Here is a 142,906-nt window from a genome sequence, read left to right on the forward strand (position 1 = left end):
CCCCTTGATGGCAGCGGTCCAGAGAACTCCTGGCCCCAGTGCCGGAGCCCTGAGCCCTTCCCTTCCTCCTGCAGCCGCAGCGCTCGCAGGGTCCCACATTGGCTGTCCCTGCGGGGAGAGCACGGCTCCTGCTGGGGAACGGGCTGGGGACAGTCCTCATGTGTTGTATATTGGTATAGGGATCAATACTGGTTCCTTAGTGTTATCAATGTTAATTATCTAGTCTTATCCTATTAAATCATAGAATCTATTTCTATTAAAATTTCTATTTCTATATCCTATGATGTCTATAATCTATGAAAATTTCTATTTCTATATCCTATTAAATCATAGAATCACAGAATCTATTTATATTTCACCTCTGGTGTTTCCTTGCCTTCCCTGAATCCCTTTCCCAGGTTGGGAAGGATCATCGGGTGAGAGAATAATTGTCCTCATGACAATAAATGGTTATGGGTTTCTCAAACCATAACAGTTGTCCTTAATATCCCTGTGCCACCACGCAGGGGCCATGCCAAGGGGGAGCAGAGGGGCCGGGGGGGAGCAGGGACCCGGGGGGGGGAGCAGAGGGGAGCAGAGGGGCCCGGGGGGAGCAGAGGGAGAGGAAGCAGAGGGGCCGGGGAGGAGCAGGGGCCCGGGGGGAGCAGAGAGCCCGAGGGGGAGCAGAGGGGCCGGGGGGGAGCAGAGGGGCCGGGGGGAGCAGTGGCCAGGGGGGAGCAGAGAGCCCGGGGGGAGCAGAGGGGAGCAGGGGCCCGGGGGGAGCAGGGGGCCCGGGGGGAGCAGAGAGCCCGGGGGGAGCAGAGGGGAGCAGGGGCCCGGGGGGAGCAGAGAGCCCGGGGGGAGCAGAGAGCCCGGAGGGGGAGCAGGGGCCCGGGGGGAGCAGAGAGCCCGAGGGGGAGCAGAGGGGCCGGGGGGGAGCAGAGGGCCCGGGGCGGCCGCGGGCGCGTCCCCAGAGGGTGGCGCTGGGACCCCGCCGTGCGCGCGGCTCCGGGCGGGGGACGCCCCGGCACCGGCAGCCGAGGGCGAGGGCCGAGGGCCAAATTACCTCGGTTATGCCTCAAAGCAGCGCGCTGCGCTGAAGCCGCAGGCGGCCGGCGGCCGCGATGGGGTTGGGGGGCAGCCCCCAGCGAGGTGACCCGCGGGGGGCGGGCGCGATGACCCCGTCGCCTGGGCGCCGGCCAGGAGCACAAAGTCCCTGCACCCACACCAGGGCCTCTGCTCATCCAGCCCGGCCAGGCCGTCCTCGGCCGGGCCGCTCAGCAGAGGCCCGGCTTCACAACCCGCTGGAGGCTTCAGGGCCGCTAGTTCTCCTGGTGGGACTGATGCTCCGAGGGGAAAGAGACCAGGTCCTGCCACTGGTGTCTGGTAGCTAAAGCCATACCTAAGGGAAAAAGGATCATGCCTCCCTCCAGGACATGGCAAAAGGAACTAACTCAAAGTCGTTTCTTCGCCTCCACATGAGAGCTCCCTTGGGACCTTTCCGCTTGCTCATTTTTGTGGCAGATCGCAGGGGTTATTTTCATCTTCTCTGCAAGAAATAAGACCCTGGTGGCTCTTCCCAGCTCATTTCCATCAGGTCGGTTCTGGGGGACCAGTGGAAATACCGGGTGCGGTGTGTCTGCAGTAAAGCCTGGTGAGGTCGGCCCCTGCCCCGAGCACGGTTTGGCTTGGCTGCTCTCTTTTCTAACTGCAGTGAGAAATGCAGAAAGCCCACGGGCTCTCCCGCACAGATATTTCAGAAAGGCTGAAAGGCAAAATCAATTTTAAATGGATTAACTCTTATGAGCGTACCTCTGTTTTCTTGAACATAGACCACAGAGTAATATAAATAGATTAACTCCTGCAAGTTTACCTCTGCATCCTGAATACCATGGAATTAAGGAAATCTTGTTTTGTAAGATCTCTGGGAAGGACGCTGATTCATCGCACAAAGCACAGGTCTCAGCACAGGCCAGGGTCGGTTGGGAGATGTTGCTGTGTTGCTTAGGCTGCTGGTTGGTGCTTATCTGTCTCCCTCGCAATGGCTCAAAGCAAACATTTCACTGCACGCTCCTCGGGTAGAAGTGAAAGGTGATTCCAGCAGAACAGAAAAACACCACTGCTTCTGCAGTAATGACTTGGAGAAACATCCTGCTGCAGGCAAGAAATAGGATTTTGTGCGGTGGAAATGGAGCTCGCCCCTTCCTCGGCGCTGGGGGAGAGCAGCCCCTGGGCAGCAGGGGCAGGCGGGCGTCCGGCACGGGGTGCCTGTTGAGGATGGCACCCACGGGCTCCTCTCCACACCGGCTTTGGGTGTTTCCCCGTGCAGATGGCACCACTGCGGGGGTCTGCGTGCTGGTGAATGCAAGAGCCAGGCTGCAGGCGGAGGCACATCTGCTGCCAGATCCCCCGCGGAGCCATGCTGCCTCTGGAGCCAAAGCAGCATCAGCCCCCTCAGCGTGCCTGGCTCCATCAGGGCTTTCTGGTGCCTTGTGTTAATAACCTCATTTTTATCAACTGCTGTCGTTAATGCTAGGAAAATGCAAATGCAGAGTTAAAATCCTAGCAAACACTTTGGTAACCATCCCAGCCTCCAGATCTCCCAGATACAGTTGCAGAACTTAGCAGATGCCCATCCATGGTATGCTAGCGGGCGACTGTCAGTGGTAAATCCACTGCCTGCCCTCGGCACAGGGTCTGTGAGAGACGCCTTAGCACCGACCTCTGGAGCCTGGTGTCCTACAGCAGCACAGAGTCCTGCAAATGAATTAACTCCTGCGAGCTCAAGGCAATTCCCTGTAACCAAAGGACCTGGACATTGTTGTGATTGAGACTGGTGTGCGCAGAGACCGTTTTACCTGTGTCATGTGGAAAATCACATTCATTATGGTTTTTCTCTGTCTCCATCAAATGCGTCTCCGCAAGATGCTTTTATTTCTGTTGTTTCTCGGGATGGCGGAGCCATCGCTGCTTTCGGATGTCAATCCTCGCAGCGTGAGGAGTGATGCTGCCAGTGTGGCAGTCGTCAGGGTGGGCTGCGCACCTGCCGCTGCCCGTGCTGGCCCCGGTCTGGCCGGGACCCGGCTTTGCCCTCCCTCCAGCCATCGGGCCACCACCTCCACTGCTGTCCTGCTCCTTCGGTGCAGGCTCTGCATGCCCCGCAAGGTGCTTGGAAACATGAGACAGGATCTTCCTGCCTTGCAGGTTTTAAACCCTCCCCCCTTTTTTTTTTTTTACAACAGGAAAATGAGCAGCTAATTCTACCAAGCCCATAAAGATAGACTTGCCCTTTCTGGGACCAAGTATATGTTCCCGGGCAGAGAAGCTCCATGTATGCAGCAGAAAGAAATATGCCAAGGAACAGAAGAAAACGCTTCAAGAGATAATATCTGTATATAAAAAGCCCAATGAGTAAGGACTAGCATGAACTCTGAAGTAAAGGTGCCAGACCCTCCCCGCAGGAGCCACAACTGGATGGGGGGGTGCAGCTCCCCTGGCACCAGGTCTTGGCAAGGCTCTTCTGTGGCCCCCGAGACTTAGCTGGCAGCTCACAGTTTGCAGTGCTGTTCAGCCATAAGCGTGAGGTGCCCTGCCGGCTTGCAGTGAAAGCAAATATTGACATTTTGGTGAGGAGGGAAGAGAAACTTGTAAATAGCATCTGGGATAAAACTTTAGGCAGACAGAACCTTTACGCTTACAAGCAATGCAAAAGCCAGCAAAGACCAAATGTCAGAGAGTAGCCTTTAAGAAAAAAAGACAAATGGCAACAGTAAAGGACACATTGCAATAAGTAGAGCTGAAATGGCCAGCAGCCCTCAGAGCACTTGGAGGGTCGAGAAGCGGCTCCTGCAGAGCCCCTGTACTGGCATCCCCCCATCATGGCGCGAGGTGTGGATCGTGCAGCGGAAGCCAATTTCCAGCTCATGCTGCTGAGGGTGACCCTGAACCAAAGGCAAGATGATTTCTTCTCCTTCTCCAGCGCATGGAAATGTTGGCAACGTGCTGCCTTGCGGCACAGGGCAGCTACGCCCCGGGGATTTTCCATGGAGCTGTTCCAAGGCAGAGCCGCGGTGTTTCCCCAGCGACAAAGCTGTGGGGCTCACACCCCAGCACCCTGATGCTGAACACAGCAGTGCTGACTCCTGGCACCGCGAAGTGTGACAGGCACCCACCTGCCCCAGGTGGGTCTGAGCTGGAAGGAGCAGCATCTCTGTGTGAAGCAGGATCTCTGTGTGAAGCAGCATCTCTGTGTGAAGCAGCGTGCTCCAGGTGCATCAGGGCAAGGCCGAGCGGCGCTGCGTGTGGCCCCCTCTGTGCCCCGGTGGCACAGGTCCGGCTGCATGTGCTGGCAGGGCAGGAAAACACGCTCCGCGCTTTGCCAGCTGTGTGCTTGTGCCTCTGGCTAGCACTAAACATAGTTTACTTTCATCAACCTCAAGTTTATCACCAAAAGATTTAATTTGTTTGAACAGAACTTTGTCTAGTCTTCAAGGGGAAAATTCAAGCCTGGTTTATTGCATTTTTTATTTATACAGGGTGGCAACCTGTGGGGTGCAGCAGAAGGGCCAGGTGGGGACTTCTCCTGATGACAACTGTGGGAGTCCGTCCTTACTCCTGCTAACGAGGGTCAGGCAGATCCAATCCCGTCTGTGGCAGCAGTTCTGCTGAACCCGGGGATTACACTGATGCTCAAATTAGAATCATAAAATCATAGAATGGTTTGGGTGGGAAGGGACCTTAAACTCCACTCAGTGCCACCCCCTGCCCTGGGCAGGGACACCTCCCACCAGCCCAGGTTGCTCCAAGCCCCGTCCAACCTGGCCTTGAACCCCTCCAGGGATGGGGCAGACACAGCTTCTCTGGGCAACCTGGGCCAGGGGCTCACCACCCTCACAGCCAAGAATTTCTGCTTCAGATCTCATCTCAATCTCCCCTCTTTCAGCTTAAAACCGTTCCCCCTTGTCCCATGGCTCCCCTCCCTGATCCAGAGTCCCTCCCCAGCTTTCCTGGAGTGGGACTGGAAGGGGCTGGAAGGTCTCCCCGGAGCCTTCTCTTCTCCAGGCTGAACCCCCCCAGCTCTCTCAGCCTGTCCTCACAGCAGAGGGGCTCCAGCCCTCCCAGCATCTCTGGGGCCTCCTCTGGCCCCGCTCCAACAGCTCCGTGTCCTTCTGCTGTTGGTGCCCCAGCGCTGGAGGCAGCACTGCAGGGGGTTCTCCCCAGAGCGAAGCAGAGGGGCAGAATCCCCCCCCAGCCCACGCTGCTGGGGATGCAGCCCAGGCTGCGGGGGGTTTCTGGGCTGTGAGTGCACGTTGCCGGCTCATGTTGAGCTTCTTATCCACCAACACCCCCTAGTCCTTCTCCTCAGGCCTGTTCTCCAGCCATTCTCTGCCCAGCCTGGATTTGTGCTATTACTTTTCATGAGATGAGGACTGAATAAAGGAAGCTCAGTGTGGCTTAAACCCCCTGCACGGCACACCAACTGCACCCACTCATGTGCAGAAATGACTTGTTCACCTCTGTGTGGGTGACGGCGTGTGAGAGGCTATGGCAGAGGGTGGCTGTCGAGGACCCAAGGTCGCAGGGACACAGCAGAAAATGTAGCTCAGTCTGTGTTTCGAAGTGTTTAACTTGGGTGGGTGCTGGGCAGAGCAGCTTGTTAGAAAAAACACGATGTTCATACTGTTGTTGGATGCATCTGGCTCTCGGTGTATTGAAATTCAGACTCCAGTGTTGTCTCAGCCATTTGCATCCGATTGTCTCCCCAGCCAGGAATGATTTCTGTATTTCTGCCTGTTGTGGTCCATTAGACCTAAGGAATAACCACGTTCCTTCAACCTGAGGGCTCAGCCAATTTTTTGTGTTGGTGTACGCTGACACTAAACCAGTCAGGGATGGGAAACTGTGGCAATATTTGCTTTGAGCCCACTAATCTGAAGCGCCCTGGGGCTGAGGGGTGTGGGGCCGCCCACCGCAGGGCTCCCCGGTGCCGCGCCGAGCGCCCCTGTACAGCCGGTCCTCATCAAAGGGAACACCAGGGATCTGCTCAGGGTCGCAGAAAACACCGTGGTCCTGGCTTGCAAGGAGGCTATTGTGGGAAAACGCTGCTGTGGCTTTTGCTGCTTATTTGCTGTGGGCCAACACTAGCAATAAGCACAAATTACACCTGGCTGTAGAAGAGAGACAAAGGCAACTCTGCGGAGTGACTTCAGAAACGAAGGAACGTGACCCACAGGCTTTCTGTAATGTCACAGCGTACAAACGTACCCGTACTCTCTTCCCAATGTCGCGGAGAGCTGACCCCGTCCCGTCCCCGCTGCTGCCGTCCCCTGGGCTGCACCGTCCCTCAGCAGGGCCCCAGTCCCATCCCTGCCCTCCTGGGAGCCAGGAGCTGCCTGGGGACACGGTGCCAGCACCTGGGGAGAGGCCAGGAGCTGGACAGATTATTGTGCCCTGCATCAGGTCGCTGTGCACATACCACGCCTTTGTTAAACGGAAAATTAAAGAAAAAAAAAAAATTAAACTGGGAAATGCCAAAACATTTCAGCATTGCGCTGGGACTGCCTGCCCTGCCACGGTGCCCAGGGAAGCATCAAGTAAGGACTCGACTCCCACACTCTGCCGGGCTGCCCGGCACCTCCTCTAAAAAGTACATCCTTGCTCCGTAGATACGCTGGGTGTTTGCTCAACATGTCACGTATGTGCTCATGCTCGTGGAGGGGCAGTTCGGGGCCTCCTGCTGCATCCTCCTCCTGGGAGACAGCCCAGCCTGGGGTCAGGACCACCCTTCTCGTGACACGACAGTGGCTCAGCCAGAGGGAGGATGGGAATGGGTTGCATTTGATACTGCAGAATGGCAGGCATCAGACCTCGAAGAGCTAGCTCAAAATGAAACCTATCATTTCCTGGTGGAAAAGAAGTATTTCAGCACAACCAAAATGTTCCAGTGGAAAACACTGAGTTAGGAGATACCACATTATCTTCTAAGAAAGTTCAACTAGAAAATCCGGACGAGTCCTCCTGGCAATGCACAGGTGGGCTTCCCAGGGCTTGCTCAGAGCAAAGTTGCTCCATCTTCTCACATGCGCATAGATCCGTTTTGTGCTCTCTCGATTGCACCTTTTAAGATCAAGCAAAAAAAATCAACATAATCAGGGAAAAACCCCAATCCTGCTGACCCGGCAGCTTGGAAGGTGCTGCTCTGGAGGGGGGTGACTCATCTTCATCTACAGAGCAACAGTTTGCTCCAGCGCTCGCTGTGGGGATTGCAGATGCCCTGGCGGTGCTCAGGGTGAATTAACCTGCCCTTCGGGGGTGGCCAGTGTGTGTCAGGAGCAGGTCAGCCCCGGCGGCTGGAGCCTTCCTCCCAGTTTGGCCCCCAGGGCCATGTCCGTGCCACCGCCTGCAAGGGTCTCGGGCACCACCTCCAGCCCTTCCACCTTTTTTTCCCATTGTCCTGGTTTGAGAGACACAGGACTAATTTCTCTTCTAATGCTTGGGAAAACTACACTTTCAGAAGACTCTAGTGTATGAATTCGTGACAATATTTACTTTACAGACAGCTCTTCAGGGCAGGTTTTAAGGTCTCCGTGTTTCTGAGCTCCCCAGGTGCGGGGATGAGGAGCAGTGAGACCCGGGCATTTGCCCCAAGCTGCCAAGGGGATTATTTCATACCATGAACGGCACATCCAATAAACATTAGAAAGTTTGCTGAGGAGTTCTCTCTCTCTCTCTCTCTCGTACCGGAGCCCTGAGCCCTTCCCTTCCTCCTGCAGCCGCAGCGCTCGCAGGGTCCCACATTGGCTGTCCCTGCGGGGAGCAACCAGCTTCTGCTGATGGAATGGGCTGGGGATAGTTCTTGTGTGTTGCATGTTGGTATCGGGATCAATACTGGTTCTTCAGTGTTATTAATCAGTGTTGTTAATTACCTAGTCTTATCCTATTCAATCTGTTTATATTTCAAGCCTCGTGTTTCCTTCCTCCCCTTCCTGGATGGGGAGGGGTCGTTGGGTGAGAGAATAATTGTCTGAACGACAATAAATTGCTGTGGGCTCCTCAAACCATAACACCCACCCACCGGCACGTCAGGGCTCTGCGGTGCCTATCCCACGGCGCCTGGGGAAGCCCCTGGTTCAACTTGCTTCCCCCAAGTCCCCCGCAGCCCCAGAGGCGGCATCGGTGCTGGGAAGGCATCACCTGAACGCTCCCCTTCCCAGGGTAACACCCGTGCTGGTAAAAGGCAATTTCGCACACATTCTGCACTCTACATAGTGATGAGCTTCTATGCGAATTCCTGGGGGGCTAGCTGGATTATAACTAGATATATGACATAGAAGGGTGTAACAACTCCTCAGAAACCTTTTCTGAGCGGATGGGTATCTCCATGGTGCCGCCTGCGTTTCCAGCCAGGCGTTCATTGAGGACGGGACCCGTGTTATCTCCCCCCGACGGAGTGGGTGGTGGGGCAACAGCTCTGAGCTGATGGGATGGGAGGGGCACAGCCTGGGAGTGGTCCCAGCAGACACCGGCAACGCAAAGAGCCACAGCTGATTTTCTTGTGTTTTTCTGAAAACCTTATATATATATATATTTTTTTAATTTATATATATATATATACACGCACAGGCACAGCTCTGTTCCTTGCTTCTTGGTCATGAGCACTGGGGACTGAAATATTGACAACTTTTTTTTTTATTTTTCTAAAATCCTTACATATGTATAAACATATATATATGTATACATATATAAATATACACTTGGGTTTTTTTAAAAATACTTTTTTCTGATACCCTTATCAAGTAATTGAAAGTTTTTTGAAACCATGTACAATTTCAGTTGCCCTTTGCATACATTCTGAAAGAAAAAAACGTGGGGAGAAGAGCAAGGGAAGAGCTGAGGGTCCCTTTCCTAGGTGGCAGCCGTGGAGCCGTGGGGCACCCAGCTCACCATGTCATCCCTGGGTGCCGGCACACACCAACGGTGGGTGACTTTGGGGCTCATCCCCATCCAGAGGAGACATGTCTCAGAACAAATGGTCCAGAGGAGGCCCCGGAGATGCTGGGAGGGCTGGAGCCCCTCTGCTGTGAGGACAGGCTGAGAGAGCTGGGGGGGTTCAGCCTGGAGAAGAGAAGGCTCCGGGGAGACCTTCCAGCCCCTTCCAGTCCCTAAAGGGGCTCCAGGAATGCTGGGGAGGGATTCTGGATCAGGAAGGGGAGCCATGGGGCAAGGGGGAATGGTTTTAAACTGGAAGAGGGGAGATTTAGATGAGATCTGAGGAAGAAATTCTTGGCTGTGAGGGTGATGAGCCCCTGGCCCAGGTTGCCCAGAGAAGCTGTGTCTGCCCCATCCCTGGAGGGGTTCAAGGCCAGGTTGGACGGGGCTTGGAGCAACCTGGTCTGGTGGGAGGTGTCCCTGCCCAGGGCAGGGGGTGGCACTGGGTGGGCTTTAAGGTCCTTTCCCACCCAAACCATGCTGTGATTCTAAATCCTGGAGAAGGCAGTGTCGTGGCTCCGCTCAAGGCACAGCTCCATCTCCCCAGAGCATTAAGGGCAACATCTCCCTGCAACCAGGGAGAGATTAATGTGGGAACTACGGTGTTGAACTCGAGCAGCTGTTTCAAAGTGCTGGGTTACATGATAAAAGCTTTAATCATTGAAGAAAATAGAGCCGGATAAAAATATCACTAAATGCATGTCACACTGTGGCACATCTGGCTATGTGAGCCACTTCTAAGCACAGACATTTTTTTGAAGGCGTGGAACCTCTGACATTGCATTTGTAGAACCTCAGCAGAGGGGCTTGACAGCAAAGGAACCAACTAGAAAACAGTCTGAATACAAGTTGGCACAAGGAACTGTATATGCCACAAATATATGTATTTTGGCAGCAGAGATTTTAGGGAATAGCATCCACATCTGATTTCCAAAGAATCACTAAGTACTTATTTTTGTCAGCCAGTTTCTCCTCAGGGAATCATTAAGGGAAAAAGATCCCAGGGACAGCAAAGTAGTATCTCAACCAACTCCTGAAAAGACAAGCTGTGATTTTTAAAGTGAGAGGAAGCATTTAAAAAGGCACAATAAGGACCTGCCAAGTGCTCATATGAGGCTGGATTTCCACGGCTCTTTTCTCCCATCGCTCCCTGGGGAATCTCTCCCTGGCCAGTGGCTCTGGCTGGAGCAGGAGCTGGGACGTGCCCAACCCAGAGCACACGCCACCGAAGGCAGGGCTGGGCTCTTACCTGGCCGCGCTGCCAACCGCTACCACTCATTTTCCCGGCATTTAGAGGCTTTTAGAGGGTTTATTGTCGCTGGCCTCTTGGAGGTGTCAGTGTGTCCAGTGCGGAATGTGGGACAGATCTCCCCAAAGACACGGGCTCCTTTTGCTTTGAATTAAGCTTAAATAAACAGAATTAAAGAGCATCTGCCTGAGGGACTGCAGGGGAGCAATCCAGCAGAGAAAACAAAAGCAAGGTGGTAACGTTAGTGACAGCTTCTGAGCAGAAAGGCCCTGGAGATTGTGTCTTTGTCCTCATTTTGCACTATTGGTTTCATACCTTTCCCTGTATCCTGAGAAACGTTATTACAAGATATAAATAGCTGTGACAGAGAACAGAGGGATAGCTTTGTCTCTTCTACAGCAGAGACAATAATAATGGAGCATTAAGCAAGCCCAAAACCCTTGAAATAATAAGCAAAACTGATGAGAGTCATTCATGCTTGTAAACACAATGTGTGTGTTCACACGAATCTCAGTCCAAGGCTGACGGGCAGGCGACAAGGGACCACTGCTTCCTGCGGAGCCCCCGGCAGATGCCCGGAGCCGGCGGAGCCCAGCCCCAGCCATGGCCCGTCCTCCGCAAAGCGGGGCAGATGCTTTGCGCAGTTCTGAGGATGTGGGAGTCACGTGAAGCACTTCAAATCGATGCAAAAAAATGGCATGGATGCAGCTCGGCACTGCTGGATGGCTGGACGGGGGAGCCGTGGGCCTATAGCCGTGCCTGAGCGGGGCGGCTCATTTCAGTGAGGCCAAGGCACCTTTCAGAGCTGGAGTTCGAGGCTGGCACACTGCACCCGTGTTTCTGCCTGTGTCCACCCCCTATGGCCCTCTCCCTGCTCCTGCTGGCCACATCTGTCCCATTTGTTGGACTGTACCCTTTATCTCCATATTCTTTTTTAAAAAAGCAAGGAATTCTATTTGAGAGCATTGCCCCAAAACCAGAAACTAAGGAACAGAAGGCAAAAAGCTTTTGTAGAAACAATTTTAAGTGTCCTTTTACAGGTCAAGGCTACCACAGAAATAGCAGCAGTAAGAGTGATGCCTGGTGGAGGCCTCCGTGTAGTCTGTGAAGTTTCTGGGTGACTAGCCAGCAGCGGCAGGTAGCCAGAACTCAGTGGAATCCACCTCTGCTCACCTTTATTCAGACCCACATCCGCCGTGAAGGAGCTCTCTGGTAGAGGCAGCGGGGGCTGCGCTGCATTGGGCATCTCCTCTGCGTGCGTATCAATCTGCCTTTTCTCTCCACGTGCTTCCTTGCCCAGCTTTTCAGCATCTCTTTTCTGACCTTCAGTGCTTTTTGCTGTAGATCCCATTGCTCCACGGCCTCCAGAAGCTGTCACAGGGCAGCAGTTGACCTCTGCCGGCTGCGTTTTGTGTATCTCTTCCCAAAGATTTCCTTTCCCCAGCCAGCTGTCTTTTCTCCCCTATCAAAATACCCGTTCTCTTTTCATTTCTTACTTTACAATCTTTCCAGTAAGATACGGTACTGCAGAGAGCAGCTTTTTGAAGTTCTCCAGCACTCACGTGCCGGTAGTGACACCTCTTTTGGGGGGATGCTTTTCTTGGCCAAAGTTTAGTCTTGGTTGTTTGCCCTGTGGCTTGCAAATGTTCACAAGGGCCAAAGGCAACGTGCGGTACAGTGGCACGTGTCCCCAGGACAGCACAGCTCAGTCTCCTGGGGTCCCCCAGGGTCTGACATGGCTCCTGTGGGCAGGGGGAGCCCGGAGTGTCACTTGTCACCCACTGGGGCAGGCGCTGGGACCCCACAAATGCCCCAGCTTGCCCTACAGTACCTTTGTGCTTTCGCTTTGTGCATTTGTTAGGCTCCGTATTAATTGCTGCAGTTAAACGCTGCTCCACCATCATTAAGGATTTGTAAAATTCTGCCTGTTTTATCTCAGGGCTCCCGGGGGCGAGCTGGAGCTTTCCTGCCTGCCCCCGCTTCCCCTTCATGGTGTTCCCACCCGGACCTTGGATATGCTTTGCCCTGGGACCCAGAAGGGCTTAAATTCCTCCTCACCGCCTCCAGGAGAGGAGCCAGCCGCGAGCTGGCACTGCCATGGTGCCAGGCTCCTCGCTGGCCTTCCCTTTCTTAGGAGTATTATTTTTTCCTTTCACACAAATAATATCTATAACCTACATCACGGGTGTTTCAAGGAATTGGTGTGTGGACCCTTGTTTGTTCATCTCTTCCATGAACGTTAAATGACTCATAAAATAGACAAAATGAATTATGAAATGTCTTTGTGGAGGTTGCTGGATGCGATCCCTGGAGCTAATCTGGGAAAACGGTTCCTCTTCCAACAGTCAGGCGAGACGTACTAAGGAAGTCTTTCCCATTAATGCAAAGTTGCTTCTTGTACTGTTATGACTTTCTTTAAAGCAAGACCCTCCCCCCTGCCCCCAAACCAGGAAAACCAGAAAAAACGGCTAGAAAATGCTTAGCGGCGTTACTCTTGGAGCTGCAGTGGTTTGAGAATGGAAGTGGGACAAGTTTCATGAAGACACAGTTTCCTTTGTGACATTGATAGAGCTGGCAAAACCAACACAGTTTTGCACATACAACCCACGCTGCAGGTCTGAAATAGCAGCCAACGTCTTCAAATGCAAGCGGGGAAAGTGCCTTGGGGTTAAAAGGGGAAAAAATCCAAATGTCATTCCCTGTGGAGCTGCGGCAGGATGCTGCCCGGGATGCATCGGGATGTTGCACCCGCGTGCGCCATTTCATGTGGGCAAATAACGCGAAGAAGGGCTGGCTGGAGGGGGACGTTCCTGCTCTGCAAGTGGTTTCAAGGCTTCGAGAAAAAATCCTGAACCTTTTCCATAGGGAAAATGTGACGGTTCCTTCCAGGCGCTGCCTCTGCGGTGAGCAGAGCTGCCAGAGCCCTTCCTCCTCCTCCTCCTCCTCCTCGCCTGCCCCGGGAAGCGGCTGGGCTGCATGGGCTTCGGAGCAGGGAGGGACGGGGCGCGGGGGCTTCCACAGACCCCAGGCAACTCCTCTTGCCCCGGAGAGCAGCAGGTTCGCATCAGCCGGGAAGCGCGATGGTAACCTCTCCTCTCGGATCCTTCAGAAATCTCTTCCGGCAACAGCATACTCTCCTGTTGAAAAACAAAAGCCAGAGGCTATTTTTAGCGTTTTGATTTTGGAGGACGGTATATTCAAACATTTATTGGATCTCCGCTCCTGCAAGGGTGCGTCTGTTCATTTGTAGCTGCTCCGTGTTTCTGATTGTGGTTTTTCTGATTCTTTTGTTGAGTTCCAGCTAAAACAGCAACTTTTACAACCCTCCTCTGCAGGTTTTCCATGTTTGTGCCAGACGGAGAGTCACTGAGAAGGATAGCACTCATGGTGAGAACTGAATCACGCCTGGAAAAGAGGCAGAGCAGGTGCAGATGCTGCATTAAATTGCTGCTCAGAAGGGGCCAGAGCCTCCGCTGCCCACCGTGGTCACCACCGCCGGCACCTCTTGCATCCAGGAGCTGTCAGGGATGCTCCGGGCACTGGCTGCTCATCTCTGGGGTGCTCCGTGCCCGAAACCACCAGGCACGGGGGTGGGAGTATCTAATACTTTTGAGTTTCTGACGCCTGCTTTGCATTTCGCAGCACCAGGATAGAGTCAGGCAGCAAAACCCAGGCGGGATGAATTAAGTGGGCCAACATACGTTAAAATCAGATAAATTTGCAGCTGCCAATGAATCATATTCAAAGACCGATTGATTTGGGGAGCTACAAAGTGCACAGTGACTCATACGTTTTTTAAGTGGCCTGCGCTGTTTATTTATTGTGCTTTTGAGCAATATATAGAATTTATTTTTTGTGTGTGGTTTCCATAGGAGCTCTCATGGCATGGTGTGTCCGTGCGCCCGCCTGTGGCCCGCGCTCCCCAGCTGCCGGGGAGCTGCCAGCCGGGGGCTGCCTCCCACCCGTGGCTCCGAGAAGGGAGCAGGGGGGGCTGTGGCTCCTCAAAAAAGCTTCTCTGCCAACATTTCACCACGGGACGGATGGTACACGTCCTGTCTTGCCGGCCAGACCCTTCCCCTGAGCAATGCCGAGTCCTTTCCCGCTTTGGCTGAGCCGGGGCTCCACGCCGGTAGAGGCTTTTAGCTGGGAAGTGACGGGGGAGAGGTGATTTCTCAGGCTGCTTTAGCTAGAAAAAACCAGACACGTTTTTGGCCCTTCTCTTCTGAAACAAAAGCAGTGAGCTGAAGTGCCTAAAATCTCCCACCCAGAGGCTGCTGTTCATCAAGACAACCCCCTCAGAGAGGCATCTTTCTTTTAGATTCGGGTTATGCTGTCACAGCCCCTCTTCATCCTCAGGGGTTATCTGTAAAACCTTGTTCTTCCAGCAGTCCTCATTAAAATAGAGCTTACACGGAAAGTACGTGCGGTCCAGCGCTGCCAGCATCAGACAATGGTTTGAGCGGGTGTCACTGGGACACGGTCCGCGTCTCTGTCACCTGCCCGGGAAGTGGGAGCAGGCTGCTGGCAGGGGCTCGCAGAGCCGTGGGTGAAGAAAGAGACAAAATATATATATATATATAGAGAGAGATATGATCAATTATTTCAGAGGTATGGTGGAACACCAGCTATACAGTGAAACACTGAAGTTTGATTTTAATGTCTTTTCACTTAGCTGCGGGCTACAATTCAATTAAAATTCACTGTATTAAAGTGCGATTTCTCACTGCCCCTGAGATGCAGCATAAGAAAAAGCAGGCGGCATCCGGGACACCCGCCTGGCAGCTCTGAGCATCAGCAGCACCACGGGCACCTAGGGAGGAGGCAGTAAGGCAGGAGCAGTAATTTCTTTTTTCGGGCTTCCTTGCTAATAATGTGGCGGGACCAGCAAAACTTACTGCTGTCAGAAACGTGCGTTTTTAATGCTCAGTCTGTTGATGGAAAAGAAAAATCACTGGAAGTACCTCAATGTCTTTTTTTCTCCTGAAAGGCCCTTGAGGGACCAGAGTGCCTCTGGGACACTGCATACAAACGGTTCACGTGAGGAGACTGAAAAGCAGCTGAGCAGTAACGCCTGGAGACAGAGCAGCCCTGCGGATGGACATGATTTTTCCCATTTAATGAAACTCCTCATTTCATTTTTGAATAAACTGACTCTCTGCCGGGAGGAGTCACAGAGGAGGCACATCAGCCCACCGGGATGCACGGGCTGGCCAGGAAATGGAGTTGGATATAAAAAATACAAAGTGGATATCAAAAATATTTTTAAAAGATGCTCTGAATTCCTCCCTGAATAAAAAAAGGAATAAAAGTCATCAACATTGTCAAGCAGCCCTGCAGGCTCTGAGCATCCCAGCAGGCTGGCATGGGCGCTCAGCGGGGCCGGGTTGTGCACATCTGCCCCTGCCAGGAAAGTGGATTGCGGCTGGTGTGCTCAGGGTGCTGCGTGGAAAGGGACCTGGACAGGCTGGAGAGCTGGGCGGAGAGGAGCCTCGTGCAGTTCAACAAGGGCAAGTGCAGGGTCCTGCCCCTGGGGAGGAATAACCCCCTGCACCAGGACAGGTTGGGGGTGACCTGCTGGAGAGCAGCTCATCTGAAAGAGACCTGGGAGTCCTGGGGGACAACGGGATGACCATGGGCCAGCAATGTGCCCTTGTGGCCAAGAAGGCCAATGGCATCCTGGGGGGCATCAAGAAGAGCATGGCCAGCAGGTGGAGGGAGGTCATCCTCCCCCTCTGCTCTGCCCTGGGGAGGCCACATCTGGAGTGCTGTGTCCAGTGCTGGGCTCCCTGGTTCCAGAAGGACAGGGAACTGCTGGAGAGAGTTCAGGGGAGGCTACAAAGATGATCAAGGGACTGGAGCATCTCTGTCATGAGGAAAGGCTGAGGGCCCTTGGGCTGTTCAGCTGGAGAAGAGGAGGCTGAGAGGGGATGTCACCAATGCTCAGCAATATCTACAGGGTGGGTGTCAGGAGGATGGGGCCAGGCTCTTCTCAGTGGTTCCCAGTGACAGGACAAGAGATAACGGGCACAAACTTGATTATAGGAAGTTCCACCTCAAGATGAGGAGGAACTTCTTTCCTGTGAGGGTGGCAGAGCCCTGGCACAGGCTGCCCAGAGAGGTGGTGGAGTCTCCATCTCTGGAGACATTCCAAACCCACCTGGACACGTTCCTGTGCCACCTGCTGTGGGTGACCCTGCTCTGGCAGGGGGTTGGACCAGATGGTCTCCAGAAGTCCCTGCCAACCCCTGCCGTCCTGTGGTTCTGTGAACTGCAAGATGCCCTCCACAGGAGAGCGGCAAGTGTGCCGGGGGGAGGGGAGGCAGAGGTTTGGTGTTAAATGGGTGTGGTACAATACCCCAGGCACGACGGGGTGGGTGGCAGCCTCGGGAAGGCACCCGTGGCATCAAGGGATCCTGAAATGGCAGGGGACCATCAGCCGCACCCTTAGGCACGGACTCGACAGGGCTGCCTGTGAGGCACAGCCCATGGGCTGGGCACGTTGCAACCTCTGTTCCTGAAGGGAAATGTAGAAATATTTTTCTTTTCCCACCTCTGCCTGACCACCTGGATTAGAGCTTCCCAAGCATCCCTCCCTGGCACTGGAGGGATTGCCAGACAACAGACATCCAGGATGTCTGAAAGAAAAAAGAGCATCTGCCTTCTAAAATCCCCCAAAATTGTCACGGAGCCCAGACAACAAAACACTGGAGAGAAGACAATGAGGGCTCGCTGCCATGCCTCTAGTTCTGATGGCCCAAGGAGGAGCACTAGCTGCTCTTGTCAGCAGGCAGCTGTGTCCGGGAGCCTTTCAAGGAATTTGAAAATGCTTGATGTACAGTTTAATGGAAATTATTTTCTGTGATGTGTCGAACTTAATGAAGAGCAGTATCACTGACCCAGATATCCCAAACATTTATTTTACTTTTGATGCTGCATTTCACTGTTTTGCGTACGGGTTTGCCTCTGTGCCCTATGGACAGACGTTCTGTGTGAGGCCCGTCCCATTATTCAGGAGCCATCGCAGCCCTGCAGCTGTGGCCAGCAGTAAATAAGGAGTTTTGGAAGCAATTGGCTGGGTTCACCTCCAGTATTTATCATGTTGCCAAGCACCTATAATTCCTCTGCCAATACTGGTGACCTGTAATTTACAACCCCCACTTTATGCTAATTAGTTTTGTCTCGTTGAAGGGAGGATCGCACCCTGATGAGAACTCCTGCCAAAGCGCAGAGAATCAAATTTTAAAATTAAACTAATATTTCCCTCCCCCCTGGCAACAAAACAAGCAGGGTTTTACAGGCACTGGGGCACAGGGAGGAGGGCTGGTGGCGGTCAAGATTTCTACCGGCATTGACCCTCTTTGCCATGCCCCTTCTCTCATACACGAAATTTGGGATGACCTGTCGATGGACACAGAGCTGGCACATGGCAATACGCTGTGTGGGAGATGGACTAGGACTAGTGAAACCATGGACTAGGGTCTGATGGCTGTTGTTTATGGCCAAATGTGCCTCACTAAATGAAGCCCAAGTTAGAAGGATCATAAAGAGAGTAAATGTCTATGGTCAGAAGAGGCATCCCCTGGCAGCCCTCGCACAGCGATGGATCTTCTCGGGAGCTGGGCTGTGAACCTTGCAAGGAGCTTAGGTTGTTTCTCTTCTGATGTGTGTTGTGTTGTATTTTTGTTTGTGAATTTTACCTTCCTTGTGCCATTTACTCAGGCTCAGCGGGGGGCGGGGGGGGGGGTGGGGGCAGGCTCTGTCCTCCCTGGTCTTAAAAATCTCGGTCTTATCAATTCGACAAGCAAGTGGCTGAAATGTTCCCCTGTTGTTCAAGTGCTGGACCGAAAGGCAGCTTTGTTCCCCCCCCAGCCAATACCCTTTTGCTGGAGAGGAAGATGAGAGCATGGACAGTTAGTGTAGTCACAACTCAGACCCGGGGATTTATATCTGTACAGCTTCTGCAGTGAAACACCCTGCACAGAGACGGCTGGTTTCATTAGGCCCCGCTGATCCCGCGTGCGCGCTGCTGTGGTGCAAGCACATTTCATGACGATTTGTTTGTCTCTGAAGAAATAACTTAGCAAATAAGCCCTTCCCCACTGCTCCTGCAGTGCAGCTCAGCCTGAGCAGATGTGCCTCGCTCTGCCTCCGGGCAGGAGAGCGGGTGAGCTTAAGGTGTGCTCCATTGCTTTTGGGAAGACTGTGATGAGGCACTACATTTTATCCTGTGGCAGCTTGAAGGTTCTGTTTGAAGCACTGCTGTTGGCCATGTCCGCTGGATGGCCCCGCGCCGTTTCCCGGAGCAAGGGTAGGAGGAGCTCAGGGGGTACCAAGCTGCTCTGCTACCGACTGAGCCCAGATGATGGATGGAGTATTTCCACATCACCAACAGTTACTAAATTTGCTCCACTTGGAACCATTGAGCTGATCTTGCTTGGAGATAGATTTGTTAATGTGTTTCCTGACAGCGATCAATAATTTATTTTACATTCATTGTGACCTTTCATCGGGAGCGAACGTAAAGAGGGATTACTTGTCTATAAGAATGATGGATTGCTCAGAAAGGCTGAGGGATTTGGGTCTCTTCAGTCTGGAAAAAAGACGACTGAGGGGGGATCTCATCAACGCTTATAAATACTGAAAGGGTGGGTGTCAGGAGGATGGGGCCAGGCTCTTCTCAGTGGTGCCCAGGGACAGGACAAGAGGTAACGGGCACAAACTTAACCATGGGAAGTTCCACCTCAAGATGAGGAGGAACTTCTTTCCTGTGAGGGTGGCAGAGCCCTGGCACAGGCTGCCCAGAGGGGTGGTGGAGTCTCCATCTCTGGAGACATTCCAAACCCGCCTGGAGGTGTTCCTGTGCCACCTGCTGTGGGTGACCCTGCTCTGGCAGGGGGTTGGACTGGATGGTCTCCAGAGGTCCGTGCCAACCCTATGATTCTATGATTGATTCTATGATTCTATGAAAGCCCACTTAGCAGCTTAATTTCTGGAGAACCAGAGCACAGAGTTGGTGCGCTGCTTTTTTGATGTTCAGGGAGGTAAGAGGCAGCTCTCCTGCCGGGACACATCCGGGATGTGTTGCAACCAGCTTCGGCCAGATCTTAGGACTTTCACATGAGCCACTGCTCCAGAGATCAGCATAAGCATTTGTTAAAGGCAAGCAAAATCTGGCTTTTAATACTTCTCTCATGATAGTAAAAATAATATATGACAGAAGTTTGTACCTTGTTTTGATATCGTAGTGATAAATGATAATTTATTAAGGCATAGAGAGGTTGTTAGACTTCCAAATTTTCTATCCTTAGTGGAAATTATAAGGAATCGAAGCTGCATTGCTTTATTCTACATGGAAAAACACTCCCAGGTGCCAAGCTAGCGTACAGGTTATGCCGTGTGCCTTGAGCAACGGAGCAGTGCGGTGCGGTGCTGCCCGGCTCTATCGCCTTATCCAAAGCCATCCTCTCCCTGTTGCTCCAGGGGGAATTACACCTGTCAGCCCTCCACCTGGCCCAGGCCCCATGTCCTGCGTCCCAGTTGAACGGTTCCGGCTGGAGCAGTTTCCTCTGCCAGCACGCGTTCCATGTCCATCCCCACCTGAGGGAATGGGAAGGAAGATGAAAGCAATTTTTTTTATCCCACTGCATTCCTGGCAAGGCAAGGAGCTTCCCGTTTCCTCTTTGTGATAAGAAAGACCTGTATCACCAGTTTTAGGAGTCAAAAGGAAGGCAACGTTACTGAAGTTTGAGAGAAAAAGTATTTTTTAATTAATTTTTTTTTTTAAATCCTCTCGTGTTCTGAAAGCTGACCTGCGGTCATACAAGAGGAGTCAGTGCCATTGGAGAGCGAGGAGCAAAAGCGTGTAAGTGTACAATGATGAAGTGTTTAGCCTGGAGGGTGCACCATCTGCAGAGGTGGAAGTTGTTATCTGCCGTGACTGGTAATCCCGTGCAAAAAGTGCTGTTGCGGTTTATTGCCCAAACTAGAAGAACAGCGAGGACGTGCAGAAGACATTGATTAACCCAGCGTTTCTCTTGGCTGTTGGAACTTGTATATGTAAATAAGAATGTAATTATTTCCTGCATCGTAAAGCATCCCCAAAGCTCAATGCTGGTACATTCTGCTGTATAGACATTTCAAAAAAAAAAAAGAGACTGATGGGAATGACATTAAGAGCCCTACTGTAGTGCATTTTGGCAATGTGTAGATTTGAAGCCGAGTGATGTATTTTTGTTTTTTTTCCTCTGACATTTGTTGGAAGCATTTCCTTATTTGCACTACTTCACTTACTGCCTAACAGTGAAAAAGAATTACGTTTGGCTATTTTTTTCTAAGATTGTAAAAGCTAGGAAAAGAAGACAAACCTTGGAAAAGTGAGGGTAAATATACAAAGATGGCTTAGAAAAATCAGATAACTGAGATTTGGACTTTCTGAAAACCTATGACTCAAACTGCAGATTCTCGTCCCTCTCCAGACTGTCTCAAAACGTGTATAAGAAATTAAGAAAAAAGCAATGCTGGGAAAGAGTACAACTCAAAAATTAAGTTATAAATACATATGTCAAGGAGAGCAAGCAAGGAAAGACTTTACAAGAAAATTCCTGTATAACTTACAAATGAAGGCTGTTGGGGAAGAACTCCTGAGTTACCAAAGAAACAGTTTGACGGAGTCCTGCACCGAGTTCTCGGGCGCAACCTGCAGCCTTCCCCAGCTCCCCAAATGGCTCTCCACTGCCACTAAGGAAAAGAACTCACTGGTTGTTTGATATTTCATTATAATATTTTATAGCATAAAGAAATCAGTTTTAAAAATAGCTATTCCTCCAAATCTAAAATTCTGCTTCATTGAGGTTGGCTGGAGGAAAACCACGATAAACTACAAAATAACTTCTGAGGAAATGACAAGTTGCGCTGCTGTTTATTTTCTTTGACTGAAATCCTTCGACGTAAGGGCTGTCGTAAGGCAGCCCTTACGTAAGGGCTTCGTAATCCTTCGACGTAAGGTTGGGACTGGCAGACTGCAGTCGGTGAAGGTCATTATTTGTCAGTGCTTATGTGCCCAAGGAAGGCTTCCAAAATGATTTAGCCAACTGAAGATGAAGAGGTCCTTGTTACAAATGTAAATTTGCACAAGAAGGACATGGACCTGTTGGAGCGGGGCCAGAGGAGGCCACAAAGATGATCCGAGGGCTGGAGCCCCTCTGCTGTGAGGACAGGCTGAGAGAGTTGTGGGGGTTCAGCCTGGAGAAGAGAAGGCTCCGGGGAGACCTTCCAGCCCCTTCCAGTCCCTGAAGGGGGCCTACAGGAAGGATGGGGAGGGGCTGTTGGCAAGGGCATGTAGCGATAGGACGAGGGGCAATGGTTTTAAACTAGAGCAGGGCGGGTTTAGATGAGACATTAGGAAGAAGTTCTTTACAGTGAGGGTGGTGAGACACTGGAAGAGGTTGCCCAGAGAGGTGGTGGAGGCCCCATCCCTGGAGACATTCAAGGCCAGGCTGGATGAGGCTCTGAGCAACCTGATCTAGTTGAAGATGTCCCTGCTCCCTGCAGGGGGGTTGGACTAGATGGCCTTTAGAGGTCCCTTCCAACCCAACACATCCTGTGATTCTATGGTTCTATGAAATGTTGCAATCGTACAAGAATTCTCAAGACAAGGTGAGTAACATGTTTTGTGTGTCCACCAGAACTTACGCCCTGGGCAATGGACCCCATTGCCCAGGGCGTAAGTTCTGGTGGACACACAAAGGGGAGCCATGGGCTGGCTGATCCTCCCTTCACCCAGTCGTACGGGGCCGGCACGAAACAGCAGGTAAGATCTGCTATTTCTTTAAAAGAGTAACTCGACCAGCAATCTTATCATGTTTGAAAGGGAAAAATAGGACTAAAATTTCAGTGTTACTTTTATCTTAGTCTTTCATGTTCTCAAACTATAGAGGCTATTATAGCGCTGGACAACGTAAGGATGTAAAGCGGCATATTTAGGTTAAATACTGTCTTTGGAGCTGCTATGTTAAATTTTGCAATCACTCCAAATTCCTGAGGCACTTAAACCTCCACTGGCACTGGATGGCCTCCTTTTTACCTGAATGTTAGTTACGGGCTGTACTCCCTGCGGTAGTCTTCTCTGATTTCCCCATCTTTCCTTCCACTCCTTTCACATTTCCTGTATCTTCCTGAACTCCTAAGGTTTGGATCAATTGTACCCTGAACATTTTCTGCTTCCCCCCCCCGCCCCATGCATGATGAATTTTGATGCTCAGTGGCCAAAATAATTCCCCCTTCCTACATATTTTAATATTTTGACTGAGTCTCTCCAGTGAGATGCTCCATTTACATTGGAAATGTTTCTCTGAGAAGAGCAGTGATGTTTACGCTGATTTCTTCCCCGTTCTGCTGCGGTTTTGCCTGGAAGAGAAGGGCAGGCTGTCAGAACAGGCTGTGATTCTCTGCTGCCCCGGTAATTATCATTTCCATGGTGGGAGACTGTACAGAGGGCAAAGAGAGACGAGACACTGAAAGGGGTGTCAACAAAAATTATTCGTTAGGTTGCTGATTTACCCTCATTTTTACATTTGCAGAAGTGACTGTGAATGGTGACAAAAGCTTGAAAATCGAGGCTTGCACATGCAGGGTCTATCTGTATTATAATTGTAATTTAAAACGCTAATGTGTGCCAGCACACTCCAGGCACTTATTTCCCCTTCCAAGCACAGGCCAGAACTCCGGTGTCTGGTGGGGTTGTAGTGTAAAAGCACTGACAAGGAGAGGCATTTCAAATACCTGTTTCACCAAGCTTTAATATACTTTTAGTGCCATTTTCTTTTGAGGGCTGCCTGCTGCTGCCTGGGCGGGCACAGCCAGCCCTCGGTTGGCTTCAGCTGGCCCTTATCCTACCAGCGCTGGGGGGGGGGGTGAAGAAAATAATACACATTTCTCTGCCCTAAAGCATGAGGCCAGAAGCTGGCATTTCCATTTTCTGATGTGGGCTCCGAGAGGGTCTGGTTCTTGCAGCTCCGGGCAGGGAGAGGGGCTGCGAGGCCGTCCTTCCTTGCAGGAAATATCTGGGAAATGGGAGAGGTTTTCCTTGCTGGTGTTCCTGGAAGGTGCCTGGTGCCTCCTGCGTGCAGCTGGAAGCGGAGATGGAGTAGGACAACGCAGCAGAGCACTGCTGGGACAGTGAACCTCCCTGCAGGGATTTTTATTTTGATAACCTCCTTGGGGAAATTTCCAGTTCACACCATGGGAAAACAACAAGAATAGAACGTAGGCACTCTCCGCTCTGAAAAGATTTTTTATGAGGCTTCACCAGCCTCAGCAAACATGATTTATTGCTGCTCAAATCCCTTTCTCCCTCTCAGAGACTGGAGAGCTGCTCCAGATGGTCGGATGCCCAGCAGCTTCCATCTGCCTTGGGATGGGACGGCTGCCTCCAGGAACAGCCGTGAACTGGCTGCCTGCACTCAGCAGATGTTACTTTTTACTCCAGGTTAATAAAATAACTTGGAAGAACCAGCTCCACAGGATTTGTTGTGTGTTAGCGGGGACCAGAGGAGTCAGGGAACTTTGGGAACGTACTGTGTGTGGCTGGAATCAGGCTGTCTATAGCTGGGGGTGAGGGGGAAAGTCAAGGGCTTTTAAAATACTTAAAATGGGCCCTTGTGGCCAAGAAGGCCAATGGCATCCTGGGGTGCATCAAGAAGAGTGTGGCCGCAGGTGGAGGGAGGTCATCCTCCCCCTCTGCTCTGCCCTGGGGAGGCCACATCTGGAGTGCTGTGTCCAGTGCTGGGCTCCCTGGTTCCAGAAGGACAGGGAACTGCTGGAGAGAGTTCAGGGGAGGCTACAAAGATGATCAAGGGACTGGAGCATCTCTATCACGAGGAAAGGCTGAGGGCCCTTGGGCTGTTCAGCTGGAGAAGAGGAGGCTGAGAGGGGATGTCACCAATGCTCAGCAATATCTACAGGGTGGGTGTCAGGAGGATGGGGCCAGGCTCTTCTCAGTGGTTCCCAGTGACAGGACAAGAGATAACGGGCACAAACTTGATTATAGGAAGTTCCACCTCAAGATGAAGAGGAACTTCTTTCCTGTGAGGGTGGCAGAGCCCTGGCACAGGCTGCCCAGAGAGGTGGTGGAGTCTCTGTCTCTGGAGACATTCCAAACCCGCCTGGAGGCGTTCCTGTGCCACCTGCTGTGGGTGACCCTGCTCTGGCAGGGGGTTGGACCGGATCATCTCCAGAGGTCCCTTCCAACCCTTGCCAGTCTGTATGTTCTGTGTGTGAAAATGAATGATTTTTTTATCACAAAATATTTTCAGTGTTTACTGCTTGACAAATATGCACCTCACCTTCAGTTTTAGAATGATTGTAATTTTGTGAGGCTGTTATCGTGGCATGAATATGCGTCTCTATCGGATGCAGACCATTTTCACTATAAAGTATAAATCCTGAAAGTAACCGTTTTCTAAACTGCAGCGTGCAAATGCTAAGTGGAAATAGAAAGTTTTCACATAGCGCATGAGCTCGCTTCAGGAGCTGGAAGCAGGCAGACGCTTCTCCGTCTCCAGCATGGGGCCTGGAGGAGGGGTCATGGATGGACCAGGTCCCTTGGGCAGGTGACGCGAGTCGGATCGGCTGGAGAAACGCTGCCATCCACCCATGTGTGTGGGCACCCCCCTGCGCCTCCTCACCCGCTCGCGTTACGCTCCCCAGCGACTGTCTGCAGAGCGGCAAATAGTGAATCTACCCCGTCACAAGCAATTGAAGCTTAACAGAGCTTAGTTCCTCTTCTACCCACATTCTGCGTTCGGCGCCCTAACAGCTTCTGCTGTAATATATGGCAAACGTTCAGAGCGAGTTGTTTCTAGCTCAGGCGGCCAAGGGTACGCATCATCTTTCCTTTTTAGATAAAACCAAGCCGTAAAATTTCTGCACAGGAAAACCCGTTGCTCCACAGATATTGTTCTCTGCTCTAATCTGTAATACCAGTACAAAATGATTGCGAGGTTAACATAAACATGCTCTGTCTGAACTGGTAAGAACTGGTAATTTTTTCATTCTTTATACTGCTATTAGATGCTGAGAACATACATTGCCACAGCGAATTGTGTAGTAATATAGTTATCAAATATCAGATTTGCAGGCATAAATGCTTAGAATGATGTTTTGAAAGGAACTATGCTATAAGTTGATATTTAATCAGAAATGCTTGTGATTACAGTCTTGTGGTAGTTATGTATAAAGAACTTACCTTGTAAATTGCTTTATATTAGTAATTTTGTATATTTGTCTGATGTCGTGTTTGTACTGTGAGATGCCTGTCAGAGAGGCTACAGCAAATTTAAGATGGATTTCTTGCAGAGAAATACATAACAGAGGCATCAAAGCCTTGTGGGAAAGTATGCTTAGAACCAGTTTATTACCGATAAAATAACATTTGAGCAACCCTTGTACAGGTATTTTCAATAAGAAATCCCTGGTGACAAAGCGTGGGTCTGCTGGGTGGGGTTTCCAGCCCCTGCCCTGCTTGGCTGGCATCTCCTGGGGCTGCAAGGGACACAGTGTGGGCTTGGCGCTGGGAGCCCCAGGGAGAGCCTGGGAAAACTTGCCTGGTGTTCAGGGTGAAACCGTTAGAAGAACACCGGAGCACTTGAAGTGTTTGCCAAGTCCTTAGCAAAAACGTGGGTATATTCAGCTGTGAGTCGAGGCGGAACCTGGGCTGTAAAAAACCCACCTGCTGTCATGTAAGCAAGCAAAGAGGGTCAGAAACGTTCTGTGTTGTTAGAAGTGTGGGATGGGCTTGAAACTTGGACAAGAGCCCAGTTAGTTGTGCATTAGAAACATTATCTGCCTTGGAAGTAAAGAGAGTTGCAAGAACATTACATCTAGAGGGACATCTTACGTGTCCAGAGAAGGGCCACGGGGATGATCAGAGGGCTGGAGCACCTCTCCTATGAGGACAGACTGAGGGAGTTGGGGTTGTTCAGTCTAGAGACAAGAAGGCTCCGAGGAGACCTTATAGTGGCCCCCCAGCGTCTTAAGGGGGCCTACAAGAAAGCTGGGGAGGGACTTTTTAGGATGTTGGGCAATGGTAGGACTAGAGGGAATGGATTAAAACTAGAGATGGGTCAATTCAGACTGGACGTTAGGAAGAAATTCTTCCCCATGAAGGTGGTGAGACACTGGAACAGGTTGCCCAGAGAAGTGGTGGAAGCCCCATCCCTGAAAGTTTTTAAGGCCAGGCTGGACGGGGCTCTGAGCAACCTGATCTAGTGGGAGGTGTCCCTGCCCATGGCAGGGGGTTGGAACTAGATGATCTTTAAGATGATCTTCCACCCAAACCATTCTGTGATTCTATGATTCTATGTGTTTTATAGCTACGGTCTATTCAAATGGCAAATTTCGCTTTATTTCTAATGGAAATAAGCAAGTAAAAAGGCGAAGAACTCACTATTACAACCTGCTTTTTGTAAAACACTGTGGGTGAGCACATCCAAAGACTCGAGTTATTCTGTTTGGGAACAGTTATGAAATATCCAGCGTGTCGCTACGTCCGTGTCTCTTCTCAGCAGAGAGGCTTTCCTCCCACAGTTTTGAAAAGATAAGTGGAGATTGGTGCTGGCTCATGTGAGAGGTCATTTTCAAGGACAGAAGTAAGAAAAATGTACACAAAAAATGCTTTCTAATGCAAATGAGATGCTGAATTTCTTGTCAGCTTGGGTGTAGCGATGGGTTGGTTCTCTGTGCCTGAATGTGCTTCCGTTGCTGTTGCTGGTATGAAGAGAGCAGAAGTGAACCTGAAACTGCCCACAGCAAAATCTGTTAGAGAGTTACTAAACCAGAATCTCTCTCCCTCTGAGATAGATGCTGCACTGGCTCTGATACGCCAATTTCAAAAATTTCCAGGTAAGGAACAGCTTTAGAAGCAAGAAGTGTTGGAGATGTGCAACTCTCGGATGGTGTGGTACGGTCTCAAAGGTTGTTTAACATGGTCTCAAGGGTCGCTTAACCTTTTCTTTAGGGTTAAAGGTGGCATCTTTCAAGCCAAGGACATTTACCAAGCCGAAGTTACCGAGCTGCTGTGAGGAGATGCCGGCAGCCGTGGCTGGAAGGCTACCTATGGTTTCATAATTAGTTTTGCACCAAGTGCTGCCCTGAATTGCATTGCTGAAATTCCTACAACTTCATTAGGGTTGACTGGGTTTAGCTAAGGCATTATTTGCCCTAAAATTACCTACAGTCAAAAATTTGCTGAATGATGGGGGTTCAGTAATTAAAGGTGTGTTTACAGGAAACAATACAGGCAGAACGGCAGAGGAGCAACAGTTCCCAAATCAGAGCTGCAGCCACATGAAAGCGAGAAGATGACTGTGAAGAAACTTCAGGGTTCCCATGCTGCAGGGTTACGGGAGCAGGTGAAGCAATTCTGAGCTTTCCAGTAGCAATCACTATGGTCAGGAGAGCAACTTGGGGTTGGCCTTTCACTTGCTAATAACGCTGGTCCCAAATTAATCCCTTGGAGAACCCAAGGAGATGTTTTTGTATATCTACAGTTAAGTCTATTGCTGCTTCTTGCTGTCCTCCTGTCTCTTCCAGCAGCTCTCCTGAGGCACTGTGCTCCTGGAGAGAGCCCCCGTTAGCAGAGCTCCTGCCACTGTGTGCCCCAGCCCCTCCGTCCATCTGTCCGTCCATCCATCCGTCCGTCCATCCGTCCAGCTGTTCATCCCAGAGTCCCTGCGTCCCAGAGTCCTGAGGGAATTGGCTGATGTAGTTGCCAAGCCACTCTTCATGATATCTGAATAGTCGTGGCAGTCAGGCGAAGTCCCCAGTGACTGGAAAAAGGGAAACATTACACCCATTTTTAAAAAAGGTAGAAAGGAGGACTCTGGGAACTACCGCCCTGGCAGCCTCACCTCCGTGCCTGGGAAGATCATGGAACAGATCCTCCTAGAAGCTATGCTAAGGCACACGGAGGACAGGGAGGTGATTCAAGACAGCCAGCAGGGCTTCACCAGGGGCAAGTCCTGTCTGACCAACCTGGTGGCTTTCTACAATGGAGTGACTGCATCAGTGGACAAGGGGAGAGCTACAGATATTGTCTACCTGGACTTCTGCAAGGCCTTTGACACAGTTTCCCACAACATCCTTCTCTCTAAGTTGGAGAGATATGGATTTGATGGGTGGGCTGTTCAGTGGATAAGGAACTGGTTGGATGGTCGCATCCAGAGGGTGGTGGTCAACGGCTCGATGTCCAGATGGAAAGGGGTGACAAGTGGTGTCGCTCAGGGATCCGTACGGGACCAGTGCTGTTCAACATCTTCATCAATGATTTAGACAGTGCGATCAAGTGCACCCTCAGCAACTTTGTCGATGACACCAAGCTGAGTGGTGTGGTTGACAGGCCAGAGGGATGGGATGTCATCCAGAGGGACCTGGACGAGCTAGAGAGGTGGGCCAGAGCAAACCTTATGAAGTTCAACAAGGCCAAGTGCAAGGTCCTGCACTTGGGTCGGGACAATCCTCGTTATCAATACAGGCTGGGGGATGATGTGATAGAGAGCAGCCCTGCGGAAAAGGACTTGGGGGCGCTGGTGGATGAAAAGCTGGACATGAGCCAACAATGTGCACTCGCAGCCCAGAAGGCCAATCGCATCCTGGGCTGCATCAAAAGAAGCGTGGCCAGCAGATCCAGAGAGGGGATTCTGCCCCTCTACTCCGCTCTGGTGAGACCCCACCTGGAGTACTGTGTCCAGCTCTGGAGCCCTCACCACAGGAAGGACATGGACCTGTTGGAGCGGGGCCAGAGGAGGCCATGAAGATGATCCGAGGGCTGGAGCCCCTCTGCTGTGAGGACAGGCTGAGAGAGTTGTGGGGGTTCAGCCTGGAGAAGAGAAGGCTCCAGGGAGACCTTCCAGCCCCTTCCAGTCCCTGAAGGGGGCCTACAGGAAGGATGGGGAGGGGCTGTTGGCAAGGGCATGTAGCGATAGGACGAGGGGCAATGGTTTTAAACTAGAGCAGGGTGGGTTGAGATGAGACATTAGGAAGAAGTTCTTTACAGTGAGGGTGGTGAGACACTGGCCCAGGTTGCCCAGAGAGGTGGTGGAGGCCCCATCCCTGGAGACATTCAAGGCCAGGCTGGATGAGGCTCTGAGCAACCTGATCTAGTTGAAGATGTCCCTGCTCCCTGCAGGGGGGTTGGACTAGATGGCCTTTAGAGGTCCCTTCCAACCCAACACATTCTGTGATTCTATGATTCTATCCATCCACCCATCCATCTGTCCATCTCTCCGTCCGTCCATCCACCCATCCCCCTCTCCCTCCCTCCCCCCGTCTCCCCCTCCCGCCCCGCCGGCGCAGAGACCCCGCCCCTTTCCCCTGCCCCGCCCCCTCCCGCCACCGCCCCGCCCCCGGGCACGCCCCTCCCACCGCCCTCTGCCCCCCGCCTCCGCCGCGGCCCCGATGCGCATGCGCAGGGGCCGTGCGGGGCGCCATGTTGGCGCGGGCGGTAATGCGCCGTTGCCGGGGGGCGGGGCCAGGCGGCGGCGGGCGGGCGCGGGGAGCGGGGCCGCGCTCGGCAGTTCGGGAACGCTGCGGAGCGGGGCGGGCGGCCGCCGCCCGCAGGTGAGCAGGGGGGAGATCGCTGTCGGGTTCTGGCTCGCCCGGGGTCCCGGAGGGGCCGGGGACCCTGTGTCTTGCGGGGCCTATGCGGCCGGGGGGAGCGGGGCCGGGGCCGGGCCGGCGGGGGGCGGCTCCCTTCAGCCGGGGGTTACCCTGAGGGGGGGGGAAGGAGCGGGGCGCGGGGCTCCCTGCCTGCGGGGGGACACTGGGGTGTCCCGGTTGCGCTGGAGGACGGACGCACAGCTCTGTGCAAGGTGTGTGGCCGTGGGGGGAGACGCGGTTTTGCGGCGGTTTTGCGGGGAGGAAAAGGGGCCCCTCCGTGCAGCCCAGTGCCGTGGCTCGGGGGGTGCGGGGGTGGCTCGGGGGCGGTGGGCGAGCGCCCGGGGTGTCTCCGGGCGGGGGTCCCGGGGGCAGCGGGCGGGCTCTGCGCCGCTCCCAGAGCGGGTCCTCAGCTCCCCTGGCCCTGGCTCGCAGTCCTCGCGGCGGCGTTCTGCCCACCCCGGCCCCTCCGCTCCTCTGCCTTCATTGTTCCTGCCCCTGGAACGGGCCGGGTGCGGGCGGGAGTTCTGGGGACTAGTTCTGAGATGGAGATGTGACCGGAGGTTGTAATTAACCTGCCAGTGTCTTCCTCTCCCCGTTCGCGTAGAATTTAGGGCAAGCTCTGTTTTTACTAGGTACCGCTCAGGACTTTTTGCCTCCGTATGGAAAGTGCGATATTAACTCGAGAGCCCTCGGAGCCTTGGCTCGGGTCCTTCGTGTAATCCGGGAGATGCAAGGTGCACGGCTTTTTCAGTTTTGTACGGCAAAAGGGCTCTTTACCTTGGGCGTTCTGAGCGTTAACGAAACGGATGCTGACTTGGACCTGCTGTGAAGTCTGCATCAAAAAATATCTCCCTTACCCATTTAAATATGGCTCATACATTTGAATAGAATGCCAGAGAGGAGTCGTCTTTATTCTTTCCCCAGCGAGCTACACATAGAGATAATGCTAATGAAGAACCTTCAGGGCACTCTCCCCACATCTCTGATTTCATGGCAAAGCCTGTTCTGCAATCCCATTTAATACTAGAATACGCTGCAGTGTGTTGATAGTAAAAAAAAAAAAAAAGGTTTGGATAGTGCCTAGGATTAAATGCTGTCCTGAATGCACTTCTTGTGATCTCTTTGATTCTGTGATTTTCAAAATTGTGCTTCTAAACATTTGCCTTCACTTCTGAAGTTCAAAAAATTGTAGCGGGCTGCCAGCACAAATTAGCATGCTGCTCTGCTTCAAAGAAGCAAGACTGTTTCTGGTGAGCTTTGGCTTGACACCAGGTGTCAAAAATGAATTAAAGTGACTTTGCCCCAGCCAGCATTTTTTCTTGTTGTTCAATTTTAAAGAGTTTCTTCTGCTCTTCTGTAAAAGATTCACTAAACTGAAAGTCATCTGAGGCCATAGTTCAGTTCTGCAACTTGTGATGTCACTGGCACGGCTTTTGGTGATGCCAGGCATGAAGCAGATCAGAAAACTTACCCAGCTAGAAAAAAGGGATTGTGCACAGACTCCCTGATCCAGTTTGGAGTGTGATCCCACAAATGATAGGACAGGGTGTCTGCAGGGAGATGATGAGCTCTGGGATCATCTCAAACAGGCCTGTGAGGATTTGGCTTGCTCCCGGCAGGGCTGAGCGGGATGCAGCAGAGAGGGACTGTGTTCGGCTGATATGGCTACAGGGGCAGCGTGTGAGAGAGCGGTGATGAGCTTTCATTAAGCTTTAAGGGGGCTCAGAGGAGGAGTGAAAGGTGGCTGCTGCCGGAGGGGCTGGTGCTGGCACACCAACTGGCTAGGAGCACCCTGGGACTGAGCATACAAAGTAAAGCCTTGCTTTTGCCTCTGGAATTCTAGTAACCTTCAATGTGTTTTGTTTTTTCCTTTTGTTTTGCAACAAGCTGAGAAAAGTGTTGGAGTTGCTTAAAAAAATAAAAATCAACAGAGTGTCTCACATTGAGGGTGTCTCAGTGTAATATGATGCTTGTGTATGTGTGTGTCTTTGACAGTGGCGGTCAAAGCCCAGGATGCCTGGGCATAAAGGCATAACCTCTGCTGTCTGAATTGAAAGTCCCAATGATGCTACCTCAAGGGCTGTATGTTCTTAGTGTGGTCCAGCTATTAGAAAGGGGTAATTAGTTCACACTACAAAGAAGCCTGTTGGTAGAGACTCCAGATGAATTAGCAGTGTGTTTTGCTAGGAGTATGTCTGCTAGCACTACTGTATCACCTCCACAAACACCACAAGCAAAGCTGTCGGAAATGCTCTGCTTTTTCATAGTTGTTATACTGCTGAAGTAGCTGTCATGCTTAGTACATGGCTTTTCTTTCTTTACTCTCATAGTTGATATATCTGTGCTGGCAAAACTTTCTGAGAAACTGCACTATGTCAAAAACTGAACTATTATGAAGCATTTGTTTTAAGAGCTAGCAGCCTCACTCAGAGAGTATTCGGCTGTTCCACTGTATCAATAGTACAAGACTTCTCTAGTGACGCTTAATAGCTTATGAAAGTTGACCTCGATGGCCTCGGGCTAGGTTCATAGGGCTAGGTGCCTTTATCACAGATCTGGCGTAGTGTATATGGGTGTCAATGTGAGTGGGAGGTAAAAGCTTAAATAGATGGGGCAACATATGTTCTGCTTTCCTTCCAAGGTTCTCTGCTTTGAGCTTTTTTTAATTCTCACAGCAGTATTGCATTGTCAGAATACTGGATGGAGACATTTTTATGGTTTTCTTTTTAACTATATTTGATGCAACAAGTTTCTTAAAATTGGGGGATTAGCGCTTTACGGATAAATTAAAAACACTAGCATGGAAAAAACCTTTTCTTAGTACATTTGCTATCCCTAAGCAAATTGTCTTTGAAAAACTAGGAAGTAATTAAGCAACTTTAGACGGTAGTCTCTGGGAGAAAAGGCATGCTTTCAGTGGGTGTTCAGGTTAGCTGACAAATTTGCTGCTTTCATCTGAATTATTTTCATACACCGTTGTCTCTAAGGGTTTTATACAGCAGTGAGTGTTTGGGGTGAAAGCACACCTACACCATACAGCGCAAATAGCCTGTATCCTGTGTCAGAAGGATCCGAGAAGGGAACTAAGCCGTAAGTGCCTTGAGATGGGAGATACAGGGAAAGGCAGCGTGTGACTTGGTGTTGGGGACAGGAGTGTTTCGGTAGTGGATTTCTTGAAAACGTCTTTTGGATTATGAGGTAGGAAGGGATCTGTTTGAACCCAATAGGAGCTTGCAAGCTGGGACAAAATTTGTCTGACTGCTTTAATTGGCATATGTGTTTCAGAAGACTAATCGAAAGAAAATTCAAAAGATTTCCAATGTTCAGCATCCTATAATGAACTTGATGTCTTCCATCCCTGTTTTCAGAAGCTGTTTTTCAGTGAATTGGGTGTACAAATTTTTTGAAGAATGCACCAGCTACTGATTTGTGTTGTCAGTGTTTTTGCTTTAAACTTGCTGTGGCAAATATGTCATTCTGCTTCCTTCTGTGGAAACAGTGCTTTGTTGTAAATACTAACGACACCGGTCATATGATTTTCTTGGGGCTTTTGTTTTGACTTCTTTGTGATTGATGCAGCTGCTTGGTGGTGTGTTCTATAGTTGTGAAATGTGTGAGATTTGTTTTGGCAATGCCAACGTGCTTTCCATTTTTAAAACTATTCTGCTCGGTTCTTTTCATACAAAACATTTAAAATATGAGAAAGCTTATGTGCAGGTGAAAGTAGAAATGAAAGTAGATTGTGAACAGAAGTTTTGCTTTCAAAGAAGTTCTCAGAGTTTTTGCCCCAGCTTGTAGTTGCTCAAATTTGGGGGAAAACTTAAAACATTTCCACATTAAAGAAATGCCAGGTGCCCCATGCCTGCTTGAGCTGTCAGGTTCTGCTGGTCCTTTCCAAGGGCTCTGCTCTGGAGGTGCACGTGGGAGGCTGTCGACAGGGCCAAACTGCTGATGTTCTTTTGTGCAGGTGTGGATGGGACCAGAAGCGGAACTGGCTGTCAGTAGTCAAAGCAGCAGGACTATTTACCCACGATGTCAGACACCTTCCCTGGGCTCCGTCTGCCTACTGGCGTACGTACTTGTTTGTCCTGCCTCTTGGAAGTCTCCTAATTTGCCTGAAGGTGGGAGGTATAAGCCGCTTTAGGACGGCGGTTCTGTCTAAGCTGTTCCACCTTGCTACAAGAAAAACGGTCAGCACAAAGCATGTGGGAATGTGTTGCACAAATCTTACGGATAAAACCGGGGATGGGACAATTTGAGCACCTGTCCTAGCTCCGAGGGCTTAAAAGTAAATATTTTAACAGATATTGCAGTGCTCAGCATCTCAAGGTGTTAATCCCATTGTCAATGTAAATTTCCATCTTTGCAGGGAAGCAAGGGAAGAACTTTGTTCCTTTATTCTTGGTAAGAAAAAGAAACCGAGAAGGCCAATTTTATCAGTCTGTATCATTCGGAAATCGCAGACCAGGTTTTAGCAAAGTGATAAATGAAAACCATAGTACATTGTAAACGAGCTTGATTACACCTCCAAGCGCAAACTGTTGTTATGAGGAAGGTGAGGTTCTGTGTCATGAAAAAAATAGAGCAGGATTTTGAGGTGTACAAGTGATAAATATTAGAGAGAATACTGTAGGTTGAAGAAAGCAAGGATAAACATGTGAATTTCAATCCATTTCCTTTTTCCTTATTGTTTTTTGGGATCTCCATGCCAGTGGTCTGTTCCGGTTTCAAGTTGAATGTGTTCCACATGCATTTCATTTAGCATCGTGGGAATTTTGATTCTTTTGAATAACTGACCTTATCTGATAATGCTAATGTGAAATATCCAGCAGTATGTTAAGATGATAATCTGAAATATCCAGCAGGTTTTTACTGCACTGGCACAAAACCCAGCTCTCTAGAGTTGAAGCTCTGTTTCTCTTATACATTGTTGTAGTATATTTTCTACGTATTTAAATAATTCAGTAAGAAATAAATGCGAAACGTTACTTTTAAACTTTAAGCTTATTCATAAACCTGTTGTGGATTGAAAATTAACCAGAAGGTTCACACTTGGAGGGCAAAATCTGATGCTAGAGGCCTTGGAGGCAGCTTGGTGCTGATGCATCTCTGGGTGGTCCTGCCTTGTTCCTGTGATCTCCTGCTGCCTCTCCCTTGGCAGAGCTAACGCTTGCGCGATTGCAGGGTGACTTCTTTCATGCTGCTTATCTCATGGGAAACTAACACACTTGGTAATGTTTTTATCAGTTTGCTCTCTCACCCTGTGGCTACACCTTGCTGTTGCTCTCACAGGTGGAGGCAGGAGTGGTGTGGCTGGAGGTGAGCGAGGGGGAAAGCAGGACTGCTTCTACCAGCAGGTGCTGGGAACGGAGCATCAAACTCCCCGCAGCAGGAGCGGGGCAGTGCTCCCACTTCAAACCAGTCGTGTTTCCAGATGCCTTTAAAGAGATGTTCCTGGGACTGCTGTTCTCCAGCTGGCTTTCCACCTGTGGAGGAGCCGAATGATCCACATAAATTCATGCTTTCAGTAAACTTTACATGAAAGCGTGAATTCTACACCACAGTAAGGCAGGGGGAAAGCTTTTGTCTCAGCTCTGGAGGGATCAAACATTGGCCTGCATCTGCTCATGGATGTTCTCTGGCTCCTCCTGAAGGAAGCCAAGAGGGAGAAATGGGTTGCTCTTCTGCCGTGTCAAGTTTTGGCTTCTCAGTGCCTGACTCTCCAGTAGCTTTGTGTTACGAAACAGGCACGGTTCCGGGCAAGTCTGTGCTGCCCACAGATTTTGAATAGAACAGAGGAAGTGAGTAGCACATCCGTTATTTAAAGAAAGCCGTGAGTGGCACTAGAATCTTACAGGCACTGGCATGTATTCTGTGTGTGTATATATTTTTTTTTTTAGAAGCTGATTATCCACCACAGTGCCAGTGTTGTAGAAGACATGTATTAATAGTTTATCCCCCTCCACCTCCCCTCCCTGATCATCTTTCCACTCACTGCTAGCGAGTAACTTCTTTAGTAGCAAGTAGAAGTTACAAAATACATGTGTGGTTGTATTGCTTTCATTCACTAACAACTGTATTTTATTGCTTGTTTAGGTTGGAAACTTTTAACAGGAACAGAACATGAACAGTTTTTTTCTCTTTAAAGTTGAATTTGTAATTTAGCAGTGATGTTGTTACATCTGGAAATTCAAGCTGGGCTCTTGTGCTTGCTGTTTTAAGCTTGTTTTTATACAGTGGAATTAAAGTATTTCCATCAGGGCATATGCCCTATGAGATATATTTTATATAAACTAAAGACTTTGCAAGCTTACGCTTTCAAACTGGACATTATGAATTGAACACTTGAGCTACAAAAGAATCAAACGATAAATCTAGTTACTTCAGCAATATTGAGTTGGAATTTACTAGATTGCTGGAGTTGCCTGGTGTCGCTCCCTCAGTGGCTATGCAAATCCGACCCGTCTCGTGGGGCTGCTCACATTGGTCACGGAGGAGTGATGGTGAGTGCGTAAGCATCTACTTCTCTCTTCTTCTTGAGACATTTGGGCACTATAAAATGCTGATGTCTTTAATGATAGAAGGGCTAGTGTAGGAAGTCTTGTAATCCAGGCGAGACTTGGTACCAGATTTTCCCATGAGTCTGAAAATTTTGTCCTGCATGTCCAAACAGGGAGTTTTGTTATTTAAAGGAGAGCAGTAATGAGACGATCATGTCACCAGCTAGTTTGGAGTTGGTGGAAGTGTCATTAACTCGGCCAGTTGTCTTGATGACGTTGATGGTATCACTTGGAGCAAGAGAGCCTGGCCCGTGTCTTTGCAAGCAGGCAAATATTTTTTTCAGGAATGATTTAGTAGCTTATCTTAATGTAAGGTTGAATATCTGGAGTAGTTTGCTGGGAGGCTCTAAATGGACCGTGGTACGACTCCCCTAGCATCTCCTTTTAGCTAGAGAAGAGAGAGACCCTGAGGTTTTGTTTGCCTACCACAATTCCTTAATTTTTTTTTTTCTGCTGTGTTGCTGCTCTCCGTACCTGATGCCATTTAAGAGCCACAGTGATGGACCAAGACCTTCACGTGTGCAGAACAAAAGGGCAGTTTCTGTTCCCAAATCTTGTTATGCTACTGTAGTCTTTCCCCCACCTGTTATTTTTCTGGGGTTTGTGGGTGGGGTGGGTACAGTGGAGTAAAAAAATGGTTAATACTTTTGGCAACATCTTAGTAAGCATGTAGTCTAACTTTAGCCTGTGGTGGTACCATTTTTCTCTTTCAAAACTTACAGCCTTAAGGCAACTTGTTGGATTTTACCAGCATCTCTTGCCTTCCTTCAAGGGCAGAGGCTTGTGTGCTGTGTTAATATCGGTGCTCACATGGCTGTCCCCACTTGTGGAGCTCCGAGTTAAGTCTTCTCTGAGAGCTTGGTGAAATTCCTTCCCTGGAAAGGACTGAGCAGATGCAAGCAAGAATTGCCCTCCTCTTCACATTCATTCTTCAGGTGGTGATGAGTATGCCACCAGCCCTAGTTTGCGATGCCAGCAGGGGTTTCTTGTCTGGTTTTGCTGTTGGCCACCATCCCCATTTGTAGGAGGAGAAGACATTTCAGTAAGGCAGCTGTAAACCTTACCTCTGGCAGCTTAGACAATTGTGTGAGCTCTTCTGCAGAATGCCGACCAAAATAAGCTGGAGTGGTTTAAACAGCCTAAATAATCACTCTTTGTATCGGTTGATCCTGAGTAAATAGGTTAGAAAGTATTTAAGAGCAGCTCAGCTGGTAGCCTTCTGGCAGAGCACGGGGACAAGCAGCTGAGGGTGCTGAGCTCTTCCCCAGCACAGCTGTATCTGGAGGAGGAAATCCAAACCCGGGGCAGAGGTTCACGAGCTAAAGGGCTGCTCGAGAGGCAGAAATGTGGCTTCTCCCCTGCAAACCACCCTGTGAAGTTACAAGTGAAGTAAGAGAATCCCAGTTCATCGTCCTCATAGGGAATGAAAGTGTTTTCTAGTCAGGCTGTAGCGATCTGGTGTGGAGTGAAAGAAGAAGTGGTTAAACGTAGACGTGGTTTGTGGGGATGCACGGGGTGGCAGCAGTGCTAGCCCTGCTGTGGCAGTGGTGTGGGGTGGCTGTGCCAGTGTCCTGTCTTCCCCACCTGCGTACCGAAAGGTCCGTGCTGTGGTTATAACCAGCTCCCATTATTAGTTCAGATTGTTTGTTCATTATTAAAATTAATGTTAGGAGGGAGTTGGGCTGGAAAATGTGAATGTGCAAGAGAAGAGGTTGCATGGCAACACTTTACAGTCCTGAACATGGAGTCAAGAATAAATAATGGTGGAAAAAGAAATGGGAGGAGGGAAAAATGAGTGGGTTGGAGGAAAAAGCGCTATCTTTGTATTGACTTTATTGTTTCAGTGCCATCCCAGATGCGTCTAACAAGTCCGACATTGTTTGAGATTTTCATTACTGAGAGCCTTTCACAAGCCCAGTTAGGGCTGCGTGCGGCTGGAGGAGCCTGGCACGGCATCGCAGAGACGCAGGTTACGCAGAACCCGCTGACAGGCGGTGGTGGATCTTACCCGCAGTTTCAGAGAGCTTCTTGCCACCGGGTACTACCCTCTAACTTCTTGTCTTTCTGGCTTTCTTTACCAAAGCAACCCAAGAGGCTTCCTGGTGACTTGTCTGTGTCATCCCTGACACAGTAATCTTTTAATTCTGGAACATGCGTCTAGCAGTTGGCTGTTGTACGTAGGTGTGCAACTATAGAACGCAAAATAATCGGACACATTTTAAGGAGGAGTATCCAAAGGAAGACAGCTTCATAAAATAAGACTGCAGTAGCCTGTCTAAGCTTCGGGTAACTGTTTTGGTTAAGAAGTTTGAATGTCCCATAGTGCTTCTTATCTGTTACTATTGGTTAACTTGCGGTTTGCTATGGGATTTTGTTGTTGGTATTGTTTCATTGATTTAACTGGATGAATAACTTAACGTTGGCCAAGGGCTTGTAATTGAAAAAAATGTTGTTCATTCATTGGATTATCGAAGTGACCCTCACTTACTGGTGTAACTGAATGTAAGACCACGAGTCGCCAAGTGTAATGTTTCAGTTTTTTCTTTTCTGAGAGGAAACACAGAGGAAGTGAAAGCCGGCAGCATTGTTGCCAGCATTTCCTCACTCTGCTTTACGTTTGAGTGAATAAAAAAAATGACTGCCATTGCACATGACAATGCTGCTAATTCCTCTTTGCATTTTGGGGTAACTGGCTGCTTTTTTCCTTTTCAATTGGAGATGATATCTTTTCAGCATGAAAAAGAAAAGCAGCGTCTCCTGCCAACTCCTGCTCCCCGGTTGTTCCAAATGGCCGTGCAGCTTTTCGCTGTAACTTCGTGCTATCGCAGCTCCATTGTGACCGATGCTCTTTCTGCAAGCCCAGCCTGACAGCTTCCTGCCATGACAGCAACTCTGGGGTGAATTTATGGAAAGTGTACTTGGCTTAGTATCGTGAAGGAAGGCATTACTTCTGTTCGGACTTCTGTACCTCCTGTAACTTGTATAAATGTAGGGATTTATGTAAAATGGTGTCTCTACTTCTGAGACACACAGAGAGACTGACTAGTTTAAAAGCAAAAAAGAGCTCTGGCACTTGTTCTTCTGCACTATGGTTGAAATTGATTTTTATTTAAAGCTGTGGTCTTGCGGAATTGTGTATGAAATCCTCTGTATACATGGAAAAGAGCAGGACGCCACAGATTTGTAGTGAGTTGTGTGAACTTTCCCTCCAGGCAAGCAGTGGGACTATCCAATTTTCCACTCGCAGTGGAGACAGAGCTCAAAGAGCTGCAGAAGCCAATAGTTAACTCCATTGGAGATGCTGTACCCTGCAGTTCTTTAAAATAACATCTACAGTGAATAATAGTGTGCAAACATGTGTGACAATTTTTTTTTCTCTTCCTGAACCTTGTTCTAGATGTCAAAATTAACCTGGACTCCTTGGGAATGGCGAAACATAGCCCTGGGATCCTGCCATGAACAGTAAGAAAGTTGAGATGCTTTGTGTATGCAAATAATTATTTTTTTTTTAATGGCTAAACCCCAATACACTGTTCCTGTTCAATTGCCGTAACTAGGCAGCATGTTGTGTAGTTCAGCGTGGATGTGCTCGCAGGGTTTCGTGCAGTAAAGAGGCAGTACAGTGAGTCTTCGGGAAACAACACTGGGCCAGTCTCTGCAGCCAGTATCACACTGGAGATGGGGAGGCTTCTGCGGGTGGTATGTTAAGAAATTATTGAGGTGCTTGCTGAAGGACGCTTTCCTGGAATGCGGAATTATATTGTGAGACTCCATTGTTATCTAGTGTATGATTATATTGAGACTCCAGTGTCACGGGATGTCGTTAACGCAAATTAGTTTGAAATGGGATTTGAGTAATTGGCAGAAGACAAAAGTGAACTGCAGAGTGGTAAAGACTGCATTTGGGATGCAGTTTGTGGGAGGAAGCTCTCCCATCCCTGGCTGAGGGAAGCTGTCGGAGCGCAGCATGATTTTGCTCTCGCTGCTCCAGAATTGGCGGCTGTTAGACAGGTAGCTTGGCTAAACGGGTCTTCGGTCCGAGCTTCCACATCCGGCTTGTGTGTGGTGTTTTCCTCATGTGAAACAGCATTTAATAGATGCTGATTAAATGGTTTATGCATCCAAGAAAGCAGGCACCTTTAAGGATATTCTTGAGTGTCGATGAGAATACTGGGATATTTTTGTGTTGTTGGTAGACTGAAACTTTCAAGTTTGAAGAATACATAAATATTTATGTATGTACGTGCTCTGTATTTTTGACATAGCCCTTTCCAGATGTTGCAGTAGTCATCCTTAAATTGATGCATTGAAAATGATCCTGATGAGTTTTCCCAGTACAAAATAGATGACTTAGAGACTGTGCGTGTGAGTAGTGTGCTTGTAAAGTGTAAATTTTCAGCAGATGCTGTTGATGCTATTTGTCAGCCTTTACCGGGACAGAAAGTAGAAGGCTTTTGTATTGTTAATTATCATGATTTGGGTATCGTCAATTGGAAATGAATAGCTCTTGGAAACTCTTGTATCTAAACTCTTCACAGCAGTTTAAATGCTTAACGTGCAAATGTTCAAACTAAAAATATTTCTTTCTTTTTTTTTTTGTAGAACTCTAACCATGTAATGTTTAATTCTTCCATGAGAGCAGTGTTTTATCAGGGCTTTCAAAAGCTGGTTGATATATATATATATATATCTCTCAGAACTCTCCTTTGGTGAAAGTACTGTAATTGTTAAATTGTTGTGGATCAAATTATGTAGCCTGAGGTCATTTATTAGAACAATTGATAAAGACAGGGGAAGCTTTGTGCAAAATAGTGTATGTAACACAAGGAGATACTGTTAAGGCTGATTGCTTTCAGCTTTTTGAGAAGTTTTTCAGCTTAGCTGGAAAAGATGAATGTATATATTTGTAGATTATCAAGTAGTTTTGAAATCTTAGTAGAATGCGGCTAAAGCTTCCATTCAGTTTTTCTGATCGTGGGTAGACTGAGACAACAATTGAAGCTGTGCTGCTCGGAGGTAAAACATTTGTTCACTTTAGACTGTCCTATTTATCAAACTTCGCTGTTTGAAAGGTAAGGCAGGGAACATTGCTGTTCATGGGTTTGTTCTGACAAAACCTTGTGATTTCTTGTGGAGTTGAGAACAAATGTGCGTAATGTCAGAGAATAATCACGCATGTACAGTGTAGTTAAGAGGAATTTTAAGGATGGGAATGATTCCTGGTACATCTAGAATGGTCTGGGGCTTTTTGTTCCCTGCCAGTCAGTTATCCAGAAGTTGTGTGGCTTCTCCTCTGGCTCTTCTTTTGAGGCGGTGATTGGGGCCAAAAGAGCTGGACTGTTGTTGTACTGGTGTTCAAGGTCTTCGTGTTTGGGAGGTTCTTAATGTCCATTTCTAGGACAAAGAGTGTTAGAAATCCAAATCTTATCTTTGCTATTAATCCTGTAGTGTTAGAAAATGTCCACGTGCTACTAAGTAATAAGCTAAATTACTGACATGTGAAACGCATCTTATTCAACTCTCATGTCAGTCGTTTAGCTTACGATAAGCCAGTGAGTGGTGCGTGCAGTGCTCTGGATAGCCTCGTGACCCAGTATTTCCTGAATTATCAGTTCAGTGGTTGTGTCTTTTTAAGGTATGCTCAAAATATCTGTTAGGAAAAAAAAAAAAAGGAGAACTAATGCCTTGAAGTTGATCTGCAGCCTGGCGTTCCCCTAGCTTCCACCTTCTCCCCTTAACAGCACTCCAGGATTAGTAAGCTTGCTGATGGCGATGGGTGTTTGAAATCCTGCTGACTAACTTGATCCAGAAGCATTTTTCCCAGTCCTTTATTTGCATATGTAGATTATTTTTTTTTCCAAGGATGTGGCTCGGATGAAACCTGCAGGTAAAGGACGTGGCTGAGGAACGTAACAGCAGGTGGGAAGGCTCAGAGTTTAGTGGAAAGTGATCCCAAGGTGGCTTGTCACATGGATGTTTGAGTGGTAGCTTAAGGAAATACCATGGATTTAATTTCTCAGTGAAGCAGGTGGCTCTGATACTCTGGTGTGTGATATAGGAGATGGGTACCAAAAAGTTTTACAGCAGAAAATGGGAAAGTGGGCTTTCACGTTCTGAGCTTTTTTGCTTTTACTGTCAGATAGTGTATGCTGGCTATTGAAAAGTCACTTATGAAGACAGGAAGATTTCAGTCTACTGAAGTTTGCATTATTTTACTAGGAAGCTTCACAGGATTTTACCTCCAGCTGTTACCGCTTGTTTTCAGTCCGGTGTGAACTGGCCTTTTCATTAACCCTTCCAGAGCAGTGTTTAGGTGATGCCTCTCAATCTGTGGCATACGCTCCCCAGAGTGGAGCCCCTGACAAAGGGAAGCGATCTGTGTAGGCTGAGAGTCACAACTCTGTACTTTCAGGGCTCTTGAGATCTCTGGCCATAACCATGGAGGCAGAAGCCCATGTTGCCTTTAATTGAATTGCCTTTAATGGAAGATGCTTGCCGTATAGTCTGGACACCCACAAACAGGAGCAGGGGCACTGTCACCGGTAGGGACCTGCTCTGGATTGTGGCTGTGGTGACAGCAGCAGGACAAGAGCGTTTCGGGCAGCTGCCACTGCACGGCCATCTGTGTGCCGCGCACCGCTCTGAGCAGTGTTGGAGCTGCAGCTGTGGATGAAGAGACAGTGAGACGTTTGGGCCAAGGGCAGAAGAGGGAGCAGCGCGGCTGTCCGAGCAGCAAAGCCGATGTCAAGCCCAGGGGATTGCTGACCCGGCAGGGCTGCGTGGCTCTGGCAGGGAGCTGCCTTATCTCACTTGGGGTCTCCTGTGCTTTGGGACACTGGTCCCTGCTGCCTCCTTGTCCCCTCCCGGTGCTGGCACCTTAAACTCGCTGTCATTGCGGTGTGTTATCTGCAGCCACCTCCTTGTCCCCCTCTCCTTTGGTCCCACGCTGGGACTGCTGTGTGTGGAGCTGGTCTCGTTAGGGCTCAACCTAATGGGAGGAAAGTCCCATTCCCCGGGGCTGGATCACACGGTGCTGTAACTGCTGAAGCTCCTGATTTTAAGAGCATACTATAGGGGCATCCGATGTGGCATAGCGTTTTCCTGCTGCGTATGGGGCTGTTGTAAACTGCAGGTGTTTTACTTGGGTGTGATTTATGAGCAGTGTATTAACAGCTCGATCTCCAGAGAACTGTTTTCTCTTGCTGTATGAGTGAAATACTATACTGAGAAGCTTGTTTTATATGCATAAAATATTACTGAAAACTTCTAGGTTTGTGGGAACACGCTGAAGCTTGGTTTATTTTGTGTTCCTAAAATAAGTCGAATAAAATTTTTATTGAACAAATTGTTCGAGTACATTAACAAAGGACAGTATGGAATTGCAGATAATGAGCCACAGTAGCGTGGCTTTTGGTGGGTTAAACTTACTCATTTAATACAATTACAAAATTTCTGTTAGGATAAGATCTGCTCTGCTACCTAGAGTTGTATTTCAGCTGTTTATTGGCTTCCTTTAGGATGCTGAGGTTTTCAAGATGCAGTACCTCGTCTGACTGAAGCAAATTGGTGGTTTCAGTTGTATCTTCCGTAGTCTAAGATACGGGGTTTCTTTTCTGTGTGGACTTGGTTTTTATTGAAAGCCTTTAAATACTTATATACTTCCAGTTTGTAGGTGGAACATAGCAATGATTCTACTTGTTAATTATTGATTATCAGGTGATATGTGATATATGTTAATGCTGCTCTCAGGTAATGTGACTCTGGTGCCTTTTATAAAAACCAGGAGGTTGCGGTGATGTCCAGAATTGTGTACAAAGTTCACGCTGAAAATGCCTGCATCAGGCTATTGTACTTTGAAGATAAAAATGCCCTTTTAAGCGTGTGCTGGTCTGTATTTGGAGAGAGATACTTCTTATTTAGAGATTCAAGCAGCTCTTTGAAGAGCGCTGCTAAAAGGGACGGTGCTGCTGCCTTCTGCCTGTGGCTGGGTGGGGGACGCGTGGCCGTCCCCGACAGTGGGTGGCAGCTCCTGGTTTGCGGGTTCAGCACAAGGCAGGTGAGTGCTCATTAGGTCAGACCAAGCGGGAGGTGGAACCGTGTCCTTCATTAATGTTCCCAAGCTAGAATCTACCCTCTTGCTGCCGGTGGATTTAGTCAACAGCCTGTTTTTCAGCAGTTCTGTTGTGTTATGGTTTTAGTTTTCGTTGCCTACTGTGCTGGGGAAAGGGCTTCGTTATCGTTGTGGGTCAGGCTAAAGCACGGTGTCTTCCGCCGCTTTGTGATTTCTGAGTGCCATTTGAAACCACTCGCTTTCTGGAGAAAGGACGTGTCTGCTGAGCTCTGTCCTCGGACCTCGTATGCTCTGTGGCATGTTTTGTGTCACACATTTGCGGTTGTTGCTGAAGAGCTGACTGTAACTGATAGAAGTTACCTACGTAAGCCACGTGCATCCTCTGTCAGCTCTGAAAAACCTGGAGCGTTCTCATAGAAGACAAAATATAAACATAAAAATAAAGGTTAGTTTCACGGGGTGTCTGCTATGTGAGTTGACCAACACATGTAGTGGTTTTATTTATTTTATGGAGTTGGAATTAAAGTAGTTTAACTTCTATGCGAAATGCTAATCAATTTTACATGGGCCTTGACCACACCCCTTTTAAATCTTCCTCCTAAATTCGTGCTCAAGGTCGTTAGAAAAAAAATAAAATACAATGGGTTATACAGGAAATGAAAAGTTATTCATAAATAGAGGTACTTGCATTTGGATATCTGAAAGAACGATTGCAAAATGTAAACAGCAGCAAGAAAAGCCAATGGCCGAAACTGAAGAGATGTGAGGAATGGCAGGGCAGTGAGCCACCCAGCTCCCGGCGGGGGGGACAGGTTAGTGCTGGTGGCCAGGTCCGTCCTCTCCCTGGACGCAGAGAGTAGCTGTGCAGTTGTAAGCGGAGGTGAGAATCTCTCCTACCTGCGTGCTGGGCGTGTAGAGTCACCGGTGAGGATGGAAAAATTGAAGCAGCTCTACCGTTAGAGTTGAAAGTTAACTAAAACTTTTCTGAGTGTGAAAAAAATTTATTTTTAACATGGAATTTGAACTATCTGAATTTCTGGGGTAATGAGAGTTGGTAAATACTCCTCATGCACTTGCTGTATTTTGCACTTTATTGGAAGAAAATCCATCAGTTGCTGGTTTTAGAATTTGTGTGCATCAACTTACCCATCCTCCACTATTCGTTTTTATGATCTTTAGTTTTCTCCTATGTGCAGGAAAAAAAACCCAACCCTGTAGCATTTCTCGTGATTTTCTACTGCAAGCCAGACACATGGCTCCAAAAGGTAGTTTCTTTTGTCCCACCAGCAGTGGTTTAAAAAAATAAAGCCCCACACTTTAGAAAAAGGCAGCTTTCACCTTGCAGTATAATTGTCTCAGTGTTCTTTCCCAAGCAGAGTAATGGCAGCAGATAACATAAGCTGTTCTGCTACAGCCTCATCCCAGAGGCTTCAGGTGAGGGGAGGAGATATACAGATGGAAGGGATTTCATTTTTGATGTCACTCTAATAGATTTTTATTTATAGAATCATAGACTCATAGAATGGTTTGGGTGGGAAGGGACCTTAAAGCCCACCTGGTGCCGCCCCCTGCACTGGGCAGGGACACCTCCCACCAGACCAGGTTGCTCCAAGCCCCATCCAGCCTGGCCTTGAACACCTCCAGGGATGGGGCAGCCACAGCTTCTCTGGGCAACCTGGGCCATGGGCTCACCACCCTCACAGCAAAGAATTTCTTCCTCAGATCTCATCTAAATCTCCCCTCTTCCAGTGGAAAACCATTCCCCCTCGTCCCATGGCTCCCCTCCCTGATCCAGAGTCCCTCCCCAGCTTTCCTGGAGCCCCTTTAGGGACTGGAAGGGGCTGGAAGGTCTCCCCGGAGCCTTCTCTTCTCCAGGCTGAACCCCCCCAGCTCTCTCAGCCTGTCCTCACAGCAGAGGGGCTCCAGCCCTCCCGGCATCTCTGGGGCCTTAGGCAATTGGGTTAAAGTTATTAGAAGTGCTGCTGACTGTATGTAAATAGTTTGGCCAGTCCAATGTGTTAAACAGTCTCTGGAAGAAGGTGAAACTCATCTTTTCAGGAATTCAGGTCTAGTTTTGTTGGGTGCAGCACAAATTTACTGTGCACTACTAACTCTTATTACTGAAAACAACTTTAAGAAACTTGCAGCTAAATTGACTTGGAGTGGCCTGTTTATGAAATTATGTAAAATGGAAAGATTAAAAAAAATTATTTTTATTTGTAATTAATAATTGAAAGGTCAGGTTTTCTTCCCAATCTTAAAGCATGCTGGAGCGAGCCGTATACTTGATACGTACAGATAAGCAACCCTATTCAAGACCACGTCAAAGGAACATGGTTTTGACCTCACTGAGCAGGTGTATGGGAAGAAGATGCTTAACTAGATACACAAACCCATCTGTAGTGTATGCTTGCCCGAGAGGAGGTCAGCTTCATTTATTTCTTCGAATTAATTTAATCCCTTAGAGTTTTGTGAAGCCAAGGCCCACCTGCCTTTTGATGCTTTCCTGTGGTTGTGCAGTGTATTTGCCTCATCAGAGAAGCCCACGCAATGCCCACGGGATGGAAAAACAAGGGGCGGGACTGAGTGTCTACCCTAATCACACCAACCACGCTGCGCATCGCGGAGGACTTTGCCAAGAACTGTTTCTGAGCATGGCGGTAGGAAGGCAGCTCAGGCGTATGTGGTACTTTTTGAACATGTTGGTTTTATCATGGAGGACAAATAAGACGTAGCCTATTGCTCAGCAGACTTCTTTAATAGAGGAAAACCCGAAGTTTATTTGAAAGAGGAGGATGTCCTGCGGCAGCAGCATCAGGTGTTAGGAACCACCTTATTCTGCAGCTGCTCTCGCACCAGAGGGAGGGAGTGGGCTCGTCGGAAGCTGCCGAGCCATTCTGTTTGATGTCGTCTCTGTTAACGTATAAAGCGCACACTGAATTTATGATTCACGCTTACAAATACTGAGTGCAATTTCCTTCCGCTAAATGTCTGAATCTGCTTTAATAAAATAAAATTTTAGCGTTGTTTGTGACCTACTCTCCGAAGTCAGAATTTTATTTGTAATGGTAGGGGAGAGGAGGATTTGCAGAAGTTTCTGTTTTCTCTTTATATATAAACTCACCTGTTATTTCAAATCTGTTACGTAGATTTACTCTTTTGTGACCGCATTTAAAAATACTAATTTTCTTTTGTACATTAAAAGTATTAATGAAGAAATAGGAATTTCTGCATTGGGCTGTGAATTAAAAGTCAGTGGCTTTAAAGAAATATCTCATTCATACAGCTACTAATTTTTGATCATTCACTTATGTTTATCAATGTAAAATCTATAAAGGATCAAAAATCAGAAGCGTAGCTGTTGTCCGCGGTATTGCATAGTTTATATTTCGCAGTGCTTGCTGCTGAATGATGTCAGCAAACTGAAATTTTACGACTTTTTCGCAGTCCCGTCAAGTGGAGGTAGGAGATCACAAACTTGAATATAGACTGTAGGCTTTCGTTTTGGTTAATGGCTGTAAGGTATCATATCTTGAGACATAAAAAAGAAAAAGGACAAGGAGTTTTTTGTCAACTCTATTAGGTTTTAAAAATGGAACTCATTAAAATTTTGGCTTCTTCTGTACAAATTAATGTGCTTACGTCTTGCACATAAATAATTTGAGCTGTTTCTTTCCGACTTGGAATACAAGGTAGCTTTAATGAGTCACAGCTTCCATTTTAGCAAATTGTTCATGGGATAGGCAGGCTCAGGAACAACTGGGTTAAACCAAGAGATTATTTGAAAAATCTAGGGCATGTGCTCTCTCTGTTCACTTGATTAGTTTTCATAATTCATCCTTGTTTCCGCAGCAAAGAGCAGTGTAAGACATGCAAACAAGAAGCCGTTTTCTTTCTTTTGTGCTCCTTTATCTCTGTAATTTTACTGGAGAAAGTTAGTGAAATGGGGAAAAAGTCGTATTGTGTGTGAACGTTGAGAGTGAATCTTGGTCTGTTTTGTGAAAATCAGTGGGCTCTGAGAGGCGGATGCTATTTCGGGATGTCTGTCTGTGACCCTGCTTCAATTCTTTTCTGTTTGACTACAGGTGCATGAAGAGCAGAGGAGATATTTCCGCTCATCAGAGATGATGTGGAGAGACACTTTGTGAGTAACTGATGTGTGTTTTCTAAAAAGCCCGAAATGCTAATGGGGGAATTGATTTTTTCTTTTTTTTTTTTTTTTTTTTTTTCCTAAGTTAGACTAACTGTGCCACTTGCCTAACAGTTTCTTTTGGTTCTGGAAAGCTGTGAACACGGAGCACTTCATGGAAAGCAGAGACAAAGCTGATGGTTGAAATAAAGAGCTGGAAGACAGAGCAATAGAATATGTATGGTTTCATAAATGATTAACCACGACAGCTAACTTCTGTAGTGATCAGCCTGCCAGAGGCTTTTACTGTTGACTGCTGAATATGTTCTAGACATCAGTAAAACCCCTGACACTGGGTATGTGGTTATCCTTCAGCAGGGTTAACTCAGCACTGGTAGAAGCTCTTCTGGCCAGCTTATTGACGCTACTTATTTTACACGTCAGGTTATTAACACTTTATTGTCCTTGTTTAATTTTGATTGGAAGTCTAATATATGTGCCTTTAAAGAAGGTGAGAATAGTAGCAGTCAATAGAAGCTTTCCTGAAAGTTTTCGGTTCCTGTCTGCTGGAACACAACTATATTCTGGGAGCATGCAGCTGAACTGTGCTCCCAAAATATTACAGGAAAGGAAGAACTTCTATGACAGAATATAACTGTATCTGAATAAGTACTTAAAGGATTTACTTTTGTGGAAACAATGTCATTTTTTGTGATGCAATGTCTTATTTGTCAGATGGACTCCATAAATACGCTGTTCCTAGTGCCGTAGGTTTACAAGCCAGCTCTTTCTTTTGGGGCTATTAGTCCCAGTGTTCCCATTTTTTTGGCCCAAATTTCCAGTAACAGTTGAAAGTTAAAGCAATGTGTTATTTTAGGATTTTCCATCATAGTCTTTGTGCTTATTGTTTTAAGTATAATATGAGTAATGGGGTCTTGAGTGCTTTCTTTTAAACCATGAGCTCTGATACTCTGCAGCTACTGCTTTGTTCTCATGACAATTGTCTAGGAGAGCGGTGCCTTTGTGGACGACATCAGTGCTTTTCTTGGCACTGAAGAGCTCAAGCTGGCAGAGTTGCTGTTACCTCAGAAACCTCGATTTCTCAATTTTTTTTGCATTTGTAGTATTAATACTACATCATGTAAATTTTGTTCTTTTTTTTAAACTGAAAAATATCCTTTTATTTTAATGGACCAGTAATTGCTTAAACTCCTAGGTGTGAACCGGTGTGGGTTCTTACGTGAGATTTACCTTTTTTGTTACCTAGATCTAAGGAAAAGGTTTTAAAGTGGTTTTTAGACTTCCCTTATCCTGGAGCCCTTTGTGTATTTTCATAGATATGGTTTTGTAATTATAGTTTAGTAACTGCTTTAAAAAAAATTGTCATTAATGCTTAATTTTCTCATTCTGGGATGAGGTTCGGCATGTGCAAATAGTGGCTGCTAGTCTGTCTTGCTTTCAGTCAAGAGAAAATCTGCTTCAAGATAATATTGGCCTGTAGTCATCTTTCCCTTGGCTTCTTCCAGGCTCTGCTGCCAGTTCAGGAAGGCTGCGGCCTTCCAGGTGCTGGATTCTTTATGAAGCAGCAGGAGAAGTCCTTGTGCTGATCCAGCTGACTTTCCCTGGAGATACGTGTTGACTTGATTCACTTTGTGTCCTTGGGGTCACTCTTTTGTGGCCAAAGTCCGTGAGGACTTTGCCACAGTTGGCCAAGTAACAGTGATAATATGGAATGTTATTTAATAATAATATAACTTTTAAGAATAATAATTGCATACTGTGATACCTTTTGTGAGTAACCAGAGTAGTGGATTATGTGATTCCTCGGCACACGTTGTTCTCTTTGTTTCCAGACTCTGGTCAGGGCTCAAGCAGCGTCCCTGGGTTAGACTTCATGGGCAGAGCTTCCTTCTCGCACCGCTCTGGTCCGCCCCAAGACACTCCTCTTTTGGAGTCCCTCCTCTGATCCAGAAAGTCAGGCAGGACTTGCTCAGGGGTCTGTTACTTTCTCGGGCTCCTTCCTTCGCAGGTGACGCTGTTCCTAAATGTTTCCTGTTTGCGTGCTCCAAACTCCACAACGGAGATTTCGGCTGTTAGTAATGAGGCGAGGGGATATGACCAAAGGCTTGGTTTGGTTCAGATGCTTCTGTTTCAACTTTTGAGGCTGCTTCCTTAGGACAAAGGAGCTTCTTCATAACTAAAAATCTTCAGCCTTTAAAAAAAAAATTAAAAAATAAAGTTCTTTAAACTCTTTCTGTAGCTTTCCAGAAGGTATAAGGGTGAATGAAGGAAGCAGATGTTGTGTGGCCACCTGGTCTGTACAGGCTCGCAGAAGTTTGATATGCTCAGACACATGAGGTACGGTGGGTTAGACAAGTACAGTTGTATTTACTTGCCAGACGAGTATCACTCCAAAGGGCTTGGAAAAATTTGCAGCTGAGAAATAACTTGATTATTTTTTTAATAAGATGCCTTTGTTATTATCAGCTTAACAAGATTGGAACTTGATTGATCTCTTTTTTTTTAACATGAAATATAGTATAGGTATAAATGTTTCAAGTATCAGTCTACATACCTTAAAATATTTTCATAGTGATGCCACAGTTACTGATAATACATACATTTTTCTTTGATTGTATTTAGAGATGTTGGCTCTGTTTTTAGTGTGGTAATTTTCAGAAAAGGCTCTGTGAAAAATAGACAACAGTTATTTTGTGGGGCTAGCATTTAATTTGTACAGATGGTTGCTGTTAAGGACCTTTTAGTTGCACAGCAGTCAGCTTTTCCCGGTCTTCAGCATATGGCCGGGTCAGGTTGTGCTCTGGTACTTAAGGGAGCGGATAAGGCTTACAGCCTTCCTAAACGTGTCCTGTTTGCGTGCTCCAAACTCCACAACAGAGATTTCGGCTGTTAGTAATGAGGCGAGGGGATATGACCAAAAGCTTGGTCATACAACACCGTCCACCCACCGTGGATGGTGTTCCTGGATTTGCCTCCATTCGGTGTCCTCTGTGTCGGCACTAGCGGCGGCAGGAACAGGTAATATCCACCTGGCCAGTTCCATCAGTTCTGACAGGATTATGGCAAGGGTGAATATGGGTGGGATATAATGGGAGAGCTTGTCAAGTGAGTAGAGTTTAGCCCTCGTTGCAGGGCGGAGGTGCAGGAACTGGTTTCTTTTCCCAGTTCTACCTGATCATAACCTTGGCTTTAACCTCTGTGCTGTAATACCTCCTTCTGCGAGTTGTATTTATACAGTTTTATAAAGTTTGTGGGATGTATGACGGAAATTGCTGTTTACCTGTTACTGTTGTTTTCATTGCAGTTGTTACTGTGCCCTTATGAATGCGCACGATTTTTAGTTGAAAGTGGAAAAATGTTTCACCATTAAATGCTCAAGCAGCAAGCTTTAAAGGGTTTTAAATATATACCGCAACTTAGTCCATTAAGTTAAAAAGTGGCTTTGCTAATAAAGTGAGAACATACAATAAAAGCTTTTTCATTTAGTAGTATTGACTCCTACATTCATAAACCTCAAAAATATGAATTCCTAAGTATACTGGATAGTATTGAACTTAAAATTGTAGAAATAAAGTACTTCAACCAAACCACAAGAGATGCACACCCCTTCCCTATGCTGATTTTTTTTCTCCTGACAGGCTGAATGAGGGTGCCTTGTTCTACTTGACATCTGCCCATGTCTGAGTAAGTCTAATTTGTAGCATGGTAATAGGTACTTGAGCTGTGCCCTTGGCAATCAGTAGATTAGGGGTGTGTGTGACAAGTCGGACACCGAAGGGACATGCTGTATCTAAGCTATTCAGTTACCTTGTGAATGGACTAATATGTTCCGTTGGCCTTCCCTGATCTTAGTAACCACATAAAGCTTTATGCTCTTAAAATAACTGACAGCTGGTTTCTTACCAGGATTTTTTTTCACTGCGAGTGAAGAGAAAGTGGGATCCAAATGTCATAAGTCCTGTTGTCTTCCCGGAGATAATACAGGTTTTTCTTTTACTTCTATTTGCTGGATTGCTGCTGTGTGCTTTTTTTTTTTTTTAATAACATGCAAGGCTTATCTAATCAAACTGTCGCCAGTGGAGTCTCTTTCACCAGAGTGGATTTATTAAGTGTAGGTGGTGATGAATGAGCTTTAATGTGCTGGAGTTGTAGCTATAGGTGACTTACATTGGAGAAAGGCTTTGTGAGGGATGGAAAACACAGCTGAAATGCGAGTCCTTTGCAGAACGCTGAAGATATGGTAAATCCGTAAGGACTTAAACATTTCTATGTCAAAATTGATTAGATGTTTTTGGGCCAACTAATAACCTGCGTTATATTTTGATTCATCTTGCCATAAATGCCTGAGAGTTTACATTTGGTTCATTGTGTGAATCCAGGCATGAAACAGTTGATCAGCTGACTTACACTTCAAAATAGTATTGAATTTAAAACAAGGTTTTGACACACACCTCAGCATTGCAAGAATTCTGCTTTCTGCTACTTTGCTTTCAGTGCAGGGGGTTGGGACCGTCCTTGCACAGTGCCGTGACCTGATGTCACATGCAGCGGCTTGTGGAAACAGTGAGTTTCATGTCCCTGCCCCATTTGTGAGACAGATGTGATGCTGTGTAACGTGGTAGTTTTTTCATTCTTAGAAATCTTCAGGTAGAAGCTAACTGTGCTGGCAGTAAAGCAAGGACATTGAAGAATGGAAGGGAAGGGGGAAATGGAGAACCCTTCTGCCACCTGTAACACGTTACGTGCATGGGACTCACCAGCCTGGTTCTTCACAGCCTACTGTCCAAAACTGGACATACAGCCTGAAATGGTGGATGTGGCAAGAGGTGCCCCTTCCACTACTGTCTCGAGAGACGTGTCTGTGGGGTCTGCTGGATGTGAAGTATTGGTGAGACAGAGCTGTCTGTCTCTGCTCTTGATGAGGCTGTAGGTTACAAAGCCATAGCAGATAGGCTGAGGCGTTAGTCTAGACACAGGGGGATAGGCTGGAGGCAGTGTCGTCTTCATAGAATGGTTAGAGTTGGAAGGGACCTTAAAACCCACCTGGTGCCGCCCCCTGCACTGGGCAGGGACACCTGCCAGCAGACCAGGTTGCTCCAAACCCCGTCCAGCCTGGCCTTGAACCCCTCCAGGGATGGGGCAGCCACAGCTTCTCTGGGCAACCTGGGCCAGGGGCTCACCACCCTCACAGCCAAGAATTTCTTCCTCAGATCTCATCTCAATCTCCCCTCTTCCAGTGGAAAACCATTCCCCCTCGTCCCATGGCTCCCCTCCCTGATCCAGAGTCCCTCCCCATCTCTCCTGGAGCCCCTTTAGGGACTGGAAGGGGCTGGAAGGTCTCCCCAGAGCCTTCTCTTCTCCAGGCTGAACCCCCCCAGCTCTCTCAGCCTGTCCTCACAGCAGAGGGGCTCCAGCCCTCCCAGCATCTCCGGGGCCTCCTCTGGCCCTGCTCCAACAGCTCCGTGTCCTTCTGCTGTTGGTGCCCCAGCGCTGGAGGCAGCACTGCAGGGGGTTCTCCCCCAAGCGGAGCAGAGAGGCAGAATCCCCCCCCTCGCCCTGCTGCCCATGCTGCTGGGGATGCAGCCCAGGCTGCAGGGGGCTTCAAGGCCATTGGTGTGGGAAGAGTAGCTGATTTGCTTCAGATAAACTAGAAATAACGTCCAAAGAGAGGAGGGACCTCTGACTTGTGGCTGACGCAAACGGGTGGGTTAGAGTTTCAGTCAAAGCGTGCTCCAGCTATGGATTGTCCTATGTGTCACTTCACAAGTGTGTAAGCAGACGGGTCTGTTTTCAAACTTTAGTTACGTAAATCTTTCCATAAGATGCCACTCTGCTTTTGCCTTGAAGTGTAACAATGACTCTGGTATTGTCCGACTTGTCGCTCTAAGAGGTCGAATTAGGAAGCCCATAACTGCCAAAACATGGATTGACTTGAGAGCCAAGATCCGCGGGGGCACAGATGCCGCTGTACTTAGGCAATGAAATAATCCCGTTTTAGCTCGGGAGCACAGTAGCATGATTGTGCTCCTGCAAATGCTACGCGGAGGTTGAAATTGCTGAATGGTTTTGAGATTATAGGTTTGATTGCATGGAGATTGTATAAAGGTTTTTCTTTTCCCGTGTAACAGCTCTAGAGGTTTATTTTACTGTTTGGGCAATGTCTTATTAAAGGTTGCTGTAGAGCGCTGCAGTGGAACAGACTGTGTTCTGATTTGGTGGAGGTGTCCTTCCGGGCTGTTTTGGGACATGTTTTCAGACGATTAGGGCAAGGCAGTCGATCTGCTGGAGCTTCACCCTCTGCACATCGGTATCGTTTCCGTTGCCAGCTTGCGTCCTGCATGGCAGAGTGTGTTTTTCACAAGCCAGACATTTTCCTCGCTTTCGTGGGGCTCTGTCATGTGCTGTACAAGCTAGTTTGGCAGGGCAGTGGTTTACATAAACCAAGAATTGCTCGCACTGGTTTTAAATATGGTTTTGTGTTGCGGAGTTCAGCGCAGTGGATCCTGTTCTATTCAACCGTCTCGCTTCCTTTTTAGCGTATGCGGATCACCTGAAGTTATGCGGCTTGTACATGGCATTTCAGGAAGCCTGAACTGATGCAGAATGTGCTTCCTGCTGAATTTTAATGAATTCCTGTATACAATGTGAAGCGCATTGGTTTTTTTAGTAGCAGAAGCTTCCTTAAATTTTAGACTTTGGACAGTCTCACACAACTTTTTGTTTTTAATAATTACTTTTTCTTCCTTCAAGTAGCCGAAACTGAATAGCTTTGGTAACAGTATGTTTATTTTTTTTATTTATTTTTTTTTTTAAATGTAGTAAGGAACACTGTCGTAGTGCCTTTAATTAAAGGGAAAAATCCACGGGGAATCTTTTTAAAAATGTTTGTCTGATGCCCTCTTTAACACTTGCTCCTAAGCCACCGCGACTCACCAGATGTTGCGTCGGGGTGTTTGCAGCTGGATCAGAATACCCTGATGGCCAGTCCCGACTCTGCTGTTCTCGTGCTGGCGGAGTTCTCGGCGATCGCCGTGCTTCTCTGGTCATGTTTAGTTTCGGTGGCTTTTGAGCAGAGATAATCAGCTTTTTGTGCTGGGTTTGCATGAGGCAAAGTGCCGCCTCGCCGTTGCCGCCTGCTTGCGCCGCAGGGCTTCCCCAAGCGGCGCCCACCTCCAGCTCCTGGGTCTTGCTGCGGAGGCTTGTGGTCACTCTGCCTTGCTGCATGCGGTCCTGGGTTTTAAATTGAAAAACAAAAAATTTAAAAATTGGAGAAACTTATGAACTTTCCTGTGAAGCGGATTTCTCATTTTTTTCTTCATCCAGATGAACGACTGATTCTGTGACCAAGTTTAGGTCTTTTATTCTTTTGAATTTAATGATGCTGTGTTTTTTCTTAATTCTGTGTGTATGTGGAAATGCTGTGGGAAGTCTGCAGAAGCTCTCCTTGGGTAACGTGCTGTTTGAATACCCACCTGATGAGCAATGCTGCCGTACAGAGGTGAAACAGAACATCTGTCATCCCAAGTGCTTGTAACTTGGAGTGCCAAAGGAGAGCAGGTGCAGATGGGGGGCTACAGAAAAATCAAACCCAGTGACTAAGAAGAAATAGTTGCCATGTATCAGCACTCTGACCGACACAGAGTGCCATGTGTCATTGCTGAATTGGTGGCTGTTTTGAAGGAGAAATTATCACTTTTTTTTAAGGCACCTTTGTGCGTAAAGGGATCACCTGAAAGAAAACACAGAGGTGCTTGTTGGACCGTTTGCCAAAGGTTGATCTAATTAAGGGGAACAAATATTGCAGAAGCAGCAAAGCCAAGCCCTGAAGGGCGTTAGAAAGCAGCTTTTCGTGCTTGATGTTCTGAGAGGGGCAGGAGCATTGGATGCGCGGTAATAAATTAACGAGGCTGAAGAGACAAGGCAGGAAGACATTTCAGAAGTTTCAGAGGTTTAAGAAATGTGGAGCTTGTCTGAAACAGAATAATTTGATGTGAAAGATGGATTTTACCCAAGTAGGTAACGAGGGAGAAAAGGTTGCATCTTGAAGATGCTGGAGAAACAGTTCTGGAAAAAATTGTTGTATATTTGACAGTAACTTTCTATACGGGCAGCGTACACTCATGGAAGATGGCTTTTTCCCATTTTATCCTAATTGATTTGATGACATAAATTGATAAAAGTCATTTATCAATGTAACTGCATTTGTTTAAGGCTCTTGCTGGTCTGAATGTTTATGTTCTTTACAGAAACAGCACCCTTCATGTTTCCTATATCTTCCCTCTCTTGCCGAGGGAAAGATCCTGCAAACAAAACACTCTTTCTTTACTCCTCCTGGCAAACGAATTACCAGTCAGGCAAAACTACATATCCCTAATGATGTAGTACTGCAGGCAAGACGAAAAGCATAAATGTAGGTCTGTCCAAAGACTTGACGCCAGTATACAAAAAAAAAAAAATAAGAAATGAAAAGACTATTTTGATATAAAAATTGTCACATTCACCCAAGACTTTATAATATTAAACTGTCTGAAGACCTAGTTCAACTTTTGAATCTCACTTTCATTCTTGATGCTTTGTTGTCAAAGACGACAACTAGTAAAGTTCAGTGATTTTTATTTTTTTAATACAGAATATTTTCATTGTATGGAATGCTTTGTGGTGACAAAAGTGACTTAATGTTGTTTTTCATTGGAAAGTAATTTAGTTTGTAACACATCTTGAAGAAAGATTTTTTTATTTTTTTTTAATGAAGAAAAAAGGGAAAAAGATGTGCAGCTTTGTGAAGGGGGTACCTCCATTTTTCTCTACAACTACATTTTAGGTATTGGAAATCTGTGATTACATCCCTCTGAATCATAGACTTATAGAATGGTTCGGGTGGGAAGGGATCTTAAAGCCCACCCAGTGCCACCCCCTGCCCTGGGCAGGGACACCTCCACCCAGACCAGGTTGCTCCAAGTCCCGTCCAACCTGGCCTTGAACCCCTCCAGGGATGGGGCAGCCACAGCTTCTCTGGGCAACCTGGGCCAGGGGCTCACCACCCTCACAGCCAAGAATTTCTTCCTCAGATCTCATCTCAATCTCCCCTCTTCCAGTTTAAAACCATTCTCCTTTGTCCTATTGCTCCACTCTCTGAACCTCTTCTTCTCTAAGTGGAACAAAGACCAGTAATTAAATAAGACAAAAAATCAATTTTTCGCATTTCACTTACTGTTTGTGCTTCAAATTGGGCCAAGTCTGCTATCATTTCTGTTCAGGCTTTTAGGAGTTGAGGAGCAGCGAAGCTTTGGTGCACCTGAGCGCTGGTCCTTGCACTGAAATGGAATGCTGTGATTTTTATTTCTTCCTCGATGAACAAATGTTCTCCTTGTGTTCATAAAGCACACACGAATACAAGATAAGTTAATTAGAAATTAGCACCCTACATTGGATCCTGTCTTTGCAAGCCAAAAGCAGACAAACTGCAGTTGATGGTAGGCAGGGAGTAGCAGACATCCAGGCATCGCAGCTGAGGTTGGAGAGGAAATTCCTGCAGAAAGAGTTTTGTGTGCACTAGGTTTGTGGAAGATTGGGTAAAGGCTTTTCAGTGAGATTGGCGCTTCTTATATTGTCTCTTTGTTCTGGTCCTTTTTTAACTTCAGCCTTTTCTGGGATTTATTAATGAGTATTTTTTCTTTCTGATGCCGTTGATAGTCTTGATGTATTTCTGCAGAAACCTCAAAAGCTGGTACTGAGAGGGACAGCGCGCAGATACTGCTGTGCCCGAATAAATTTTATGAAACGTCTCATCTGCTTGGTGGCTTTCTGTGATTCATTTTTCTTTCTTCAAACAAAAAGGACTTATTTTGTTATCAAAAACAAAAGATGGACTTCACACATCTTGGGCTGTTATTTGCTGTAACCTCATTTGTTCAGCCATGTTAAGCACATGTCAGTGCGGCCACTCTCATCTCAAATTCCATGTTGGTTTCCTCTCCTTTGCTCAGCAGGGGAGTTGCTGACTCAGGCGGCATGGATTGCTCCGTGCCCAGAGGGGAGGCAGCAGTGCTCCGGGATGGGTATGGTGCCAGCGTCCAAATTCCTGCAGAGGTGCCAGGGCGTGTTTTTTCAGGATGGCAGCCTGGAAACTCTTTCTGGCATTTTGAGGAATTCTAGGATTTTGAGGAATTCTGGGATTTTAAGGAATTGTGGAAGAGTTTATTAGCAAGTGACTTAAGAAACGAAAGGACCTAGTTAGTGAGCTTTAAGCTAATTTGTTCATCAAATAATGGACTATGTGATTATTTTTTTTTCAAACAAAGCAAAAAAAACCCCCCTCAGCTTTAGTCTTAATGGTTCTCTAATCCAAGACTTCTGTGGATTTTTTGGATTTAGTTGATCCAGCTGCCCTCGTGTCTGCTTTTAGGCATCCAAGGATCAATTTTAGAACAAGGAGGCAATAACAGTGACTTATCAAACCTTTCAGTGTTCTAAAAACATTCCTGATATGGCTGGAAAGGGATTTCTGTCTTAAAATATACTGAAATTAGCCATTCTGTCTTTCTTGACTACCCTCTGCCTGCTATTTAATCTTTTTGTGCTTATTCTTTTTTTTTTTTAAGAAAGAAAACCCCGCAAATTTATGGCAAGAGTAGAGCTGATCACCTCGTCCCAGAAGAAGTTCCAGCAGCCTTATTTCGGTGTTTTCCTTTCTTGAAATAAAGTTCTTAATAAGGGAACTACTATGGTTTAACTAACTAAACCTTATTTCAGGAAGGTATAAAATTGTTTATATTTTCATCTTGTGCTGTACTTTGCACACTTGTAAGGGGAGTTTTTTCTGATCCGATTAATTATTAATTTGTTGGGAGTGACGGGTTTCATTCTTTTAACGAATGGGATCTGCTGGGTGCTTTTCTGCACTGCTATGTGAGATACAGCAGCATGGAATAGAGTGTTTCAGTAGGGAAACAGTCTTGGTGGGATTTGCGTTTCCCTTGTGGGTGGTTGAAAATATTGCTGCGTCAAACGGCGTCATTCCTGACTAGCAATTTTCTGTTAATGCCAGTTAAGACCTCCACATTCTTAATTTTGATTCTTAATAACATTTAAACCTTTCATTTAACTAGATTATTTAAAGAACTGTGTTGAGCCGTTCTTCTTAAGAACAAATGCTCAATTATTTCTGTTCCAAAGGTTGTGTTGTCGTTAAGCTACTTCATTTTTTAGCGAGTGTAGACTAAGGAAATCTGATAGAGCTGTTTCTGTAGTTTTATTGACTGATCTTGAGTACTTTGATCTCAGTCTAAACAGATAATTCATGGGATAACAGTTTAAATTATTGAAGTTATGTTTTGGCAGTAGCTAAATCACCCCTGGAGAACACTCCAACCCATCAGTACGCTGCTCTCCGCATCCGGGGGGATTTTTCACTGGTTGTTTGATCTTGAATCAGAAGCAGTAGATTTTCTTCCTTTTTTTTTTTTTCTTTTTTCTTTTAAAACAGGCACACAAGTGCCTTTTGTCCACTGGATGCGTTTATGGTGACTTGAGCATATTCAGTCTCAAGTTTCACTTTTCAGACTTCTGTCTGAGGGAAATTCTTGTATCCTGCTGTCGCCGGGGAACGCGTACGGCCCTTCAGCACTGCTCTGGTCACTCACGCTTCTCATTAGCGTGAAGAATGGCTGTTTAATGAATAATGCTGTGAAACTTGAAGAAAAAATTAGAAAAGCTTTCTTCAGAGCAGAGTTATGATGTATGTGTTCCTCTCCATCTTCAAAAGCTTCCGGTCTCTAGTGATCCCAAACAGCACTTCCTTACTCAATCCTGTTTCCCTCTAGTTAATCCATTGTACTTGATTTCTTTAGCAGCCATGTCTCTCTCTGGCTGTTGCCTGTATTTTCTCTCGTCCTCGTTAGGTCCGTGCATCTACCTCCTCATAGAATCATAGGGTTGGAAGGGACCTCTGGAGACCATCCAGTCCAACCCCCTGCCAGAGCAGGGTCACCCACAGCAGGTGGCACAGGAACACCTCCAGGTGGGTTTGGAATGTCTCCAGAGACGGAGACTCCACCACCTCTCTGGGCAGCCTGTGCCAGGGCTCTGCCACCCTCACAGGAAAGAAGTTCCTCCTCATGTTGAGGTGGAACTTCCCATGCTCAAGTTTGTGCCCGTTACTTCTTGTCCTGTCCCTGGGCACCACTGAAAAGAGCCTGGCCCCATCCCCCTGACACCCACCCTTTCAGTATTTATAAGCGTTGATGAGATCCCCCCTCAGTCGTCTTTTTTCCAGACTGAAGAGACCCAAATCCCTCAGCCTTTCTCCATGAGAGAGGTGTTCCAGTCCCCTCAGCATCTTGGTAGCCCGTTGCTGTCCCCTCTCCAGCAGTTCCCTGTCCTTCTGGAACCGGGGAGCCCAGCACTGGACACAGCACTCCAGATGTGGCCTCCCCAGGGCAGAGCAGAGGGGGAGGATGACCTCCTTCCACCTGCAGCCACACTCTTCTTGATGCCCCCCAGGATGCCATTGGCCACCTTGGCCACAAGGGCACATTGCTGCCCCATGGGCATCCTGTTGTCCCCCAGGACTCCCAGGTCTCTTTCCACAGAGCTGCTCTCCAGCAGGTCACCCCCAACCTGTCCTGGTGCAGGGGGTTATTCCTCCCCAGGTGCAGGACCCTGCACTTGCCTTTCTTGAATTTCCTTCATTCTTAGGCTTGTGCACTTGAATATTTTAGAACGAGTATGTTTTCATTTGAAATGGGAATGTTGGCATTTTCATATAAAGCCTTTTGAATGCATTCATGTAAGAGCTAAAGTTAGAAAATGAAGAACTGGAAAAAAATCCAGTGAGTTTTTATTTGTGGTTTTTTTTTTTTTTTTGAGGAGATGACAAGTTTCTTATTTGTTGGACACTCGTGTTGGTCACATCTGGTCTCAGTATGGTGTGTGTGACAGTGTTTGTGCTTGTTTAGGAGGAAATGATTGCTTACCCTCAGTGGAAGAATTAACTTCTTCATTAAAAAATTTATTTCTCCAATAAATGCTTTTAGCTTTCCAAATTACTTTTTCTTAACCAACGACTCCGAATGACTTAAGGATTAACAAAGTAAAAACTCACAGCTTTAGTGTTGACTTGCAGGTAAATAAAATCTCTGGAGTTTGTTTCAATATCGACTAGGTAGAAGTAATGTTTTCTTCGAGGTGATGGAGTATTGGATAAAAACCCAAAAGTTGCTCTTGTATGACTAGAAATTTACGTGGAGGTTTGGCGAACAAACTGGTAGCATTTAACTCTGTTAAGTGGTTCTTGCTGAAAAGACACAACTCTGGAAAGTTCTCCAATGGGTGACACGGTGTAATGTCATCTCATGCCGATTGTCATTTTCCCTTTTATTTTCATCTCCCTGTCTCCTGTCACTTGAGTGGATGTGCGTTGGTTACAGCTGTTCTCTTGGTGGCAAGTGGTGGGTGTAGCATTGTGAGGAATCGCTTCCCTGGGCAGTTTGGTGTTTCATAGAATCACAGAATGTGTTGGGTTGGAAGGGACCTCTAAAGGCCACCTAGTCCAACCCCCCTGCAGGGAGCAGGGACATCTTCAACTAGATCAGGTTGCTCAGAGCCTCATCCAGCCTGGCCTTGAATGTCTCCAGGGATGGGGCCTCCACCACCTCTCTGGGCAACCTCTTCCAGTGTCTCACCACCCTCATTTTTTTTTCATTTGAGTTTGAGTGCATCAAGCTAAAAAGAGAGGCTTTATCCAAAGTGACTTTGTGGTTACAATGAGGTGCTTTAGAGTCCTAAATCTAAAATAAGCTACTCAAATAGCTTGTATCGCATTCTCCCTTTGAGGGAGATTTGGATTTGTTGTTCTGCATGTAATTAATTTATCCATTGTGACACTATAGTTAAACTGGGCATATCACTTTTGCGGGCGGATTAGCATAATTCTTAAATTGATTACAAACAGAACATTAAAAACCTTAAATAACTCCTGTTTCAAAAATGAATCGTTTTAATAGGCAGTTTAATCTGCCTCAGCTAGCAGCTGATCATCTGAAGAAACACTTTTGAAAAAAAAGTTATCATCTTGAAAAGCAACAATGCTGTCTTTAAATTCTGTACTCCCAGAAAATACTTTTTGGTGCTAACTAACGCTGTAAGCCATGTCCTGCGTATAGTCAAATGTGGAGGAATTACACTGTGCTTTATTCATGAAGGGAAGGGGAAGAAAACAAAACATTTCTGTTGGAGCATGTGATCGATTTCACTTCATTTTGCAGGTAAGAAAAGAAGTCACCTAATTTTGAAAAGGGAAGTACGGCTTTCTTTGCGGGTGCTAAATAGTTTGTTGGTACTTCCTACTTTTACAAACAAATGAACCGAAAAACCCTCCAAAACAACTGAAGGATGTGCATAATACTTGAGCCTTACTTGAAAGGGAAAAAAACCTCCACACCTGGACACCAAAAAAACCCCTTGCATTATAAAACCCAACCAAGCCAAAGAAACCTCCCTGGTATATTCCTTTTTTTTTTTTTTTTTTTTAAATGCTAGAGGTGTTCTGTGTGTGTGTGTTCACGCGTGCAGGTCAGACATCCCTGCTGATTCCGTTGTTTCTGGACATCTGGGATGTGGCTGTCGTCGAGGTTTTCGTTCACTTGGATGCAAAATCAGGCACATCTTAGAAAATACTTGCGCGGTGGTGGAGACGATGTAGGGAAAACCAGGATACCCGGTCTTGCTTGGGTGTTTGCTGTATGGGGAGACCAGTAGGTTTTGCAGCTTAAACTGATTCGTTTTGATTAGTTGCACTTCAGGCTTGCTAATGCTGTTAAGGATCATCTTGTAAGAATAAGAAGTGCTGGTTATCTGTGTTGGTGTCCTGCCCTGCACCGTGGAAGTTGAAGCAACTATTAGGTTTTCGCCTGCTCTTTGGAAGTGCTGCGGAGGCGTGCTGCTGGGGCGGTGGGGGGTCTTGAGGGAAATACTCTCTTTCCCAGACAGAATGTTCTTGTACAGCCTGGGGACTCCCAGACCCATGAACAGATACACGCGGAAATTGGAAATCCAGAGATCAGTATGATTCCTGCAGGTTATAGTAAAGTTAACAACTGAAAAATGCAGAAATATGTCTGTCACAGAAAACTTTCAGCTATCACTGCTGCTATTCTGCCTTGTTACAATATTGTACGTGGATTTATGCCTGACCTTCCCGTGACGTTTCTGAAACCTGAGCAACTTGCTAATCCCCTTCTGTCTTCCCAAGCTATGTTATCACATCCAGCTCCATCGCGTTGGATTCCAATCGTTTTCAGCACGCGACTGTCCCAAATTCCAGATGTCTGGTTCCATTCTTCTGCTTCAGCTCTCCTCTTACAGGCGGTTTGAATCCAAGCCAGGCAGGTGGAGGTGTGTCAGCCAAGGATCTGGAAGAAAACTCGATTTGAAGTGAAGGTTTTTAAATCTTCATACGCTCTCGATTCATGTCTGTTGTCCCAAAGAGCAGAGAGGTTGTGTATCACCAAGTCAGCGAGTTCCCTGGGCCCTCGGCTGGAGAGGGACACACAGAGCCATGGCCAGAGGTGAGGGCGTGGGTCGGAGCAGGAGGCGAGGAGCGAGGTGGGGGGCCGGCAGCCTGGGCAAGCTGCGCTCTCAGGCTCTCGGCCTTCCTCTGTGCCCTCACAGACGGGTTTCCTCCTCTCTTGCTCCATCTCCCCAGTAATTAGAGGACCAACGTGACTGCGTTCAGTTCTGTTTTCAGATAATTAGAGCCGGGCCCAAATAGTAAAATACAGAGTAGTCTGTCTCGGGTTTTGCTCAGGGGCTTTGCCAGGGCTGTCATTGAGAGCCGGACATCCTCTTCCTCGCTGCTCTGCAGTGGGGCGGGAGAGGCGCAGGAGGAGTAATTACGTGCTGCCCGATGGTTAGACGAACCACCTCTGCTCGGCGTGCTCTGTCAGGAACGAGGAGTGGTGGTTAAGAACAGGAATGGCCTTGTTTTCCGGACAGGCAACGCGCTGGGTTGTAAGGCCATTTACAATGCAGAACTGGGGAGCAAAGGGGAGGGAAGAGGAGGGTAAATGAACTGAATCACATTACTGGAATTTGCTGTTAAAAAGAATTTATTATGTGCGTTCAACAACAGAAAGCTAAGGCTCCATAATTTTACTTAAGTTATACTTTTGCCCTTTGGATTCTGTCCGCTTTCATTGGATTACAACAAAAAAGTAAAAGCTTTGTCAGACTGTGCCTTGTGCGTTGTTCTGGGGTGTTGATAAAAGATAATCGTAAATAGCCTGCTTATGTGCAAATACTAGATTTAGTTATTTTACATTGACGTGCTTGATGTGATGGCTAAGAATCCTGAACTTCTTAACTGCTTATTGAATATAATTTAACATCCCTGGTAGTCGTCAAAGAGGTCTTTTGTTTCTAATAAGTCAGTGTTTTGTGCTTAAACTGAGTATTGCCATTGTTCCCCCCCCAATCTCTGAAAATGCATTTCGGGACACAGCAAAACTTTTGTCACGTTTTAAAAAAAAACAAACAAAAAAACAAACAAAAAACAACAACCATTTCTCCCCAGGAGCTGCGCTTTGTGTGTAGCAAGGTGTTCGTAGTTTGCTTGGGTTTCTACTTCAAGTGAAAGAATCAAACAGAAAAAGGTATGTTTGTGCGTGTTGTTGCTTGATTCAGGATATGAGCCAGAACATAAGCTTGCATCAATTTGATGAGAAGCACCAAAGAAGGAGCACTCTGCTGTAATAGTGCTCACGTAAAACTCCTGTGTAGTCGCTGTAACTGTCGGTTTCCCTGCAGAGGTTTGTTATTCACTGGCCAGTTTTTATTTCAGTGTTTTCAGAGACTCTTGTGGCAAATGTTCATCTATTTCCAGCTACCAACTGAATTTCACTTTGCATTCAGTGCTGACCCTATTTCATAAATATTGGCATATTGCCCTGCCTTCCTCCCTTCCTAATCTGGCTGCCGTGACCTCTGCTTTTGAGTAGAAGCAGTGTACGGCTGGGTCAGCGGAGATTGCCCAGCTGCCCCCAGAATTAATCTTGCTGCCTTTTCATCTCTCCAGCGTATGCTATTCAAAGGCCTCAAAAGCTTCAGCTTTCAAGGATTTTGGTGTCATGAAAGCGCTGAGTTCATTTGAGCTTGCCTTTGAATCACGAGGCACCAACGCTGCTTTCAGTTTAAGGTTTGAAATTTGGGAGCGGTGTTCCCAGGGAATCAAGAAATACTTTGCCGAACTGCAAAGTTCTACTCAGTGGCAGTTATAAACGTCTGTAAATACACGGGCAGGCAGGAACAGTTTGGGCATGACTGATGTCAGTGCTTGACTATTTTTTATTTTTTTTTTATTAATTTGATTATTTTAACACTTCATTATGTGGAATTTTATCATTGCATTTTGTAGGCAACGCGCCGTGCAACATGCAGCAAGACTTTGTTCAGGTGGCCGCGGTCACTTTAGGCCTGGTCTGAGTTATTATCGTGATTCTTCTGAAGTGGTATTGTGCGACTTTGGCGTTATATTAGTTGTTTCTGTGGTTCTTGGAAAATCTTTCAGGCAGATAAGTGGTATTGCAGCATGACTTCTGCTGCTGTTTGTGATTAAAGTAGTGTTATGTACTTCTCGTGATGTGGGTATACCCTTCTGCGTATCATCATTCTGCCTTGTGTGGGCAAAATGGTAATTATGGCATCTCCAGAAAGCAAACTGATGAACTTAAGAATGAGTAAAAAAACCTTAATTGGAAGAACACGTTAGAGCAAAGCTTTGCTTAACCTAAGTTCTGCTTTGTTTAGAGATCCAGAAAATGATTATACAGTGGGATGCATATTGCAAAAAGCTGGATCTCTACAGCTGAAAGACTATGCAAAGGCTTGGGGAAGGTGTGATGAGCAAGTTGGGGATGCTTATAGATGTCCTGTTGGTTCTGCTACTTCTACCTAAGTACCTGTGCACGGCCTTGGGTTTGTCTGATACTTACACCAAACTTTCTAATTACATTTTAAATCCATGTAATTAAACCTATGTAGTTCAAAGTTAGAGTGGAAAATTAAAGCCAGAAATATCTAATTTGTGGGTCAAAGATTGTCTGACGTTGGAGAATGGCTAGATGTCTGTCTTGTGAGGAACAGTGGAGCATCAGAGTTGACACTTGGAGTCAGTATACACATAATTTATTAATGTTATTTCATACCTAATTGTATGCCTCCCTTCTTCCTTCACTGAAGATCCACTGCTTTTTCTGCTTGAGAAATTGTCGGTGGAAATTCGATGTCTAGAAACAGTTTTGTATCGAAGGCTGAAGGCCTAGGTTGGAAATGATCAAAAATGTATTGAAATGAAGTCATAGCTTAATTTCATCCTTCCTCGTGTGCTTAGATCCAGCTTCTATTGCATAGATCCCAGTGCAGTACAGCAGGAAGGGTGTCTATGGCTCTTCTTGCGTGTCCCTACGTTTGTCCTACTACAGTACTGAGGATGCCTCGGTCACGGGAGGAGAGGTGGAGAGGTTTGATTGTGTGGGGCTCTGCTTGAGTCACCTACTGCGCCTCCCAGTACAAACCACTTTATTTACTTTTCACAGTTGCCCCTGTGAATCTATGTCGTAAGAAGAAATGGTTCCTGGAAGGCTGATGGTGTGATAGCTGAAGCATGGTACGTGAAGAAGTTTCCTCTGTTTTTTTTTCACCAGACATCTGCTAGTTTCATTTGAAGCTTTCCCCTTGGTGTTGGAGAGCTGGTGAATAATGACTCCCTGTACACCTCTACCGTGCTTCTTGTGATGCTATCGGCTCTTAACGTATTTCCTCTTGCCTATCTGCCTTCCATGCTGCGAAGTCCTTGTGCAGGAGCCATTTCACAGGTTTGCTCATCCTTTTGGCTCTGCCTTTTCCTCTTCCTTTGCTCTAGCTGGTGAGATGGGGCAAAGAGAAGCTCGTGTCCCAAACCAGGTAAGGTGGGGAATGACGCCGCCTCTCTCAGCAGGTCACACAGGCTTCGGAGCTTTAAGGCTGGACACAAGCTTGTCCAAGCTAATGATGTTGGACAAATCAACTGAAGCATAAAAAAAAAAAGTCATCGTTTGTGTCAGTGTCCTACATGAAGTGAGTTTTGTGGTTATGCTGTGTTATTCTCCATTAAAAGGGGAATTTATGAAAATGAGTGTCTTGTAGAACAGTTCATATGAGTACCAGAAGGTGGCATAACTGATTTTGCCAAAAGTATTTTGATTGCAAGAAGCATGCAGGATGCTACTAAGTTTATTTTTAACGCTGGTGGTCAAATCTTGATCTAAGGAAAGTTGGGACAGTTTAGCCCGTAATATTTAAGGGTACTGTTTAAAGCTATATTAATTCTGCCCATCTTCAAAATGTGAAAACTCTGGCAGGATTCATGCTGGCTTTTATATCTAAAGTTTTTGAAGTTGGAAGTACTTTTAACTGAAGCGCAGGATGGAAGCAATGGGTTGTCCATCGTATGTGCAGCGGAATTCTTTCCTGAGCTGTCTTACAGAATCCCGTGAACACATTGTTTAGGTATTTTGCTTTACCAGTTCGCAAAATTAGAACAATTCCTGCCTGTTTGGAGCTTTTCTGGTTAGCTAGGGCTAGGCATGAATAAATTATTAATATGGTAACATAGATTTATGCTGTAGCAACTCTAACCACATGCAGGTTTATAGGTGTACCTACGTAAAGTGTTAGGCGCAGTAAGTGGAAAAAAGACCAATAAGCATTATGCTGAAAACAGATTTTCATTTAAATATGTATTTCATTCTAGCAATCTGGAAACTTAATCTTTGCACAGTGTTGCCATGCGTTTAATGCCAAGTCGATGTAATAAGGCATTAGATACCATCTCATGCGATGCTTTCCTTATTAGAGAGGCTATCTCTGGCACAGTCATCTCCGCTATGGTGTGGGTCAAAAATATACCTTAACTATACCTTAAAAGTAGGTATTGTTTCCATTTGGAGATCCAGGGGGACTCATTCGTACAGCAAGTGTAATTGGGCATAACCGGGAAGGTTTTGGTGCAGGGGTGCCCTGTGCCAGACACCGCTGGGGTCGGTTTTGCATTAAAACCTTTTTTTTTTTTTTGTCTGAATAGTTAAATTACTTGGTGTAGGACAAACCCCAAACTTTTGAAATATTGAGATATATGGGATTTTTTTCTTTCCTTCAGCTCCCTCTGGCAGGCAAACACCGGAATTACAACTGTATTGCAGAGAAAACGTTGCGCTGGGACGAGCCTGTCAGTTGTTTGGTGTTGTGTACGTATGCATTGAGAATAGATTTTCGGCTGTAGAAAAATAGATGTTGCAGCTGCAGAAGGTGCTGAAACACGGATATTTCTTGGTTTAGCTGCCTTTTGTAGTCTTATTGCCTATTGCAGCTGTGCAGTGCCATTTCACCTCTCTACACCATGCACATCTATTGGTAGATTATTTTTTTCCCCCCTCTATAATGTGGTGTCTCCTGAGCCTGCTGGGATTCACTAGGGCAGCGCAGATTGGAGCAATGTGACTGTTTCGCATAGAAAACTCTGCTGGTGGTGGCTGGGCCCTTCCACCTGCTTCTGTGCTGTCTTCTCCTCCTCGGAGCTTCCCCCGTTATTTTGTTTTTGTTTTTTTTTTCCAGTTCTGGGTTTCCAAAGGCCAGTTTGCTGGTGCGAAGTGACGTGGTCACATGTACAATGCTATAAAGATGTAGAAAACTGCCTGGGGTGCACGGTAGCACCGGTCAAATGTCTCAGTATCACTGAGCTTTGATTTTTGTTGGGAGTCAGATGTTTGAAGCTTTATGAAATAAAGGTTTATAATCAGGACACTTTAAACTCTTTGGCTTAAATATTTCACAGTTTTTAAAAATCCGAGTAAGGTTAGCATTCTTTTGTGGGCCTCTCTAGAAGCAGCTTGTGCTTAGACTTTTCTCGCTATGTACAATTGTTTTATGCAAAGCAGTATGTCCTGATTTGATCCTAAATTATCGGGATAGTTATGTTGCCACTAAATAGCGATGTTGTAGCTGCAATGTTGTTCCAGCCTGCTAAGTGAGTATCTTAAAACCGTCACCTTAAATCTGCTTTTGGGAATGAGTTTGCAGCTTGTACGTTTGCCCACCATAACAAACTTGAATGAAATAACTTGTAGCTTTTGAAGCCTTGCCTAGGAAATGTACGGTTGTCATTAAATTTATATTATCATAGATGCTAGAGAAGAAAGCTGTTGTGATTTTCTTTCTATAATTTAATTATTACGCAGGAATTTTGACATTTGGCGAATTAGAAATAGAATATAATGGTGCATTTCAGAGGAATGGAACTGTTTAATGGAAGTGTCATTTTTGTGATCGTTCTTTTTTTTATCTTTTGTAAAAATCTAAGTGTAAGAAAGGTATACATTTTGAAAGTCTCATGTGTGTCTTTTTTTTTTTTTTAAATGTTAATAACCACTAAGCTTGTGGTGATTCTGTGGCGTGCCCATACTCATCGATTGTGCACCCTCCCTACGCCCTGTTGAGCTGAACGTTTAGAGGCTGTGCCTTTGGGTCCTTTGTGTAATGACACTCGAGAGCGGGAATTTACAGAAAACCTCTTTTTTTGCTGTAGAAGATGACTAGAGGCTTTCTGAAGAGGTAGTGTCCAGCTGCAGAAATCTTGCAAAGAGAGCCTTTATGCGCTCGGGGTGCAAGGATGGTCACCGGCATCACTGCCAGGTAAATCTCCAGCTGCAAACGCTCATCTTTGGTGTCTTTGCTCCTGGCTGCTCCCAAGGGAAAGCACCTGTGAAAACTGTCTATTTTTGTCAATTTTCACGGCTGCTGTTGGGAATGGAAGAGCATCAAAACAAGAGAGCCAGTTGCGGGATTTTGTTTTCCTTGTGGAACGGTGTGGGGGTTATCCCCGCCTTGGCTGGCAGAGGACAGGGGAATCCTGAGCAGACCAACCAGGACGTTCCCCCTGTTGTCTTTTGGGAAGGAGTCTTTGGACTACACCTGCCTTTGTCAAACAGGAGGAGCTGATTCCTGATTGCCTCGGGTTGATAGGCAAAAAATAATTGAAGAAATGTAAAGTATGGGGGTTTAGTACAAGACTCTCTCTGTCCCACGTGGCCCATTCCGCTGTTCCAGCTTCAGTACTAATTCCACCTCTTCTCGCGGCATTTTGTTGGGACGATCTGCAGACTTGAAACTCCTCATCTAGTGCAGAGAAATTGTACGTTTTGTGTTTTTTTTGGTTTTGTTTTTTTTTTTTTGTTGACACTGAACGGGGGAAATACTGAAGTTAGTGAAAACTTTGAAACTGTACTTTTTGCTGCATAAGCCTTTCACGTGCCTTTGTGTGTGACGGCAAGCCGAACTTCAAGTTGTTATTTCATAAAAACGCGTATCCAACGTGCTGAAGACTAGGTGATAGCAAGTAATTAAACTGATTGAATCTCTGTAAGTATCATATATTTGAGGCCTTAAAGGAACCCAGTCAGTGGCAGTGAGATGGCGGTGGGCAGTGTGGTGCGGTACCTTCAAGTCACCTCCTGGCAGAGGCGTTCCTGCTGGTGGCGGGCTCCTGGGTCACGCGGGGATGTGTGACATTTCTGACAGCCTGTATGCGGAGTGCCAGCATCTTTCTCGAAACCTTCTCCATCTCCTTCTCTGTCAGAGTCTTCTCCAAGGGGCTTTGGCCTTCGGATAAAGACATCAGGCTGCCCACGTTGGAAACTTTGTGGATTGTGGGTTAGCAGACTGGATCCATCGGAGGTGGGAATTCCTGGTCTCAGAAAAAGTTAATCTTTTTGTCTTTAGAAGACACGGAGTCCTTACAGAAAGGCACAGTAAGAGCAGTGAGCCCCATGCTGTACTCTTGCCCCCCCCCCCGGCCTGCTCTTTTCGGTAGGGACTGCCTTGCGTAGGTGCGCAGGACCACAGGCATTCACTCCGGTGGGTAAGGACAACAAGGCTTGAGGAATGTAAAGTGACTAACAGATTCCATGGAAATAATGGAAGAATGAAAGAAAAAGCCTACAAACTTTTATTTTTAGAATATTTTCAAAATGCTTTAATGGACACATGACTAATGTCACTTGCAGTTTGCTGTCTGTGCCGCAGGAAACACTGAAGTTGTTAGTGACTGGTGCTCAATCTTAGCCTCCTTTTAATTACTAAATTGTTTAATATATTTGCATTATATGAGTCAGACGTGTAAATGTGTTTAGGCATACTTTACTAAAATAAATTGCGCAGCCAACAGACCATAACAGCTGTGGAGAACTTGTTTAGAAATGAATTCTTTGTAGTTCACAGTTTGACCTAATAAAAATAACTGTTGCTTCAGACCAATTATTTTCGGCGGGGTCAGTCTGTCTGCTGTGACTGCGCATTCAGATTTCAGTGGTGATTTATTAAATATAATGGTCTGGGGAAGATGAGCACCATTCTCTGAATAAATCGGTGTTAATTCAAAAGCATTTCTTCTTAGCGTGTTGTCAGCAGAGTACATGGGCTTGGATCAAAAGTTGGAAACCTTCATTAACTTGCTTTGGTGTTACCTCCTACCAAGTATTTTAAGACCTTATTTTACCTAACGCCTTTTATGTAAGAGTAGTTTGCCCAAGCAAAGCTCAATTCTTACTTTGTTTTCCCCCCATATTATAACCTGTAGCTTGTCATTAAGTTAACAGTGCATCTTGACTCCTGGAAGTGATTTTTTGCTAGAGATCTTACCTCAATTTTAGAGCATGGCCCTCTTCAGGAGTACACCCAAGAAAGTGGTGGGCATCCATAAGTGCCATACAATGACTTCTGTGGTCAGAAACACACTGGGGAACAGATTTGAGATATTTCCAAGACTAGTTACAAAATATACCTGAATCTGAGTTTAATGTTAAAATAAATTAACCCTTCTAAAGATGAAAAATGTGAATACTGCAGGCGTTAGGTTTGTTCATTTCTTGCGTGTCCCCCTTTTCCTGTGAGTTTGTGGGAAGCTGACTTCAGATTTAATCTAAGTTGTGGGGTTTTTTTAAATATTTTTAAAAAAATCTGATTGGGACCTGGTATGAAATGGTGTGGGGTTTTTAAAGTGTTTAGTGTTGCTGAATGATTTCAGAAATTTCATACTTGGGCTGTCAAGATATTTTTCTCCTTAATGAATGATACTTGGCAGGACCGGGATTGCAGGGCTTTGAAGATGTGTGTAGTGGAGAAGCTCGTTCCTCACCGTGATTGCGTCTTGTCACCTGCTACTGCCTCCTTGCTTTGTTGAAGAACATACATTGGTAGTCTGAAAAATCATGTGAGAACTCGAATGTTTCCTAACTGAGGTGTCTGGGAGGGAAGGGGAAGTGGCTGGGTCAGATGCAGGGTAATAGATTTGTCGTGTGTGTGTATATATATATATATATAAAAAAAAAATAACGTGCGTAGGTGTGCATATATAATGCATATATGTATAGTGTGTCTCTGTATATACACATGCTATATATACAAACACATGCGTATAAATAGTATGCATATTTATATTTATGTGTAAAAATAATTTCCACTGAAATGATGCATCCTAAAATGTTACTGCAGCAATTTCCTCATCTATACAGGAAAAAACTGCTGAGTGGGTGGATGGCAAACTGCAGTACTTCTTGTTAAACATGTGGTACATGCCCTGACTGCTAAACTTAATATTTAAAGATCTGGAGAGGTATTTTTTTTTTCCTGTCTTAGAACTGGCCCCACGCATATTGCTATAGAGACAGGAACCTGTACTGCTTACAGCGTTCTGACGGCAGGAGGGGTTGGCTGCAAACCTAGTTTATCTCATTTCTTTATGCTTTTCAATTTATGATCATTCCTTGTTCCTTGAGCAGTCAGCCCAATTTAAAAGAATTAAATATATTTGATACTAACTATTTTGTAAGCCTCTCTGTTCCGTTGATCAGGCCGTGTGCATCTTGATGCCTACGGTGCAATTGCTTCTCAAAGAGGCTGTAACTTGTATCTGGTGTCTGAGGGCTTCTCCCCCGCTTCCCAGTTACCAAAAAAAAAATAAAAAAATTCTTTGAGACAACATAGCAGATAGTAAGTCAAAGTACATGCGTAATTCTCAGAACTGGCTTCAGCTGTTTTCAAGCTTATTTCTTAATTTACTTAAAATTAATTGAAAGACTGTTTCTCTGTGAGATCTTTGGGGGTTTTAGAAAAGTTGGAGTTTCAATAAAAGTACTGCGGGGTGCACGTGGCCAATTTCCTTCTGTACTCCAGTGCTCGGGGAATGGTGCAGTGTCGCTGTGGGACTGCAGGCAGAACTGCGCTGGTTTCGCTCGGTTCCTCTTCAGGCAGAGACTTGCTTTCCCTTCGTTTGGGTGTGAATATTTTCATGATACATGGTCAAAGAAATTGTATTAATTAACTGACACATATATAGGCAGGACTGTCAACACCATCTTTTAGTTATTCTTGTCAGTAATTGGAACAACTGCAGTTTAATAGATTGAAAAGCCAGAGGTGGAGGGAGGAGAAGCACCCCTGTGCTGGGGAAGGAGGTGAATAGAAAAGCCAATTAAACTATTGTGCTGCCCGTGTTTTAGGGATCCTGAAGAGAAATGTTGCGCATCCTTATTTGCTCCTGTTCAGTTTCTAGACTTGTGCCTTTACAGCCATATTTAAAACGCTGAGATGATTTAATTTGTTGAATGTTGAAATGATTGTTGCATTTCAGCTCCATGGCTTTGTGAATATGTTACTGGATTTGGGGGGGGTTCTGCTTTATGTCCCTCTGTGTCGACGGGGTCCTGCGCAGAGGTGCACGTCGGGCAGCCGCTGCCAGGCTTGGAGATGCTGAAGGTCAGAGCGATTCCTTCTGCTGCGAAACAGTTCCATTGGAGAGAGCTTTGCTACTGCTGACATCGTAAACCAGAGATTTTATCCCATAGTAGCAACATCTGTCCAACTTAAAATGGGAACTTGGCTTTGGATCAATGAGTTTTTAGAACATCGGTGTTGGGGAAAAAAAATCTCAGGAGTCTGAAGATGCTTACTGGTACTGATTCCTCCATGTTAACCTGTTTTCTGTCTCATTGAGCCTGGCATCTTTTCTTATACGAACGTGCCTATCAGTAGGAAAAAGTCTAATGTTAGAAAACATAAGAATTCTCCTGGAGAAGCTGGTGAATCATGGCATAGACAAGTGTACTCTTCTCTGGGTTAAAAACTGGCTGGATGGCCATGCCCAGAGAGTTGTGATTAATGGGGTGAAATCCTCTTGGCGGCCGGTCACCAGTGGTGTCCCTCGGGGCTCAGTTTTGGGGCCACTTTTGTTTAATATCTTTATCGATGATCTGGATGAGGGGATTGAGTGCACCCTCAGTAAGTTTGCAGATGACACCAAACTAGGTGGGAGTGTTGATCTGCTTGAGGGTAGGAAGGCTCTACAGAGGGACCCGGACAGGCTGGATCGATGGGCCAAGGCCAACTGTATGAGGTTTAATAAGGCCAAGTGCCGGGTCCTGCATTTCGGTCACAACAACCCCAAGCAACGCTACGGGCTTGGGGCAGAGTGGCTGGAAAGCTGCCTGGCAGAAAAGGACCTGGGGGTGCTGGTGGACGGCCAGCTTAACGTGAGCCAGGAGTGTGCCCAGGTGGCCAAGAAGGCCAACAGCATTCTGTCTTGTATCAGGAATAGAGTGGCCAGCAGGACTAGGGAAGTGATGGTGCCTCTGTACTCAGCACTGGTGAGGCCTCACCTCAAGTCCTGTGTTCAGTTCTGGGCCCCTCTGTCCAAGAGGGACATTTTGGTGCTGGAGCGTGTCCAGAGGAGAGCTACCAGGCTGGTGAGGGGTCTGGAGACCAGGTCATATGAGGAGAGGCTGAGGGAGCTGGGCATGTTTAGTCTGGAGAAGAGGAGGCTGAGGGGAGACCTCATTGCCCTCTGCAACTACCTGAAAGGAGGTGGGAGAGAGGTGGGTGTTGGCCTCTTCTCCCAGGTCAATAACGACAGGACCAGAGGAAATGGTCTGAAGCTGCGGCAGGGGAGGTTTAGATTAGATATTAACTGAAAGAGTGGTCAGGCACTGGAACGGCCTGCCCAGGGGGGTGATTGAGTCACCATCCCTAGAGGTGTTTAAGAAACGTCTAGATTTGGCACTTCAGGGCATGCTCTAGTGACAGAGATTGTAGGGGTTCGGGGTTTTTTTTTGTTTGGGGTTTTTTTTTGTGTGTGTATGGTTAGACTCAAAGGTCCTTTCCAACCATGAAGATTCTATGATTCTATAATATTTGTGATGCAGCTATATAGAGCTGTCTGCCTACATCTCTAGATGAAAATGGGAGACATGAATCGCACATCTCTGTAACTTTGAATGTTTTTCTTCTGGTGAGGCTGGCAGAGGCCTGGGGCTCTGGAAGTGCCCAAGACTTTCCAGGTCAGGCCAGAAAGGGTTTGTGAGACTTGAGAAAGTTTCCATGTAGCTTCACCCTGTTGTCACCTAGTGCTTTTGGTTCCTCTGACGTGGAGCAGATGCATAGAAGGAGGAACGTAAAAGCAGCTTGTTGGAGCAGAACAGCAAATCCTTTAACCGCAGCAAATCACTTGGCTGAGCATGTATTTTTCAGTTTTGTTTTTAACAACTTAAGGGCTGAAAAAAGAAGTTAAACCTAATTTGTGCAAACCGGTGAAAATCCATTGGCATGTCTAGAAGTTAACTTTTACTCTGCTTAGTTTTCCCCCAAAAATTCGTGTGGGAAGGCTAAGAAGAAATATGTTCAGACTAGTAGTTTGATGTTGCCATGGGCTCTGATACATCTTCCTGCTCGTGACTTTTTCTTCTTTGAACAACCGTCAGGGGAAGCCCTATGGGAAATGCAGAGATGGTTTTAAAGCTTTATTGGAAGTATACATGCCTGTTATTGAGAAACCCATGACAATTTATTGTCATTCAGACCCCTCCCCACCCCGGGAAGGGGAATTGGGAAAAACAAGGAAACACGAGGGTGGAAATACAAACAGATTAAATAGAGTAAGACTAGATAATTAACATTAATAACACTAAAGAACCAGTATTGATCCCGATACCAATGTACAACACACAAGGACTGTCCCCAGCCCATTCCCTAGCAGAAGCCGGTCACTCCCCGCAGGGACAGCCAATGTGGGACCCTGCGAGTGCTGCGGCTGCGGGAGGAAGGGAAGGGCTCAGAGCTCCGGCACTGGGGCAAGGAGTGCTCAGGATGGCAGCCAGCAAGGGAGAGAGAAACTCCTCAGCAGACTTTCTAATGTCTATTGGATGTGCTGTTCATGGTATGAAATAACCCTGTTGGCAGCTTGGGGCAAGTGCCCGGGTCTCGCTCCTCCTCGTCCCCGCACCTGGGGAGCTCAGAAACACGGAGACCTTGAAACCTGCACCCCAGAGCTGTCTGTAAAGTAAATATTGTCACAAATTCAGACACTGGAGTCTTCTGAAAGTGCAGTTTTTCCAGGCATTAGAATAGAGCTTACTGAAAAGTAAAAGTACTTGAAAGAGAAGTTTATCAATCATGTGTCTCCCAAACCAGGACATTTCTGCTAGAACTGTGGCCGTGCGGGACTATGGGAGGAGAACATGTATTTTATAAGGCAGGTGACAGGCGGCAGAGGCATACGTGTGGACAGTGGGTATGTACCAGACAAGGTGGCGGCAGCTTGGTGTTCAAGTCATACAAGGGAAAGAAGAGGCTCTCGGAGAAAAAGGAGGAGAAGCAGGAGGGGAGGGTTCAGCTGCTTTCCCCAACAAAGGGGGATCTGAGGCACCGGGATGGGCTCCCTCATGTGGGGCTCAGTGGAGCAGAGCCGGGCTGTGCCCGCCTTGGGGGCAGCCCTTCCTGGTCGTCAGCAGTCAAGAAGGACGTGGGGTGGAGGGAGAGGGCTCAGAAAGTCCGGGCACCTTTTGTGCTCTCCTCTGGAGCTATTTTCTGTGCTACCCAACTGCAGCTCCTGGCCTCCCTGGCAGCGTGGGGCTGCCATGGCATTGAATAGAGCATGGCTGCAGGTGGAGGGAGGTCATCCTCCCCCTCTGCTCTGCCCTGGGGAGGCCACATCTGGAGTGCTGTGTCCAGTTCTGGGCTCCCCGGTTCAAGAGGGACAGGGAACTGCTGGAGAGGGGACAGCAAAGGGCTACCAAGGTGATGAAGGGATGGAGCACCTCTCTGCTGAGGAAAGGCTGAGAGCCCTGGGGCTGTTCAGCTGGAGAAGAGAAGGCTGAGAGGGGATCTCACCAATGCTCAGCAATATCTACAGAGTGGGTGTCAGGAGGATGGGGCCAGTCTCTTTTCAGTGGTGCCCAGGGACAGGACAAGAGGTAACGGGCACAAACTTGAGCATAGGAAGTTCCACCTCAAGATGAGGAGGAACTTCTTTCCTGTGAGGGTGGCAGAGCCCTGGCACAGGCTGCCCAGAGAGGTGGTGGAGTCTCCGTCTCTGGAGACATTCCAAACCCGCCTGGAGGTGTTCCTGTGCCACCTGCTGTGGGTGACCCTGCTCTGGCAGGGGGTTGGACCGGATCATCTCCAGAGGTCCCTTCCAACCTCTACAATTCTGTGATAAATGGTAGAAGGTTTTAATCTTGATTGTGAACTTGCTTGTGGGAAAATACAGAAAAGCTCCCTGAATGGTCCCCAGAAGCTGTTTAACCTGTGCCAGTTAGCATAGGTCTTCAGCATTTAAAGGGTTTTAAACTTAAAAGCAGATGTCCAGTTTGGAGCTCCAGTTTGGAGCGTTTTCATAGCACTTGTCCAGGAGTAGCTGTGTCCTGGGCCAGGAGGATTCTGCAGAGAGCTGTAGTGCTGCTTTTGTCCCTCAGTCCCAGTTAATGGGGGATGAGTGGCAAAGCGATGTCATGTGAGGACAGAAAACGTCATACGTTTAGTGGGCCCTCCAAGGGGATCAGGTTATTTTTCCCGTATTTTTAAATGTGTAACTAAACTGTTATTTTGAAGTCTTAATTAAAGTAACAGAATAAGATACTGTGATTTTCTGTTTTCTCAGGAATAGTTTATGTAAAGCGTCGAATACATTTAGGCAATCTTTTCCCTGGGAACACGCAACTGATTTGCCACTGTCAGGAAGAAAATGGTATTTGATTTATTTTTTTTTTCTTCTCATGTGTGGATAGGTGATTCATTTCTCACATGGTTCTTCTTTTGCAAGTGAAAAGCTTTCGCCTATTTTTAGAGTACCTGGCCCTGCGACTTCCTTCGATTCCCTGTTTTGTCGGTTGGCTGCTTGATCGAGTAGTGTGTGCTGGGCACCAGGAGGAGATGAAGCTGGGCAGTGCCAGGGATTCATATGTTTTAAAAAAAATAAGGTTCCTGCCACTGGGTTTTCTGTAAAAGCTTTAATTAGGTTGCTTGCAAATTAAATGAAAAATAAGTGGGAATAGAAGCAGCCACAGGAGAGTAGGTGTTTAGGCGCTGAAGGATATTTTTGGGGCCAGAAGTGGGCAGGAACTCCGCTTTCTGGGCACGCATCGATTGACTTTAATTACCCAGTAGTGCTTGAGAATGACTAGTGGTGGCTTGAATTGGCGTTTATTTTACTGGACAAAAGGGGATTTTAAGCGTTCCTTTTGAAGAAGTGGCCCACTGATTGTCCTTAGCCTCGTTCTTTTATATTAGTAATGCTGCTGGTAATAAATGGGAGGTGCCGTCAGCTGCTGGGGGTGGGCAGGGCAGGGGGGCGGGGGCTGTAAAGGTGGTGAGGGGGGGACTGGCAGTGTTGGCTTGCTGTGTTTTTGAGGCAGTTTCTGTGTGATGGTGAACGCAAAAGCATTTGAGTGTATGAATCAAAAATAGTGGTATTTTCAGTCATGGTTATATTAGTTGCTGTCTAGTGTCTCTTTCCACTTACCTCTGAGGCCTTGGGCGCAGAGAAGGTGGGAGCTGGTGCTGGCGCCAAGGAGGTGGCTGAGGCCGCGCGCGGCGTTGGCTGTGTGTGCAGGCCAGCCTGGCCGCCGGCGTGCAAATGCATACGTTCTTTTAGTAAAAGACTTCTTTACACTAAAAGTGCATATTTTCTCTCTGCAGGAGTAGTGTATGTTAACACTTAAAGCATACAACCACTGTTGCCCTACACGGCAAATGCCTGTTCAGTGTTCAAGGAGCAGTTTCTGGGAAATTTGTTGCCTGTGTTAACGCTGCTCGTGTGTAGTGTGGAACTCCTTCAAAGGAGTGGGAGAGAGCACCCCAGTTGTTTGTTAAAAGTGTGCATCTGGTTTTCAATTAGTCCTCAGCTCTCATCATCCTGGGTTATTTCGGTTCCTTGCCTGTGGTTATGGTAACAGCTTCAAATGCCCCAAACTATTTTTGGCAAACGTTTTCAATAACAATGATCAGAAGCGGCCATTATTCCCCAGTGATTTAGTCCCCAAAATAAACTTAATCGATGTAGGTTTCACCATTACGAAGATCCTATCAGAGTGTTATTAAATGTTATTGAAATGCTTAAATTTATAGAAATTCTGATGCTGGTTCTGTTCTTTATTGCTGAATAGCGTGACAGGGTGTGGGCTTTTTTTGTGATAGAATTAAGCTGTCCTGATGAAGAGAAAAATTGTCGTGCGGTACAAAGGCTATCCTGAGATCTGTAGAACAAACATCTAAAACAGTGTTGTTCTGGTAATACATTAAAAGTTATTTTTTTTTAATATTTTTTTTTTCTTGCAAGGAGGGTCAATGTAGTTGAAGCCCTGCCTTCTCTTCCCTAGAAGCCTGCTCTGCCTGTGCGCGCATGCTGTTAAATTCTGCGTTCCTGTTCCGTGGCTTGCCTGGCGCGCTCCCGGCCGCCAGCCCGGGCAGGTCACTGGGGGGGTCCCCAGGGGGGTCCCCGGTGGCTCCTGCGTGGCTGCAGCTGCTGCGGGGTTGGGGCAGCGGAGAGCTGCTGGGGGGGCGGCCGGGACTGGGTTGTTGATCGTGTCCCTCCGAGGACTGCGATTAGCAGCGTGCTACTCTCTGCTGCTCTGCTGCGGGAGACAGAGTGGTATTTGCGTTCCCATAGCATGTTGTAAAATGCATGAGATTTTGCTCATCCTCCTTGGAAATGAGAATAGGAAAATGAGAGCATCCCGAATCGGAAACTAATAGAAGAGCCTGCAGAAACCTGCGGCAATTTATGCTTTATTTTGCCTTCCTAGCTGTGGATTAGAAGGACTGATTTTTGCGATGGGCTTTTTCCATAATGGCATTCGTGTATTGTTTGGTCAGAGCTCGCACAGGAGGAAAACAGGCTGCTGAATTTAGTCACTGATCTCTATTAGCCGTGGCCTAAGGCTATGCTGAGATTTATATCCCATTTGTATTGTTGCAGCTCAAAAGAAGAATGTTCAGAGGATGACAAGTGTATTCTGAGTAGGTACGTTGTTTCATTTTCGTATGAAACCCATTTTTTTTTTTTCCTGCTTCCATTGGTCAGAAATGAGGTTAATAGGAAGAGAATATTGTGCAGTGCTGCAGTGTCCCTCTTAAGGTAGAACAATAGCATCAGAAACAGTTCTTTAAAAACTAGCTGTTTTTATTAAATAAAGCTGCATTGTGCTGGTGTGCACAGTGCAGTCTTTTTCTCTCTCTCTCTATTTTTTTTTTTTTTTTAAACCATATACTGCAGTCAGCGCTTCCTTAACGAGGTGGCACTATTGTTGAGTGAGAAGGATAGAATCATCATACTGCTTTAGGGGACAGCAGGATTTAAAAGGAGATGCCTTCCAGCCCTGTTTTACAGATTGGAAGCACCGGTTTAAGGGCATTGGCAGAATCATTTCCTCGTTGCGAGCAGCAGCCACTGCTGTGGCAGTAGCGTGTGGAATGGAAGTCCTAGTTGGTAGTCTGTTATGGAAACGCTGTTTACTGTTATTGTAGTACCGTGGTGACAACATGCCATTGAAATGGAAAACGAGTTCTCCTGCTATCTGGAAATTCCCAGTTCCTGTGCTTAAAACATCCAGGTCATCGCCACTTTCTCCAGCATACATGTAAGTGAGAGAAATGAGGATAATAAGGTGGGATTGCTTTCGTGAGACTACCCTGTGGCAAAATACCCTGTTATGTATTAAATGACATTGGCACTCGCAATTTTACCTTGTTTTCTCTGTAGACCCCCAGATTTTATCCTGGATGTTTCATGATGGATGTTGTGTCGAGTCTTTCCCTCTTTGTTGAAACATAGAGAAATTGTGCAGATTAAGCCATATTCGTAATGATATAGTATCTGTTCGTTTGAAAAGTTCGTGTTGCTGTTAATTTGTGGCGCTGATGTTGAATTGCCAAGTTAAGCTTTGAGGCAGGCTGTCTTTGTAGTGTACACGCTAACATTTCTCCTCCTGACTATTGCGCCTGGGAATGAAACATGGAATCACCTGCTGTATTGTCCTGCACTCGGGTTTGTGTGAGTTCTCCTCCGGAAGAAATCGTCTTGCTCTGCTCGTGTTTGATTCTTGAAAGTCTTAGCCTTCATGCAAATTGGATGTCTTTTTACAAAGTTATGATAAACGCTTGAAACATAAATATAAATCATTCATAGCTGAGCACTTGTGTAGTTAGGCAGTTTGTCCGTGTAAAGTAGCTTCACGTTAAAGACTATTTTAATACACATGGAAACAATATGCCTTTGTCTTGCCAAACCTCGACGGAGCTTTTGTTCACCTTTTGTTGCTGTGAGTTCTGTGTTAGCATTTACAGGTGGCTTTTTTCCACCCCCCCATGAAATAAAGCTGAGCATAGGCTACTGAATGGCTTCTGCCTGTATTTAAGGGAGCAGCTCCTTTGAAAATGAGGAAGAGTTGCTTTAAAATGCACAAGTAGCAGCGTAGATGACTTCCCTGTCTGTAATTACTTTACAAAAGTATTCCAGCCTAATATCTGCAATATTAGTACTTGGAAGCTTGGGTTGCCTTTTTGCAGACAGGCTCTTGCTGCAGCTGCTGTAGGGACATGCTGTAAGAAATAAGTATTTACGAGTCCTCTAAATGTCGGGTTTTTTGGCTGTTGCGGAGAATTGCACCGCTCAGCATCGGAGCTGAAGCAATCCGGCGCCGTGCGCGTGGGCACTATTGTTCTCGGGGAAGAAGGCTGGGGTTGCAGGGGCGAACCTGGGCTGGGCAGCCTCCAACCGGGAGATGAATTTTCAGGGAAGTGGCTTCAGCCTTTTCACTCACTGGATGCATCACCTATGGTGAAGGCTACCAGAAATAAGCTATTTCCGATAAATTGCTACTTTTTAACCAAAAAAAATTACTAAATACAAAAGGAAGTATAATGATTAAAAAAAAAAGAGTTGTGAGACTTCTGAACCTATTTCAGGAAGATGCTGGTTTTGGTGTTGTATGGTCTGTTTTTCTTTTTTAAACTGTAGTACATAAAAAATGTGAGAAAAATCAGCAATAGCCTACTCTGATCTATCTGCCGATGAAACTGAGCATTTCTTTTGTGTGTCGCCTTTAAATTGCTCATCCAGTGCTGTGTATGCTCCGGCTTTTACGATGGGGATGGTGTAGCTGATTATCTCGGTGTGTTGAAAGTATGAGAACAGGTTTAGTGACCGTGCCTACCTACGCGATGCCGAGATTATCTGGAGCATGAGAAATATGTGATCGGCAGCCCTAATTATCTCTTTATTCTGAGTCAGTGTATCCCAGTGTTTATGGAGATGTTTCTTCACTGGCACACAGTCCTGACATTAGCAGGACTTTCAAATCTAATGTTAAAATTATTCGTATAGTGTATTATAAAGAATGAGAAACATCACAAAATGGCACCTATTTGATTATGCAGTATATATCAACTGATAAAAAAACCCTTCTAGTTTAGGTTGACCAGTAAAATAAGTGCTGGGATTAATTATTTTTATTGCAGAGATTACAGTAAGTTTGCTACTGTTTGATGTGGTCTGATGTTTTTCACGTATTAATAAGTTTTCTTTCACAACTAGTACTCTGCACCCTGGCAAAAAGCTCACGTTTCAAGCAAAAGATTCAGGAATAAGTGGCTTGTGAAACGAAACATGTATTGATGTGAAATAAATGACCACAAACCTCTTGAATTCACAGATGAACACTTCAATACTTGGTATTTTGGACCTGAAATATATAGAGGTAGAATTGAGTTTTTAGTCCCTTTCATACTTGATATAAATATTATACAATAGGTTTGTAATGTAATTTGGAATATAAAGTAGGGAGGTCTTAAAGGTGATTATTTATTTTTTTTGGGGTACTTAAAATGAAATTCCAATTTTTCAGTTTTTTTCAGTAAAGTTGACCTTTAACTTTAAAAGCTTCCCCCTGCTTATGATTTACAAGTAACTCACCTACAGGTTAACCTGATTGTCAGGGCGCACAGATGTTATTAGTGCTTTAATTGGTCTGTGTGCCAGGTGCCGGAGCTCTGCCACAGTTTCCTTGGATGGAAGTGCCAGGGTGGGCAGTACCGGCACCTTCGGCTTCTTGGATGAAGCAGGTGCCGATGGACGAGGTGCCGCTGTGAAGCAGTGAGATGTGCTGCGGGCTGTGCCACCAGCCGAGGTGACACCAGGCAGCTCAGCTGTCCTCTGCACTTGAAAAGCTTGCTGTAGCTCCTGAGGTGGGGAATGCGTCCAGAGAGCTCGTCCCAGGGAGTTCTCTGCTGCAGGAAACACGCCTGAAATAATGGACCTGCTGAAGCTGAGCTGATGACTTCGCAGGAGAAGACGTGGTTCCGTTATTGGGACGTCTGCTGCGTTCGCTGGGTCCGGTGCTGCCTTTCTGGCGATGGGCAGGAGTGGTAGGGTTCGTTGTCTATTGGCTGGTAGTTTGTTTCCCACCAGTTATTTATTAGGGATGTTTTCAGGATACCCTGACTGCAAGAGGTAACTTCACGTCATAGGGAGGGCGAAGATCCCTCTGAAGGGGACTGGAGACATCCCCTGGCTTCTGGTGGAACTGGTCCAAAGGAGCTTGAGCTGTCCCCCAGGCCGATGGAGAGATCCAGTGACACTGCACAGGGAAATGAGAGCGGATTAGATGGAAGCACTGGCGTGTGACCGGTATCTTCAGGTGTGATGTAACCTGGCTTCGTGCGTGAGGCAGGAACGTGCCGATACGTGTGTGTGCACGTGCTTTCTCAGCCTGCTTTACGTTTTCTTCCACGACACTTACGGCGCTGGAGTCTAAAATACAGATTCATTTTGTCAAAATGAGTGTGAAAGCCACTTTGTGCTCCGCTCGTGAAATCCCATTTGTATTTGCGGTTGTGTTGACTATGTGGGGACCGACCCAGGTTACAATAGGTGACGTGGGCAGGTCAGGCTTCCCTTTCAGCAAGGGAATTGGAGGGAAGGACAAAATGAACAATGCTGGGTTGGAAAAGCGGTGTTCCCTGGCATCGTAGCTGCGTATTGATGGCCACACATTAAAAGCAAACAAAAGGCAGTGACTGCATGAGCAGAGGTTAAGAATTGGAGCTCTGCTGCAGAGAGCTGAGGAACCGTTCTGAATTTGGTTGCATAGAACAGCTTTGGGGTGTAAAGGAATATGCATACCAGTTATTGCTCACGGGCCACATCATCTCATACGTTAAGAACTAAGAGGAGAATTCTTTCTTATTCACACAGGCAATGTCCTTCCTGTTGTTTTCTGAAGTTGCACACATCTTCCGTTAACGTGAATGGAAGAAACGTTTGTGGAAACTCTGGAGATGAAAGTATCATGATGGACATCTCCAAAGAATTCAATAAAGCAAGGATACTGTTTTCAAAAATACTACAATATGTAATAGCATACTTATTATATAGCCTATGTCATGTAAGAGTGATTGTTAGCTGTTTTCTGAAAAGTTAAATGTTAAGTGTTTTTAGTCTCCAACACGCCATGTTTAAAAATAAGTAAAATAAAAAAAATTCTTAATGCAGAATAATCTGTTTGTAAACTTAGCGCCTTCTCTCCTTTTACATGGAATAGTGTGTTGATACTTTAAATGGAAACCATTCTTTGCATGTGTTTTCATAAAGAACTGACTAATGTTCGGAGAAAGAAACAAATATATCGCTATCAAAGAATTTGCAATGCAGCCTGACTATCCCGAGACATGTGGCTGTGAAATTTGTCCGATAGAAAACGCTTTGCAGTAATGGAAATCATTTACTGTGCAGAAAAGCAGAATGCATTCTTAATACTCTGGAGTAATTAGCATTAGTTTTAGCTGCTTATATAGGTTCTATAGGTTAATGCTTTTGTGTCTTCTTTCAAATCTCTGATTTGTTCTATAGCGAGCTCTTTGAGTTGATGCCATACAATGATGTATACTTAAACGGGAGAAGGTGCGGATGCGTAATTCATCTGACCATCCGTCTTAGTTCTGTTTTGTGAGACCACCCGATGTCTCTGCTCTGGTCATTTTTTAATAAAATCAAGCCTTTTGTTGGGCCCTTGAGCATTTGACAGACCACGTGGTATTCACACCAAACCAGGCTCACCTGTCTGGCAACGTTTCCCTTTTAAGCAATTGTTTCCCGGATATTTCAAATTTCAACACGTTGAAAGTCAATGTGCGTGTCACCTCAAGTATTTTTTAAGCTAATCTGACAATGGGTGCAAAGAGATGAATTGGGCGCGTGGGGAATAGAAGGGGTTTGTGTCTTATAAATAGAAGACTGGTTTTCATCCCAGAAATTTTATATGTCGAGTTCTCATTGGCGCCTCTTGATCTTACCCTTGCTTTTTAAATAGGTATTTCAACAGATTTTTCTAAGTTCAAAATGTGAGATTTCATTGCAGTAATAAACGGGCAAAACCAGGGGAAACAACCCAAACCTGGTTGTCGTGAAGTCTCCCAGTGCTAGTGGTTTTCCTGGGCAGACCTTTGCGGATAATGCTGTGGGTTTACAGGCCCTCGGAATTACATTCTCCTCCCCATGTAGCGTCATGTTGCAATACTGACACTATGTTGGGACGTGCTAAAGCATCTTCACTGAATTGTCTTGAGTATGTCGCTCAGCTGATTCTGCCAGGATGTCACTTCTGCCAGTTTGTCATTTTTGCCATGATTTCCTTGTTATTGTGGAAAAATCTCGTTGTCAGATCGCTTGCTACTCACTGGCTTTTCTAGTGTTACGCAGTATTTTCTGTTGAAGTTTGGATGGTGGTATCTATGGATTTTCATAAAGTAGTTGGTGAATATTGGGGTTTTAAAATAACAGTCACTTGTTCGAAATGGTAATAGTGGGAATTGCAGTGTAATAACGTGTAGCTATAACACTAAAGTGGAAGTGCACATCTATATTATTGCTGTAATATTTTGTCCAGCAGTGACTGAGATTGTTGCAACATCTAAGTTGCAGAAATGTGTTTTTTTTTTCATGCGATGGACGAGTCACCCACACCTGTTACTTGGAATGATTTAAACTGTTTAGCATGTAGGGGAAGAATAGTTTACGATTTAAAGTTATTAATGCCCCCTTACGTTCTCCCCAGGAGACTGTAATAAAGGACTGCGAAAACACCAGGGAGAAGTGACGTGGCAAGAGGAACAGGCGAGCAGGCCCGGGCAGCAGCCAGAGCAGGGGTTAATTCCCAAACCCGAATCTCTCTTGCTGGCGTTTAAGCTATCAGAATCATTCTGTACAGTAAGGGGAAAAAAGCCACACTCTGGAAAGGAGTTATTCCTAAATCCGGTTGAGGGATACAGTGGGATGTGTATTCTGTGAGTGAATCTTGGCTGTGCAGGTGCCACCTTAGACATATATAGCTTTTTGTCTCTGAGGAACCACTCTGCAAACTTAACAATTTCTATGTGGATGAAGACTAACTTTAAAGACACATAAGGTAGAGCCTGTAATGCGCTGGTGCGTGCAAAGTGTTTGTCTTAAGTGTTTTGCAATGTATTCAGTATTCAGCTGCCGAGCTAAAATTATGGCTCGCCTTTTGAACACTTAAAAAGAAATATAAAAGGCGGAGAATAGGATGTGCTGTGTCAGTCCAGCCTAGACTGTGAAACCTGAGTGACTGTTGTGGTTTACCTTTTTGAACATCAAGGAAATAAAGTAGTTCTGCTTCTGCAGAAAAGCTACAAAGCGTGTGTATTTGCTTTGCTTTTTCTGTGCTTAACAGTAGGAATCAATAGGCTAACACCAACTTTGGCAAAAAGTCATTAGAGAACCGTTTCTAATTTAGCATCGTTAAACAATCTGAGTCTGCAAATTTAAGCTACAAATGGCTCAATGAATGTAAACCCTTTGTCAAATAGATAAATGTGGATGTGATGCTAAGGCTCCCAAAGAGACCAAATACTGTTAGGAATAAAAGCTTTATAGCAGTGACTGAGCCAAATATTGCTTTGTTTCTGTGGAAAACAAATTTGAATTAACCAGTGGGCTATAATTATGCTGCAAACAGCTTGAGACCTCTGGTAGTTTAGTTGTTTAAGAAGGAGGTTTGAGGAGGATATGTTCTCTGTGTGTATCCTTGGGGAAATGGCGCTGGAGCGGTGGTTGGTGTTGCGCAGTCCTGCTGGCTTTGTGGGCCCTCCTTTTGCGCCGGCTTTGGTCACAGTGGGATACTGCTAGGAAAGGGTACACGAAGGTTCAAGTGATGTTGGGAATATCCTCATTTCTGTGTTTTGCTCCTTTCCACCGAGATCTGTTGGCCTTTGGAACAGTGATCGTGTCTTCAGTCAGCTGAGTGTCTCTCGTGGCCTCCATCGTTTCTGTCGGTGGCATGGGCTTGCACGCTTGGGCAGAATCGCTTGGTCAAGACAGTGATTTGAAACAGTGATTGAAAACTTTGCTTCTAGAATAGCTTAAGTAGGTTACCTTGAGCCTGACAGGTTGAACAAGGTTCAGTGTGTCCTTCGTGGATATAAGAATGCCTCTTTGTTTTTTAGTTTACGAAACTGTAAGCTTTGTTTTATGCCTTTCTCCTGGAGCGGAGACTTAGAAGAGCCCAGTATCAAGTTTCTAAACAAATGTTCAAGTGTTCTGCTGTTACTTCTGTATAGATTAGAAGGCTAATCTATAAACAAGGTCAGTTGTAAAAAGTGCGATATTTAAATATCAACATCAGGGCATTGCCCAAGGTGAGCAGCATTTGGCACAGGCTGCCGTAGCTACTTTTGAAAGCTGCACCCATGGCATTTTGAAGAAATGCAGTGACCTGATAAATGCAGAGTGTTTCTAGTTACGTTGTCAGCCTCTGGCTCATCTGTTAAAAATACAGCCTTTAAACTGTTCGGTGAACACAGTGACATCTGAAGCTGACAGCATGGGACGAGTGGTCATAATAAGAAAGAAAAAAACCCCGTGATTTGCAGCGCTGATGCTTTGTGCGTCTCGGGTCATTGCGGTCCTGCCTCCGGCAGCAGCCGGGGTCGGTCCCCGTGTGCCCCCAAAGCAAGAGTTGAAGTTTGCCGAATGCCTCGGTTGGTCTGTTGGGAGAGCAGTTAACTTGCTGTGTCGCCCCATCTGAACAAAAATGCCCTTTTCTCTTTGTTTCTCTTCCAGCTGGAGTCATGGAGCTATTTTAAAATGTAAACATGCATTTCCTAGAGAAACTTTTGGCGGCATTTTTATAAGAAACCATTAACAGATTACAAAACTGGTTAGTTTTACTGGGTTACTGATACCACAAAGGAATTAAGTTAGAAACTCATGTTAAAAAATAAAAAGATGAGGTATTGTTTTAGGGGAGGACAAGTGTAAAAGTAACTCTTTACCAGAATAAAGAATGTCCTGAAGTTGTATGGGTGAAGGTACGGAATGGAAGAAATGTGAAATACCATGATTGTGTAATTTTTTTCAGCTGCATTATATTAATATTTGAATTTCTTAATAGAAGTATGATGAGATTTTCCTTTATGCAATGCTGCCAGGTCGGTTATGCTTATTGAGCTCCTAGGTGGCTGTGTAATTTGTCGGGGAGTTCCTAAATTCATTACTTATGAAGCTGGAACATCTGTTAATAATGAGATGACAGTAAGATAGTCAATACTTAAATTATTTTTTGGCAGACTAAGCATACTAAAATACTTTTTGGCAGATTATGCATACAAAGTAAAGAATTACTCTGTCTAACAGTAAATGAAAGTTTCATTGTATTTCACCGGCCTTTTCGTTAATATGTTCATTAGCAAAATACATGCATAGCTGCATGTAGAGGATAGCCCTGTAATATACCAGATTTTTTTTTGAGAGATCATAAAATAGTAAAGATTTGTCTTGTAATAAGAATATCTTAGTATGAAATTGAAATCCGGTCCTTTGTTTGCTGATAAATGCCAGAGTACTGGCACACGCCAGGAGTGATTTCTGAAGAGGCCGTTTACCAGTGACCAGAACACTTGCAGTCATGGTTCATTGAACAGCGATTTGACAGAGAAAATAAGGTTATAATCCTTTCAAAAACAAGCTATTGAGCTTCACCAAATTAAGAATTCACTGTCTGGCCAGTATGGCTCGGGCAAGCTTTTACTGAGTTATGTAAAGACTGTGGGTTTTAAATAAATCAGAGAACACGCGCTCTAAAATATCTGTAGCTGTAGGCTGATCTCCTGACGTTGTTTTCCAAGACTGTGCACTACGCTCTGACAATTTCAAACAGATCAATGCTTTACTGATGTAAATGAACAAATCCCCAAGAATATTCACAGTTGCCTTGTTTCTCTTGAGTCAGAAATGAGTTCAACTGCTTTGGAAGAAAATGCCGTAACAGAATGTTGTTTTATTCCATTCCTGACACTGAACTGTATGCAAAATGGCAACGCAATATTTGAGTATTTTAGTCGACGGTAAAACTTGTCTTAGTTTCTACAGGTCCTTGCTTCCATGGGTCACGTGGATGCCTCTGGACTCTTCTCACAGGTTAATATTTGCTAAGTGCTTTAGGAAGGCAGTTGCCTCTGTTCACTATGTTGTAATTCCAGCCATTTCCATAATACTCATCGATGTTTGCTGGAAGGTTCCAGTACCTAAAGCATCCTTTGAAGAAGGTGCAGTGGCAGCGGTGCCTCAGCAAGCCCTCGGCGGAGGGCTGGGAGCCCGAGGGCAGCTGCTGGCCCCGGCTCAGCCTCTGTGCTCTGGGCACACCGTCTGGGTGCACGTTTCGGTGCCTCCGTTCAAGTCCCTTCAGTAATTCACTGCAAGGAATCCACGGAGGTTGTGCACGGAACTGGGAGCAGCAATGGACAGAAGTCCTGTAAATACCTGGGTCGCTCTGTGTGTTTTCAACTCGCATGTTTAGCATCCTGAGCTCCTCAATGTTTGTGCCAGCCCCAATAGTCACCTCTGCCGCTTCTCCCTGTGCAGGGCCATCAGTTAAACCTCGGGCTCATGAAGACCCATTGAGATGACTTCCAGTCTTCTCTTCATTAACAGAAGTGAACTGTTCTTCTTGTTGCCCCACCATATTTTGTCCTGCATTGTGACAAGATTTAGGGAACTATATACCTGATAATATTTAAAAGCCACCGAACCTGTATCTTTCAAATGAATGAAATATTAAATAGTACTAGTAAATTACTCCAATTTCAACTCTGTTTTCTCCACCAGGGTGGTCATTAGCTATGGTTTTCCTCTACCTGTGCTATGGAAAAAAAAACCCAAAAAACAAAAAAACAATTGAAACACAAACCCCAAAAACAACACAAAGCCCAAAAGTCAGTGGGGCTTCACATTAGCTTGGCGAGACTCTTGAACTATTGTTCTTTTTTTTTATTATTTCTTTTTTGTAGCTCAGCTTTTGGCTTACAGGCTTCTTTCTAGTTCTAAAGTAATTGCTAATTGCACAAATCGGTCAGGTACCTTTTAGTAGATGAACAAGATTAAAAATCATATCTTTAGAGAGAAAATAAATGAAAGCGAATCTAGTGGGCAGTCTTCTACAGAAAGGAAACTTACTTCTCTCTCTCTAGTGGTGAAAAGCAAAGCTATCTTCCTGCAAAATTGACAGGAAGCTAGGAAATGAAGATATTTAATTAACATCCACGTAATGCGCACTCCATATTTCATCGCTACAAAAACACCAGTTGCAAGTTCTTGGAGAATTAACTTGGAGTCGTGAGAAAAGCGGGTTTGGTTACAGCGGCTGGGGAAAACTGTGCTGTACTTGAAAGAATGGCGTGAGGTTGGACAGACGTCTGGCTGATGGCTTATTCAGTGGGAGCAGCTGATTAACCTCCGGGCCTTTCCCTGATCCCGGCAGTGTGGGAAGTGTCGAGCCACTCCTCTGCCTTGCTGCTGCCGTGTTCCTGCTCATTTCTCATCAAACCCCAGCCTTCCTGTGGTCCTGATCTTCCGTGTCCTCAGCCCCCTCCAGACCGGGCTGTGTGCTGAGCGCGGCATTAGCAGCACACATGGAGCGACTCCTTGAGATTTATCACATTATTATTGCAGTTTTAGCTGTCTCCTCCAACTTTTTTTTTTTTATTTGTTTAACCCTGCTTAAAAATGCCACTGCTGCCCCTCTTGTTTAATGATTTCTATTGATCAGAACAGTAAAATTAATTAGAAAATTAATTCGCTTTCTCCTTTGGTAGTATGCTTAATTGTGATATACTGTACTTACAATAAAGTAAAAAAAAATTGGTATGTTTACCTTAATTTTTATCTAATTAATGATAGTGCTTAGCGGACCTATGTTAATGAACGTAAATAACACCTCCAGTAAGTGTCCAAACAAGACAGATGTACTTACTGTCTTTTTGTTGGGAGCGTGGTCGGATATACAGCATGTTACCCGTCGGTTGTGGGGGTGAGTGGCAGAGCGGTCTCTGATATTCACTTTACAGCCCCCCAAGCAGCAGTCATACTCTGGGTCGTTGAAGGTTTCTTTGCAGGGCAGTATGAAATGACTCTGGCTGTGGTGAGGGTTTGCTGCTGCTTTGTGTGCCGGCATCAGCCCAGCGCCTGAGAGCCGGGCCACTGTCCCTTGGCCGTACAAAGACGGGGTTCTCTCGGTGCCTGAAAGATCAGCGCTGCAACTGGTACAAAGGCAATGACAAACTCATCATTTCTGGTGGCTCTGGGAATGTTCTTTCCCTCTCGGTGAATGTCACAAGGCTGGGATTTGGGGGATCAGTGCACTTCCGTCAGGTCTTACTGCTGACTGGCGTGGTCGCTCCTGCCAGAGCCAGCTCTGGAGGGCCACTTTCTGCATAGTGGGAGAGGGTGCTGGCATCTTCTGAAAGGGTTACACTGGAGGTAAAGAAGGTGGTGGATTTTGGGGAGTTGTTTTTGATATAAAGCAAAAGTCAATACAGGAATGATATAATTTGGTTATCTTTAAATAAGCGTGTTCTCATAGTCATACACAGCCAAGTTAATGTTTGAGACTAGAACTCTAACATTTATATTCTGGTGGATTTTCATAGTGTGGAAGTTGGCAATTTTTAATGTCTAATTCTACATACACGAGAAATAGTGAAAATCTCTTCTGCAGAAGAGCATCAAGTTGTGAGCTGCTGAGCTTGTACGTGTGAGATAGGTTTTGGACAGGTGCTGTTATGTATTGGCAATCAGGTAGGGGAAAGAGCTGCCTGTGGCCACAGCTGGCATGTTGAATTCCTACTTTATTAAGTATTGTGAGCGCTTTGCAATGCCCTGGGTGCTCTCTGCTGGCTGTGCAGTGGTAAGGAGGCGTCCCGTGCTCTCGAGGAGCTCTCGGGACACAGCTTGGGACGTGGTGTGTAACGTGGCCCGTTCAGAGGAACGCTGCCGTTACCTCCGCCAGGCTTGGGGGTCAATGAACCATGGCTGAGGTCTTGGCCTTCATTCCTTAAACCTCCGAATATGCTGGCTGTGGGGAAATGTGTAGCATGGGGGATGTGGCAAATGTGACAAAAGCCCACGCTGAACAGCCAAGAAAATGGCTTCACGTGTACATTTCTTTTCCTGATGATTTTAAGTGATGTATACACCTTCTGTTTTCTTCTGAGTTTAGAAAAAGTCTTTTAAAAGCTCCTTCATACAATGGCTATCTGATCTGACATTTCAGGAAGATCTTTCCAGAGCAAATACAGCCAGGCTCACGCTAGTTGAATCTGCGGTTCCTTCCCACCCACGCTTAAAGTCTCCCCGCATTATATTACATTTCTTCTGAGGAAGACATGCGCGAATTTAGAGACTGGGTGTCCTTTGAAATTATGTTAGACTCTTTCCTTGATGTGACTGTATTAAAACTAAAACAAACAAAGGAAAAAAAAAAAAAAAAACCAAAAAAAACCCCCAAAAAACCAAAAAACCACCCCCAAAACCCCCTAGGACAAAGTGAAGAAAAATCTGCTGTGTCCTGAGCACTGCCTTGGTGCTGAGTTACGTCGCTGTTTGCGTTTGGTGGATGCCAAAGGTAGTTTGGAGAGCACTTTTCTAAGGTACACCCTGTAAAACTTTTTAAAAATTACATTCTGGATTTGTATTATAAAATAGAGATAATTCTGTTTCAAAAACGCCGCAATTCTTGCATGCTGCAGTACGTCCACATTTGTTAAGATTTTCAGGCGTCTGAGTAGGGGGTTGCGGCGTTAGAAGTCAAAGCTATTCAGATGTACTCGTGTTCCTGCAGTCTGTTGTGTCCGTGTGTGTAAAATCTCACCCTTTCAAACCTGTGTGCGCTGTTGAGTGGTGACTTTGCTTTGAATACGTGTTCCTGGCTGCCCTGATGTTCTCCTGGGTTTGAACAAGGGACATCAGTGCTAGCTAGTGTGGGAGTTTCACAAACTGCGCTATGTAGCCCATGTACCCCAGGAAAGCAAGGGTAAATATTCAGGTGGAAAAAAAAAAAAAACAACCACCAAAAAAGCCCCCCAAAACTTTAAAAAAAAAAAAAAATTATGAAAATTCTTTTCCCGCAAATTCCAAATTTGTCCTTACATGGTGATCACAGTCAAAATGTAGCGGGGCGGGGGGAGCGGGAGAGGAGGAATTTAAGCACGTTCTTGTCACTTATTTAAAGTAATTTCTGAAACTAGCTTGGAGGCCAATGTGTTTTACCTGTGTGTTTAAAACTTAGAAAACTTTTTATATCTGAGATTTGCAGCAATTATGCCAAACTGCTATGAATCTTTTTTTGAAACGTGGATTCTTTAGTAATAATGAAGAAGCCCTCATCTGTGGTTTAACAGCTTATGTTTGCTAATTAATGTTGTGTATATATGCATTATACCGCTATGCATGCTGATAGGTAGTATGTTAGATCACGGAAATGACAGGAAGTAGTTATTGTTAATATTTCTGGAGACAAAATTTATTTACATTTTATAATAATTACAGGTTAGGGTGGTTAGAATCTCATATGCATATCTTTTAACGTAAACCTAATTTACATCTCAGGATTAAAATGGAAGGCTAATAATAGTGCAGTAATTCTTTAACCGTTCTACCTGAAATTCGCCCTTCCTATCTAGATTTGGACAGTAATTGCTTGGAATCAAAAACATAAGTATTGACTTCACACTAACAAATCTTAAAATTATGAAGTGGTGGCCTGCAGTAGCAAAATACTGGATGTCATGTCCTAGGGGAGTTCTTCTGGTTGTGGGTTTAGAAGGGAAGTGTAAAGTTACAGCTTGAAACTCCGCTGTGTGTATTTGCTATTATTATGTTCCGACTTGAGCGAGATAACGCAAGCTGTTAAGAATGAAATTACTGGACTTTAATATTACGCTTTGGTTTTCCTTGGCAATCTGGTAAGAAACTGGATGAAACCCCTGCACGCATCCTACAATGCTGGCAGCACACAGAAATAAAGTAGTGTGCAAGTGTCTCAAACAGGGAGGTGGGGGTGGAAGGAAAAGGAAAAATTCATTATCTGAAAAATAAGCTTTTGAAGTTACGCTGTTTTAGAGACTGTTAACGCTTCGCTTTCTTAGATTAGCTGAAGGGGAGCACTAAGGACGTTTCATCCCAGAAGACTCTGGTTTTACTACACAGGAGCAGTGAATGAAAATGAGTTTGGTTTAAGGTTTCTTTGTTCTAATCTTCTTAGATCTCTGGTGGAAGAGGAGGATCCTCATATGAAAGTATCTCTCGGTAGCAGCGATATGGGCGTCTCTGCCCATCTACAGTCTTCTAAGACAGGGACCACAAGATTTTTCACCAGCAATACTCACAGCTCTGTGGTGTTACAGGTAATTAAATATTCTTGTGTCACTGTTGATCTGCACTGAGAGTTTTGCCTGCTCTAAACAATACCTCCACTCAATAGTCTTTATCAGACTAGTAATTCCTAAAAAGCCTCAAAAAAATTCCACATTCGCATGGCGTGCTGCTGATGCCCACAAGCACATGTGGCGTGGAACTCCCTTTCCTGGGAGTTAGAGGTTGGACTTGCAGCCACAGCTTGGAAAAACACCCCGGCCTTTTCCTCGGGTTGCAAGTTAAGTTGTTCTAAATATTTTTCACTATGTCTCTGTAGGTTTTATAGGTATTGTAATCTTGAGACTGTTTCTTTGGCGTGCTTGGAGTTGTCCACTTGCTCTAGGTTTTCTAGCTAAAGTTGGTCAAGGGAAAGATTTCCCTCAATGCAAGACGGAGGTTACTGCCATCAATATAAACTGGTTACCATCCGAAAGAGAAACTTCTTGGACTACGAAGGCTCTCATGTCTGATTTGTGTATTTTGTACTCAAAAAGAGCATCAGTGAAGGAGAGAGATGGGGAGAGCAACAGTGTAAAACACCGACTGCAGAGTTGTGCCTTGCTTATTAGACAAAGACTCTAGCCATCAGTGCACTAGTGGCAAAGGCACTCGCTGTTAATATGGCAAGGGACATAACCGCAGAGAGCGATGCTGGGATTGCTGGGCAAACCGTGCAGAGCTTATCTCCCCTCGTTTCGTTTTTTTTTTTTTTCATCAAAAATTGAGCAAATGGAGAAGTGGAGCAAATGGAGCCTTGTTTGTAGAAACTACAGGCAAGTTGTCCAAGACATCGAAATATGTTAGTTTTATATAAACCTGTATTTGGCTTCTGGTATTCATTGGAGCTAATAACTCATTTTTTCATTTGCCCTCTGTTCTTTTCTGTGCAACAAATTTGAATGTTCATGTCTTACTTACCCTTGCAGTTTTAAAAATACAGCCTTTCTTTAAGATAACCTAAATTTTTAACCATGGAGGCTCGAAATGTTAAATCTATAAAGACAATATTTACGTTCTTGTTAGTACTGGAGATACATCAGACATGCTTGGTTGAAGGAAACAGTTGGATGTTTGAGCTTCTGTTCTGCAGTGCATGAAGGAGGCAAGTATTCCACCTGTCCTCCAGCATCCCCAACCGGGTATAACTCTAGTGGATCTCTAGGATGCTGTTGTAGGTGACTCTTTTTTTATTACAGTTTGCCATTATGGGTAATTTGGAAAAGATCAGATATATAATGTGAGCTTATTTTGGAGTTTTTGCCATGTAAACTTAGATAATAAATTTGATCATCATAGAACCTGGTGACACCTTTCCTTTTAGGCCTCGGTATTTTGCAGCAAAGCACTTAAACTGGTGTGGAACAGAAATATGGCTAGAATGCACGTGTGTCCAAAAAAGAGATCAGTCCCTACCTGAAAAAATTGCTGGAGTATAAGCTAGCGAAACGCTCTCCTTCCTGAAAATAACTTACTTAGTGGAACAAAGCTACTTTCTAAGGCCCAGTGTTCTTTACGTTCGTCATCCATTTCTGAAAAATAATAATTATTCTGCCTGTTTTCCAATTAATAATTATCATTGAATATATTCGAGATCATGGTTGTGATATAAGTTATTTCTTAGTGACTTTTTAGAACTGCAGTACCTATGTAATTAAAAGTAAATAAGTATTGACGTAAACGAAACAGAAGAGATTCCTACTCCTCTCCCACATCAAAGGGATGCTTTGCATTACGCTCTTCTTGCAGGGTTTTGACCAGCTGCGAGTGGAAGGTTTGCTTTGCGACGTGACGCTTGTTCCCGGAGATGGTGACGAGGTGTTTCCTGTTCACAGAGCAATGATGGCTTCTGCCAGCGACTACTTCAAGGCCATGTTCACGGGTGGGTTTTGTTACAGCGATGCGTGATGCTGCCTCCTGCTCGCCATCCTTCGGGTGCTCAATCCCACCGTGAGTGGCGTGTGCCAGTCAGCCCCGGGCCCCAAACCGCTCGGTGTAGTTGTACACTCTCTGCTGTTGCATAGGGGTTTTTAAATTAAACTTCTAGAATTCGATTGTAATTTTGTATGAGTTTATGAAATTATTTCAGCTCACTCAAAACGATCGCATAAACTTACTCGCATGTCTTTTTCAGGAGGAATGAAGGAACAGGATTTAATGTGCATTAAACTTCATGGCGTGAACAAAATAGGTCTAAAGAAGATCATTGATTTCATTTATACTGCGAAACTTTCCCTTAACATGGACAACCTTCAGGACACTCTGGAAGCTGCCAGCTTTTTGCAGATTTTACCTGTTCTGGACTTCTGTAAAGTGTTTCTTATCTCTGGGGTAAGGCTTACTGCTTGTTTCACGTTTACAATGATTAAGGTCTCAGTATGTTGTTTTGTTGGGTTTTTTTTCCTGAATTAGAACAGTGACTACGTAATAGTTCAAGTTAAGTCTAAAACTTGCTGTTATTCATAATTTACATTCAGAAAGAACAAGTTTGCTTTGTATTTTTCTTCTGAGTATTATGTACAGTGTGAGTTTGATATAGATGTTATACCATATTAAAATTCTTCGTAATTCCCAAACGTATTGCAGTGATGATAATCATAGTTCTTGGATTCCTTACTGGGTTCCTTAGTTCATGTCCTCACACTCTATATCCTTCCATAAGGAAGCTCCTTGGTGAGTTAAGCTGAAAAAAATGATGGAAGAGTGAGCTGCTGTTGCTGTCTGGTAATATACTTTCTTGAAACCTTTTTGTTTTGAGGCATAAATCCCATAGCTGTAGTGATCGTTACGGAGAGAATTCCATCTTCTTTGTAAACCAGTGAACCTGGTCACAGTCCTTTAGAATAATATATCCTCTAAGGGAGCTCTAATAGGGACGTCACGGAAATGCTGCTTGTTACATGAGAAAAGTAGCAACAAGGATTTTATGTTAATTTTCGTATTTTGCTAGAACTAAAAATGTCTTTGAATGCCTGCTGGGAAATTTTTTTTTCACAATCGCCAACATAAGTCATTTTGTAAGCAGGGGACAGCCCCCACAGTAGCAACCCCCTCCTCTTCTACCAGTAAGGGTTAGTTAAAAGACTAATACTTAGGCAGTGTGTAGCGTGGTTGCTTTTGTGCAGCTCGAACAAATAAAAAGTTTGCCCTGCACAGCAGTATACTGCAGTTCCAACGCAGTATGGGCTATTTATGGTTTAGAGTTGCCGCGCTGATTTTTATTTATTACACAGATTAAAATCTCAGATCCTGAACCCGCTCTTGGGGGAGGGAGAACTTTGATAACAACCTTTTTTCCTCCTCCTCCCCTTCCTCTTCCAGAGCTGGTGTCCTCTTTTGTTTTGAGGCTGTGCTTTGGAGGAGAATGCCATGCTCCCTTCGGGTTGAACGTCAAACAGTTTTGCAGGTTTCTCTGCGTTTGAAAACAAACTTCTGTTTTTGCAAAAGCCAATAATGCCAACTTGGAATAAGGTCTTTGGCAGCAGGGGAGTGGAGCGGCCACCTCTGGTGGGAGGCGAGCCCTGGGGACCCTTCTCCCCTTCCTTCCTGGGGAGAGAGCTACTTCTTCACTTGGCTTGCCTAGGGAAAGAGCTGCTTTCACCTTAAATTGGCTTATTTGGAGGAAGTTTTTTCATTGTTTGAAATGCCTGTTTGCTAAAGGTTCCTTCAGTTATGATGGTGACTCAGTCACTGTGTTGGTTCAAGTAAGAAACATGTTGTTTGATACCACTATTTGGAAGGGGTGAGGTTCAAAATCAGGAAGACTTCATTCAGTCTCTTGATTTTATTGATTCTCTTGCCTTAAATATTTTCTTTTATAATGATGTCTAAGGGAACATCATCCCATTCATTGTATAATTATAGAGAACGGACAAAAGCCGGGTTATGTTCCCAGCATCATTGTATAAAGAATTTTTGAATTAATTTTCCTTGGAATTTGAACAGGAACAAGAGCTGGGAGCCAAGCTGGTGGGCTTTGTTTTCTGTAAATACCGTATCTTGGCTTTACAGAGATTATACTAGGTTCACTCCATTTTTGAGGTAGCGTTTCTTTCATTTAAGTAATCTCTCCGAGTAAGTCTTGGGCTTATTTCTAGTGAAGTTAGCCGAGAGCGGCATCTGAGGGCTGATGCAGCCATTCTCAGACAAATACTTAATTGTCTTCAAATTGCCTAGGGAGTCCATTATTAAAGAGGTAATAGAAGTTGGTTTATGTAAAGCGTAATGTAACTGCGTTACTTCGTAAGAGGGCATTGGAAATATTTACAAAGAAAAACATAAGGTTAAGGTTACAGCTTAATTTGTGTAAAAAAAAAAATAGTGAGACCTTCAAAGAATAGTATATGTTGTAGCCGACTCATAAGTATTCTTTTATTTGTTCTGCATTTACACACGTCCAGTCAAGTAGCCCATTGCTTTGATAATCTTTGCTCTACAGCTGAGCAGACTCCCTGAGAAGCACTGGAATACTTCCTAAGATCTTTTCAGTCTGACTTTTAGTGTTATTTTTAAATATTTATAGCTATACGCTATATAGCTGTACTCCCGGGTCCACATCTAAATGAGCCATAATGTAATTAAAATTAATAAAAATGCCATGGAAAGGTTTTCAGAGTAGTGAGTGCTAGAGAACACATAATAATGTTTTTGCAGAAGTAGCAGCAGTGTACAAAATGGAGAAAGATGAGAAACCTATCCAAGTAAATTACAGCACTCAGGGGAAAATCAGTGTAATGGGGAAGGGGATGTTACACTGTAATTAAAGAAAACATTCCAAAACACTGAGAATTAATGTCTTGGCTGTACCTTTCCATGTAGTTGCATAAGAAAATTTTATTCCTGCTATAATTCTGCGCTTTTTGTTTTGGTAGCAAGTGGCAAATTGTCAAATATTGTGGTCTGTCTGGTCACAAGAACGTGGTTAACTGAGGGTGAAGCAAGAGATGGTCTCAGTTGTGTGGGAGCCAGTTCTGCCGGCCACCAGAAATCCACCGTTTTTAACTGGGGGGGGAGGATGATTGAGTCAGTTTTCCGAGCTGACCAAATTCCTGTGCTGTTATTTCTGGACTTCTATATATGGGAACCCCCAGAAAAATTGAAGATTTCAGGGCAGTGGAAGGTCTTTTACACTTAGACCCTTCGAAGCACTTCAGTGTCTAACAGTCATTGAAATGAAAAGTTAGACTCCTAAATATTTTGTGGTACTGGGCTTGAGGACTTGACTTTCTGTGCATGTTACCTTTCCCGAGCTGGTCTCCGTAGTTCTTATACTTGGAATCATTTTGCTCGGTGTCCGGTTTTGTAGTATTTCATGGTCAGGAATTTTTTTACCAGAGCTTGGTTGATTGCTTCAAAATTTCAAAGAATTAAATCAACTGCTTTCTTGACAAAGTACTTTGGCTTTTGCATTTGGTTTCTCAGGCTCTAGTAATATTGTGCTGTGCTTGACCTTTATCTTTTGAAAAGCTTTTTGGTATTTTCTGGAACTTTTACTTATGCTTTGTAATGAGCAATCAAAACGAGTAATGCGGATGAGCAGCTCTGCACAGGAGTCAAAGCCCAAGTAAAATAGTGTTTACCTAAATTTTTTGACTTCTCATGAAGTTGCTTAGCTGTTTGTCCAGGTATGGCTTTTAGCTGGTTCTGCACAAGTATCTTTACTAGTTTCTGGGTTCCCTGTACTATCAGGCTTATGTTTTTGTCTGCTATTTCCATTCCTCCCATCCACTTTGGTGGGATTTGCGAAGTAGCAGTTCCGTCTGTTGATGAGCTCCCGATTGACTGACTTCCATAGTGCACGGTTTCCACACCTCTCCTATTCACCGTAGTGTAAGTCAAACTGGTTTTTTGAAAGTCAATGCTTGAGTAACTTAAGTAGGTCAGTGTTTAATTAGCATTATTGTATTTTAATGCTGTTTAATTTTAAATATTTAAGTAGAAGTAGCTGTTACATTTCATTCTGTTGAAGGATTGTTTTTTCAGCTCAGGACTTAAGAATCTCTAGAGTATATATTTTTATGACCAAAATCTTTGCAATATAATTTAGCCTGGTACATTTATTGTTATCTTAGAGCACGGGGAAATCGGTAATAGCACTTTTGGCAAGGAGAGTAACCTTTAAGAAAATATTTAATGTAGTACCCAGATATGAGGTGAGGGTAGAATTTGTTAGTGCCAAAGTGCACAATTTCATAAGCATAATGGAGAGTACTCGCAATTGTGGGATGAAATAAAACCCTGAGTGCAGTACAATTCCAGTGGATTAATTAAGGCAGTACAAGGTAAATTTTCTGAGAATTAGGGGGTGACTGGAAACTGTTGATGTCATGTTCATCAGTCATTAAGCGGTGTATAACGTATCAATACATTTCTCAAATGTTAGTGTTCCAGGAATATATTCAGTTGCACAGATTTACGGTGTAATATTGTTGTGATGGCTGGGTGCACGCTGGGCACTCGGCGACTGGCACGCGTTCTGCAATAGATCCAGACTCTTCATTGCAACCTGAACACTTGGACCAACGGTACATAACCTGTATGGGTTTTGCTCTGATCTTTGACTTCAAACATGCCTTTTCTGTATGCAGTCGTATCTTTCTGTCTGCTTACCTCGATGCGGACAATGTGCCGCATCTCTGTAGTTTGATGCCAGTGAATGTGTTTCAATGTAGTTTTTAAATACAATGACTGCATAGCAAGAGTTAAGATTTGTGGCATATTGTGTTAAGGGCTGATTTTTCCATTGCTTTATTTTTTTTATATAGTTTGAAAGAAATTTTAGAAGTAAGGATGTTCTGTTTCATTTACTTAATTTAAGGTATGCTATTACTTCCATTATGCAATTATTTATGTAAATTGAAAATCCTAAAAGGAAATTTACAGAAATTAGTTTCCTACTGACTCTCAAAAACAGTCAGGAGAAGAAAAAAAGTTTCTTAAGCATCAGAGAATGTTTTATAGGTCATTGCTAGCTGATGTGATTATATTTTGGTATAAATAATGTCATCTGTCTGCTAATACAAAAATACTTTCCATGGATATATTGCACGGATATTTTATACTAGAACTCCTGACAGTCTGCCATGCGTTCGTCCTCTGGATAGGACCTGATTCCAGGATTAGTGTTCCTGGAGATGAAGAATAAGATTTGGAACCTTTGTGTGAAGGCGTTTCAGGATGTGTGAATGAAGACTTTGGATGACTGCAGTTCTGAACTCTAGGGCAAGTTAGATCAGTTTCTAGTGAATTTAAAAAAAATCTCCTATACTCATTAGACTTTTGAATTGTCTGGTACTAAAGGGCAATGATCAGCTTGAGTTATACAGTATTAAAATCTTGTAATCTCTGCCAAGACCAGAAGGTCATTTGAAGGTTTTTTAGTCCTTAGACTGCAATCAGGTCATAGGTCTCAATCTTCATAATCTTTTTAAAAATAAGCATGAGATTTGCAAGCTTAAATTCTTTTGGCAATACAAATATAACGAGAGTTGCAAAGTTGTGGAAATTGTCGACATTGAGTAGGACTGACATGCACCGGGACTAGAAAGCATGCGTAAGTGAAGCTTGGGTTAGAATAAGGATTGAATGCAAAAAAAAAAGGTGCAATTCTCAGCAAGAAGCATCTGAAAATTGACTTGCTTTGCATGTGTACCATAGAGCTTGCTGAAATGAATCGGCTGGGTTTACTCCTGCCCGTCTTTGTCCCTCTGCCTTGGATCCCAAGTGACCTGTTAAATTTAGGAGCCAACGATGTAAGAAAGGTAGATGCACTGACAGTGTAAAAGATGTGGTTACCAAGATATGGTCCCTCAAGTATTGAATTAAATTCGGGTATAAGCCATACTGTGAAAGCATTTCATGTGCTGGGTATTTCTAGGGAAAATCCTCCTAGATTTCCCCCCCCCCCCCCCCCCCAAAAAAACAAATTTAAAAAATTGGCTATCTTTGTCTTATTTTTGACAAGGAAACATATTTAATTTTGAACGTATCCCATAAGAATACCACCTTGATTTGCAAGGAATATATTCATAAATAAGTGGTATTTATTTATTCATAAATAAATAAGACCACTATAAGTAAGTGGTCTGCAATGTGGCATGGGCAAGGTAGCTGTGCTGTTCTCTTTGCCTGCATTATTATGACAATACAATGTTAATAATGTTAGAAAATGTCTAATGATGAGACCTACTTTTGCATTATTCTCTGTAACCTTGGGCTGATCACCTCTCCCTTAACTGTACTTTCCACATTTCTTTCTTACGGAGATGTTTGCAGAGCTTTTCAAAGATGAAGTGCTGTGTAATTGCTATGTATCATCATTGTCTAGTGTATTTGACATAATTAATATATGCCATCTGCTTGTTACTTGTCTCATTTCTTTCTTCGAAATAAGGAATACATTGGGTCTCCCCTCGCAGTCATGAATCTATACATCACATTGCATATTTACTTGCTCATGTGTAAATCACCTTGAGCATTGCAAAATGATGAAATATTGCTGATTCTACAGTATTCATTAAATTCTACATTATCATTTAGGCACCAAATTAAGAAAGTGTTTTGATTCCTCTTTCTGTTTACTTAATAGGTTTCGTTGGAAAACTGTGTTGAGGTTGGGCGAATTGCCAACACATACAATCTCACAGAAGTGGATAAATATGTTAATAATTTCATCCTGAAGAACTTCCCTGCGTTATTAAGTACTGGTGAATTTGTGAAACTCCCCTTTGAACGTCTTGCCTTTGTGCTTTCAAGCAATAGCCTTAAGCACTGCACTGAACTCGAACTCTTCAAGGCGGCTTGTCGCTGGCTGCGCTATGAGGAGCCTCGGATGGAGTACGCTGCAAAGCTCATGAAGAACATCAGGTTTCCGCTGATGACACCCCAGGATCTTATTAACTATGTTCAAACAGTGGACTTCATGAGAACTGACAACACCTGCGTAAACTTGCTTTTGGAAGCCAGCAATTACCAAATGATGCCATACATGCAGCCAGTTATGCAGTCGGAGAGAACTGCCATTCGGTCGGACAGCACGCACCTGGTGACGTTGGGGGGAGTGCTGAGGCAGCAGCTGGTGGTCAGCAAGGAGTTACGCATGTACGATGAAAAGGCCCATGAATGGAAATCCTTAGCTCCCATGGATGCACCAAGGTACCAGCACGGCATCGCCGTGATCGGAAACTTTCTTTATGTAGTCGGGGGCCAGAGCAATTACGACACGAAAGGAAAGACGGCGGTTGACACGGTCTTCAGGTTTGATCCTCGCTACAACAAGTGGATGCAAGTCGCATCTTTAAATGAGAAGCGCACCTTCTTCCACCTAAGTGCCCTCAAAGGACATTTGTACGCAGTCGGTGGGCGAAACGCGGCGGGTGAGCTAGGTGAGTGCTGCTCCCCACGTGCGGCTTCTTGCCCTGCTCTTTGGGCCTTGAAGTCCCGTCCTGCCCGGTGAGCGGGTGGAGAGGAGCAGAGGTGAAGCTGTTGGTGTACAGCTTCTGTCTGGAAATACGGCAAATGCCTAGAGAAATTTGTCTGGATGCTATTAGCAGTTAATTTTAGAAGGGCTTCCACAGAAACACTTCCAAATACAGGTATCTTGTGCACTGATGCATAGTATCCAATGCCTTCACCTTTATCAAAGGTGGAGTAAGCGTGTGCGTCTACATGTATGAGCGTGTGTGTGTATAAATGCAACTATATACAAAAAAATATTATTACTTCAGCTGAGAAACCAAACCCCCTCTTTTCACTCTTAAGGGATACGTGACTTTAACTGAAACTCACGGTTGAGTGCAGGTTGTACTTTAAAAGATGCAAATTTTCTGGGATAGTAATTTTGAAATGCCTTTTTTTTGTTTGTTTGGTTTTTTTTGTTTAAATGACCAAGCGATTTGTTTCACTCACATTCTGGACTTAACTACTAAAAAATGTTATATTTTGCCTGTGATCTTGTGACTAATCAGTTAACTTATTTATATGAGTGACTCTGTCCTGCTGCCTCCTTTTTCCCCCCTTGCAAATGATGATTGATTTTACTTGAGTAAAAAAAAAAAAAAATAATAAAAAAGTCAATTTCAGGGAAATAAGATTGTTGGTAACAAAGAATAAATACACAGTAACTTTTAATTTAAAAAAAGTCAGTAGAGGATGGCCCGTATTCATCCACTGCATACCCTCAATTGTAAATTTGTCTGTGCTTTAAAATCCAACTGTTACAGTCATTGTGCGTGGAATTTTAGCATAATATTTTATCTAAACCAGATGCAAGATTTCATTATTTTGTTCGCTGCATTCAACCCAACACTGAACTGTGGCTTGTCAAGTCTTTGCAGCAGTATCTCTTGCTGCTAAGATTTGCTTTTTAATTAATGCGTCTCAGTTGTTCACATATACGCTTTGTTTCGTGATCATAATGCAAACTTTCCTTGGAAACGTATAAGGCACTGCTTCCACTACGCAAAACAGGCTGGTTTTCCCAGAAGTTTAAAATCTATTCTAATGTTTGATGAAATGAGATGTTTAAAAATGCCTCCTGCTTCCAAACAAGATGGGAAACTGTTTTGCAATAACTTGTTTTCCCTAGACAGCCATTTTCTGATGCAGATCCAGAGGTTTTCAGAATTTTTCTTATATCTCACTTTATCTACCTGAGAACACATTCTAAAAGCAAGCTTAATGCACAAACTAACGTGTATTGATCTTCATCTCGAGTATCAGAAAACCTGACCTTCATTGAGCTATTTTCTAATGGTATGAATTAATAGCAGATAATCAGGTTGCGGTCCTTGGGTACTGTTCCAGCCAGACAGAGTAGGGTTATGGCCGTGAAAAAGTTGCAAGTCTGACAAAATCGATATGAAATACGGCTGTCACTAAGGCAGTGCAACCTGTGTGTATAGCAGGCTTAACTGCAGTGTTTTTCTTAAATTAGATCAAGCGGTATCATTCTGCTGACCTCAACTCTTCCGCAACTTTAATTAAAATACAAAATCTATCACCTGTCTAAAATTCTTCTGTAAAGATATCATTAAAATGCTGCAGTGATTTCTGCACAGACCTGAAAAATGCCATTGGATCATTCTGCGGGAAGAACACTCTATAAATGCTATTGTAGCTGTCTGATGCTTTGATTTGGGGCTTCAGTTTCTTTTCTTGTTAATTGTGAGGCAAGTCACTTCTCATTTTCATGTTTCTTTCATAAACCTTGACAGCCAGGAGATGAAATGCAGCTTAAACTTCCCATTCTCTTCAGATGAGAAAAACTCACAAGCTTTTCATAGAGGAGAAGGTCAAATGTGCGTTGGACAGGTATTAAAGAAGTTGCCCTTGGGTTCAAACTAATTTCAATCTGTTGTTAGAGAGGAAACATTCCCAAAACCTGAATTCAGCTTTCTGGAAGATCAGGTCTTACGGAAAAGGGCCAAAGGATTAAAGTTACTAAAATGAATTTCTTTATTTTTTTCTCCTGATGTTCACTCGAATAAAAATTATACTTTTTTGTAGGCTGTCAAGCCTTCCCAAAAGAGTTTTCAAATGTTTAATCTTCTGAGAGCTTTGTAAATACCACTTTCTACCTCAGTAGTACGTGCTCTAGCAGTAATACGCAGCTGCTGGTTTAACAGCGCACGCCACTGAGAAAAGTTTGGTTCCTGGGTAAGGACAGGTGACTTTGCACGTGTGCGGTACCTCCACTGGAGTGTGGCAAATGCAGCTTTGAGATGTGCTGAATTTTGAAGGTACAAAACACCCTTGAAGTTGGCTGACCCCCCCCAGCTGTCTCAGCCTGTCCTCACAGCAGAAGGGCTCCAGCCCTCCCACCATCTCCGGGGCCTCCTCTGGCCCCGCTCCAACAGCTCCGTGTCCTCCTTCTTTTGATGCCCCAGCGCTGGAGGCAGCACTGCAGGGGGGTCTCCCCCGAGCGGAGCAGAGGGGCAGAATCCCCCCCCCCCCAGAAGCCTGCACCACTCCTCGACGGATTGTGCGTGATTCTGGTTGGTTCTTTTTAAATGCCGAAGCAGGCGCTGCCAGTGGTATTCCCAGAAGGCAGAAGAAGAGCCCTCCGGCGTGAGGAGACCAGCCTGGAGAAGGCGGGTGTGCAAAAGGCAGGACTTTTTGGAAAAGGAGGCAGAGGGCAAAGCAGGTGTGGTTCACAGAGATACTCCTGAAGCAGAACTCATCAGTGATTTCCAGCTGTGCTGTTGTGCAGAGCTCTGGAAACCGTTTTCTCTTCTCAGACCAGTAGATTTTTGAAGCTCTTTTTTTAAGAGTTTGGTTGTGGTACTTGATGATGGCAGCAGCTGTGCTTTTGGGTGTTAGAAAACTTGGGTGGTTGGGTACTTCCCAGGTACTTCAGGCTCTGCTGTTGATAGGCTTGGGGGGAGGTTGACATTTTCACAGATGGTCTTTTCCAACTTCAGGGGATGTTGGGTTGTGACCACGGATTCATTAATACCTTCATCATCATGCTGCAGTAAAGACAGAAAGAGAAGACTTCTTGCCCAGGGCAGGACAGTTAGGTATTCGTCTGACCTCCTGCCCGATGAATGGGAAGGCCTTTGTTTACCAGGTGCCCTCAATTCAAACAACTCCTTGTTTATGTAAAAACTTCTCTTGTGACTACATAATACATATATTTTAAATGTTGTTGGTTAAGAAGAAAAATCTGCATCATCACCCAGCCGGGCGGTCTGTGAATATCGAACCACAGTGTGAACTGGAGGACCTCTTGCGTAGGAGCTTATTTGGAAGTGGCTCCTTGCTATGCTAGGGACAAAATCACTCAGGGCACTGTTTAATTTAACCAAGTCAGCTTTGAGTTGGACAGAAGCAAGCTGTATGATAGAAAAGATACAACAAAGTGAAGATTCTGGGTTTTGGGACATCACACGCAGTTGCTCCGTGGTGCTGTAATAAACCCCAGACACATTAGAAGCTAGTGACAGAGAAGTGGTAAATATCTGTATATGCCTCAAATAGCATCACAGATGGAACTATAAAATGAGTGCAGGCTGAGCGTCCCCTGGGACTGCCAAAGCTTTGTGTCTTTTGGAGATTGCTTAATTCTATTAAAATGAGGCCTGTCTTCCCTGGATTATGGTAATGAGCAGATCAGAAGTTCCACTGTTAAACAGAAATAAAGCCTGACTTGAATCATTCGTGCTGTTGGGAGAATGAATCTGTCGGTCTCATGCTATATAGAATATATACTTAGGTTCAGTAAAGTAGCGGTTCTTTCGAGTGTTTGGTGAATGATGCTCTGTCTGGAGGTGATGTATAGAACTTCCTGATACCTGTCTTAAATTAACAGGCACCTTTAATAGTTGAAATTTTGGATATTTTTTTTTCCTTTTCAGTGCAGAGGGAGCTCTTAAGAGAGAGAAGTGGAATGACCTTGCAAGGAAACAGGGAAACAACTACGCAGAACAACCAAACAGAACAGTAGGGTTTATCCAGCTGGGAAATAATTAGCTTTGTTTTAGAGCGCGGTAGATTTGAGATGGAATGATTTGTCTGCAATGCTGCCAGACAGTACTTTAGTTCTACTCATGATGGCCGAGAGAATTTTGAAGCCACATCAGAAACTGAGGGATCTTGGACTCAACAGCCTCCTTTCTCAGATAACTAATGTCTTTACAACGTGCTGGCAGTGGTGGCAGTAATGTACACCAACTTCTGCATTTTTATCTTCTCTAAAGTGCTCTCTTGGCTCGCTAAAGAGATCTCTTGGCTACGGTTCCTCTTGTAAATGCAGTCCATGGCGCAGAGTGAGATAAACAGCGGTCCGGCATTGAATGTCATGTTAATCTGGTAGTTGCTGGCGTGGTGATTGCTTCCACGTACTCTGCTCTTCCTCCCCTTAGAGTGTATTAGAAATTTCAGTTCCTCACCTCTGCCCAGGCTGGAAGTATGGTGGGGAGGAGGATGTCTTTGTTTTTGTGAAAGCAAGTAGAATGCTGATTTCATCGCAGCGAACAGCAGGTCGGAAGGGTCTGCTCTCAGGGTAGAACTGGGACAGCTATAATTACGTGCATGTCAAATCTGGTTTTCTATGTTCTTGAAATTTCTGCACATCTTTGTTTTCTCCTGATTGCTAAATAGAGCGGAGTTGAAAGCTTTCCTTTTTAGAAAAGAATATTGGAATGGATGAATACATTTATAGAAGGAAGAGCACGGGTTTATTTGGGGATTGGCCAAATACTGCATGTGTTGTCAAGAGGGCAGTACATGAAATACAGCTCATAGATTTAATTTTAGATTTTAAAATTTAGATTTTAAAATTAACTTTAATTTAGTTTGTAGAATCGGTTCTTTGTGCCTATACCTTTATTTGGGCAAGAGGCTGTCACCAGCATTCGCTGGCTTTATGGCTCTGTTGGTGCTTGGTGGATATAAAAAATCCGCAGGATATCAAATAGGAAAAATACCAAAGTTTTTCAAGAAGAATTTTTGACTTTATTAAAAATCAAGCCTGACTTTACAAAAATTTCATTACAGAAGAATGACTGAATGCATTTTCATACCTTTCCTTGTGCAGACTTTCATCTACCCATACGCGTGTGTAACGTGAATGGCAGCTTGAGGCTCATTTCGGATGGCCGCAGTAGGAAGCGCAGTAACGGGAAGGCTAGACGGAAGGAGAGGTGCTTCGTGAAGGGCTGATTTCTTAGAGTAAACCTCGAACTTGCCCATATTGGGCTGGATTTTAAAATGGCTAATGTGGCATGTCAGCAGTAGTATCTAGAGACTTCAGTTGACTTCAGTTACTTCCCATCAGTTTTTTATTGCCCATCTTACAAAGCCCTGAGATGGCTGGCATAACTGGGAGCGCATGTGCAAGGCACTCTGAGAAAACCAGAAGCGTTTCGGGCTGCCATTACCATTTTTTAAGCATTTTCAAGAATGTGAAATTAATCACTTCACACTTGTGAATCAATGTATATAATTTCTTTTGAAAGAAACAGGAATTTAGTGGGTTTTGTCTTATATCATGGACTTAACGTTCTGGACTAGCACTCTTCTGTATTTCTTAAATTTAAGTTTCAGCTCCTGGGTGGGGAAAACCTGAAGAAAACAATTTAGCAATTCTCATGTGCAATGTAGATTTTTATTTTTTTTTAATTTTTATTTTAACCTTAGATGATGCTGAACTGGTTGTCAAACAGTATTCCTGATGCTGGAACTGGAAGCTTCTATTTTAAGCATGTCTACTGGAGACACTAATTGCACAGAATTACAAAATATCATCCTGTCTTGCAACAGTAAGGAGGTTGTATGTTTTACAGCAGCTAAGAGAGAATTTAGAAGGTCACTGTAATGAGCTCTTTGCTAAATTTTTCCTTGACTAGAGATCTTTTGGAGACCACAGCTATACCTTCCTTTTCCAAAATGCTTCAAAGGATTTTTTTAGGAAGCAGATTTGGAGTTTAGGGTGAGGTACCTTGTAGTCACTGTATGAGCGTTACTGATTAGTGCACTGTACTGGCCTGGCCAGTACTGCTGATTCTGCAGGTTTAGGCTCGTTTCTGGCCTTTAAAATGCCAAGTTTCTCAGCTTCTAAATTCTTTTCTGTCTCTTCAAGTTAATGAGTAATCCTGGACTATAAGTCACCATCAGTGATTCCTTAAAGCCGGCTCAGATTTTCTACCCTTGACTGAATAAAAAGCTTGTTCTAGAGCAAGTAAAATGCCACTTTCAAAGATAGATTCAATTTTGTACGCATAGTTCATAAACATCTCTCTTCAGAGATTAAACATTGTGTAACAAGCATTAGAATCTGATTCTTAATTTTAATTATTTAAAATGAGATTTAATTTGTCTTGAAGATAACACAATTATTGATAATAGCTTTGTGCATCATAAGGTCACTATATTACAGGGGTTTTCAGGATCTCTTGCCCCTCTGGTCATATTTTACTATTCAAGCTGCCAATCTCTCCAGCTTGCTCACATCCATTATTAAATCTGCTTTCTCTTCCTGTTCTCTGTGCTGATTGCGTAGCCCCTCTTCCACCCCACTCCGGAGAGAGGATTCCTTCTCAGAAATGCTTTCTGCAAGGACACCTGGGCTCTGGGTTTCTCTTTAATTAGTACTAACCTCTGCAATTCCTGATTTGGTAAATCCTTTGGTGATTTTAACATTGGAATTCACAAAGAACACTGCTCAGACTGAGCTGTGTATCGATACGGGCACGGCTTCTCACCAGTCAAGATTCAGCGATGTTTTATCTTGTAATTTTTTTAAAGCTTGGCTGTTGTGAACTGTTTGCATTAGTGACTTGCGTAGGCTGGGCTGTATGTTGCTGTGCAAGCGCTTGAAACATTGCAAGACAATAGAAAATGACTCAACAGTTGCTGCCCCCTTTTGAGGGCACAGGACCATTTCGATGCAACATACCAAGGAGAAAACCCAGCCTGGTTTTCTGCATGAGTGGGACATTGCTGAAGACATGGGTCTGCGAAAAGCGTCCTGGTTGCCAGGTGTGTTGATCCTTTTTGGGATAGGTTTTAATTCTTTTTCCCCTGTCTCTCTACAGCAGACACCGAAGGGAGCTGTGCAAGAGGAAATGTGTAGAAAAGCTGAATTCATCCTGCTTTTGCCATTTTCCTGGTGTCTGTACCTCTGTACCAGAGCTGTGCCTCTGGCAGGGTTCATGGGCTGGGGCAGGTTGTGTGTCAAGCAGGGATGAGAACGAGAGAAGTGGAAGGCAAGAAAGCAAGAGGATTTTTTTTCTTCCCTTTTGTTCCTCTGGGGCAGAGCTTGAGGTTTTTCTGTATTGTCTCTCGACATCGTGCTCAATAATTCCCTTGAAACTTTCTCAGCTGAACAGCGTTTCTCATTGATACTTCCCCTGTTTATGAATATATTACTGCCACTGCGACTGTCCTCAAAACCAGATTGCCGTGCGAGCTTCAACATTTTTATATTCTCATTTGTTTTAAACAGCCACTGTGGAATGTTACAATCCCAGAATGAATGAATGGAGCTATGTCGCAAAAATGAATGAGCCCCACTATGGTCATGCTGGAACGGTGTATGGGGGATTAATGTATATTTCAGGTAAATAATTCATATGATCATATCATCTCTATGAAGCAATTATTTATTTAACTTTTCCTGTTTCAGTGGGGGACAATAAAAACTAGTCTCTGGTCACATTCAGTTTGCCATGGTATGAGCAGTGATGCAAATTCATCTGAAGCCAGTCAAATGCCATACACACTGCAGAATGTGATAAAATTGGTTTAGATAATATCATGTATTTACGTAGTAGATGACAGCTCTGAACTCCAAAGCAGTTATTCGCTGCTTTATTTTGGAAAGCACTTTAAAAAAGAACATCTGCCTTCATGGAGCTAATGGAAAGGGATAAGTTTTCATGTTAATCACAATATACAAATGATGTCTGTGCTTTCGTTTGTGATAGGGTCAGTCCTATATGTCACCGAGGTTATAGTTCCATGCCATTTTTATTTTTTTTTTCCAAACTGGGAGCAACAGGTTTTCTGAAAATCTGCTATCTACTCAGTGTTTAAAGAAGATTCGATCTGTCGGTGATCCGTACAGGGATCACAGCCCCATGTATGTTCTCCTGCTGCCATTTTAAGGGATGTCCTCTAAAGAGCTAAGCTGAAGTTCAGGGCAGGAGGTGGGATAGGGCTGCTCAGCTGGGAAGAACTGGTGGGGAGATGCACTGGAGCGGGTTGAGCTTCGGGGTACTTTGAATCAGGGGGCCTTGTGCCAGTAGACTAGGAGGGACTTGTTTTAAAATTTACCGTAAGGTACAGCTGCTTATTTTTGGACGAGCCCGTCCATTAAGCTAGCATCTGATTGTTGTCCTGCTACTTGTACTTTTTTGCCCATTTTGCTTGTTTTACTGTGGGTGGCACATGTGTATGCTCCCTGCTGGGCTTTTTTCGTGTAGATGCTGTGTATTTCCCACAGATTTTTCTTTTCCTCCCCCTCTCCTCTCAGGCAGCCCTGTGAGTCTAGACACTTTTGGGGTTGAAAATGTGAAGATCGGTTCCTTTGCCGTTTAAGCCTCTCTGAGAGGCTCCCGGGCACTGCCAGTACAACGGCTGTTGTTAAGTGTCAGGGCTGGACAGTCCTGGGTTTTTTTGTATTTAATTCTTACTGTCCGACTGAAGAATTAAGTACTTTCTTGCATAACCCCTGTAGACAGCGTGCCATCTCTGTCTGCTCGTCATCCAGGCACGATAATTCAGTGTTGAATGGTTAGCCCGGCAGAAGGTTGTTCAGTAGCAGTGTATTCCCTGCATATTTTTTAGCACCTCAAATGTAGTTGCATTATGGTCTTAAACCATAGCTAATAAGCCTACAGTGTCTGAAATTGGTGCGACGGCTTTCTGACCTGCCTAGTGGCCTTGCGGGGGGAAGGTGGGATGTTTCATCCACTGATGGGAAATCGTCCTGTGATTTCCCCTGAAGCCTCCCCAGCCGCCTTTGCAGGGAACTGTGGAGAAGGTGAATACAGAGAGAACCACAGGCATCTATTAACAGAAGAATATTTGAAGTCTGTGTCCTCTCTCTCTCTCCAGGTCAAGTTGATGAAAAACGTTTTCTGAAGAGAATTCTGCTATGCGATAGGGCCACTTAAAACACAATAGCGTAGTATCAAAATGTGCAAGGGGAATGGATTTCTGTTTTCTTGACGGTGAGAAACAAAAGTAGCGAACTGAACAAATGTAAGCATAAGAAATAATTTTCCCCAAATGAAGCATAGGTAGCATTTTTTTTGTTCTCTTAATCTGCCAGTATCATCTTATGTAATGAAGTACTGCATCAGACAGATGTAAAGGAACAAGGTACATTAAAAATGTCATTTGAAATGAAGCATGCGGGTGATAGTAATCTTAGCTAATGTGAAAAAGTTTTAGGGAAGGCTAAATTCATTCACAAAAATGTACGTTTCTGCTATTTATTGCTTGTGAGTGTGAGCACTACTCTAACATGCGTTTTGTTTCTCTAGGGGGAATTACCCATGATACTTTCCAAAAGGAACTTATGTGTTTTGACCCTGACACAGACAAATGGACTCAGAAAGCTCCGATGACGACAGTCAGAGGTCTGCACTGCATGTGTACTGTGGGAGACAAGCTGTATGTTATTGGTGGAAATCACTTTAGAGGAACGAGTGATTATGATGATGTTCTAAGCTGTGAATATTACTCACCAACTCTAGACCAGTGGACTCCAATTGCTGCCATGTTACGTGGGCAGAGTGATGTTGGGGTTGCTGTCTTTGAAAATAAAATCTATGTTGTTGGAGGATATTCTTGGAATAATCGGTGCATGGTGGAAATAGTTCAGAAATATGATCCAGAAAAAGATGAGTGGCATAAAGTATTTGACCTTCCCGAATCACTCGGTGGCATTCGAGCCTGCACTCTTACTGTTTTCCCACCGGAGGACAATACAGGGTCACCGTCTAGAGAATCTCCTCTTTCAGCACCTTAGAAACGTCCCTCGACTTATGATGTTGTAGTAACACCTTTGCACTGCATCATGGAGTCTTATTATTTTTCTTCAGTAGTTTCTGTTGGGCTTAGCCTACAGCATTTTGTACAATTACTGGAAAAAAAAAAAAAAGACTTTGACGTTATTTGTGCTGTTTGTTTGGCCTAGAATGTTTGTCAAGTGGTTAACAAAACAAGATGTACTCACCCGAGCCAAATGTTTAACAAATGAGAAGATATTGTCTATAAAATGTATGAACTAGGTACGTTATTAATGTTGTGTATTGGGTGTGAGGTACCTTATAGATTACATTTGGAAGCCCCCCGAGTCAAATTTGAAGACTTTGTCTTGAACACGTTCTTTCACTAAATTTCACAGCCGAAATCCTTTTTCCGTTCGATTGCGACTGCAGATTACGAGGGGAGGTAGACCACATCAAGGTGAACTATGACAGAAGGTTGCCAAGGGGCCTGAGCTACCTCCCTCTTTTCACGGAGTATTTTTGACATATCTGTTTGCCCACCTGACTTTGTGGGTGCTTTCAGAACATATGAAGTTTCTTATGCAGAGGGGAGAAATAAAATAATTTTAAAATATTAGCACTATACAGGAAGCGGACCTTGTAGAGGCCGAGCGTTTTTTATAACATATAGCGAGTGTTTTTCCTGAGTCGGTTGAGTGATGCTTCAAACAAAAGATTTAAAACGTTTGGATTTTTTTAATTTGGGTTTTTTTCAGGAATTGCCTTCCGCTTGCACGGGAGCACACACTATTAACAAATGGGAATTCAGTGCAGTTGTATATTCTGTTGTACGCCTGTACTGAATATAGGTAGATAAGGGCTAGGAACATTAACTTAAGCCACTGAATTTGACCAAATCGTTCCATCAGATCAAATTTAATCTACCTTTTCTCCTTTGCTGTTGAGAGAACTTGCATTATGTGTCCTCTGTATAGTCTCAGTTAATAAGGTTATTTAGCACAAAGTGCAGCTTCGGCGAGAGAGCTGCTTTTGCTCAGTGAACTTGGACTACCACATTTTACCTTCTTTTGTTCAATAAAACTTTAAACTGCAGTTACTCAGTCTACGCTACCTCATTAATGTATTTGGTTTTCTTCCTCTGCCTCACCGTCTCCAGGATGCGCGTTACGTATACCTGTGGGTGTAGATGAATGTGCTAGGAAGCCAATGCAGAAGTGATCGTGAATGGGTATTTTTGACCTACTTTTAAGAAACTTATTTTGGCCTGACACGTTCATTTTATTGTTAAGGCCTGACAAAAGAACCAACCATCGTAATTTTTCTTTTTTTCCTTGGAGAACTACTGCGTCTGTGTGCAGCCGTGCAAATTCACAGAAATCTTTATCTGCTCCCGAATACAGCGCGCTGCTGACAAATTGTGCTTACAGAAGGCAGATACCGTTGTGCTTGTTTGGAACCTCCCATCCTGCGTTACCAGTGGGTTTGCTGATGGGCAGTCCAAGGGGCGTCAGCTGGGGAAGACTGTTTAAGTCTTTATTTTATTGTGCTGCCCGTTGCCAATAACCACGTAAAGCTGAACAGACTTTGTGTTGGGAGGATGCTGATTGTATTCTGTCCCTGCTTGACGCAGCAAGCAGCAGCGTTACTGCGGTGTCAGTTTTGGAAGCGCTGATATTTATTCTTCATGCGGTTTGCTAGTAACGATCACTACGAAATGTATGTGTAAGCTTTAGGTCCCGTAATTGTTTTGGTTAAAATCAAAAGCAATTCTTCCTCTTAAAACGAAACAGAACTTGCTTCTGCGTAGCTGTGTGTGAGGTTGTTGCAGGTGGAGTAGCGGCAGCAGTGGATGCTCTTGGGAAGCAGCCAGTCAAGATTAATTGACTCGTCACCTTACGGACACTCTTCTAATGCTGCGCAAAGCACCAGATAGGAAAATGCTGCTCTGTCGTTTAAGTGTGTGTCAGTCGCTTAAGTGTCACATGCTACTGTTGGGGTTTTTTTCCAGCTCAGAGACCAGATTTTAGAGCCTGCTTGAGTTTAAATCCCCTGAAATCCATATTCCATTTCTGTTTTGTTAAATTAACTGAAAAGCAAGTTGAAGTAGTTGTGGCTCCTTTTGGATGATGCTTACTTCCCAAGTGGGTATCCTCACTGGTATTCTCTGTTTGGAAGAAGCTTAGGGTAGATTCTAACCGTCATGAGAAGTCAGGATGTCAGTTTTGTGTCTGAGCCTTGAGAACAGCCCAGCGGCTGGTGTATGGCCACAACGTAGAGATTTATTTTTTTTAGTGACTTGTTATCTATTCTGCTTAAAGTGAGAGAATTCTTTTTGAACCTCATTTTGTCCTCGGTGTTGGACACAGCATAGTGGATTAAATGTAGTGCTTCAAGCAAATTAATCTTTGAGGTTTTTTTTTTCTTGTATCTCCCTCGGATTGAAGTATTGATAATGACATTAGTTAACATCTGCTCCCCAGGATTGAAAAGCAAACATCGAAGATTTGCCCCAAAACTGCAAACTGTTTTCTTCTGTAATGCAGTGTAAAATGACTCGGGGCTCATTACGTCTTTCTTAACCGTAGCGTAACGAGCCCTGTCCATCTCTGCATCTGCAGCTGTGGGTGGACGGTTGGTGCGGCAGATGCTCTCTGCGCCGTCGGTAGGGCTGCTTCTGTGAAGACTGAGCACGTTGTGGCACTGGAGCCAGCACTGTCTGGACAATAAGCAGCTGCCTCTTTTTTTCGTAATCTTGAATGCTTTATTTCTGCGGTTATAGTGCCGAAATTGGAAAAGCATCTGGATAAAAAGCAACTATATTTGACCTGCATGCAAGTAAGACTACATTAGTGTGCTAGCGGGGAGAGGTGCCGGAGCTTTGTGCCCTCTCCGGATGATGACAGAGCCACTCCGCAATTTCAGAGTTCACACTCGGGTGTTGCTTTTTTTGGTGCCCAACTAGCAGCAGAGGCCAAAAGTGCTCGTTTCCATACACAACTTGTTAACAGGCCGGCCTGATATCCCCACAAAGAAGCACAGCCCTCTGAAGGACTCGAGACATCGGGGGGGGGGACATTTCTTTTGTGCTGTGTTTTGAAGTTGGATGAGAACGATGCGTAAGAAAACCTGGGAAAACCTAGGTTCTGTGAAGTTCCTTTGCCCTGTTAACGTAAAAGAGCTGATTGTCTGCAGATGTACAGTTTTCCACGGTTCCCCTTCCCTTAGAAAGTTGTATAAAGTCTCAGAGCCTGGCCCGGGGAAAGCGATTCATGGCAGGACCCAACGTGCCGTGGGGCATTTGCTGTGTTGGCGTTCCTGGGGAAACGGAGTTGTCACGAAGGAGGGGGAACGGGAGCAGCAGAAGGCAGCTGCCTGCCGGCCTGACCTGCTGCACAGTCACTCTGAGCCTTAACCTAACTCATTTTAGCCAAAAATGAGTTTACCAATGCTATTTTTAAGTTTCCCGTTCTGTTTCTGAGGCGGGGGGGGATCTTCAAGGTGTAGCATTGTGGTAACGGACAGAAGCTCAAGCCGATAGTCTCGATTCTTTAGCAGAATAATGGAAATCCTGGGTTGGGGCAGTTTGCACACAGATAAATAAAATTCTGCCCAAAGGCTTACTGTCTTAGTCTTAGGGGCTGGTTGGACATCAAAAAATAACCTGATACCACAGCAATTAGTGCAATACAAACCTCTGGAGAAGTTTATAGCCAAAGACGTGGGGATTATCTGATCCGGAAAGATCAGAGCACTGTTTTTTTGGGTTTTTTTGCAAAGTTCACTCCACCTCCTAGAATGTTGTTCCTTCTTAATTCACCCTCCAGCTGGTAATCACCTCATCTTTGCATTGGTATCTGACTCTGCTGGTTGCTGTTTTTTTTTAATTTTTCCTTCTTGTAGCCGACATCTTTGTTACTTCTCTGCTCCTAATCAGAATCAATAAAACTGAAGCTTTTCCAGTGCCACACTCCGCACAAAAGGGGAGAAAATAGCCCACTGCGGGTACAGAACGTACTTTTGGGAAGCGTAATCGTTAATTCAGCGTGTGCATACTTGGAAGTACATAACCAGTTTTCACCTAGTAAAAGGTCTATGTGTGTTGAAGGGTTAATCCGTGTCCCGTGTCCTCCGTGCGTGCGTGGTGGCGGCGTTGGTTGTGCCTGGTGGTAGGTTACCCACGGCTCTGAGGTGAGTCAAGCTCTCTGAGGTAGCACTTCGCACGTGCCACGCTCTGTGGAAGCGTTCTTTCCTTGCACAGCGTATGTAGCTTATCAGGTAATTTTTTCCTTCGTATTCTAGTTAAAATGGGAACGATAGTTCTTTGTGTGCAGATGGCGATCAGAAAAAAAAAAAAAGTCGTAAAATACCGAGTTATGTTTGCTTCACTTAACGATAAAGGTTTTGGTCCTCTGAGCATTGCAGGACCCGTCCAGCTGTGAAAAGGTGATCGCAGCTTCGAGCACAAGGTGGGGAATTAGGGCGACTCCACCAGCACGTGTTCTTTCTGCCTGCCTCAGCCATCACGAAGTGAACACTTCTCAGTCTGTGGCCTCTGTCTTTTGATGTCCGGCCCTGTTGGACCTGCTGGTTGCCCATTCTGGAGAAAACGGGATGAGATGTGTTCCGCAACGCATCTTACTCTGTAGAATAACACGGCTTGTTTTTGCCAGGAATCGCAGCATGGGGAATACGCAGGGCTCCTCTGGAGTCTATTTAATGACCAGGCGATTTGTGGAAAATGGGATAACCTGGGAGTGGTGCTACAGCAGGAGCCCTGCGCGGTTGACATTCCAGAAGGGACGATCTGGAATGAGGATTGCTTCCTCCTCTGTGTGTTGTTTTGGATCGTGGCTCTCTTTTCCCCCGTCTTTGGGAGTGTTCGTTGTTGCTATTCGGGTCTTTCGCTTTTTATTCGTGAAATGAGTAATGTCTCTCTGAAGCTGTAGTGGGAACGAAAGGTTCAGTTGGTTCTTCCTGAGCTTAGCTACATGCTGTCAGGATATCCACATACTCATTAAAAGGTTTTCTGTTCGGGGCTCTGTTTCCCTAAGCATTTAGAAGAAATCGGTTTGCCGTGTGAAAAGATCTCAGGTAAAAATGTCTTTGGGACCGGAAACGTGCAAAGCTGGTTAATTTGCAGAGTAAAATTATAATTCTAGGTGGAAAAAAAAACATTTCCTTAGAGTTTGTTGGCATGGTTCAGAGGTTCATTTGGACATTGAGTTCCTACAGACTGTCTGGAGCGAGATATATTTATTTAATAACCTGGAGCTGACATCCGTGAGCCAGACCCCACTCGGTCATACCTGCACGCTCTTGGCCGGCCGGTCGCTTTGCTCTCCCTTTGACCGCAGCGTTCGGCATTGGCTGGGGTCAGTTTTCTGTGGGCAAGTGTAAAAGCACCTCTCCTGTCTCCCATAGGGCCTGTTGATTGAGTTCCAAAATAAATCTGAGCTCTGATTCTTCTATCTGAAGTACGTTGTGGCTCTGGCCTGCTAGAGATCGCACGGAACTGGGGACTGAGGACCATGGCTCTGACATCTAAGTGCCCACCAGCCCCTTGCTACCCTGCGGGCAAATAGTCCCAAACCCGGCTAAAATCCGCGTGCCAGAGGCAAATCTATTAAGGCTGACCGAAAAGTTCAGTTCCCCTGAAGACTGGCAGAATCTCCTCGTCCTCTTTTCAGGGAGGGCTGGGTACCAGAGCTGCCCAGTCCTGGGGCAGGGGTAAAAGCAGTAGCTCTTGGGTGGGCAATACTCCTCTCTCGGCTGTTGCTCCTGCCCTTCCTTTCTTCCATGCCCCCTGGGAATCACAGGAGGATGAGCCAGGGTTTGGTCACGCTTCCCACATCCCAGCAGAGAACACGCGTCTTCACCCTCATCAGTCTGCACAACACTGAGAAAAAGATGCCATAGGAAGGCTTCCGTTTTTAAACATTCCCTCACACAACAGTACCAATCGATGAAGGAAAAAATTAAAATTGGTCCATGTTAACCTGTGCAGCCCATATCCAGGATTGTTCCAAAATTGCCCCTGTTGAATTAGCAACTTTGCCTTTACCTCCCTTCTTCAACATCACTGTGAAAAAAATTGCCTGCCTTCTTTTCCATTTGTTTTTCATTGCTTGTAACCTTTTCTTAGAAGTGTGGAAATAATTTTCCTTATGTGTTTTATGCGCCAAAATAAACACATCGCTGATCACCGGCATCCCCTCCCCGTGTTTCTTACGCAGTTCCTGCCAGTGTATCTTTCCGTCTTTTTAGCCAAACCTTTGACAGCTGCCAATAAATGTCATTAGAGAGTCGTAGAACTCCTGCTAATGGGTGCAGGCTCCTGCGCTGCATCGTTAGCAATAATAAAGAGGGGTCATCCCTTTCCATAACAATTAAATACTTCTGGAAAAAAAAATAATTCACTTCGGAGAACAGGCCTACCCTGGATCAGACATTTACAGGCAGATTAGTTTGGCCTGTGCTTGTTAGGTTTAGTTTTGAATGTTTTATTCTTTCAGGCGTATATTTGCACACAGGGCCTATGTAGCTTTTTTTTATGGCGAGCATATTCCTTGCTCCCAGGTGTGCCGAGCGCTGGCTGGGAGCGATGCTCTGCCGGCTGCGGAGGGACAGCCTCGTGCCAGGAACAACCCTGCACCGGGGACGGGGACTGAGCTTGGGGTGGAAAATCAACGCAGCTTCTTAATTGCAGTTGAGAAAGAGAAGTCAGCGTCTCCATTCGAAATCCCGGGTTTCTAGAAAGGGGAGGGAGAGTTGCTGTCCCTTAGGCGCATCTTGTCGGGAGTTTGGGGTATTAGCAATGAAAGGGTTGTTGCTGTAAATAAAGACAATTAAGTAAATCCCAGAGTCTGTCCCCAAAACAGAGACAGATTGCTTGTGTCGATAGCCAGTGCTATTAATGTTGGTCTGTGTGTGTGTGGGGGGTGTCTCAAGTGCTCGTGTAAAACATACCTCGCTTTTCTGCTGTAATCACATGAACAATGCCCTGGTTCCTGTAAGTCATCTTGTTTTCTTCATAGACGATTCTGAATAATGTTTTAAAACTATATAGAATAGAAGATGATGTATTTGGGGTTTTTTTTCGTAACTGTTTTTTAAAGCCCATTTCTGTATCTAGCTGTTACAGCATTACTGCGTTCAGTTGAACCCAACAAACACAAAATATCAGGTTTTAGTTCATCATTCAGGTTTTTTGGACTTGCTGCTGCTGCTGTTCACTGCAGAGAGTTTTAAGGAGGGGTTGTTTCTTCCTGTGGCAAGAAGAAACAAAGAAAAGGAAACATCAGATGCCAGCCGGATTAGAGTGTGTGCTGTCGGCAGCTCTGCCGTCTGGGGCAATTCTGTGATTTACAGTCCTGTCAAATTTATCTTGTTTAATAACCCAGGAGGTTTCTGTTTGGCCTGCAGTGACACCGTGCTGGGAAAGGGAAAAAATCAAACACCTCTGCGTTATTCCCCAAGCTGTGACTTTTGTCACATGCCATGGAATAACACTGCGTGCTCCTCGGCACCAAGCCTCGAATCCCGTTTCTGTGCGCTGGCCTGGGGACGGGTCTGCTCTCTGCAGGGACAGCGGCTGCCCCCAGCCACGGGCTGTCATGGTGCGGCCACCCCGAGCCCTCGCGTGGCTACCCTGAGCCGCAGGCCATCGCGTGGCCACCTCTGCCCCTGCGGGGTCTCCATCCCGCGGCACGGGGAAGCTGGCGATGGTGCTGGCGGCCCCTGTCTGAGCAGGGACATGTCAGGCTCATCACCTGGCTCTGAGCAGACAGCCGAGCCCTGAAAATCTCTCCATTGGGCAGCATGGAGGGAAGGATTTACTTTATTATTTTTTTAAAAATCCTTGATTGTTCATAGGAATAATTCGAATCTTGGCTCTGCAAAGCGTAGGGCGAACTGGAGGCGCAGGGCTCACTCAGGACGACTAGACGAGATCACTCAGTTTTAGCACTCGTCAGCCCCTGATTTTGGAGAGGGTCAGGGTTCGTTGTTCCTCCCCTGCCCCGAGTTTTCTGCCAAGTCCTTAAATGTTTCTCACATTTTGTGTGTCTGATTGCAGGCAGGTTGGGGCATGCAGAGCCTTAGTAGTTGGGAACGTGACTGAGACCCTGTGGTGTCGCCGAGCGAATGTCCTGTGCTTAGGGATGCTGGTGAGGAAGAGTCTGCAGCCCGGTTTGCTCCCTGCTCCTTGCTTCCTCCCCAAAGGAAACCCATCCGATTTGTAAACATACATTTTCATTACACCAGGCATCAGATCTGGGCGTTTTAAAAATGTCTCACGTTCTCCATCTCACTCCTCGTTTTTGCTGTCAATTCCAAATTAAGATGAATTTTTTTTAGTCTTCCGTTAAGACCATGTGGCATGAGAAACCATGCCATTCGCTAAACAGCTGTATCTGGCAGCTTAGGGTTACTCCAGAAAATGCACTTAAGGAATCACATTTCATTTTCCTCTTCCATATTTATACACTTATAAATGTGGACTTTCTGGAATTTAGATAACTTGATAGAGATGACATGTGCCATATGGGAGCTGGGACGAATTCCGGCTTCATTAACAGTCCACTAGCTGAAGGGAAATAGCAGTTACTATTTTGAGCAGTATAAAATCAGCCCATCAATTAGCAAACAAGTTAAAAATTACAGGAGTTTCTTTTTACAGAAGCCCCTGCTCGGAGTCTCCTCCTCCCCGTGCCCCCCCCCAAGATGACTTTGCGGCATCGAGATGTTAAACCCTGAGTTCATCTGACTTCTCGGCTGATGGGATGGGGCAGAATTAGGCTGAGCTCAAGGTGTAAGATGCAAATGTAAAAGCTAACAGGCAAGAGGAACCTCTGTATTACTAAATCTTACTGGCACGATGTTCGGTGGGAGTGGAGGGAGGGACCCGCCGGAGGAGGCCCCGACTGCTGCAACTGTTGGGCAAAGCCAGTGCCGCGGGAGCGGGAGCATTGCGGAGCTCCAGCGACAGGGACGTCCCCGGCGCGGCCGTCGGTGTCCCGGGAGCAGGCGCTGCAGTCCCTCCCGGTGCCGTGAGCGGGGGCTGGATGGGGATCGGGGGAGCAGGTCGTGGAGGTGCACCCTGGGCCCCGGCTGTCCGTGAGAGGAGGTTAGGGACCGGGCCTTGGTGGGAGGGTGCGGTACATCTTTATTTTCCTAATTCTCCTGTTTGCTATAGGAAGATCTTTCTCTTTCCTGTTCCTTTTCTAAGCCAACTGGAAAGTCTGTGCTCCATTACTCATGAAATGGGAGCGAATAATTTATCGCAGTCTTTTGATGCTGGTGATCATCTAAGGTTTGAAGGACTTGTTTTCTCTGACTGCTTATTGATATTAATTTTTATAATTTTTTCTCAAAAGCCCTGACATCTTGTGATCTGCCTGAAGGTAGGCGATGGGTGAGGTTCAGGCCTTTTTGATGTCAACAGCAAAGACTACACTCTCACGTGGCTGTATTGACCACACAGGGAAGGCATGGGAGAACCTCACGAGGCTGTTCTATGAAAACAGTTCTTGAATTGCGGCAAGTAACTGGGCTCATTGCAGGAGTAACTGGGTGACAGTCTGGTGTGGTGCAGATTCAATATCTGGCGCAGTCCAGGCTGCCCCTCCTGGCGCTGACCCTGCTCAGCCATGGCGGGTGGCTGCAGCCTGGCTGGGTCCCTGTTGGGCTGGTGCTGAGCTCCAGCCACGCTGAAATCCCGCGGCCGCAGGCGGGGTCTCATCGCCCTCTGCCAGATGAGAAACCGCTCAAAAAGCGCGGTGGCGTCTGAGCCGGAAGTGGCGGGTCCCTGTTGGTCAATGGCTCTGCCCAAGCGCTGCGCGTTGCGGCCCTGTGGTGGGAACCATCAGCCCCTGAACCTGCTGGTGCTCCCCCAGAGGGTATGCGCCCCTTCCTCCATTACTGGTGTCTGCTCACTAACCAAGGACTCTACCCAATGCGATTTGATGGTCTTCAGCGAAGATGCTCAAACAGACTAGTAAGTATCGTGGTCAGACCAGGGCTGTGGCCTCGTTGTCTGCAGATCCTGGACGTCATGTTCTCGGCTGCGTTACACAGGGGTGAATCCCGGCTGCCTTCCAGAACTGGGGAGCGATGTCAAAGGACGGCGAAGTGGCTGCTTCTCTGGATGCATTACTTGGGGGTTTTTTTTGAGAAGCCAAAGCATGCAATGTCAAGACCCCAGGGATCTGAATTTGCTACCACTAGAGATACTCATTTGGGTTTATGTTATGGTTTGAGAAACCCACAATTATTGTCATTTAGACAATTATTTGCTCACCCAATGACCCCTCCCCACCTGGGAAGGGGAATTGGGGAACACAAGAGTTGAAATATAAACAGATTGAATAGAATAAGACTAGATAATTAACACTAATAACACTGAAGAACCAGTATTGATCCTGATACCAATATACAATGCACAAGGACCATCCCCAGCCTGTTCCCCAGCAGGAGCCGGTCACTCCCCGCAGGGGCAGCCAATGTGGGACCCTGCGAGTGCTGCGGCTGCGGGAGGAAGGGAAGGGCTCAGGGCTCCGGCACCTGGGCAAGGAGTGCTCAGGATGGCAGCCAGCAAGGGAGAGAGAAACTCCTCAGCAGACTTTCTAATGTCTATTGGATGTGCCGTTCATGGTATGAAATCTCTCCTCGTCCCCGCACCTGGGGAGCTCGGAAACACAGAGACCTTGAAACCCGCACCCCAGAGTTGGCTGTAAAGTAAATATTGTCACAAATTCATACACTAGAATCTTCTAAAAGTGCAGTTTTCCCAGGCATTAGAAGAGAAATTAGTCCTGTGTTGCTCAAACCAGGAGAGTTTATTAGGCCATTTCATTGTTTTTCCTCTTCCTCCTGGTCCCTACCCCTTTGCTTGGACAGTGCACAGATGTCTGCATGTCCGACAGCCCCGAGTGTTGTCGGGGAGCGTTTCCCCACAGGCACCTCTGCTTCTGGGGATCAGAGCCGCGGTGGCTCTGCTGTGCCCGTCGCATGGGTGGCAGCTGGGAGAAGGCCCCAGCGTGCAGGTGGAACTGCTGTCGTTATTTGGTAACTCAGCTAATCGTAGTGGAACTGAGCTGAAAATGTTCCTGCCTGAAAGAGTCAAGCCACCTACTTTTTCTCCGTCATTCAACACAAACTGGCTCTGCTCCTGGAGTCAGCCAGTTGTGAAAGCCGTCCCTGCCCGCAATCGCGGGGGTCACGGCCTGGCTCTGCTTCCAGGGGAAACGCCAGGACCCCGGCGGGTGTCGAAGCCTGCAAAGGAGCTCGGAGTCCCTGCGCGTGTCTTCTGCTCTGCTGTCTGCTCTGTATTTAGGCTGTCTTGTCTTGCTAATCACATCACATCTGTCAGCTGTCTGTGGCTGGAAACAAATTGTAAACAAGCTGTCAAGGTGGAGTGGGATGAATTGTTGAGACGGGAAAAAAAAAAAAAAGATAAAAAAATCAAACCACCTTGAATGGCTAAATAGAAAACCTGAGTGGCTAAATAGCAGCTAAATTTTCTTTCTTCCAATTTTAGTGCTTGTTCCATCATAGGTGATGGATGATGGTTTGTACATCAATGTTTGGTTGTAAAAACATGCACTACAGTGGCAAATGTTTCATCCCTGCTCCTCCTCATTGCTGTAGGGAGCGCTTTACCGCTTCTCAGCAAGCCCCCACTGTGATTTTCATCATTAAGACACTGGGAAAAGGTGCAGTGGTTGAGTGGCAACTTGTCATTAGAAACCGTACAGCCCCACCAGCCATTTCACCAGCAGCATTTGTCCTCTTCAGGTCTTTCAAACTACCTGGTATTTTTGTGCTTTGTTTACCGTAATAGTATGACTTTGGTAGTGTAATCACAGGCAATATAAGAGCAAATATAGTCTATAGGCACTTGAGAAAGCTTTACTTATTCAGCAAAAGTAACTTTAGTTACTTATCAGAATACCTGTTGCCAATAATTGTGTGTTTGCAGATGGATAAAGTGATAAACAAGAAGGATGTAACAGGGGAACTGGTTTCCCTCACTTGAAAAAGATGCGATGTTAAATACCCAAATGCAATCTTTCATCTTCATTTAAGGTCTGTTTTCCTTCCAGCTCCAGTGAATGATGTGGAAGAAGGTGAGGTGTTTGTGTGGGGGTCACATGTCAGATTTGCTTGTCTTGAAAAGCTATTTTGAGTAATACTAGGCTCAGAAAAAAAAAACAATCGAGCGTGTGGCTAGCATTACCACAGGCACAGGGGGGTGCGAGCTATGTTCATGGCTGTCACCAAGCAGCGAGGGAGCCGTTTTTACCAAAACAGCATGATAAAATTACTGGTAAAAAGAGAGTTTTATGAAAGCCACAGTGATTTTAAAGCAATTGTAGTAAAAATGCTGCTTACCTTTCAGCCTGTTTGATAGGTTCTTGAGGGTTTTGCTGCTCAAAGAAGTTGGTAGGGGCCAGGGAAGCGCTTGGGCCTCATGCATCCCCTTTGCGGGGTTCCTGGGAGCCCCTGCGCCCCCCGGGCACGGGTTCCCTCCAGGCGAGGGAGCATCTCGTGGCCGTGCCCGGCCTCATCCCTCGCAGCCGGTTTACGTTCCGGAGAGGGGCCGGGCCCAGCCCTGGAGCTGCTTCTGTCGTTACTGGTGGCTCCTGGCTCCGCCATGCTCTTTGAGTGGGTCATCTCCAGGCTGGATGCCGTCTGGAGAATACGAGATTTACTTTGGTCACTTCATTTTCTCAATATAGAAGCTAAATGAAGCAGAGAGGACAAACGAGCTCTTGCACGCAAAGCTGTATTTGCTGTCTAATCAGATCCCAAGAGGGTCCCACTGCCAGGCAAAATCTGTAAATCTGGGGTTTGGGGATTGTTGGGTTTTTTTACCCCCAAAGAGCTGTCCTGTGTTTCAAGAGGCGTCATGACATTTCTTCATTGATGGGTAGTCTTTGTTGCGACGATACAAAAAACCCCTGTGACTGTGATTGATTGTTTTTTATCTTCCTGATGCTGCTTTGCAAGGTAAGTAGGTGCTTTCTCTTGCCTATGAGTCATCTAAACAAATAGCCTAGTTGCTGGTAATTAAAGGAACTGATCCTGGTTTCTGCAATGGTTGAGCCCAAAGCAGTCCCATGACCAGCACGCTCATGGGAGGTGCTTTGTATAGTCTTAAAAATTCCCAGTTGCTTGTTTCAACACTTCTGTAAAACATACCTTATTTATTTATTGCAAATCAAGCCGTTGTGCACAAGGGCAGGGCAGGGCTCGTGCTGTGTCCCGCAGGCTGGGGTATCTCTGCAAGGGTGATGTGAAAGCAACACCCACTCGGAGGAAATTCAACAAGCAACTGCCTGCAATTGAGGGGCCAAGTTCTTGTCATGAAGAGATGTTGGAAAGACACAACTTGAGAAACGAAGATGAGCATGGCGTGGGAGGAGAGCACTCTGAGGTGGTGTTTCCAGCTGGCACCTAACCTGGCCAGGTAGGTACGGCTTGTGTCGAGGACCTCCAAGATGTGCCATGAAGGGAACGAAGGGACGTAGCTGTGAGTAAGATGCATGCTCCGAGCACAATGAGGTGTATGCTCTAATTTACACACACACAAGATTATTGCAGATTTTGCGTGTAGTGGTTTGGGATTTTTTTCCTGTTACATTCTCACAAGAAAATAACTGATCACTTTGACTATTTTTACCACTCAGAAAGGCATAAAGCCATCGTTTAGTTTCTTTGATGTATTTTCCGTGTACATTAATCTGTGCTGTTGTATTAGATAAGACTAACCATGATTTGCTAATGAGAGTTGCTGTATTCCCAGAGACAAACCGAGAGTATTTTTAGCAAGAGGATAGACTAACGAGACCACCAAGAGAATACGTGGTCGCATTAAATATTGCTGTATATTATACAGACATTTTGCAAAGGATCAGACACTGTAAATCCAGAGCTTTTTCCAAGTAGGATAAGTATCATTTTGAAATGATATTTAATTGTCCACTCTGGACTTTTATGTCATTTAGCGTGTCTAGCCATGCTATTAGTGACTTACGTCAGGGAGAGCCTGCTGTGACCTTACAATACACAAACCTCTAGAAGTCTTTCTCTATTCTTCTCTCAGGAATAAAGACTTGACATATAGGAAAATAAACTTCAGCTGTACCAATGGAGTCAAGCAAACAAACAAAGATCTGAAAAAAAGCCTACTTCTGTGTGTAGAAGAGTCCTTGAGGCTGATGGTCTCGGGATACCTGGATGGGTCTTGTGGCCTGGGGGCCCTTGAGCTCTGTATCAAACCTGCCTTAGAGAAAGTCCTGGAGTTGTCCTTGTAAAAAGGAACCTGCTTTGAGGCTGGGAGGTCTCTGGGAAAGACCAGCAATGGGGATTAAAATACTTCCTTTAAAATAATTAAACCCAGAGGTTTAGCAGTAACTGCAAAGTGGGTTAATTCCCAACTGGAGTTGCCTCTTACTAAGCATCTGATGGCGTGAGAGCTGACGTGCAGAGCTCCTGCTGAACTGCACTAAATGAACTCCTGATGGCTTTTCTCCTCCAGCAGGATTAGAGCTGCCTTCCCCAAATTAAAGCTGCCTTTTTCACATAATGAGTGCAGCAGCAAAACTCATTTGCACAGTAAGCAAACGGATCAGATGAGTCATCGCCCTGGTTCATGGGAATGATCCTGGAGGGCTGGTTGCAAACGCTAAGCAATGACAAGTGCACCCACCTGAGGCAAAAGGACCACCGGAGCCCTGGAGCAGGTTGCCCAACATGCCAGAGGGTGAGAGCTCAGGATCACAGCTGGTCCCCGGGGAGGAAAAGCTTTGCCCTCCGAGGCCCCCATCCTAGGGGAAAGATGCTGCAAGCAAAGTTAGCCCCCAGGGCAGGTAGCATTTCCAGCTCTCGTCACTCATCTGGGTGCATAACACCCATGAGTGAGGTGGGGAAGGCAATAGGTAGTGTTTCTAGCAGGATCGGTGCCCAGCGTGGCCTGGTGGGTTGTGCCCATGTGGGAGAAAGGGGTTCTTTTTGAGGGTTTTGAGCTGAGCCACCAAATGCGTAAGTTGTCGTGGTTTAACCCCAGCCGGCAACTAAGCGCCACCCAGCCACTTGCTCGCTCCCCCCACGGTGGGATGGGGAAAGGGAATTCTTCTCCCAAGGAACAGGTGATAGGACAAGAGGAAACGGCCTCAAGTTGCACCAGGGGAGGTTTAGAAAACTCTGAAAGGGATATCAAGCATTGGAACAGGCTACCCAGGGAAGTGGTTGAGTCACCATCCCTGGAGGTATTTAAAAGATGGGTAGACATAGTGCTCAGAGATATGATTTAGTGACGGTTTTGTCAGCGTTGCGTTGATGGTTGGACTCGATGATCTGGAAGGTCCCTTCCAACCTGGGCGATTCTATGATTCTATGATTCTAATTGAAAGGATAAAAGCGAGAAAAGTTGTGTGATGAGATAAAAACAGATTAATAATTGGAGTAAGATAACAATAATAAATTGTAACTAAAAGGAAAATAGCAAAGAGGGAGAAATAAAACCCAAGAAAGACAAGTGATGCAAATTACAGAAATTGCTCATCACCAACCATCTGATGCTCAGCCAGTCCCTGAGCAGCAGCCCCCCGCCAACCTCCCCTCTAGTTTTATTGCTGGGCGTGACATTATATGGTGTGGGATATCCCCTGGGGACACGTCCGGGTCAGCTGTCCTGGCCGTGTTCCCTCCCAACATTTTATGCCCCCCCAGCCCATCGCTGGTGAGAGGAGCAGAAAAGGCCTTGACCCTGTGTAAGCGCTGCCTGGCAATAACGAGAACATCCCTGTGTTACCAACGCTGTTTCCAGCACAAATCCAAACCACAGCCCTGTACAAACTGTTGTGCAGAAAATTAGCTCTACCCCAGCCCAAACCAGTGCAGCCATTTAGGGGGCTGCAAAGCTGATGTGGAGGGGGAGGTCCCAGCCCTGCCCATGGGGGCCAGAGCCCCTGGGCTGGGAGGCAGAAGACACCAGAGCCCACTGGTGGCTCGCAGCACGCTCAAGGTGGCCATTTGCTGCAACCGCTGTCGTTGTGTGCACAAGCTAAAGGGAGCAAAGTCACCAGGAGCCAAGTTTTAAATAACATCAATATGTTCTCAAGGTGAAAGTTTGCTTTAGGTAATTGCTGGTAAATACCAGCACTGTGATATTTCCTTGTGTCTGGACAGGCGCGGGTTGCTTCTCTGTGGCTGATGACTTGGATGGAGCCTGGGGCTTCCACAGGAAACATAATGAAAGAACCTGCGATGCCCAAGCTGCTCCTTGTGAACCTGCATGGACACACACTAAATCGAGAAAACCCCAGCAAACCACCAGCCTGTGGGATCTCCAGGGGGGAAAGTGCAGCGGTCAGTCATCTATCATCTTGTAGGCTTTTGCTGAGGACATTTTTGTCCCTGTCCTCTAGGTGAGGAGACCAAAGCTGGTGAGGGGGACAGTGCGAGCAGGGTCACAGCTGCCCGTGCTGGGATGGTCCGTGGCATGGCCACGTGGTTGGCGGGACTGAGCTTGTTTGGCTGGGAAGGACAGAGAGGTGGTGCCCAGAGAGGTGGTGGAGTCTCCGTCCCTGGAGACATTGCAAACCCGCCTGGAGGCGTTCCTGTGCCACCTGCTCTGGGTGACCCTCCTCTGGCAGGGGGTTGGACTGGATCATCTCCAGAGGTCCCTTCCAACCCTACCACTCTGTGATTCTGTGACAGTACAAAGCATGTTAGAGGCCTAAAAAAGCAAAGGAAAAGGAATGCAGTAATGGGAGCAAGGGAGCATCCAACGAAAGGGGACGATGTGTAGGAGAAAAGGTGCTTTTGTGTCACTCCGAGGATGCATCACGTCCCCGGTGCCTGTGGCACCGCAGCCTCTATGCCCTTGGACGCTCCCCCTCTGGCACGGCACCGGCCCTCTCAGACCAAGTTGTGTTTCAAAGGGTCTCGATGGCCTGGGGTTTCTTACCTGTGTGTTGGCGATGCCCGGTGTGTGACTGCCGTGCTCGGTGGGCAGGTGGCCTCTTCCCAGCACCAGACCCTCCCTCCAGCTGCCTCCGGGCTCCGCACTTGCCATGGATGTGAATCTCAAACCCCAGGTCGTAATGAGATTGTCAGACAGAACAAAAAGTGGTATTAAAGAAAATTAATAAATGTCAAAATCCATGTAAAAAAACCCCTTCTTCTCATTACTCATATGCCGCATGACACCCCCAGAATTGTAATTTCCAATTTCATCTTCTCTGGCTGACCACAGCTATGAATTCATTCAAATAGCAAGGAAGGAATTAAGTGTTAATTTAACAAAAAGAAAAGGCTACTAAGGAATTAGATTAGATTCTTAAATTAAATATAAACCTCTAAGAAGGCTTTCTGAGTGTTCCCAGCCTGTCTCTTTGACAATTCTCTGCAGTAATAAAACAAAATGGTATCAAGTGTCTGGCAAAGTGCTGAGGCGATACCCCCAAGCAGCAGGACAGAAGTGCACTGATCCCTATAGTGTCATTTTTTGGGGGGAATAAACTGGAAAATTTCCGTTTGTCTCCTCCCTTGCGCTGCAGCCGCTGTGCCGGAGCAGCTGGAGCCGGGCGCGGGGGCTGCTGGTGGGGGGGGTGCAGGCCACGGCCTGGGCCCAACGCCGTCCTTCACCGGCCCCGGGGGCTGCGCTCAGCGGCAAGGTATCGGGCCTTGCGTATCAAATTTTAAACAGGGTTTTAAAAGTCCTTTCTCTAATGGAGCATCCGATGGTATTCCATAATTAAAGATCATGGTCCAGCCTGCGGAGGGGGAGGCAGGCCCTGCGGCTGCTGCTCGCTCCCCTCGCATCTCCTGCCTCGACAGAGGAGGCCTCGGAGACCTGTCACGGCCAAGATAAGGACAGAAGGAAATTAAGATTTAGGAATTTCTTCTGGGACTTTTCTAGGCAAAAAGAGGTTTTTAATTGGTTTTCAACCCTGCGGCAGCCAAAGGTCTTTAATTAGGTTTTACACCATTCTCTGGTATTGCTCTCCTTTTCTACGTTTAGCTCACCGTGATTTTGGCTTCTTAAATGAATGGAAGTTTACTATTTGTCTTTGTTTTAAAAAATCGAAGTGCTGAGTGATTTCCTGTAGATGCTAAACAGCAAATGAACTGTCAAAAGTTAAGCCTGCTAAAGACAGTGTTTTAGTCTAATGCTGCTATATTTAGATTGTCTGATAAAAGGAGTGTTAAAGGCCTACTAGCTTTATTTTTAATCATTTTTTGTCTTCATTGCATTATTTAGCTGATGAACTGGCTTTAGAGTTTTCAGCTGGAACTCTATTGTTTTTTGCTCTCCCAATTTTTAAAATCTTTCAAATAGCCTTACAAATCCCCTGCCTTGCAGAGCGCTGCTGCGGTGTTGGTGGTTTACAGAGTTAATTTTTGGCAAATGTAAAAAAAAAAATATAAAAGTATGCTTGTATAATCCCTAATTAATTGTTATTTTAAGGGGGCTGCTGCTCTGCAGGACGATGGCTGGGACTGGTGGTGCTGCCCTCGGTCCAGTTGTGCCAGGGGCAGCGCCGTCGCCAGGGGCTGAGCCCTGACCGGCACCTTCCAAAGCCGCTAAAAATGGTCCTTCTGTCGTCAGCAGGTTTAGGGTTGGACCAAAAATGCATCAATACTCTACTAAGAGTCTGGGTGGTGGATTATTACTCAAATCCAGACAGTAGACTTGTTAAAAACCAACAAAATAAGTGAGGAACCGCACAGGTGTTCGTCCAGTCTGGCTCCATATGAACTAACTCTTGGGGCTAAGTTATTTTCTGGGTACTCCCATTGATTTAATTGGAATTGTTAAGAGTCAGTGCTGCGCTGCTGTACGGCAGGTTGTCGGGAAAGGAACTCTATCAGTAGATATGGAGATTTGTCTCTGTATACTGATTTAGTCTACCCCAAAAAATGTGTTTATGCGTGAAATCTGCAGTGGTTTGGGAAGTTGTTCTCTCCCCTGTGTTCACATCTGCACGTGGACGGTGACGTGTCTCAGCAGTGCAGTTGTCTTCAATGGTGGTACAGGCAGAAAGCGCAAAGGAACGTGTGGGTGATGACAAACCTGGAGGAGGTGCTTGGGACAAATGCCAGCTGATCCTGGTGTATCATGCCTTATAGCAGGAGACTTCAGAGCCCCTTCCAGTCCCTAAAGGGGCTCCAGGAAAGCTGGGGAGGGACTCTGGATCAGGGATGGGAGCCATGGGATGAGGGGGAATGGCTTCAAACTGGAAGAGGGGAGATTGAGATGAGATCTGAGGAAGACATTCTTGGCTGTGAGGGTGGTGAGCCCTTGGCCCAGGTTGCCCAGAGAAGCTGTCTCTGCCCCATCCCTGGAGGGGTTCAAGGCCAGGCTGGACGGGGCTTGGAGCAACCTGGTCTGGTGGGAGGTGTCCCTGCCCAGGGCAGGGGGTGGCACTGCGTGGGCTTTAAGGTCCCTTCCAACCCAAACTGTTCTGTGATTCTCTGCCCCGCTCAGGGGAGCATTGCTTGCCTTCAGACAGAAGATGCAGCACCGTTCCAGGGGGTGAACGTGCAGCTGCCAGCACCTCTCAGCCCCATCCACAGACACCACAGATGCTGTTTTCTTCCCAGTGACTGGCAGTGCCATTTAGGTAACGCTTACAGTCCCTGCAGCTTGCACAAAACCCTGGGTACCTCCAGACATGTGGCTCCTCTGTTGCACCCGTGTCCCCTGTGTCTGTTCAGCTCCCATCAGTGCAAAGCAGGAGGTTACTCCCAATGACAATAAGGGTTTATGTTAGCAAATAAATGGTAATATAAGTCCTTTATCCAGGGGAGGGGAAAAACCCAAATGTGTGGTCAAATCACATTAGTTCCACTATTTAAAATTCTTATTATTATTCTGTCTGCATGGGAGAGGTTGCTGTTTCTGCTAATAATTCCCATGAAGAGAGTCCTTTTTGCATGCACCCAGTGCTGCAGGCTCTGAAGGGAAATGCTGCTGCCGCTGGCTCGTGGAATGGGCCGGGCCTCGTGCTTTAACACTAATCGATCAGTAGTTAGATAATAAGCCACAGTTGATTAGTCAACGGCCATGGCTGTGCATTTTGTTCCACTCTCTCTCAAGGGTCATGTTCTCCATGCTGTCTGCTGGATTTTTCCTTAAGGACAGCCCCAGTGCAGCGCAGCTGCCTGCGATGCTGAGCACCCCAAACATTTCCTTCTCCGTTTGACTCCTGTCGCTTGCTCCGAGGAGGAGCTCAGCTCCCACCGGTGCTCTCAGGGAGAGTTTGGTGCTCCCCAACACCCTGTGAACCTCATTGCTGCCTCCAGGCTTTGCCTGGCTTTCAGCCCCTTGTCGCTGCTTAGGGGCTGCAGGGAGGATCAGCATTAAAATGGTTAAAAACACGTATTTGGCAAAGGAAAGGCTCTGGCAGACCCCCATCAGGCCACGTACACCATATTGTACATAGGCTGTATTGTATGTACACCGGGTTGTACGTACAGCGTAGCGCAGCCTCGGGGAGGGCTGAGCGGTGACCAAAGTGTCTGCAATTGGGACACTTTCTTGGGACACTTCCTCTGAAATGCAAAGGAATCAGTTTGGTGGGTAGATTTCCTTGGGCAAAATTAGCAAATTGAGTGTGCTGAGAAGTCTGGGAGTTTTGCTTTCTATCCTGGGAGGTGTTTCTAGATGAGCGGATGCTCAGCAAAATCTGTTGCTCGATGCTGACTCCACAGCTGATCCAAAATAGCAGTAATTTTCCCATAGATATTTATAAAAGCTTTTTTATGCTTAAAAATCCCTTGAAAATACTCCTATTAATTTCTGTTTATGCACTGTCTTGTAATATTTTTTTTTTCCTTTTGGCCATCTTTGAAAATCACTGAGTTTAAAAATTCATTGGGAAAGAGTGAAAAATGCCACCTGGTTTTTTTTTCTTTCTTTTCCTGTGAAAACTGCAGTTTCTGATGAACAGACATCCTCTACCAGACGTGTGCTAGGGTGAGAGGGGCTGGGCGGCTCTGCTTGCCTGGGGAAGAGCCCCCGGCTGCCTCTCTGTCCAACACACTGCTGCTCAGGATCCTGCTCAGGTCCGTCAGCTGCCTTGAGGCTGCAGAAGGATTGGGATGTCTTTGGATGTAAAAACGTCACCTCCCCTCAGGCAGGCACCGATCCTGCCCCGGGGAAACCCACAGCGGCAGCAAGGAGGGTGCCTGGCCCCCTTCCCTGCATCCCTGCGCGGCACCTGGATCTGGGTGAGCCCCTGCCGGAGCTCTGGTCCTGCGGCCGGGGGCGCGTGCGGGTGCGGGATGCTTTAGTAACGAGCCACTGTTTTACCAGACACCGCCAGGTAAATGGAGTGCGAAAGCCTAATGACTCTGGCATAAATAGGAGAGAATTAAAATTAATGTTGATGTAATTGGTAGCTCATTAGGCTGAGTGCTGAGCTTGCCATGCCGTGGCCCAGCAGCTGCCCTGGCCGAGGCTTCCCGGTGCTGGGGCAGGACCGGCGGTGTTGACCCCCGTGTCCCCATCCCGGCAGCTGGCCGTGCCACTGCTCTGCTCTACCTGTGCCCTGGTGGTCCCGGCTGAGCTGAGGAAATCCTGCAGACCTCCAAGGGATTGGTGACCACAGCAGGTCACCACAAGGCCCCCTGGCCTGGCACAGGAGTTGCTGTCAGCCCTGTGTGGACTAAACCCTTGTCACCTTTGCTGGTGGTGCTCCCTCTGTGGCAGAGGACTAGCAGACATAGGCTTATGGCATTATAAAATGCAGCTGGCATTATAAACCCCCTTTTTCTTCCACTGCTTGACTGTTTAGACGTGAAATTTTTCTGGAAGGCAAACGGGAGCACCTCACACTCCGTGCCTTGTCATCTCCTTGCGGAGAGGAGCTCAAATGCCGTCTGGGCCCTCTGTGCGGGGCTGGTTGGCACGGCATCGGCGTGGGTAATAAATGCTAAGTCACATGCACTGAGGACACTCCAGCAGCAACACTGATGGCTCTTCAACAGGGATGATTCTTGTGGAGTGGCTTTTGATTTGTTCTTGGCCCACGCATCTCTCCTCTTCAGCATGGTGGTAGAAATTGCTTCATTATAATCTATTTCACAGCAGCAGACCTCGAAAGTTTCTGAATTAGAAGCAAATAGCACCATTGATTACATTTTTTTTTTCAGATCTTGATTCTTCAGATGATGAAACACGTTTCCCATTGCCTCCCTTCGCGGGGGCTGGGGGCAGCAGTGCCCAGCCCCCGGCAGGGCAGAGGCGAGCCGTGCCTCTCTGCAGCGCACTCTGCTCTTCAGCTGTTTTAGTCCCTCTGATGTCACCACCTTTTCTCTGACCGTGACTGACTGTTTCAAGGTTTGAAGAAGAAGGAAAGGGAAGCCTGGTAGTACAGAGCAGTTTTACACAGGTTTGATGTTACATATTCCTCTGCGAGACAGCTATTGCCTTGAAGGCACGTTCCTCGAACATCACAGTTGCTTCATGGACCAGCACCCTCAGTGGCCACCACAGACAGGATCGTCATCACCGCTAACACCCATGCTCTGGGAAGTACCCTTTCGGCACAGCCTGCAAGTACCCTTTCGGCACAGCCTGCTGGCAATCCCCACAGAGCTGGTTCCTCCTGTTAATTCCCAACCGCTCCACCTCAGAGCAGTAACTCACCCAGGGAGATTCCACCGACAGCCATGCTCTGGATTGATGAGTACAAGTGAGTTTCCCCAGTCCAGCAAGGTGGTTTTCTTATAAGGAATGATGTGCTATTAGTCTGGCATGATTTCCCATGGATGAGAACACATGGCATTTTATTCTGTTTTCCACTTGTTTTTATCCTGTTTTCTTAAGGCTGATTATTACGTTCTGCTAGAACAACAGAAATGCTGTCCCCCTAATTAGATTTATCACAAATGCCTAGCCTCCCCACTATTGACAATTAGAAAGTGTTCTGCAGATGGAGGTAATTGTCCAATATGGGAACATTGATAAAGCAATACAGTGATTAACAAAACACCGAAAATGTATGGATGCCTCTGAAGCTGTCTGATCCAGGGTCTTCTCAAAGCAAGCAAGCAAATAATAAGGTTAGTCAGAGGGCAGATTCATCACCATCATGAAACCAAATTGTTTTTTATAGGATCGTGTGACTGAAAAGGTTCTTGCAGGCCGATCTGGCTGAAGGCCAATGAGATATGATTGAAGGTATTTGGGAGACTGCAGCTTCCTTGCTGTAGCCTGCAATAATTACTCTGAGCAAGAAGGTTAGTCAATACCCGCGGTACATGTCTTGTTCATATTGCCTGTAATTCATCTAATCTCATACGTACATCTTTTCAAAGGTATTTTTTGCTTCTCTGCACTGTGATGGAGGAACAACAGAAAAAAACACACTTTAATAGCGGTTGGCATTGATTCTTGCACCGGAGAGCTGCTGAGGTCGTGTCCGGCTGTGCTGTGCATCTGTGGAAGAGCAGTTTTGGCTATTGGGTGATGTGGCAATGGCCAGCGTTAGGGAAAGGAAGGATAACAAGGAGGCCTGGCTTAACACTTCTCCCTGGATAAAGCTAGCGACTGTACCCAAGCATCATGAAATTTCACAGCCAGTCTTGCGATTTTGCCCTGTTGTTAGCTACTTTGTGTGCTGTACCAGGCACCCTCGGCCTCCAGGGAGCCGCGCTGGGGGCATCTTCCCCTAGAGCGTGTTACTCTTTCGGCACCTCCGTGTTTCAAATGTGTTTCTGGATCTAGCCACATATCTCCAACCGTTTTATATGTTTCAGTCCATGAGATGGCCTCACTAACTTCCTGGCACAAATGGGAAGCCTGAAGACGTGCGGCCTATGTGGTGTGCCTTATCCCGAGCTTTTCTGCTCTGGAAAGCAAGGAGGTGATTTCTGGTATCAGCTAATTCTTGCTGTTGTCTCTGCCTTATTTTGTTCCTTGCCAAATGCTAGAAAGTGGGTTGCTATTGTCTTAGGCTTCCGTTTGGAAGTATCAGTTCCATAACTAATTATGTACGAAATCACACTGGTTTTTTAAACACTTTGAAGTTTTTACAAGCATGACATAGAGTAAGAATAGTACGGAAATAGACCAATATTTCCCCTTACTTTGAAGTTACTAAAACCACATCTAATTACAAAGTGATTAAGACTGAGTCACCACAATTGTGTCTCTTCTGAACATAGTTTTCAAGCAGCATTAATACTCTTAAATATAAGCCATTTCATAAATAAGAGTGCAGAATCTGTTAGGTTAGACTCTCTGTGCTGTCTGAATTTTATGCTGAACTCCAAGTTGCCTTTCAGTGAGTGACAGCATTACATAAAACATCAAAGCCATCCTGTGTGCTGCACGAAAAAAAGACCTACCTGCTTAAAAAAGCAAAATCAATGATGGAAGACATTGCTCAGTTGTCTGTTTCTACAACTTTTCCTAGTCTTTTTTAATAATCATTTATTTATAAGTTGTAGGATTAATACCTGAGCTACTTTAAAATGAGGGCCTGGGGATACTCCAAGGTTAACAATCTTATTTTTATTTTCATAGTGTTCTATTTCAGTTATTAAAAGCTATTTCACCCGGTGATAACAGTTACCCAGAACAACAGATAATTGAATAGGTTTAATGGAGCCTTGATTTTAAAATACTTGCTTTGAATGACAATGTGCAAAGTTAAATAAATGATGGATGAGCAAGATTAAGTGGAACAGAACTCTAATCTGCCTTAGATAATACAGGAGACATTAATATAATTCTAAAATACCTGTAGTTAAAGGCTATGAATATCATAGTCAAGGAGAACACGGATGCCACTAGCAAACATTATGTTCAGCATCTGGCGCAGTTTTACGTAGAACAGGAGCCCCTGAGCAAGCTGAATTTGAAAACCGAGCGCCTGAACGCATCCGTAGGAAAGTACACGCTTGTTCTGACTCCACGGTAGCAGCAGCTCATGGAGGTGTGGGTTAGTTTGGGGTTAAAACACAGGTCTAGTTGGGTCCATATGGGCTTTTGCTCTGTCCTCCAGCCCACCGGGCACTCAGTAGAGCAGTAGTTGTGTCCCCTGTGATGGCCAGTTTTGGAAGATGGATGAGATTTCTGCAGAAATACTCAAATTATCTTTTTAAAGCCCTTCAGGTGTGAAGAGAGCAGCTGGGACAAGGTGCTCCCCACTCCCAATGTAAATGAAGGCTCTCAGTGTCATTTTGGAAATGATGCAAGGTTGGTGGACCCGGCGGTGCTTCAAAACTCTTTTAAAGAGACACATGAATGTCATTTAGGGATTTACAAATCTAACAAACGTTAAGGCTTCCTGCATGTGTACGAGCCCAGTCAAGGGACGATGCCTGCTGAGCACTGCTCTCCTCCAACAATGCTGTCTGCAGCTTTTAGAAGAAGGGAGGTGCTTCCCTTCGTCTAGCTGTGCCAGGAGATACTGTGGAAAAACAGGCAATCTCTTCATATCAAATTCATCTCTTCTAGTGTCAGACAGTAGGCCAGTGTTTAGTAGGTATAAATTAAAGCAATTTGCAGAGTAACATGGGGTTAGAAAGATGTTCCTGTTATCTAACAGTCCAGAAGAAAATACTATCAAAATAATAATATGGTTAATTAAAAACAGTCACAAGCGTGCCCTGATGTGATTATGCGCTGTTAAAATATACAAAGGCACCAAGAAATTGAGTGCCGTTACTTCCCAACATCTTTCAACAGAAAACCCCAAAGAAGCACACAGTTAGGAGCAAAGGAAGAAGACCCGGGGGCGGAGGGCTTAAAAAAGGTAGTGATATTGCAAAGCAACATGCTGGGTGTGATCTGAGCCCCGGGGAGAGGCCACGGCTTTATGCATTTGGAGCTGTGTTTGTCCAGGGGATGCTGCTTGCAGGAGCCCCGTGTCTTGGCCCCAGCCCCACAGACTCTGCAGGCATCGCTCTGTGGGAGCACCGCAGGCTTGGTGTGACCCGGGGATGCTGCTGGACAAACTTTCTGGAAGTTTTGTCTTCTTTGGCATTCCCATTTTGTGTAAGATTGATTTTAATCAGAAAAGGAAAGACATCCTGCATGTTCCGCCTCCTGAGACAGCTTTTCTCCTGGGCAAAACAGGGGCATCCATGCTCGTACACAGTTGGGCTGGTTTTTCAGACCACCTTGTTAAGGATTCAGTTCGGAGCCATATTGCACTGAGTCATCTGGATCAAGAAAAGGACTGTTTTCAGCCACTGGACTGGGGTGATAAACAAGTCTTATCAGATGTTTTTCAGGGTCATGGGTTAATAAGACTGTAAATCTAAGGGTAATTTCCCTGAAAGCCACAATGAAGTCATAGTCTTCAGCACAAGATGTCAGCTTTATTGTTCCAACATTATTTATCTGAGAAGAGCAGTTATAGGTAATTTGTGAACTGTGCAAAAACATGAACTCATGCATAATAATCTTAATGGGGCTTGTTTGCATCTTCTTCTTGTGCATAATTAGCAAAACATATGATCCAAGTTGTTCTCCTCATTTAGAGCCCTGTTTTGGCTGGTCGACATAGCGGATCTGGAGTTGCCAAGAGCTATACTGGGTAATGTTTTCTGATAGATTTACTGTGTGATATCTGTGTGCAGCAGTAGGATCCGTAAATTTATGACAAAAAGATCAAGGCTATCATAAACAGTAATATCTGCTGGAAACGAAAGCTGTGATTCCAGCTCTGGCATTTCCTCCGTGCCATGTGCAAGTGAGTGTCATCAGCTGCGTCTCATAAAAGCCTGACGTTGGTTATACCATGGCTTTGAGACTGGCCCTTCTAATTGGATGTGCAGAGTGAATAGCGTTAGTTCAATTAGGTGTTGCTGGCTGGACAACCAATAGCATAATGCGTGTCTCCACTAAATATTATCATTACACTCTTTCATGTCCTTGGTTACTCCGGCACTTGGTTGCTGGAAATTGGTCTTTTGGGTTGCTTTGGTTTTATTTTTGTTTTGGTTTTCTTCTACTTTGGCATTATTTTACAGCATCCAGCTAAATTAAAAGCAGCAGTAGACGTTATTTAACATCTTTCTACGCACTTCACAGGAAAGCCAGTGTCGTTTATATCACTGCAGTTATGGTACTAGCTCTGAGGCTGATCAAATGTTTGTTGCCAATTAGGATTTGGTGAACTTCTACCTTTTTTCTGGCTTTCAAGCCAATTCTGACTCACGCAGATGTAATAAGTTTCTGAAAAATTGTTTATGTAGCCTGCTCTGACAGGAGACGTATTTGCAGATAGATCTCAATGAGTTACCTCTCCCGTATTCACTCTTCATCATGTTGCGATGCATAATTTGCATGCTAATTATGTTGTTTGCTTCCTTCTTGGATTTATGAAGCTCTTTTAACAGTAAAACCCAGCAGGACTGAATAACACAGGTGGATGGGCTCTCCTAGGCCACCCCAGTGAGTAGCCTGCCCTCTCCTGGGCTGCCCCCGCTCCTCTGCAGCCCCCCATGCACTCCCACCCCTCTCACAGGGCCCTCCTTCCTTCCTTCTGTCCTTCCCTGCTTGGCCTGGGCCAGAGCCGACGGATATCCCACCTCAGCGCCTGGCACAGAGCCCCTGCTTCCCGCCAGGGATCTGGGCTCCATCTCAGCTTGCTGCGGGTTGATTTTCTTGTGCTTTCCCTCGCTCACGGCGTAAAGGGTGGGAGGGAGAGGAGGTT

The 142,906-nt window shown here is 45.7% G+C and overlaps 1 protein-coding gene across 18 annotated transcripts; it reads left to right on the forward strand.

Annotated features, from left to right (window-relative positions):
* Positions 1 to 29,742: 29,742 nt before the first annotated feature.
* On the forward strand, positions 29,743 to 116,315 carry KLHL13 (kelch like family member 13). Of its 18 annotated transcripts, none has more exons than XM_054213947.1 (12): positions 29,746 to 29,830; positions 30,502 to 30,603; positions 48,586 to 48,644; positions 67,241 to 67,311; positions 68,842 to 68,929; positions 70,267 to 70,373; positions 95,615 to 95,756; positions 97,513 to 97,645; positions 97,898 to 98,094; positions 104,351 to 105,146; positions 112,709 to 112,822; positions 114,753 to 116,315. In XM_054213947.1, the coding sequence occupies exons 6-12, from the start codon at positions 70,351 to 70,353 to the stop codon at positions 115,238 to 115,240; spliced, it is 1,893 nt and encodes a 630-aa protein (XP_054069922.1). In that variant the 5' UTR covers positions 29,746 to 29,830; positions 30,502 to 30,603; positions 48,586 to 48,644; positions 67,241 to 67,311; positions 68,842 to 68,929; positions 70,267 to 70,350; the 3' UTR covers positions 115,241 to 116,315. The 18 variants fall into 18 exon arrangements, with proteins under 18 accessions (XP_054069921.1, XP_054069922.1, XP_054069911.1 ...); XM_054213948.1 differs by lacking the exons at positions 29,746 to 29,830; positions 30,502 to 30,603 and adding exons at positions 33,876 to 33,940; positions 39,827 to 39,891; XM_054213949.1 differs by lacking the exon at positions 30,502 to 30,603 and having other exon boundaries at positions 29,815 to 29,830.
* The last annotated feature ends 26,591 nt before the right edge of the window (positions 116,316 to 142,906 follow it).

Source organism: Rissa tridactyla, chromosome 9 (genome assembly GCF_028500815.1).
Source record: "Rissa tridactyla isolate bRisTri1 chromosome 9, bRisTri1.patW.cur.20221130, whole genome shotgun sequence".
Taxonomy (NCBI): Eukaryota; Metazoa; Chordata; class Aves; order Charadriiformes; family Laridae; genus Rissa; species Rissa tridactyla.

Coding starts and splice junctions, on each gene's coding strand:
- KLHL13 (XM_054213936.1), top strand. CDS start 33,902: ATGTCAGACACCTTCCCTGGGCTCCGTCTGCCTACTGGC. Junction 97,646..97,897: donor CTTCAAGGCCATGTTCACGG/GTGGGTTTTGTT, acceptor TGTCTTTTTCAG/GAGGAATGAAGGAACAGGAT. Junction 98,095..104,350: donor AAGTGTTTCTTATCTCTGGG/GTAAGGCTTACT, acceptor TTTACTTAATAG/GTTTCGTTGGAAAACTGTGT.